Raw genomic sequence first — 144,179 nt, 5'->3', positions numbered from 1 at the left:
TCACGGAATACCTTGGGGTGTCTTCTTTCCAAAATGGGGTCACTTGTGGCGTAGTTATACTGCCCTGGCAATTTAGGGGCCCATATGTGTGAGAAGTAGTTTGCAATCAAAATCTGTAAAAAATGACCGGTGAAATCCGAAAGGTGCACTTTGGAATGTGGGTCCCTTTGCCCACCTAGGCTGCAAAAAAGTGTCACACATCTGGTATCGCCGTACTCAGGAGAAGTTGGGGAATGTGTTTTGGGGTGTCATTTTACATATAACCATGCTGGGTGAGAGAAATATCTTGGCAAAAGACAACTTTTCCCATTTTTTTATACAAAGTTGGCATTTGACCAAGATATTTTTCTCACCCAGCATGGGTATATGTAAAATGACACCCCAAAACACATTCCCCAACTTCTCCTGAGTACGGCGATACCAGATGTGTGACACTTTTTTGCAGCCAAGGTGGGCAAAGGGGCACATATTCCAAAGTGCACCTTTCGGATTTCGCAGGCCATTTTTTACACATTTTGATTGCAAAGTACTTCTCACACATTTGGGCCCCTAAATTGCCAGGGCAGTATAACTACCCCACAAGTGACCCCATTTTGGAAAGAAGACACCCCAAGGTATTCCGTGAGGGGCATGGCGAGTTCCTAGAATTTTTAATTTTTTGTCACAAGTTAGCGGAAAATTATGATTTTTTATTTATTTTTTCCTTACAAAGTCTCATATTCCACTAACTTGCGACAAAAAATAAAAAATTCTAGGAACTCGCCATGCCCCTCACGGAATACCTTGGGGTGTCTTCTTTCCAAAATGGGGTCACTTGTGGCGTAGTTATACTGCCCTGGCAATTTAGGGGCCCAAATGTGTGAGAAGTACTTTGCAATCAAAATGTGTAAAAAATGGCCTGCGAAATCCGAAAGGTGCACTTTGGAATATGTGCCCCTTTGCCCACCTTGGCTGCAAAAAAGTGTCACACATCTGGTATCGCCTGTACTCAGGAGAAGTTGGGGAATGTGTTTTGGGGTGTCATTTTACATATACCCATGCTGGGTGAGAGAAATATCTTGGCAAAAGACAACTTTTCCCATTTTTTTATACAAAGTTGGCATTTGACCAAGATATTTATCTCACCCAGCATGGGTATATGTAAAATGACACCCCAAAACACATTCCCCAGCTTCTCCTGAGTACGGCGATACCAGATGTGTGACACTTTTGCGCATCTAGGCTGCAAAAGTGCCCAAATTCCTTTTAGGAGGGCATTTTTAGACATTTGGATCCCAGACTTCTTCTCACGCTTTAGGGCCCCTAAAAAGCCAGGGCAGTATAAATACCCCACATGTGACCCCACTTTGGAAAGAAGACACCCCAAGGTATTCAATGAGGGGCATGGCGAGTTCATAGAAATGTATTTTTTTGGCATAAGTTAGCGGAAATTGATTTTTTTTTTTTTTCTCACAAAGTCTCACTTTCTGCTAACTTAGGACAAAAATTTAAATCTTTCATGGACTCAATATGCCCCTCAGCGAATACCTTGGGGTGTCTTCTTTCCAAAATGGGGTCAGTTGTGGGGTGTTTGTACTGCCCTGGCATTTGAGGGTCTCCGCAATCATTACATGTATGGCCAGCATTAGGAGTTTCTGCTATTCTCCTTATATTGAGCATACAGGTAATGAGATTTTTTTTTTCCGTTCAGCCTCTGGGCTGAAAGAAAAATAATGAACGGCACAGATTTCTTCATTCGCATCGATCAATGTGGATGAAAAAATCTCTGCCAAAGAAAAAGGAGGGGAAAGGCGTCTGCCAGGACATAGGAGCTCCGCCCAACATCCATACCCACTTAGCTCGTATGCCCTGGCAAACCAGATTTCTCCATTCACATCAATCGATGTGGATGAATAAATCTTTGCCGGGATTTTTTATTTTTTTTTACATACAAAGTGTTTGCCAAAGCATAGGAACGCCGCCTCCTCCTCAGCTCGTATGCCTCGGCAAACGTATCTGTTACTGCAGAGGAGAAATCTCGTCTTGCAGCGCCGCATACACCGACTTGCGTGTAATCTGACAGCAGCGCAATGCTTCTGTCAGAATGCACATCAGTGCTGCAGCTAGTCGATCGGTTGGTCCACCTGGAAGGTAAAAAAAAAAAAAAGAAAAAAACAGGCCGCAACGCAATAATTTTATTAACTTTGGAACAGAACATATAAACTTTAACTTTTTGAACTAAACATTAACCTTTTTGCTTACTGGTGTTTTTTTTTTTTTTTACCTTTATAGAACAAACCTCTCCTTCCCCATGGGTCAATGTGCAAAGCGCAAATCGCCCAAAGATGTGGCGAAGTGCGTTATGCACTTTGTCCCAGGTGAAAGGAGAGGTTTGCAGCAGCTGTATGTGAATGGGCCCTAATAGCCCTGTGTGCCTGTCCTGGTGAGATGATCCCTATGCTAGGTGTACCTGTGTGTGGTACTTCCGGAAACACTCTCCAAAGCATAGGGCAGGGTGGTCAGGACAGTCAGGACAGAAATAGCGGGTGTCACGCCTTATTCCACTCCTGCTACAGACACGACATTTTTTTCGGGGTGGCGGTCGGTTTGAGGTACCAGGAACGACACTGGGGAAATGTCGCTCGTGTAGACGGCTAACTACACTGGTGGATGGGGCCACGGAACCTCCTGGGTACAGGAGGTTCGCGATGATCTCTTCCTGAAATTTGAGGAAGGATCCAGTTCTCCCAGCCTTACTGTAGAGAACAAAACTATTATACAGAGCCAATTGAATTAAATATACAGACACCTTCTTATACCAGCGTCTGGTTCTGCGGGACACTAAATACGGAGCCAACATCTGGTCATTGAAGTCCACCCCTCCCATGAGCAAGTTATAGTCGTGGACTGAGAGGGGCTTTTCAATGACACGGGTTGCTCGCTCAATTTGGATTGTCGTGTCTGCGTGAATGGAGGAGAGCATGTAAACGTCACGCTTGTCTCTCCATTTCACCGCGAGCAGTTCTTCGTTACACAGTGCGGCCCTCTGCCCCCTTGCAAGACGGGTGGTAACGAGCCGTTGGGGGAAGCCCGCGCGACTAGTTCGCGCGGTGCCACAGGCGCCAATCCGTTCTAGAAACAAATGCCTAAAGAGGGCCACACTTGTGTAAAAATTGTCCACATAAAGATGGTACCCCTTGCCGAATAAGGGTGACACCAAGTCCCAGACTGTCTTCCCACTGCTCCCCAGGTAGTCAGGGCAACCGACCGGCTCCAGGGTCTGATCTTTTCCCTCATAGATCCGAAATTTGTGGGTATAGCCTGTGGCCCTTTCACAGAGCTTATACAATTTGACCCCATACCGGGCGCGCTTGCTTGGGATGTATTGTTTGAAGCCAAGGCGCCCGGTAAAATGTATCAGGGACTCGTCTACGCAGATGTTTTGCTCAGGGGTATACAAATCTGCAAATTTCAGGTTGAAATGGTCTATGAGGGGCCGAATTTTGTGGAGCCGGTCAAAAGCAGGGTGGCCTCTGGGACGGGAGGTGCTGTTATCACTAAAGTGCAGGAAACGCAGGATGGTCTCAAATCGTGTCCTGGACATAGCAGCAGAGAACATGGGCATGTGATGAATTGGGTTCGTGGACCAATATGACCGCAATTCATGCTTTTTAGTTAGACCCATGTTGAGGAGGAGGCCCAGAAAAGTTTTAATTTCGGAAACTTGGACTGGTTTCCACCGGAAAGACTGGGCATAAGAGCTTCCCGGGTTGGCGGATATAAATTGTGTGGCATACCGATTTGTTTCGGCCACGACTAAGTCCAAGAGCTCCGCAGTCAAGAACAGCTCAAAAAATCCCAGGGCCGAACCGATCTGAGCTGTCTCAACCCGAACTCCAGACTGGGCAGTGAAAGGGAAAACTACAGGTGCGGCTGAAGTTGGGGACTGCCAATCAGGGTTTGCCAGCACCTCAGGGATTCTAGGGGCTCTACGGGCACGTCTTTGCGGTGGCTGCGACGGGGTCACTACTGCTCGTGCCACCGTACCAGCTTCAACTGCCCTTCTGGTGCTCGCCACTTCACCAGGTTGTACGGCAGTGCTGGTACTAGGTCCAGGAAGGGCTGGGCTGCTGGTGTATGCCTCACCACGTAATCCGACAGCACCAGCCCCACTCTGCTGCTCTTGAAGCGGATCCTGCGCAACCTGCGGTCTAGCGACACGGGGCCGGGTACGCCTGGTGCTATCAGGGACCTCAGCCTCCTCGTCCGAACTTTGGGTCAGAGAGCCACTGCTTTCTACAGGTTCGTATTCTGACCCGCTAGATTCGTCAGATGAGGGTTCCCATTCCTCATCCGACTGGGTCAGAAGCCTGTAGGCCTCTTCAGAAGAATACCCCCTGTTTGACATTTGGGCAACTAAATTTAGGGGTATTCCCTGAGACTACCCAAGAAAAAAAAGCAAGCCTGTCTTACAAAGGGGAGGCTAGCGAAGTACCGGAGGCCGCTGCGGTTGATAAAAAATATCAAAACTGATTTTTTTATCGCCGCAGTGCGTGTAAAGTGAATGTGCAGTGATCAAAAAAAAAAATTTTTTTGTCACTGCGGTGGGGCGGGCGTGGGCGAACGCACGTGTGGGCGACCGATCAGGCCTGATCGGGCAAACACTGCGTTTTGGGTGGAGGGCGAACTAAAGTGACACTAATACAATTATAGATCTGACCGTGATCAGTTTTGATCACTTTCAGATACTATAAAAGTACAAATGCTGATTAGCGATACGCTAATCAGCGAATAAGGGACTGCGGTGCGGTGGGCTGGGCGCTAACTGATCGCTAAACTACCTAACCAAGGGGCCTAAACTATACCTAAAACCTAACGGTCAATACCAGTGAAAAAAAAAAAGTGACAGTTTGCACTGATCACTTTTTTCCTTTTCACTAGTGATTGACAGGGGCAAGAAGGGGTGATCAAAGGGTTAATTGGGTGCTGGGAGGTGATCTGGGGGCTAAGTGTGGTGTTGGTGGGTACTCACAGTGATGTGTGCTCCTCTGCTGGAACCAACCGACCAAAAGAAGGAGCAGAGGAGCACAGCAGCCATATAACCACATCATATTTACTAATATGATGGGTTATCTGGCTGCTGATTCGTTTTTTTGAAAATCAGCAACCTGCCAGCCGCGATCATTGGCTGGCAGGTTGCTGACGAAATTGTCTTTTGAATTTTGCCGGCCCGCGATGCGCATGCGCAGGCCAGCTTCCCCCGAAATCTCGCGTCTCGCGAGAGGACGCACCGGCGCGTCCACCCAGAAGAGCACGACCGCCGAGAAGACGCAATCCTGCGTACGGCGGTCGTGAGCAGGTTAAGAATGGCGTCACTGGTTGGAGGGGGCGTCTCACCCCGTTATGGTATATACAGGCCATAAGAATTTGGCTTACTTACAATCTGCCAAGCGTCTGAACCCTAGACAGGCCAGATGGTCACTGTTTTTTACCAGGTTCAATTTTATGGTTACCTTTCGCCCAGGGGTTAAGAATGTCAAGGCAGATGCCTTGTCTCGCAGCTTTCCTGAGGGAGGTGATTCAGAAGATCCTGCTCTGATTTTGGCTGACGGAGTGGTGGTCTCCGCTCTGTACCCCGAATTGGAGATGGAGGTGTTGGGAGCCCAGGAGGGGGATCCTGGTTCTTGTCCCCCAGGGAGGTTGTTTGTTCCTGAGGGCCTGCGATACAAGGTATTCAAGGAACATCACGATACTGTCCTTGCGGGACATCCTGGTGGTAAGTCCACCTGTGATCTGGTGTCCCGGAGGTTCTGGTAGCCAGGGTTACGTAAGAGCATTGAGGATTACGTGGCAGCTTGTGAAACCTGTGCTCGGTCAAAAGTTGCTCATACTCGACCGGCTGGTTCACTTCTTCCATTGTCTATTCCGTCTCAACCCTGGACGCACTTGTCTATGGACTTTATTACGGATCTGCCGAGTTCCTCCGGGAGAACAGTAATTTCTGCGCAGATTTTTGTGGATAATATTGTGAAATTGCATGGTATTCCTTCGGATGTGGTCTCCGATAGGGGCACACAGTTTGTCTCCAGGTTTTGGAGGGCGTTCTGTTCTCGGCTGGGCATTCAACTTTCGTTTTCTTCGGCTTTTCATCCGCAGTCGAATGGACAGACAGAGCGTACTAATCAAAACCTGGAGACCTACTTGAGGTGCTTTGTGGCTGAGGAGGACTGGTCCTCATTCTTGTCTCTAGCAGAATTTGCTTTGAATAACCATAGGCAGGAGTCCACGGGTAAGTCAAAGTTTTTGGGCGCATACGGCTTTCATCCTCAGTTTGGTACCTTTTCTGGGACTGGTTCCTCGGGGATGCCAGAGGAGGAGAGATTTTCTTCTGCCTTGTCTTCCATCTGGCGGAGGATCCAAGGGAATTTGGAGAAGATGGGTGAGAGGTATAAGCGAATGGCTGACAAGAGACGTGTGACTGGTCTGGACCTGTGTGTGGGTGATCTGGTATGGTTGTCCACTAAAAATATTAAGTTGAGAGTGCCATCTTGGAAACTGGGTCCAAGATTTATCGGTCCGTGCAAAATATCTGCGGTGATCAATCCAGTAGCGTTTCGGCTGGATCTTCCACAAACTTGGAAGATCCATGATGTGTTCCACAGGTCTTTACTGAAAAAATAAGTGAAACCGGTGGAACCATCGCCATTGCCTCCTCCTCCTGTTCTGGTCGATGGAAATTTGGAGTTCGAGATCTCCAGGGTTCTAGACTCTAGAGTTCTTCGGGGTTCTCTTCAGTATCTGGTACACTGGAGGGGATACGGCCCTGAGGAGAGGATGTGGATTCCGGCGCTGGATGTCAGTGCCAGCCTTCGGGTGAGGGCGTTTCATAGATCCCATCCGGATAAGGTTGGTCCGGGGTGTCCGGAGGTCACCCGTAGAAGGGGGGGTACTGTCATGCCCTGCTCTATGTGCGGAGGTCGGCCAGAATAGCAGCACGTGTTTAGTGTTGTGTTTCGGAGTCGTGCTGGATCCGCCTCCCATCAGGTGCACTGGGTGGGGTCATTAGTTTAAATGGCTCTCAATTCCAGTGCTCTGGGCGGGTTAGAGAAATCAGTCTGGCCTTGGAAGCAAGGAAGGAAGGTTGTCTGTTCCAGCTCAGAAAAGATAAATGTGGTTTTAGTTTTTGTTGTTTGCTGTCTAGGTTGTATTTGTGTCATCTCTCCTATCCAGGTTCTGTGCGAGCAGGCTGCTCCTATTTCCCCTTCTCACCATCTCAGGGAATCTAGGGTGTTTTAGCCCAGGCACGGGGACACATCATTCCTACCACCAAGGTCTGAATGTGGGCTGAGAAGTGCAGGGAGAGAAGTCAGGGATTAGCTAGGAGGTGACCCTTCCCCTGCTTCTCGTCTAGAGCCTGGTTGTCGGTTTATCTGTGTGTCTGAGTGCTCGTCCGCTGTGACACCAAGAGATGAGACGGACGGGAAGTAGAACACGAGCAGTAGAACAACAAACCAGGTAAGTAATCGCAGGAAGGACCTCAATAACAGGCAATCTGTGGCCAGCAGATTGCCTGTTTAAATAGGGCACCAGTGGAGTCATGTGACGTGGCCAGTGCCACATGACTCCTGAGTTCCAATCCAGCCACTGAGCCCTATTGCGGTTACCATGGCGACGGGCAACACCAGGCGCGAGCGCGCCCCGGCTGTCCCCGCCTCCTGGAACCCCGCACAGAGTGCACTGTGACACTAACATGGATTTATGTGCATGCTATCAATCCCCTTCCGCCACATCAATCACAGAGTATACTAGCTTTTTTTTTCCCTAGAAAAGGAGAGAACATGCTTACCGTATTTTTTACTTTATAAGACGCACCCGATGATTAGATGCACCCCAGATTTTAGAACAGGAAAATAAGGGAAATAAGGGAAATTTTTTTTCATCAGACCCCCATAAATATCAGGGCATCACATCGGACCCCCATATCAGCCCTCCAACAGACCTTAGAACAGCCCTTTTCTTTCAGACCACCAGCAGACTTCAGATCAGCCCTTTTCTTTCAGACCCCAATCAGCCCTTTTCTTTTAGACCCACATTAGACCTCAGATTAGCTCTTTTCTTTAAAACCCCTATCAGCCCTTTTATTTCAGACCTCAGATCAGCCCTTTTATTTCAGACCTCCGATCAGCCCTTTTATTTCAGACCCCCATCAGACCTTTTCTTTTAGACCCCCATCAGACCTCAGATCAGCCCTTTTCTTTTAGACCCCCATCATACCTCAGATCAGCCCTTTTCTTTTAGACCTCAGATCAGCCCTTTTCTTTTAGACCCCCATCAGACCTCAGATCATCCCTTTTCTTTCAGACCCCCATCAGACCTCAGATCAGACCTTTTCTTTCAGACCCCATCAGACCTCAGATCATCCCTTTTCTTTCAGACCCCCATCAGACCTCAGATCAGACCTTTTCTTTCAGACCCCCATCAGACCTTTTCTTTTAGACCCCCATCAGACCTCAGATCAGCCCTTTTCTTTTAGACCCCCATCATACCTCAGATCAGCCCTTTTCTTTTAGACCCCCATCAGACCTCAGATCAGCCCTTTTCTTTCAGACCCCATCAGACTAAAGTAGAAAACCTCTCTGACCTCTCCTGCGCCGAGGCTCAGCTCCGGCGTCGCGCTCCCCTGTCTTCTTTGGCCCGCGATGCACTGTAACCTGACTGCGTGCAGCATCAGGTCATAGTGTGCGCACTATGTCCTGAAGCTGTATGGAATCAGGACAGTGGAGCGCTGGCTCTAGCAAGAAGACCATAGAGGGTGAGTATTCTTCCCCGCTCTCGGCACCTAATGCATACTAGTGAGTGCTTCCATAATGGAAGAGGAATATCTAATATAGCCTCCTTAACGTTGACACAATGAAGGAAAAGTCATGGAATTATGGAAATCATGGGATCAATGGACATGTTAATAATATGCAAATAATAAAAAATAGAAACAAAATATTCAAAGCATCTTGATTTATTCAGTATCAAGTATGAGCACCACACACAGAAATACATGCACGTACATACCTTGGCATGTTGTTAATGAGGTTATTAATGGTTCTGTCATACTGAATGCACTTAGGCATGCAAATCATCAAGATCCGCTAATGGCAGCTCCCTTTCAATTGCTGCTCACAGTATCAAGGACAACATGGAACCTGACGTTGTCCTGTTGAAAAACGGCTCGCGGGACACTTTGGAGAAATGGCTGCACAGCTGGTTTCACAACCAAATCAATGTAACACAGAACTGTTCGTGTACCTGAAATGAAGACTATACATTATACCTACTCCACACCATAATCCTAGGAGTAGAACTGTTGTGATGTTCGCCCTCGTGGCCTTCAGATCAATCTTTGGCTATTACTGCGTCCAAATCAAATGTGGGCGCTAAAAGGATAGACCTCAATCCGGCCTCCACTGCCATCTTGCTGTGCACCATAATGGCCTTTGAGAGCGTTGACTTGAGGTTAATGGAACACCTGTCTGGCTCATAGCCCTTTGTCATGCAACCATCTTCTGATAGTTAGTGTAGACACAGTTTGCCGCCCCAGGTTTGGGATGTGACATCCGATTTCACTTGCAGTACAGAATGGATCATTACACGACATTCTTCTAATCAGATGAACCGTCTGTGCAGAGATTCCCCTCTGTGCACCTCTTGCTGTCATTCCAGTTCCTCTTTGTTCTCCTTGCCACCAGGACACACAACGTTGAACAGTGCTGACATCTCGGTCTAGACTCTTGAAATCTGATCATCTGCAGATCTTAGCAACACCTGCTATTTCTTCATTATGCATAACCTTGTCCTTCTTGGTGTTGCAATTTCAATTTTAAGGAGTATGTTTCTGACAGACGGAAAATATTTCTAAGGCTACCTGCACACGGGTGTGGGTTTTGTAACAGAAATTCAGCATGAATTTCTGTGCGTTTCTGCAACAAATCCATACCTCAAACGACATATGTTACTTGCGGTTTTTTGGTGTGGATTTGATGCAGATTTTCCTCCGATCTCACCCTTGTATCGAAAAGGGTGAAATCTGCACAAAAGAATCTCATAAAGAAATGACATGCTGTAGATTTCAAAATCTGCACTGTAGGTCAGTTTACTCACAGGACGAAAAACTAAAAATGTACATGAGATTTTCCTTATCGGATACACTTCGCTGGTTCTGTATTACACTATTGTTTTTCCGCACAAGAATCCGCATGTAAAAAACAGCGCATAATCCACATGTGGAGGTGGCCTTAGGGTACAACCACATGTTCAGTTTTCCTGATGCAGTTTTGGAAACCAGAACCAGGAGTGAATTAAACGAGAAAAAGTTGTATCTGTCCTATATACATTACTCAAAAATGTTAGGGATATTTGGCTTTCAGGTGAAATTTATGGAAAACGTAAAAAGTTCACACTACAGAGATATTATATCATGAAAGTCGGGCATTTACAGCAGGGGTGATTTCCTCATCTCAAACAATTTATTGAAACAAAAGCCAACCCCAGTGCTAGGTATACCCCTACAAAATGTCAGTGTCTCCATAACTTGTCCTGTGGCCTTGAGCAACAATTCCAGCTTGACCACGACGTCTCCTGCTGTTCACAAGTCGACTTATTGTCTGCTGAGGCATGGCATCCCACTCTTCTTGAAGGGCGGCCCTCAGGTCATTGAGGTTCTGGGGTACAGAGTTACGAGCCTCTACATGGCAACTCAGCTGATCCCATAGGTTTTCAATGGGATTCAGGTCTGGAGAAAGTGCAGGCCTCTCCATTTGAGGTCCCCCAGTCTCCAGCAGCCATTCCCTAATGATGCGACCTCGACGAGCTAGTGCATTGTCGTCCATGAATATGAAATTAGGCCTGTGTGGTTCATGCAGAGGCACAATGACTGGATTAATTATGTTCTTCATGTAGTATGGGCTTGTCACTGTACCATTCACACAGTGTAGGGCAGTTCTGTATTGACTAGACACACCTGCCCACACTGTAACACCACCACCACCAAAGGCTCTTCAGGTGACAACAGTGGCTGATGCATAGCGCTCCACTTGACGTCTCCAACATTGCTGATGGCCCTCATTTCTGATCAGCGTGAATCGATTTTCATCAGAGAACAGCACTGAGACCCACTGGTCCCTGGTCCAATGTAGATGCTCCCTGGCCCATGCAAGCTAATGACACCTGTGCCTGGTGGTGTGGTCAGGCACTCTTGCAGGTAGGTCATCTAGCACGCAGTCCACGCTGATGTAAATGGCTTCTAATGGTCTGCCGTGACACTTGTGTGCCTATCACCTCCCTTAAGTGTGCCTGGAGTTGTGTGGCATTCATCATCAGGTTCTGCAGGGCATTGTTGACAATGAAGCGGTCATCAGTGTGGGATGTGGCTAAAGGACGTCCACTTCTCTGCCTTTCTGTGACTCTTCCAGTCTCTCTGTATCTCTGATACAACCTGCTGATTACATTCTGTGACACTCTAAGCTCAGTGGCCACTTCCATCTGAGAACATACTGCTTGAAGCCTCGTAATGGCGAGGTACTGTTGATCAATTGTTAGGTGTTGTCTTGGTCTCGTGATGGTAAAATGTGAACAGCATGATGAGGAGGATGTTTAAATACCAATTCTAATTGAACTAGGAAATTTATTGGGTGATTCATGGATCAAACACCTGTTGTGAATTTTCCCGCTAAGCTCTTTGTTAGAGAACAGCAATTGAACATGTGCATTCAAAAGTTTAGAGAAGGTCACATTAAGTTCACCTGTAAAGGTTACAGTGCATTTTAGGTTCATCCTGAAATTTCACCCACAAGCCAAATATCTCTAACTTTTTGTGTGTAGTGCATAAACTAATCACCTATCATCACCGGTCATCATTATCTGATTGAGCCCCTGTGAGCCCCGTGGCCTCCTCTGAAATCACCAAGCACAGCGCCATACATTGTATAGTGGCCGTGCTTGGCATTGCGCTCAGCCCCATTCACTTCTATGGGGCTGAGCTTCGCCTAGCTCACGTGATTGATGAACATGACGTCACATGGCCTAGGGTAAGCTGTGAGAAGGTGATGGCGTTACTGCGAGCACAGGTGCCTTCTCAAACAGTTGATCAGCGGGGGTCGGATCCCCACTGATCAGATACTGAGGATAGGTCATCAGTATTAAAGTCTCGGAAAACCCCTTTAAGGGAGAGCGCATGTGTTCTCCTTCATTTTGGGGCCCCATTCTGTAGAAAGGAGAAAGTCACAGAGGTGGGACCCACACCTATCTGACATTTATGGCATATCATAGTAATATGCTATAATTATTGAGATGGGACAACCCCTTTAACCACCTCCGGACCGCCTAACGCAGATGTGCGGTCCGGAGGCGGCAGCCCTGCGCACGACGACGCATATACGCGTCATCTCGCGAGGGCCGGGATTTCCTGTGAACGCGCGCACACAGGCGCGCGTGCTCACAGGAACGGAAGGTAAGCGAGTGGATCTCCAGCATGCCATCGGCGATCGCTCGCTGGCAGGCTGGAGATCCGAATTTTTTAACCCCTAACAGGTATATTAGACGCTGTTTTGATAACAGCGTCTAATATACCTCCTACCTGGTCCTCTGGTGGTCCCTTTTGTTAGGATCGACCACCAGAGGACACAGGTAGGTCAGTACAGTCGCACCAAACACTACACTACACTACACCCCCCCCCCGTCACTTATTAACCCTTTATGAACCCCTGATCACCCATGATCACCCCATATAAACTCCCTGATCACCCCCCTGTCATTGATCACCCCCCTGTCATTGATCACCCCCCTGTCAGGCTCCGTTCAGACGTCCGTATGATTTTTACGGATCCACGGATACATGGATCGGATCCGCAAAACACATGCGGACGTCTGAATGGAGCCTTACAGGGGGGTGATCAATGACAGGGGGGTGATCACGCATATACACTCCCTGATCACCCCCCTGTCATTGATCACCCCCCTGTAAGGCTCCATTCAGACGTCCGCATGTGTTTTGTGGATCCGATCCATGTATCCGTAAAAATCATGCGGACGTCTGAATGGAGCCTTACAGGGGGGGTGATCAGTGACAGGGGGGTGATCACCCCAAGGTATTCCGTGAGGGGCACGGCGAGTTCCTAGAATTTTTTATTTTTTGTCACAAGTTAGCGGAAAATGATGATTTTTCTTTTTTTTTCTTTTTTCCTTACAAAGTCTCATATTCCACTAACTTGAGACAAAAAATAAAAAATTGTAGGAACTCGCCATGCCCCTCACAGAATACCTTGGGGTGTCTTCTTTCAAAATGGGGTCACTTGTGGCGTAGTTATACTGCCCTGGCAATTTAGGGGACCATATGTGTGAGAAGTACCTTGCAATCAAAATGTGTAAAAAATGGCCTGCGAAATCCGAAAGGTGCACTTTGGAATATGTGCCCCTTTGCCCACCTTGGCTGCAAAAAAGTGTCACACATGTGGTATCGCCGTACTCAGGAGAAGTTGGGGAATGTGTTTTGGGGTGTCATTTTACATATACCCATGCTGGGTGAGAAAAATATCTTGGTCAAATGCCAACTTTGTATAAAAAAATTGGAAAAGTTGTCTTTTGCCAAGATATTTCTCTCACCCAGCATGGGTATATGTAAAATGACACCCCAAAACACATTCCCCAACTTCTCCTGAGTACGGCGATACCAGATGTGTCACACTTTTTTGCAGCCAAGGTGGGCAAAGGGGCACATATTCCAAAGTGCACCTTTCGGATTTCACCGGTCATTTCTTACACATTTTGATTGCAAAGTTCTTCTCACACATTTGGGCCCCTAAATTGCCAGGGCAGTATAACTACGCCACAAGTGACCCCATTTTGGAAAGAAGACACCCCAAGGTATTCCGTGAGGGGCATGGCGAGTTCCTAGAATTTTTTATTTTTTGTAGCAAGTTAGTGGAATATGAGACTTTGTAAGAAAAAAATAAAAATAAAAAATCATCATCATTTTCCGCTAACTTGTGACAAAAAATAAAAAGTTCTATGAACTCACTATGCCCATCAGCGAATACCTTAGGGTGTCTACTTTCCAAAATGGGGTTATTTGTGGGGTTTTTCTACTGTCTGGGCATTGTAGAACCTCAGGAATCATGACAGGTGCTCAGAAAGTCAGAGCTGCTTCAAAAAGCGGAAATTCACATTTTTGTACCATAGTTTGTAAACGCTATAACTTTTACCCAAACCATTTTTTTTTTTTTGCCCAAACATTTTTTTTTTATCAAAGACATGTAGAACTATAAATTTAGCGAAAAATTTATATATGGATGTCGTTTTTTTGCAAAATTTTACAGCTGAAAGTGAAAAGTCATTTTTTGGCAAAAAAATCGTTACATTTCGATTAATAACAAAAAAAGTAAAAATGTCAGCAGCAATAAAATACCACCAAATGAAAGCTCTATTAGTGAGAACAAAAGGAGGTAAAATTCATTTGGGTGGTAAGTTGCATGACCGAGCGATAAACGGTGAAAGTAGTGTAGTGCCGAAGTGTAAAAAGTTCCCTGGTCATGAAGGGGGGTTCAGCTAGCGGGGCTGAAGTGGTTAATTGTGGGGGGGGGGGTCAGTCTCCACTGAACAGCATTAGGCTATATTTACACCTACAGGTTTTGATCGCTTTTTAAAAAAAAATAGTTTCTGAAGCAAAAAAACAGGGGTGGATAAAAGACCACAGCATAAGCAGCCCCTCGCCTTCATACTATATCCCCTTTATAATTTACATCTGTTTCCAAAACTGCATAAAAACACCTGATCAAAACCTACAAATGTGAACACACCCATAAGAAGGATGACGAGACGGGGCGCGGCGAGGTACATTTACCCTCCTACTGATAAATTCGCAACAAATCCTGGGGCAGTCCATGTGAGGGGCGTGGCTAGAGCGGCGGCTGCATGCAAGCGGGGCTGAAGTCTACACCTTTTCGAAAGCCCTCATTCGTCAACACGTTTCACGTGACCGCCTTCAGGTCTTAAACGCGCATGTGTTGACAGAACACCGGCTACCTTAGCTGCAGGCGGGTAGTAAGCTCGACCAATAGGAGCAGTTCTGTGGCGCGGCCCAGCCAATAGGAAGCCTCTGCTTGCTGTGGTGACGTGTGTGGACACTTCCCTGTATATCAGTGTGCGGGATGGCTCCGGTGGCGGCGGTTTGTCCCGGGAGGATGTGATGGCGGAGAAGAAGCCGGAAGAACGGGGGGCTTCCCCGCCTTTGTTGGTGTTCCTGGAGCCGTCTGCGGAGGGTGGTGAAGCGACAGCGGCTCCGGTCACTGCACAGGCGGGCAGAGCGGCACCGGGAAGTGCTGTGCGGTTTTTCGCTGGAGGAGTTCGGGAAGATGAAGCAGGAGAGGAAGAGCCGCTGCTGAAGAGGTCCGGTGCCACCTCCCCGAAGTCCGGGAGGAAGGGGAGACCGCGGCTCAGCTCCTCCTCAGACCGGGAGAGCCTGCTGTCCAGTGCCGGTAAGCGCCAGTGTGAACTGTGCTCTGCGGAGACGTGGGCGGGGCCCGACTACTGGTCACGTGGACAGCTGTCACACAACTCCTGTTCACATAATAGTCTGTATTTATAATGGCTGACTCCCACCTGTACTGCCCACCTTACCTGAACTGATGACATCTACCCTTTATTACTTGCAGCGCTCCAGGTATTTGAGTTGTGTGACTACCTCCGCTCTCTAGCCCCTGACTGATGGATTTCTCCATAGACATAAGGGCGATCCGTATACGGAACCATTCATTTCAATGGTTCTGCAAAATACTCCGTATGCATTCTGTTTCCATTCAAAGATAGGACATGTCCTATTATTGCCCGCAAATCACGTTCCGTGGCTCCATTCAAGTCAATGGGTCTGCCAAAGCCAAAAAAACAAAAACTGAACACTTACGGAATGTACTCCGTATGTCTTCCGCATCTGTTCCGTTTTTGCGGAACCATCTATTGGAAATGTTATGCCCAGCCCAATTTTTTTTCTATGTAATTACTGTATACTGTATATGCCATATCGAAAAACAGAACCTGAAACAAAAAAACGCCCCGCAAAACACTGAAAAAGACATAGTCGTGTGAACGAGCCCTAATGGAGAGAGAGCTGTCAGTCATGGGTGGGTTCCCCTGCCATACAAGGACTGGAGCCGTGCAACCAAGGCTTCGTTAACCTCGGGCGTTCCCTCCTTGTGCTCTGCCAGGGGAAGGGAGGCCAAAGACAGATGTCACATGACTGACACCAGCGCCGCCCTTTGAGAGTGGGATGGAACAAGATCAGTTGTAATCATGGGGTTCTGTTCACATTGGCACTGGAGCCGCCAGTCAGCAGTGCTTTCCAGTTTGATGGCAAGAATAGCACAGAATCTAACTGATCGTTGAGTGTCCGTGTCGTCCTTTGGGCATTGACCCTAGAGAATCCATGACCCATGGCCTTAAAGGGGTTGTCCAGCTTTCCAACACTTTTGGCCATGCCCATCACTAGATCACAGCCTTGTTTGCTAAGCTCCAGACCCACCTGGTAAGGTTTTGGAACTGGTGGATCCTTAGGATAGGTCATCAACAACGGATCGGTGCGGTCTGACCCCCCCCCCCCCCCCGACAATCGGCAGTGTTTTACTAGTGACACCAGAACTGCAGCTGTAATTGTCGGGGGTGTAGCTGGTTGGACCACCTATGATTGTCAGTCAGGGCTCATGCACACGACTGTATGTATTCTGCGGATAACGTCTGTTTGCGTTCCGTATTTTGCGGAATGGAACACCTGGCCCCTAATAGAACGTTCCAATCCTTGTCTGTAATTCGGACAATAATAGGACATGTTACATTTTTTATTTTTGCGGAACGGACATGCGCACATACAGAAACAGAATGCACACGGAGTAAGTTTACTATTTTTTTTGCGGACCCGTTAGCATGAATGGTTCCGCATATGGTCCGCAAAAAAAAACACAAATGGACACGGAGGTAAAATACTTTTGTGTACATGAGCCCTAAGGCTCTTACAGACGAGCGTGAGCAGAATAGGTCTGGATGTGTTCAGTGAAAAATGTGCGATTTCGCAAGCAAGTTTATTCAGTTTTGCCTGCGATCTCGTTTCAGTTTTTATCGCGCAGGTGCAATGCGATTCAATGCGTTTTGCATGCGCGTGATAAACAGTTTACAAACAGCATCTCTTAGCCACCATCCGTGGAAAAAACATTGATTCCACACTAACTTGCGGATGCAATGCACTTTTCACGGAGCCCCATCACTTCTATGGGGCCAGTGTTGTGTGAAAATCACAGAATATAGAACTTTTTTTTATTTTTATTTTTATACACAACGCACAAGTGATGCGTGAAACCCAACGCTCATGTGCACAGCGCCATTGAAATGAATGGGTCCGGATTCAGTGCGGGTGCAATGCATTCGCTTCATGCGTTGCACCCGCACAGAATACTCGCTGGTGTGAAAGGGGCCCAAGTCCTGGAAAACCTCTCATACATGGACACTGTGTGGTCAGAGACCTCTACTATTCCCACTAGCCGTAGCTAGCCCCGAGGGATCCATGTGTGCCCCGCAGCTGCCTCCACCTCCTCTAGTCAGGAGAACGTCACAAGTAGAGATGAGGGAATTTCATATTTTGAAGTTCGGGTTGGAGTATAAGCTAAATTGCGTTATGGATTCAGTTACCACGGACCGCAACGCAATTCCATGTCTGAATGCTTTTAGAGGCATTCCGTTATTCATTCCGTCATAATAGAAGTCTATGGCCTGGATAATGGATCCGCCTGGTTTCCGTTATTCAGGAGAGGACTCCAGCATAACGGAAACCAGACAGATTTTGCTCATCCCTAGTCACAAGCCTTGAGAGCAAATTCCAGCTCCAAGCATTGATTTTAGCCACGTGTCCGGCCGGGGAGATCACAGTCCTGAACACATAGATTTCCGTCCACTGAAGTGTCTGCAATAATGACCTGTGAACGGCCACGTAGGGCGATAGTCCCACATCACTGCTTGCTCTTTACCGAACAGGTTTTTCAGCATCCGCTTGTTTGCTTAACTCCTTAACATCTTGATGTCCAGTGCGGCTGAAGAGCGTCCACTGGAAAAGCAAGCGTCTTACATTTTTTACATGATTTTGTGGGGAGAGGCTACTGTAGTAGTTCCTTATGACGCGCTGTGTATGGTGCACATGGAGAGGAGCATATAGACTCCAGTAACCTGCAGTATATGAAGCCGCCTGGTGCTGATTTCCGGGACGCGTTTTGTCCCTCCTCGTTCAGCTGACATACTTGGTGCACCTTTCATGTAACACGGGGAAAGGCAGAATGTACTAGATACGGTCAAGTGCATAAGGACTTAAAGTCGAGCTGTCCCCTCTCCTGACATGTCTGTTTTAGTAACTACTTGCATTCCCCAGGTTATCACAATTCTGGAGCATCTATTATGACTCTATGATGTGGCATTCCTCTATTATTCCTACTAGAAGTTTATGAATGAATTGCTAGCAGTTTGCAATAAAGGTCCAGATGGGTGTTTCGGGGCTGTGTCCTGGCACAGGCTGACACTGGCAGCATTGATTAGATGGTGTCAGACTGTGCAGGGGCACAACCTCAACTGGTAGCACCCATCTGGACCTTTATTGCAAACTTTAAGCAATTCATTGCTAATTTGTAGTAGGAATAATAGTGTCACATTTTTAGAGTCCTAAAAACAGATGCTCCAGAATTATTACATGGGGAATGCAAGTAGTTAATAAACCAGACATGTCAGCTCCTCTTTAAATATTGACTGTTGAAAATCTATGCTCGGGAAAGGTTGTCAGTATCTGACTAGTGTCGGTCTGACTCCTGACACCCCGCCTAATTAGCTCGCTCTTTGAAGAATCCGGCGTGCTTATGTTTACAAGACACATTTAGGTACCAAGCGCCCCTGATCCTGACGGATGAGGCAACCCTTGTACATGTGATACACCGGTCACCGTCTGCAGTTGTAATCTGTTTAGGCGCTGCACTATAACTCCCAGCATCTAGCACAGGATCTAGTGTCTGATCCTGTGCAGTGATGTGTATAGGACATGAGCGCTCGTCTTATACTCATCTCTTCGTCCTTGATCTGTTCTCGCACCTCTTGTTGTTTTCTCGCCGTCGCTTGTCTGCTATAACACCTTCTCCCTATGTGTGGAGCGTTAATAATCTCCTGCACGGCACATGGATGTAATGAAGATGTCTCGCACCGCCAGGGATATGGCGCATTTTCTCCATCTGTGAAGTCATAATTGAGAACTTCAGTTCTCGGGAAAAGAGAATCCTGTTAATTAAGGCTAGGGGCCACATGGCGACGTGTCATGCGACAAAAAGGGTACAACTACATTGCGATACATGTTGCACGACATTTTATCATGAGTCAATGGTGTCGCACTGTGACATGTGACTTGCACTGAATATTTGCGACTGTTTTGTCGCAGTGCGCCATCATTGACTATCATTATTATTATTTTTTTTTAAAGTCTGTGTAGCCCTATTAAACTATTAATTCCTCAAGAATGAGCCACCCTTCAGCCTATGTCGTTGATATTGCATGTGTGTTAGGGCTCATTCAGACGGCCGTATGCTGTCCGCAAAAATGCGGATCTGATTATTTTTTATTTTTTTTCAGACAGTTCAGAATGTCTGCAAAAAAACGGATTGCATTCTGTTTTTTGCTGATCCATAGACTTCAATAGGGCCATGTCCTGATTTTCACTGACCAGTATAGGACATGTTTTATTTTTATTTTTTTGCTGAGCCTTGCAATGGAAGGAAAGGGCCCCATAGCAGTGAATGGGACAGCATCTAATCCGCAAAAAAAATCAGCAATTTTGCGGACAGCATACGGCCGTCTGAATGAGCCCTTACTGTGACATTTTCAGTAAAGTGCATTTGTGGAGATTGCAACTAAAAACCTTCTGGTGGTTGGTGTAGATCCGCACACCCTGTACCCTCTCCAATGACAGGAGTCTAAATCTGTGAATACGTCAGCCCTGAACTACAAAGCCCAGCATGCTTAGATAATTCACATACAGCAATCGGCCGTAACATGGTGAAGTGGATCGTCTGGAGACGAGGGGTGGGTTATATCAGGAAGTAAATGATCAGTCAGATATTCAAGACCTTTTCTGATGCCTTCAGCACATGAACATGTGAAGGGATTGGAGTGACTTTGACGGGAGCCAAATTGTGATGTCTAGATGACTGGGTCAGATTATCTCCAAAATGGCAGGTCTTGTGGTTTATTCCCAATATGTAGTAGTTAGTACCTACCGATAGTGGTCCAAGGAGGGCCAACCAGTGACCGGGTGATGGGTGCTCGCTGATGTAAGGCGGGAGTGGAGGCTAGTCCTACTAGACCAGTTAATGGTAACATTGGTAGAACGGTGTCAGTAGACACAGGACGTCATGTTGACCGCTGTCCACCACAAAGAAATGCCTAGAAAGGGAACGTGATCGTCATAACTAGTATGTCCCATGGAAGAAGGCATCCGGGGCCTGATAAATTTCATTTTCTTAAACATCATGTGAACAGCCGGGTGTGTGTACATCATATACCTGGGAAGAGGTGCACTATGAGAAGACAAGCCGCCGGAGGCCTTTTGATGCTCTGGGAAACTTTGGGTCCTGGCCTTCATGTTCATGTGGATATGACACGTACCACCTACCCACCTTCATGGCAGCGTAATTCCCTAATAGCAGTGACCTCTATCAGCAGGATGATTCCCCGGCCACACTGTAAGACTTATTCAGGAATGGCTTGAGGAACATGACAAAGAGTTCAAGGTGCTGTCTTGGCCTCCAGATTTCCCAGATCTCAATCTGATCGATCATCCGTGGAATGTGCTGGAAAAACAAGTCTGATTCATGGAGGCCGCATCTCACCACTTACAAGACATAAAAGATCTACTGGTAAGATTTTGGTGCCAGATATCTGAGGACACCTTCAGAGGTCTTGTGGACTGGTCAGAGCTGTTGTGGGATGAGCAGGACCTAGGCAGGTGGTTTCACTGTTGGGGCTAATCAGTGTACACATAGTAGATGATGTCCGGTGCTTCTGAGAGGTCTTTATACCATTACGTACCTTGCAGGCCTGTACTTTCTTATTTATGGTGTCTTGCATTGGCGCACACTTCTGTAATCATTAGGAGGGACGTTTTTATGCTTCAGGTTTATCAGCAGGGCCGGCTCCAGGTTCATGAGGGCCCTTGGGCGATAAAGTCTCAGTGGGACCCCTTGCACAGTGATAACTCTGAGTATAGATAATATAGTAGTTATCACCTGCAGTCCTATGTAACAGCACAGATAACAGTCATGGCTATCTGAGTACAGAAAATGTAGTAGTGTTACCTGCAGTCCTATGTAAAAACACAGATAACACTAGTGTAGATCACGTGGTAGTGTTACCTGCGTCCTTAGTGTGCCTCCCTGTGTCTCTCCCATGGACTCCATGCTGGCGGCACTGCCTCCTCTTCCATCTTTTTATTGCCTCGCACAGAATGTCCTGATGCAGATGCATCAAGGCAAAGGAACACTGTTGAAGCTGCTTCCACTTGAAGCATTTAAGATACACTCTGGTGCTCCAAATCAAGGTACCCCAAGGGGTTAATATCCACACATGGCAGAGACATATGCTGACACAAAGGCAGGTCAAAGACAGTCTGTTTATTACAATGAGTAAATCAGTTTTTACATCTCCAGAGGGGGGCGCCCCCTCTGAAGCTCATGCCATTATTTCATTGGCTAAGAAGAAAAGGGTGCACAACGCGCAGACGCCAAGTGTTCTATCTTACAAACTTTGGTATGTGAACTCAATGTAAACATCTGTGCATATTATAATAGCGTTTTACTAACATTAATACTGCTTATGTCATATGACACTTGCTTCAAGGAGGTGCTTTTATTTTTTTTATAGGCACTAAATATATATGTGAATCATCTAGCTAAGTAATTGGCTCAAGCATTCTTCTAAACCATGCCAAGCTGCCAGCAGTGTTTCTGATAATGCCTTTCTTCCTGAAGGCAGCTGCAGCAAAAGTACTGAAAACGTTTTATCCCCTGCCCGGTGCGCTTCTCCACACATGCTTAAAGTCAGGGAGGCAGCGGCCGCCTTGCTTCATGTCACAGTAACAATGCCCCCTTCCCTGCCCCATCGCTGTGAAGGCAGCCAAACTCGGCACACACAGGGGCGGACAGACGCTTGCAGGCACACACACAGCCAGGCTCCTCCCACACTGGTCACATGGGCAGATGACCTCAGGAAGGTCCTTTAGCTTGGTAGGAACCTCCATCTACCCTCCAGCAGTGCACATGGCAAAAATTGTCTGCATTGCTGGGGTAAGCTGCCCTAGAATTCAGAACAGGCGGTTTAATGAAGACCAGGACACACTTGCCCTGGTGTGCCGGGTGCTGACGCCGGCCCTGTTTATCAGGCATGCCTAAGCAGAGATGAGATCTGTCTGCTCTGATCTGACCAGGGGAAGGGAAGTCATCCTACAGATCTTTTCAGTGCGAGACCGATATCTTCCCCAGAAGAACTAATATGGCTGACAGAAGCTGTGTCCTAAAGAGAAGGCTAAAAGTTTGAAGCTCATGTGACTAGGTCTAGGTTGACATCTGCGGTGGAGACTCCGTTAGGAGCCTTTGTTGCAGATTCCAGTGAAATAGCGGGACTAAATTCAGAGGTATGATGTCCACCAGGATGACTAAAACCTAAGTGAAATCCAGTTGACCCCTTTAGAATCAGCCGGGTCCTCAGGCACTGTTGGCCTCCAGCTTATACTGGATCATGTGCTTCCCGGGTGGAGATGACTGCTGGTAGGAACAGTTGTTTGGCTGACTGCTCTCCTCCCCTTCGCTCTCATGTAATACCTCTTCTGCTTGGGAGAGAGGAGGGATGGGGGGTAGAAGGGCAAAGGATTAGACAAGAAATCTTTTATAATGAGGTTTGTATTGGTCATGGTAGCATGTGATATGCACACAGTGCCACTATTACCATGCAGATAATCTTTTTAAATTTTAATATATTTTTTTTAAATAGGCCACGGCAATGAAGAGCTGAACGTCATACTGGATGATATTGAATTTGCTGATATAATTCACCGAGCGGAGCAGGCGATTGACAGCGGTGTCTTTCCCGAAAGGATATCCCAGGGCTCAAGTGGAAGCTACTTTGTTAAAGATCCAAAGGGGGTGTGTATAATATGAGCGTGCGCTAGTGAACTTGCTGTTCATGCGGGCAGTGGGCACCTTTATAGACTTCATGTCACCCATGACTGCTTTTACTACCTGGTCTCCTTTTATCTTTTAAAATACCACAGCTCTGCTATGTAGTCTCCTATGCAGGTACTGATCTATGGGAGGGTGTTTTCCATACCTTGCAGGCTGAAGGAGACCAAGGTGGAGAGTCTCCCCTGGTCAAAGGAGCTCATACAGAAGATGGTCGACAAGCTTGTGTGTGGATAGGGGCTCCTAGATTCTCCCCACAGATGTCCTTGAAGGGAAAAGAAGTATTGAGCTTGTTGAATTTCACCCTACTGCAAAGTCTCTGCGTAGAAAAGGATGGATATGGAGTCTGCTTTTCATCGGTCTCCCATAGACCTTAATGTGAAGGGGCAGTACATGAGCCATCCAGGACTTGGAGTAACTGTCGTTTCATTTAAAAAAATAAAAAAAAATTGTGTAGGGACTGATTTTAATAAAATTTTTATTTTTTAATACAGCATAGTTTATTACTAAAATATGTTTGCAAGTTTCTCTTTTCCCTGCACTTCTGATAGTGAGTGCAGAGAAGAGATAGGAGAACACCGCTGTGTGCTCACTGCCAGCGCTTGTTGGCGCAGCCTCCTTCTCTTTCCTGTACTCACTACGAGAAGTGCAGGAAAGAGAAATGTGTAGCGCTGGACACATGCAGAGAGGCTGAGGTAGGGAGATAGGAGACAGGCTGAGAGTGCCTCTGTATTTGCATGTAGCCAGTGTATAGTAAGCACTGAGGATGGGTTCTGAGTGCTGCTATGAGGACACTGCAATTTGCAGTTTTCTTGTAAAATTAACACATTTCCCTAGTAAAATATTTTACAAGAATAATCGCTGTCCCCACACAATATAAAAAATATACCTGGAACGATCATTACACTTTAAAAAATGATTAAAATAAAAGAGCGGCAGGGTTCCAACGCCACCCGCCAATCAGCTGTCCGATTGTTGCAGCGCTGCTCCCGTTGACTTCAAATGGAGCAGCGCTGCAACAATCAGACAGCTGATAGGCGGATGGCGTTTGACCCCTGCTGATCTGCAACGATAGACCATCACTTAGTAAAACCCGGGCAACCCCTTTAAATGTTTTTAAGCAAGAATTTTTCTTTCTGCCTGAGGACGGGCCATCAGTAAGTGCAGCCCAGACAACCCCTTTATTGTAAGCGGTCTGTTTTTTTTTAAAATAATTTTTATTTAATTTTTTTCTCAGAAAATAATTGGAGTATTTAAACCAAAATCAGAAGAGCCTTATGGTCACCTTAACCCAAAATGGACCAAATATTTTCATAAAGTTTGCTGTCCCTGCTGCTTTGGCCGTGGTTGCCTTGTTCCGAACCAGGGGTACCTGTCTGAAGCTGGAGCGTATTTAGTCGATGAAAAACTTGGATTAGGAGTTGTACCCAAAACCAAGGTAATAAAAAAAGCGTCTCTCACGTTTTATTTTCAAATGGATCAGTATTGTAAATGCCACCATATTCACAAGATTTAACTTTTTCAAGTAGTGAAGTATTTTGTAAGAATAAAAATTACTGTGTAGCTACGTTTGACTCGAGCAGAGCCTTAAAGGAGTTGGTCCAATATTTTTACCATTGATGGCTTATCCTCTGATGGGCTATCGATATCTGATTGGTGGGGGACAAATGTTCTACTATAGCATTGGAACTACACAGCTCTGTCCATTTTGTAGTGGATTAAATAGCTTAATGCGGAATTAATGGGAGCAACGCTGCAGTAACCAGCTCTGTCCACTACACAACGGATGGAGCTGTGGCGTTCCAGTGTCGGAGCTACCCCAAAACAGCATATCAGCAGCGGTGCTGGGCGTTGGACCCCCACCGACCAGATATCGTGGACCAACTCCTTTAACCCTGTTACTTTCGTTCTCCGGGTCAACCAATCACATGGTAGTGGCTTCAATGCATGTAGGGTTGTGGTCCTGGTCAAGACAATCTCCTGAACTCCAAACTGAATGTCAGAATGGGAAAGAAAGGTGGGCTACAACAGCAGAAGACCCCACCGGGTACCACTCATCTCCACTACAAATAGGAAAAAGAGGCTACAATTTGCACGAGCTCACCAAAATTGGACTGAAGACTGGAAAAATGTTGCCTGGTCTGATGAGTCTCTATTTTGTGTTGAGACATTCAAATGGTAGAGTCTGAATTTGGCGTAAACAGAATGAGAACATGTATCCATCATGCCTTGTTACCACTGTGCAGGCTGGTGGTGGTGGTGTAATGGTGTGGGGGATGTTTTCTGGGCACACTTTAGGCCGCTTAGTGCCAATTGGCCATAGTTTAAATGCCACGGGCTACCTGAGCATTGTTTCTGACCATGTCCATCCCTTCATGACCACCATGTACCCATCCTCTGATGGCTACTTCCAGCAGGATAATGCACCATGTCACAAAGCTCGAATAATTTCAAATTGGTTTCTTGAACATGACAATGAGTTCACTGTACTAAAATGGCCCCCACAGTCACCAGATCTCAACCCAATAGAGCATCTTTGGGATGTGGTGGAACCGGAGCTTCGTGCCCTGGATGTGCATCCCTCAAATCTCCATCAACTGCAAGATGCTATCCTATCAATATGGGCCAACATTTCTAAAGAATGCTATCAGCACTGTGTGTGTGTGTAAGTTAAAATTCATATAAGCTTATCGGTTTAAAATAAATAAATTTGGATGCAGTTCCTCTGCCCGACCGGTTTCGCCTACTTCGGCTTTCTCAAGGGCTTCTGTCTGGTCTCTCCTCCCTCTTTAAGGAGGCGTTCACAGAAAGCAATTGAGATCCAGATCAATATTTAACTCTAAGTTCAGGAGACAGTGTATTTAGGTTAAAAATGTCGGTATATGCCCATAGCTTTTACCCCTCTTGCATCATATGCATACATACAGCGAAGTGTGAGGACAGGCTATGGTTTTTTTGTTTTTTTATTTTATTTCCAATGTGTTTTGTGGTGTTTTTTTTACTTTTGTGTTTTTTTAAGGTAGTCTGGCTTGTCAGTGAAACCTTCAACTACAGTGCAATAGATCGCGCAAAATCCAGAGGCAAGAAATATGCTTTGGAAAAAGTGCCAAAAGTTGGTCGAAAATTTCACCGTATAGGTTTACCGCCCAAGGTAAGGGGGTGCCCTCATCCCTTAAAGAGGTTCTGACTATTTTATGTTTCCTTTAGGCTGAGGCCACACAGCAACATGTGTAGAGCGACAGCAAGTCTCAAGTCACATGCCCAGAAACTTGTGTGTGACTTGCCTGCCCCGATTTGGCTGTGAAAACAAAACCAGGGAAGATGCTGCCAGGTCGCAGTCACGTGCATTGCAGCTTACGATGACATGTCACATGGTCAATGGGGTCACAATCATTAGATATGAAATGTGACATTGATCATGATGTGCAACATGTCCTGTGTGGTCCTACCAATACACCTCCTTCCCCAATAGGGTTGCATTGGGTATCGAATGGTCGATACCAAATTGATTACTTTTGTATCCGGATCGATTCAATACCGGGTTTTACTATTTTCTGATACTAGGCTGCGCTTCTGCACAGCCTAGTATCAGTTAGAGAACATGGCGCGCGCACTATGTTCTCCTGAGTGGCACAGTGGAGAAGGAGGCAGTCCCTCCCTCCCTCCCTCCCCTCTGTGCTGCTGCCACCAATGAGAGGGGAGGAGGAGAGGGGCTGTGGTCACTGCACCACCAATGAAGATAATTAACCTAATAATACAAATGTAAGAATGCAGGTGCTGGCCATATCACATACCCGGCACCCGCCCTCTGACGGGGCGCTGTGATCCACGGAAATTAACTCGGATGCCACACCTGAGGGGTTAATTGACGGGGATCGCAGCACTTTGTCATAGAGGCTGGGTATGTGATACCGCTGGCACCCGCATTCTACATTTGTATTAACAGGTTAATTATAATCATTGGTGGCGCAGTGTGCCCCCCAGTATTAGTCATTGGTGGCAGTGGCCACAGGGTCCCCTCCTCCCCCCTGTTGGCGGCAGTGGCAGCTTCCGATCGGAACCCCAGCAGTGAAATATTGGGGCTCTGGTTACTATGGCAGCCAGGATGCTACTGAAGCCTTCCACGGTAAGCTCCCTGCTGCTGGGCAACAGGTAGAGTGTAAAATCCTATTCACCCTAATAGAAAAAATAAATATATAAGCAATAAAAAAAACTGTTACATTGCCACGTCTGATAAAAAATCCAAACTATTAAAATATTTGTAAAAATATGCGGTGAACAGAAAAAAATAAACTGCGCGATTTACCATTTTTAGTCACCTTGTCCCCCCCCCCCCCCCCCCCCCCAAAAAAATAGGACTGGACTGTTCTATTATGGGCCGGACGTTCCATAAAATGCGGAATGCACGCGGCTTTTTTTGGTGGTTTATTTTTTTTCTTCGCATGGTATAGAGTATCGCAATACCTTTTTTCCCCACGTTTTTTTCATGCCCTGTTTTGACTTAGAGGGGTTGGCCAGTTTCCTATATTGACTAACCTGGTGTCAGGATAGATCATCCATATCAGATCGGGGGGGGGGGGGGGGTCCATCCTGGCTTCTTTTCCCCATTTGGTAGCTGATTGAAGAGAATACTGCATTTATACGAGCACTGCGTTCTCCACCTGCTTGCCGTTGATATTGCAGCGGTGGCGAAGTGTAATTACAGCCCCACTAACTTCAGTGGTAAGGAACAGAAACAGCTGATCGGCAGGAGTTGGACCCCCACCGATCCGATATTGATAACCTGGATAGGTCATCAATCTAATAAACCAGACAACCCCTTTAATGCCACTGTAGACCTTTCTAGGTCCTCAGTGCCAAGGGGTGCCCCACTCCCCAGTCTTATCATTGAGAAAACTGGTGGCTCCATTAGAGGGAAGCATCCTCTTTGATCATGCTGCAGTTGCCTTTGATCAAAGCGATCAAATGGTTACAGGGCTGGGATTGGATTTTTTTTTTTTTTTAGCAGTTTCCATTATAGGAAGTGCCTTCAATATATGGCGGTGTGAATGTGCCCTATGCATAGAGATTCCGTCTATCATTTGTGTGTAACTTGCTGTCCTTGCAGCTGACATGTAAGGGCATGTTTTGAGGTCATGTTCCCAGGAGCTGCTGATGACTTGAAAGCTTTGACATTGTATATATTACAATCAGTGCTATAAAGTGTAAATCCGTATTTTTCTTCTCCGCAGTTTGGCTCCTTTCAGCTTTTTGTAGATGGGTATAAGGAAGCGGACCACTGGCTGAGGAGGTTTGAAACCGAACCTTTACCCGAGAACACAAGAAAGCAGCTGCAGTCTCAGTTCGAGAGGCTAGTGATTTTAGACTATGTCATTAGAAATACGGGTAAGTGATATGGAGCAACACAACTCAGAATTAACTCTTCACTGTCTGTTCACGGTTTTGTTCTTGGGGTGGCGGAGTAGTAGAAAAGGATCTTTGCACTAGCTGCATCCCGTAATCTTTCAGAATCGCTGGCTGTCAATTCTCGACAATTCTTATCTTGCAGACAGAGGCAATGATAACTGGTTAATTCGATATGAAAGCCAGGAGGATAACATTGAAGGATCTGAGAAAGACCCTGATGGTCCTGTATCCAAGGCAAGATGACTTCTGTATAGCAAGTGTGCTTCCTGTAATCATCTGCTGGTTCAGGTTCTCATTGTGGTTTTGATTTCAGGAATGGACTGATAAAGAACCAATTATTAAAATCGCAGCGATTGACAATGGTCTGGCATTTCCATTTAAGCACCCGGATGAATGGCGAGCGTGTAAGTAGCCATTTTAACACTAGAGTAATAGCCCCGGTCTATATATCTAATTCAGCAGCATTAAAAAGATACAGAAGCTTAGTTCACTATGTTTTTCAGTCCTGCAGTGTATAGTAAAAAACTTTAATATTTTTTTACAATGGAACCCCATGGTGCTGGATGCCACTGTATGGCATCCATTTGACGTAAGACAAAACGGTTCATGCACACGGACGTAGTTTCTGTCTGCATTTTTTTACAGAGCAGATGTGGCCTCATATCTTTCAATGAGGCCTCAAAAGATGCATACAGCCCACGTGTGCGGTCTGCATCGGCACGTTTAGATGTCCTTTTCTTGTCCGTTTTGTGGACAAAGATAGGACGTTAAAAAACAAATGGTGGCATGCACTCCACAGTATCTGTCATGTTATGCGGATTTGCGGACTGCAAAACACCTATGGCCATATGCATGAGCCCTTAGTCTACTGTTAAAAGCTTTACTACAGGAAAGGCGTATCAACTCAATGACTTGGCCAGAAAACAAGAACGAAGACTACCGGCACTCGCTGTATTGGATGCAATTTTCTCTTTAATTCCCACATGGAGGAACAAATGACGCGTTTCGACAACACAAGTCTTTGTCATGCTGCACGACAAAGACTTGTGGTGTTGAAACGCGTCATTTGTTCCTCCATGTGGGTATTAAAGAGAGAGAATTGCATCTAATACAGCGAGTGCCGGTCGTTTTTGTTCTTGGATTGACGGGACACCGACCCTGGACGCGCGCACCGCTTATGGGGGCGGTAATGACAAGGCTCGATCCTGCATATCTGATCTGTTAACACTCTTCCATAAAGTTAGAATCTATCATGCACTGAGTTCTAGCCTTACCATAGGTCTTTTTCGCATACTTGTGATGCTGTGAGAATGGAGCTGGAAATCGCAGCCATGGTATGTCCAGGAAATGTGGCCGCCACAAGGGCTGCACACTGCCATGTGAATGCAGCCTTAAAGATTGGATAATTATAATTTATCAACCTATTGATGCAAACGTGCACCCTTTGATAAACTTGTCACACTATAAATCGCTGCCATTCACCGTCATACTGGCTGACATTGTCACTTTCTCTATGCCATGTAGATGGCTGAAATGGGTAATAAAAGTACATCACAACAGTGTTACATCTAAAGTGTGCCAGTATCATGAGCACTTATACATCTGCCCCATGTTCTCTCCTCCTCAGATCCTTTCCTCTGGGCTTGGCTTTCTCAAGCGAAGGTTCCCTTTAGTCAGGAAACAAAGGACCTGATTCTTCCTCGCATCTCTGACATGAACTTTGTTCAGGACCTTTGTGAAGATCTGTATGAGCTCTTCAAGGCGAGTAGATATGATTTATCCAGTATAATGGGGAAATCTATATGTTCAGCTGATAACCTGCACTTCCTCATGTGCTTACATCTGTAGACTGATAAAGGATTTGACAAGGCGACATTCGAGAAGCAGATGTCTGTAATGAGAGGACAGGTAAGTAGTCTGACACTTCCGAAGGATGGGGAAAAAAATCCTATACAGTGCTGAAACCGATTTCACTTCTGGAATCCCTTTTACATTGTCTAGGATTAAAGGGGTTGGACACTATGAAATCCTGCTGCATATCTTAAACATAGGAAAATTTATCAATTTGCCCATGTACTAGGGATCGACAGAGATATTATATAGAGGGGAGGGGGGGCGGGCACACTGCGCCACCAATGAAGGTAACTCATTAATTCATATACACAGGAGGCGGGAGCTGGCTGCAGAATCACATAGCCGGCTCCTGACCTCTGGGCGGTAGCTGCGATCCGCGGCAGTTAACTATCGCAGCTACTTGTCATAGAGGTCGGGAGCCGGCTATGTGATTCTGCAGACAGCTTTCGCCTCCTGTGTGTGTATATGAATTAATGAGTTACCTTCATTGGTGGCGCAGTGGCCACAGCCTCTCCCCTCCTCTTGCCGTCCCTCCTCTCATTGGTAGCAGCGGCACAGGGGGGAGGGAGACACTGCTTCCTTCTCCCCTGTGCTGCTGAGGGAATATCGGCAAAATAGATGCCGATAACTTTCAAAATCCTGAATATCGGTAAAACCGATAATCGGTTGAGACCTACTATGTACACCCCCTGACCAATGGGCACAAGCAGATCTCAAAAGCACATTTCTTACATAACTTGTACTAAAATGGTGTTTACAGGGGCATCGTCCATACAGCAGTCACTTGATGTCCTCTAGCAGCACGTTGTTGGTAAGTTCAGTGACTTTGCTGGTACATCTTCTCTGATTTGCCTGCACTGGACTGAAGGATATAGCCCTGCTAGAGGGCATCATGGGAGGAATGCAAGGAACCGAGATTTATAGTTTTTTGGTGGGGGATTCTGAACACTTAGTCCCATCCAGAGATAAAAACACTGGAATTGTGGGAGAGAACAGTAGGCTTAAGTTCTACCTCAAATACCTGATTTAGGTTATTTAAAGGGGTTTGGTTTGCCTTGTTAATACTTAACTTTTGGGCTATTATTTTAAGATTACTTATTAAAAGTGATGGAAATATTACTAAAACAAAGGTGCAAAGTGTGATGCCAGTGCACTCATAATAAAGGAATGTTCTTACAGCTGCCGTGAAGTGCTTAGTAGCTGTGCGGAGAGATAGTCAGGGGGTCCCCCACAGAGCCAGTCACCCAATGAAACCTTTTGGGATACGGCCGGAAATTTGTGATATCCCTGGTGACACCCTAACAGTGTTGGGAATCTTGAACCAGGGCACCATAGGTAGTGTAAGTATTAGGGATGGCTCAGAGGGGTTGCCCTTATCAAGGAGAGTGCTTCTCTACTTTGGAATACAGAGCAGCTCAGGTCAATCAGGGAAAGTGAGCTGGCTCTCTATCTATTTATTTTTCATCAAGTGTCTATTTTTATGGCAATAAACTAAATGCATTTTGATTTAAAAGATAAATAAAAATAAATCTGCTAACTTTATTACAGGTCATCCTGGTCATGGCTGCCAGTCAACATTGCAGCCGTGGCTCAGCCTGTACACGGCCTTCAAAGTACAGCAGCCACCTGATAGATTCACTAGATGAAGTGGCCAAGTGACTCAGTCACTGCGCAAAGCCTCATGCACACGACCATATTTGTGGTTTGAATCTGATTCACATTTTTTGCAGATCGGATGCAGACCCATTCGTTTCAAAGGGGCCGCAAAAAATAACGTGTGCTGTCCACATCCGTATGTCTGTGCCGTAGTTCTGCGAAAAATACAGAACATGTCCTATTGTTTGCAAAATGGACATATCAGTGTTTTGCAGGAAACGGTAAAAGAGTGATATTATTTTTTTTTAATACCAAACCTTTCATTTCTTTCAATCAGATCCTGAATCTGACTCAGGCGTTAAAGGATGAGAAGTCTCCCATTCAGCTGGTCCAGATGCCTAAAGTAGTGGTGGAGCGAAGCCAGACTGGAAGCCAGGGCAGGATCGTTCACCTGAGCAATGCGTTCACACAGACTTTCCACTGCAGAAAGCCGTTCTTTACCTCCTGGTAGCCGGGGGATCTCGTGTCTTAAATACACAAAGCTGCTGATTTGCACAAGCACTGCAAAGGGTGAAAACTGCTGTCAACCCCCACATAGCTGCCAAACCACAGGCCTCTCGAAAGGAAGTAATCTTCTTGAATGTACATCAGTTTACACTTCTGTCCTATTGTGAAATTGTTTTGTCAGGGATTCTGGTAGGACTGCATTAACATGTACTGTGTATATATTATTTTTTTTCCCTTCCTTAAGATATGAAGTTGTGCATTCAAGTAAATCAGCCTGCCTTCTATAGGGTTTCTAATATGCTGGAATGACACCTCAATTTACTGAGATTTTCTATCATTGGTTATTTATAAATTAAAATATGTCATGTTAAATAACCACACAAAGGTTTGGGACCTCACTATGCCAAGCACTTTTTTTGGGGGGTGAATTTTTCTAAAGTGCCCTGTAGACTTGTCAAGGTAAAGAAAATAAAACCAGTCTTGGATTAACATAACTGCAGAAGGTTTATTCCTCAGGACCATAATGCTGTACATGTGTATCATATAACCATGGTGTCAGCATGCAGCGTCACATTGTAATGGGACGCTTCTACCAACCACATGGTTCCCAATTGCTGCTGTAGAAATTCTGTATTTAGTTTGGAGGTATTGCCAAATGGGACATTTGTGGTGTATCCATACACAGAGTAGGTGGTCCCAAGGGCGGGTGGGCTGCCTACATGCACACTTCCTCTTCATTCTCAGCTGATGCGATAGAGTTCTGGTCTGGAGATAGCAGAAGGAAGTGATTTAAAGCGGTTTTTACTGTGACCTTTCCACGCTGCACATAGTTTTCTTGGGCTCAGGGTCCACAAGCAAGTTTTTGGCGTATACTAAAGAATTGTATATGCACACTAGACTTGAATGTCACCTATGACCACTTTCAGACGAGCACATGTCACGCTTCGGACTTGAAGTGCAGCACCTGTCCTGACCTCCCAGCACTGCCGGGGTCGCATAGCATTATATTGATTTATGATGCTATGTAACCCTTATAATGCTGCCAGTGTTATTCAATACATTCCAGAACTGTAAGGGTTACATAGCATCATAAAGCAAAATAATGCTATGCGACCCCGGCAGTGCTGGGAGGTCAGGACAGGTGCTGCGCTGCGAGTCCGGAGCGTGACACTCGCTCGTCTGAAAGTGGCCTTTGGAATACTATTTAGTCTTATTCTAAATAAATTCAGAATTCTGTGTTGATAAATTTTATTTATATGAAGCTCTGGGTGTTTTATTAGCAGAGCACTCTAAGGCCTCGTTCACACTTCAGTGATTTCTGAGCAAAACCAAAAATGAAGTCAACACAGAGATTAGGTATAAAGGAAAGATCTGCACCTGGTTTTGGCTCACAAATCGCTGATGGAAATCACTGAAGTGTGAACGAGGCCTGACTGTAAATTATCTGCATAGACTGAGTTAAAGGGGTTTTACAGGATAAAAAAAGTCTGTTTTCTTCCCAAACCAGTGCCACCTATGTTCATAGGTTGACTGATATTGCAGCTTGGCTCGATTAGAATAAATGAGGCTAAGCTGTGGACAGGTGTGGCATTAGTTTTGGTAGAAAGTAGCCATGTTTTTTGAACCCTGGACACCTATTCAAAGGGAACTGGTTGCATGTTTTATTTTAATATGTTGCAGTGTTTCAAAGAAAACCTAGTTTCTTGGAAACGTACAGGTGAAACTCAAAAAATTTGAATATCGTGCAAAGTTTTAATTTATTTCAGTAATGTAACTTAAAAGATGAAACTAATATATGAGATGGACTCATTACATACAGCTTATAAAACCTCAGTCACAATTTTGAGGTCCCCTTTGCTCAGAAGATATGGATTAATTAGCTGACTAGAGTGTGACACTTTAAGCCTAGAATATTGAACCTTTTCACAAAATTCTAATTTTAAGCTGCATTAATGCAAATCCTTAAGTTGCATTACTGAAATAAATAGACTTTTGCACGATATTCTAATTTTTCGAGTTTCATCTGTATGACACATTCCCTTTAAAAGTGGTATTCCCATAGGAAGATTTATGGTATGCTGAACATGCAGTGTTCTCTCCATTCACTGCGTTTGAGTACATTTGGCTATTGTTGGACCACCCCTCCGTTCACCAGTGTGGGACCTCCAAAAAACAAAACAAACAACTGGCACTTGGTTGTTTTCAAAAGGTCTGCAGCAGTGGAGAAAGCTGCATGTGTGGCCTTCTCTCCATTCCCACTGTGCTCTGTACTTGGAGATGGGAGCAGGTCCCAGAGCTCCCTCTAGTGGTGGCTACAGCCAGAATTGTATCTTAACTGTCCATGCAGAGGTTTTGGAGCTCTGTATTAGAAATGGTGCCCTGCCTGCTATAAAGATATTCAGACCTTAATTTGTACATAATTTTGGACCTAATGATTATAAAAGTTAGGAATTCTCTTCAAGCTATAAACAATCAAACATAGTGTATTTTTTGCAGCACATCATCCCAGAAATGTTCATTTAATAATGGTCCCTTATTTCATATGAACGGTAGCATTGTTTAAAATATCCCTACAGATGTGATGCTGGAGAATGTATCTGAATAATTTTATATAGGGCATAAAGGGATAGTCCCTAATTATTTTTCAAAACTGCAGGGACCCTAATGATAGAAAACTACCTTTACTTCCTTAACCCCCCCCCCCTCCCCTCCCAATCCATTGTCGCCTCTCCGCTGTGTGCAGCTGTAATTTATTATTTTGTCTGCATCAGTGATGTCCCGTATACCACTGCAGCCAATCACTGACATCTGAGTTCAGTGCTTAGCTGCTTTGATATATCATCACTGCTGCAGCCAAGACAATACAACATGTCTTCTGCCGCTGAGGAAGGTAAGGTGGATCAGTGTGTCTGCATATACTTTGGAGGATGGATTCTAGCAGATCAACGTGTACAGTATGAGAATGTAATGTAAACTACTTGGTGTGCTTGTACTTAAAGAGGACCTTTCACCTGGAAAAACATTGTGAACTAAGTATCCTGACATATACAGCGGCTCCCAGGGATCTCCCTGCACTTACTATTATCCCTGGGCGCCGCTCCGTTCTCCCGTTATGTCCTCCGGTATCTTCGCTCAGTAAGTTATAGTAGGCGTTGTCTGCCCTTGTTCTGCTGGGCGTCTCCTCCTCCTAGGCTGTAGCGCTGGGCAATCAGTGCACAGCCTGGGAGTTTTTTTTCTCCCAGACTGTGAGCTCTGCGCTGCGATTGGCCAGCGCTACAGCCTAGGAGGAGGAGACGCCCAGCAGAACAAGGGCAGACAACGCCTACTATAACTTACTGAGCGAAGATACCGGAGGACATAACGGGAGAACGGAACGGCGCCTGGGGATAATAGTAAGTGCAGGGAGATCCCTGGGCGCCGCTGTATATGTAAGGACACTTGGTTAACAATGTTTTTCCAGGTGAAAGGTCCTCTTGGGGGAAAAAAAAATAAAAAATGTCGGGAACACTAGGTTTAGATTAGTTGGGGGGGGGGGGTCAGAGTGCTGAGGTCCCAGCCGATTGCTAAAACAAGGTGAAAGACTTGCTTACAAAAAGGACTGCTGAGGACACAATGGAGAGTTTAAGAGGGCGTCTCCAGTGGCATAGAGCACCCTGTAGTGGTCTCAGCAATTGGACCCCCACAAATCAAAACCTTTGACACTGACATATCAAGTTTTTTCAAAAGTACAGATACACTTGAATCCTTTTCTGTTGTACTTTCAAACAATTCTGTTTAAAAATGATAAAGAAAAATGTTGATTAACTGTTTAAAAAAAAAAAATTGTTCATATTTTTATTTTTGTTATACTGTAGTACTTGGGAAGAAATAAAACCTTTAATTATGTTTCTGTTTAATATAGTTGCTGAACTCTTTAACCTCCTCCCGACTGCCAAACACAGGGATGCGTCCTGCGGGCGGCTGGGTTATTCGTCGTGGACGCATTGGCGCGTCATCTCCCGAGAGGAGTGATTTCCTGTGACCGGGAGCACGCGTTCACAGGATCTACAGCCTGCCAGCGGCAATCATTCGCTGGCAGGCTGTAGACGGGGTTTTTTTTTTTTTTTTTTTTTTTTTAACCCTTGAAAGGTATATCAGACGCTGTTTTGTTAACAGCGTCTAATATACCTGGTCCTCTGGTGGTCCCTTTTGCTTGGATCGACCACCAGAGGACACAGGCAGCTCTGTAATAAGTAGCACCAAGCACCACAGTACACCCCCACCGTCACTTATTAACCCCTGATCACCCCCCCCGTCATTGACGCCGGTCACCCGCACTGCTGCCTCCCCCACAGAAGGCAAGGTGGACCAGGGCAGCCCAGCTCCCCTGCATCCCGCTAGCGCAAGGGTCGCCTACACGCAAAGTCCCTCTTCCAGCGTCCTGCCACTACGGTGCCAGTAGCTGAAGGGGCAACCCTGCTGGAACGGACCGAGGGTGAAGACGGCTGATGGTGAGAGTGGCTTCTCCAGCCCTACGGCCGGCATGGACTGGTGCGGTGTTCCAACAGACCCTGGCCGACCCTAGGTGCTTTCCGGTCGGCCGGGCGCTGCAAAAAATTCTGTCCCAGGCTTCGCGGCCTACTGGGACGCAATTCCGGGCCTCCTGACTCTTCCGGCCCGCGGGGTGGGCTCCCGCGGCCGCTATTATGCATGCTCCGCTCTCTCCAGGTCCCGGCCGGTACCTCCTGGGCACTGCAAAAATTTAGGCCCCGGCTTCGCGGCCTACTGGGCCGCAAAATTCAGGCCTCGATTGGAGGGGGTCGGGAACTCTCAAGGCGCAAATTCTTCCCGCCAGAGGTCCCCCCCGCCCCCAGGGGATCGCTGCACTGCCCTCAGGTCGGATCCCTATTAACATCTTGGGTACCGACCGACTCCCATCTGGAGGAGACCCTAAGATAGCCTCTCAGAGAGGCTGTGCCCTTATATGGTGGCCCCTTCCTCCCTCAAAGAGGCTGTGTTTAAAAAAAAAATATATATATATATATATATATATATATATACACACATATATGGTGAGATAAAAAAAATACTGGGCACTCACACTATAGGTAGAACCATGCGATTGAAGAGATATGCCTAATATACAATTGATAGATTTATTAACATATAGGAATAACCTTACACTTTATACACATATACGAATAAAAATATCCCCACAATCGAGGGCATAAATCTAATACTGGGACGACCTAAAATTGATGTTGAGAAGACCTAAAATAGTGGATAAATAAACATCAGTGCAACAATATAACAATATTAATCATCCTGCGGCTAAAACCCATTGATCGCAATTAATAACTTGATATTATAAAAGCCATTAAATTGTTGCCAGTATTCACTTGATTAAAGGATTTGGATCCGCTACTAGGGACAAAGTTACTGAGTCTCTGAATGTCCACTTTACAATGAGTGTTTAAAGCGGCGTCCCGCTCTTACTCACTGTTCGATAGTTGCTTTTGCAGTCTTCCACTGCTGAAGTTCCGGTTCACTGTGTGTGAAGAAAACTTGCTCCCAGGTTTTCTGCCACCGGTCTGTATGGCTCTGGGCACCGCTCCGTACCGCTGAAGAGCCGGTGTCCTCCGAGCCTGTAGTTTACCTGCTGGATTCTGTCTGCAGTCACGATACTTAGTATCCTTGTGCTGCGATCTTAATTAGTCTGCGTTCTTAGTAAGTCAGCGTGCCAGGTCCTCTTTACTTACAGGATACTCCGGTCTTTTACAGCATCAACCTGGGGTGATTTAAGTGTATAGTCAACACAAGTTCATATGGGTGGAATGGGGGTCTTGGACCAAATGCGTTTCGGGGCTTGACGTTGCTCCTTCCTCAGTGGTGATCAATCCCACTTGAAAGGTTCTTTTTATGTGAAATCCTATGCTGGTTCCAATTTCTCAATTAGATGTTACTCCTCCTATTTTTCACAATGTGGTACGGATCCCTTAATCATTATTTGTAGATTTGTAAATGTTTGTTGTTCCATCAAAATATACCTTTTTCCTATATTTTACTTTATTTTTCGTATTGGTCACACCCTACAGCTCTTAATTCATATCATTGCAGAGTTACAATACATTCGAGCTTAACATATTTAACATATTAAGTCCTCATTCATATGGCATAGAAAATAATAATACATAAAAAACGCATCTACTATTCCTGTGTTACCTAAGCGATTTTAGCATTTCCCTGCCATAAACATATTTAGCCCAATACTTCCAATGCAATGGAATTTTCTTCTCAAAACTTCTTTATCTTTATAATACCCATAATATTCATCCATAAAATATTCCTTCATAAAAATCCTTCCATAAAACTTGTTATCAAAAATTATTTTATCAGAAATTCCCTATTTGAGTCCTTATTGTCTAAATAAGATATTATGTTCCATTATGTAAAATACTACAAAATTTTTCAATTTAAAAAAAAAAATATTTTATTTTGTTATTTTTATTCTTTTTTTATTTTCATGTTTCCGCACCAACGGTATAGATGGGGGACTGGAAATTCTTCTGATCAGAAAATGTGGTGGATGGGTGGAAGTGCCCCGCAAAGGGCCGAACCCCACCAGAATGATTGAACTGGGAGGGGTTTTGCCTTCTGCGGGGGACATCCACCATGTTTACAGGAACCCGAACAGTTCGAACCGAACCCACGGTTAAAAAGAGTGTATCATACACCAAAGATTCTACATAAATAATTAACATTATAGAAAATTTGAAGAAGAATGGTGGATGGGCACATTAGATGTCCAATCGTTATATACGATTATTAAACATGAGCAAGGGAAACAGGCAGTGGAAACACAATTGAGGAAAGAAGGGAGACTGCAAGAGGGACAAAAAGATTTTCTAATTCAGAGTGTGGATTTTATATTAACCCATCATTATTTTAACTTTGAATCAGATTTTTACCTACAAACACGGGGCACGGCCATGGGCACCAGGTTCGCCCCTAGTTATGCCAATCTTTTTATGGCAGATTGGGAGGAACGTAACATTACCCCCCGAAATCGGGTAGGGAGTCATTGGATAAGTTTGTACTAGAGATAAATCTTAATAATTTTAATTAAAATTTTACTCACAATATTAATAAAGAAGTAGTGGAATTTTTAATTTAAACATTTTTTTGTAAAAGACAAAGCATTACAAAGTTGTACTTATATAAAACCCACAACAAGAAACCGTCAGCAGCTGCCATTTACCGAGCTGGCTGATGAACATACCGCAGGGCCAATTCCGCAGAATAAAGCGTAATTGCACAATAGAGGACCAATTTGAAGAAGAAGCTAGGAAAATGAAAAAGGCATTTTTAGAGAAGGATTATCCTGAGGAACTAGTAAATAGATCCTTGAACAAAGTGAGGGATATGAAAAGAGAGGAATTCTTCTCAGAGGGGAAAACGGATAAGGAAGGGGAGAAAGAGGAATTGAGGATTATTTTACCTTTTAATGAAGAATACAGAAGGATACAGAAAATAATAGGCAAACACTGGCACCTACTCCAAAAGGATAAAGTAATAGGATCCTTAATTCCAAGTGAGGCTACTTTCACACTAGCGTTCGGGGTTCCGCTTGTGAGTTCCGTTTGAAGGGGCTCACAAGCGGCCCCGACCGGATCCGTCCAGCCCTAATGCATTCTGAGTGGATGCGGATCCTCTCAGAATGCATCAGTCTGGCACCGTCTGTCCTCCGCTCCGCTCAGCAGGCGGACACCTGAACGCTGCTTGCAGCGTTCGGGTGTCCGCCTGGCCGTGTGGAGGCAAGCGGATCCGTCCAGACTTACAATGTAAGTCAATGGGGACGGATCCGTTTGAATATGACACACTATGGCTCAATTGTCAAACTGATCCGTCCCCCATTGACTTTCAATGTAAAGTCTGGACGGATCCGTCTGAGGCTACTTTGACAATTAGAATTTTTTTTAACAATATAATGCAGACGGATCCGTTCTGAACGGATCCACCGTCTGCATTATAGGAGCGGATCCGTCTCAGACGGATCCGCTCTGAACGCAAGTGTGAAAGTAGCCTAAACCACAGATCTCCTTCACTAAAGCCCCTAACTTGGGCACTCTGGTAGCCCCAACGATAAAAAGAAAGGATAAAAATAATAAATGTATACAAAAATGCTTAAACATGGAAGGTTTCCATAGATGTGGTAAATGTGGAAACTGTAGAGAAACCTCATTTCCTCGTAAAAATAAAGAGATTATATCTAAGACAAACAAACATAAACCTATAAAAGATTTTCTCACTTGCAATTCTGACAATGTCATATATATCATAGAATGCCCATGCGGACGTCCGTATGTGGGAAGAACAAAAAGAACTCTAAAAAAAGCGCATTTCTGAACATGTCATTAATATAAAAAAAAAAAGGTTTAGAGACACACGCTTTGTCTAAACATTTTAAATTAAAACATGACTAACCCGACAGGCATGAAATTCGCAGCAATAGATAAACACGTGATTCCCTTACGTCCTCAACAGCAGCACAGATGGGGGTTAACTGCCCCTGTGGACTGGTAGGACCGGCGGAATTTTAATGAGCCCAAGAACCAATAAACGATCTTCAGCTCCCTGAAAGGGAGGAGATCACCCCCCAGCCCACCGTGTTTTTTTCTGTCCTCTGGACAGGTGGACTGGCGTGTCGCTCCCTCTTTGGGAGCTGAAGATTGCTTAGGGGTTCTTTTTTCCCTCCTTAAAGCTTAGCTCGCTTTCTATGCATCTCAGTGCCTTTATTTTAGGCCTGATCATGGCGATTTCGGTCTGGGGTACCAGTTGGGGAGGGGGGCGTCCCCTCCCCTCTTCTTTCATCATCTGTAGACGGTGCTCCGTTCCTCTGTTACCGCATGTGTGCGGCGCTATGGGCGCCGCCATTTCCCGGAAGTGACGCGCCTTAGGTGCGCTACGTCACTTCCGGTTTTCCGAAGCGATGCGGTGATGTATAAAACTCACCTTTTCTTAAACTGGCTCCCTAGAATGACATCCTGGACTTAGGATTAGTCTGGGGAGACAATTTTTCGTTTAGGTAGAGCCAGTATAGGCTCTGGTTTTTCTGAGTGCTTGCTTTGGCAGCACATATACAAAAAAAAAAAAAGGGAGTGGTGCTGATCTCGTTTCAGGAACCCGCCCATTGGGCGGGGTTTCCTCCTTTTAAGCGCCCAGAGCCCATCAGTCAGTGCTCTGGTTGCGTTGCTTTCACAAGTTAGCTCCAGAGCTCTCCTGTGCTTTGTGATATTCCTGCAGTATTGCTTTGCTTGGGTTTTGTACTTCCTCTTCTTTCAGCTCTATTTCTTCTAGTGCTGGTGGGCCCCCTTAAGGTCTGGTTTTCTCCACCTCCTGATGTTGTAGGTGTTATGACCTGTTTTGTTTCTTCCATTACAGACTATGGCTTCCCCTAAGGAGGATCAGCGGAAGGCTGGGGCCAAGAGGAAGCATTTGGCATGTTACGAATGTAACACACCCCTAGTTGACAGCTGTCCTTACTCCAGATGTGAGAGTTGTCGCACGGCATCCACGGAACCCACGATGCAGGAGATGTTCCAATGGACCAAGACATACGTGGATGATTCCATCAAGGGAGTAGTTCAGCTACTTAATGAGAGGCTACCAGGTCCCTCTCAGACTCCCATGGAGGTGGTCGCACCGGTCGAAAGACCTACCCCCTGTTCAGTGGGGTCTTCTTCTTCTGAGGAAGAAGAATCTACTTCTTGCTTTTTTCCTCCAGAAAAGACGCAGAAGTTACTCAAGTCCATCAGGTCGGGGGACCAGGATGTTGACATGGGGGAGTCCTCCGATCCCGCCGGTCGGACACAGCGTGTCTTTAGAGCGGATGAGACCCTCCTCTCTGTGATGCGCACAGAGTGGAAGAAGCCTGAGAAGGGTCCAGTGCTTACCAGAAAATTCAGACTCATGTACCCGATGGCTAAACCCTTGGTGGAATCGTGGGGTTCCGTTCCCAAGGTGGACATGGCTATAGCCAAGTTGTCCCGGCGCACTCTAGTCCCTGCAGACGATGGGTCTAGCCTGCAGGACCCCCTAGACCGGAGGGCAGAGTGCACCCTTAGGAGGGGTTACGCGGCGGCCGCCGCCTCCGCATCTACTTCCATTGCGGCCACTGAGGTAGCCACCTATCTACGCTCTAGGCTTAATCAAATCCAGACGGATGTGGACCAGAGCGTATCAAGAGACGACATCCTGGCAGCCTTCAAGTCAGCCAACCTGGCTATGGACTTTTTAGTTGATTCCTCCCAGATGCAGCTAAAGCTGGCCGCCAAAACTATGGCCCTAGTTTCAGCTGCCCGCAGACCACTCTGGCTGAAACCGTGGATTGCGGATAACGCATCCAAGTTTAACCTTTGTGGGCTCCCCTTCGAACCAGATAGGTTATTCGGGTCCGAATTGGACAAAATAATGGAGGGGCTCTCCGATAAAAAAGGGAAGAGCCTCCCCCAGCAGCCCTTTCGGGGACGCCCCAGACAGGAAAAGAAGGGTGGAGGTCGTTCTGGGCAGCAGTCTAGGCGCAGAGATTGGGGGGGGCCATCTCGTAAATATCCGAGACGCCCCCGCAAACCCACCAGGGAGGCAAAACCCTCCTGACTATGGGCCTCCTCGAGGCTCTTGGATAAGCCCTGCTGCCCCTGCAGTGTCTCCTCTAGATTTTCCCGTACCCCTCCCCCAGATTCCCGTGGGGGGCCGTCTTACCCATTTCAAAGACTCTTGGAGCCGGTTGATTGCAGACCCCTGGGTCCAGGACATAGTTTCCGCCGGGTACCGGGTAGATCTTATCTCTCTCCCCCCAGAGAGATTCATCGCCACACGAAGCTTCGGGTCTGCCAAACAGGTGGTCCTAGAATCTTACATTCAGGACTATATTTCCAAGGGAGCCCTGGAGGAGGTACCGGCAGGGGAGAGGGGCCTAGGGATTTATTCACCAGTGTTCCTGGTTCCCAAGAAGACAGGAGATCTCCGGATGATCATCGATTTGAGATTCCTCAATCGATTTATAAGGAAAACAAGGTTTCGCATGGAAACCATAAGGTCAGTCAGCCATATCCTCAATTCTGGGGACGTCATGGCTACTCTGGACCTCAAGGATGCGTACCTTCACATTCCGATCCATTCCGCTTCCCGGAAACTCCTCAGGATCGCGGTCCAGATCTCAGGGGTTTGCAGGCACTTTCAGTTCGCCGTGCTTCCCTTCGGAATCTCTTCTGCCCCCCTCATCTTCACCAAGGTGGTGGTTTCGGTGGTGGCAGCTTTGAGACTCCAAGGACTGACTATTATTCCTTATCTGGACGATTGGCTTTTCATAGCCTCTTCAGTTCCGATCCTTACCCACCATCTTCAGGTCGCAGTCTCCTTTCTCTTCCGCCTAGGCTGGATTATCAACTGGCAGAAGTCGAATGTGAGCCCATCGACTTCAATCCATTACTTAGGATTCGTGGTCGACTCTGTGGAGATGTCCCTCCGGTTGACTCCAGAAAGGAGAGCGCGGATTCAGGACCTGGCAAAGGTCCTTTATGTCCCTCGTCGAGTCTCTATCCGGACTCTCATGAAGATGCTGGGGCTCATGTCAGCGGCTGCGGATGCGGTCCCTTGGGCGTTATGGCACCTCCGTCCTCTTCAGTCGGAGGTCTTACACCTATGGAACGGCAGCCCTGCGGGGCTAGATTCCCTGTGCTCCCTGTCCGGTCAAACCCGAAATTCCCTCAGATGGTGGTTTCAGCTACCAGCAGGGAAGTCTATGACCCAACCAGCTTGGGTCATATTGACTACAGACGCGTCCCTTGTAGGCTGGGGCGCTCACCTGGACGGATCCCCAATTCAGGGATCTTGGTCTCCTCTGGAGCGGCATCTTTCCTCCAATCTTCGCGAGATGCGAGCTATCCGGCTAGCCCTCCTTCACTTTGCGCCTCAGATCCGGGGCAAAGCAGTGAAAGTCCAGTCAGACAATATGACTGCTGTCCTCTATATAAACAAACAGGGAGGCACAAGATCATTGCCCCTTCTGTCAGAGATCGGGGTAATTCTTCGGTGGGCAGAGCTGAACCTTTCCCATCTATCTGCCGTTCATATTCGAGGCTCCCTCAATATGATAGCGGACCGCTTAAGTCGAGGATTACCGACCATGGAGTGGTCTCTGCATCCGGAGATCTTCAGGCAGCTAGTTCACAGATGGGGTATGCCAGAAGTGGATCTCATGGCAACCAGGTTCAACGCCAAGGTGATGAGGTTCTGTTCCCTCTACAGGGAAGACAACCCCCTGGCGATAGATGCTCTGTCAATACCGTGGAGGTTCAGGCTGGCTTACATCTTCCCTCCCTTTTCCATGATACCGAGGGTATTGATGAAAATCCGTCAGGATCAGGCCTCGGTAATAGCCATCATACCGTTTTGGCCCAGAAGATCCTGGTTTACCCAGCTCATTCAGATGAGTCGGGGACAATACTGGAGACTCCCCCCGGAGCAGACCCTGGTGTCGTGGGACACTCACCTCTGCCCAGATCTGCACAGGTTCAACCTGACAGCCTGGAGGTTGATCAGTCCCTTCCCAACATAGAAGGGCTTTCCGAGTCGGTCCTGAGAACTTTGTCGCATTCCCGAGCAGAGTCTACAAAGAAGGCCTACTCCAGGATCATGAGAATCTTCGAGGCATGGTGTGATTCCAGACAGGTGGCGTCTGCAGATCCGCCCCTTCCTGCGATACTTCAATTTCTTCAGGATGGATTAGATAGAGGCCTATCTCCAGCTACCTTGAAGGTACAGGTTTATGCCATCTCGGCCTGTCTCAACAGGCCACATTCTCGGGACCCACTCATCAAACGCTTCCTGAAGGGAGCTGAAAGACTAAAGCCTACTATACTGAAACCTATCCCCCAGTGGGATCTTTCAGTAGTGCTCAGGGGGCTAGCATCTCCCCCCTTCGAGCCCTTGGAGGAGGTAAATTTTAAATTTCTGACTTTAAAGATGGTCTTTCTTCTGGCTATAGCTTCAGCCAAAAGAGTTTCTGAATTGCAGGCTTTTTCCGCAAATCACCCGTACATTATTTTTCTACAGGATAGAGTACTCCTGAAGTTTTTACCTTACTTCAGGCCTAAGGTGCCTACTTTCCAGAACATCAATCAGGTAATATCTTTACCAGTTTTGTTTACAGCCTCCTCCTCTGATACTCCAGCTAGAGACCCGCTGGATATTTCAAGATGCCTCCAGATCTATGTGGATAGATCTAGTGAGTTCAGGAAAGATGAGAATCTTCTTATCCTGTTTGCCGGTAAGTCTAAAGGCCGTAAAGCGTCTAAAGCCACCATTAGTCGCTGGATCAAGGAGGCCATTTTGGAAGCTTTCGTCTCCCAATCCTTAGATCCTCCCGAGTTTGTGAGGGCCCATTCTACTAGGGCGGTCTCCACCTCGGTTGCGGAGAGAAGACTCCTCCCCTTAGAGTTGATCTGTAAGGCGGCCTCCTGGAGCTCTGAGTCAACCTTCATCTCCCATTATAGGATAGATGCTAGGATGGCAGAGTTTTCGGCTTTTGGGCAGACTGTTCTTAGTTCTGCCAGGCATGAGGACCCTCCCTAGGGGATTCTTCTTGCTATCTCCCCATCTGTGCTGCTGTTGAGGACGTAAGGGAATCATTAATTTCTAACGATAATTTGTTTTCCCTTAGTCCTAACAGCAGCACACAAATATCCCACCCTAAATACATTATGCTTGTTAAAAACACGGTGGGCTGGGGGGTGATCTCCTCCCTTTCAGGGAGCTGAAGATCGTTTATTGGTTCTTGGGCTCATTAAAATTCCGCCGGTCCTACCAGTCCACAGGGGCAGTTAACCCCCATCTGTGCTGCTGTTAGGACTAAGGGAAAACAAATTATCGTTAGAAATTAACGATTAATAGATAAAGGATGGAGGGGAGGGGATCATATAAGTAAGATGTCAAGGCTAGAGACTCAAAGAATCTTCGAATGGAATACATTAATGCCGGGTGGATTGAATGCAGAATTCGAACTGTTCGGGTTCCTGTAAACATGGTGGATGTCCCCCGCAGATGGCAAAACCCCTCCCAGTTCAATCATTCTGGTGGGGTTCGGCCCTTTGCGGGGCACTTCCACCCATCCACCACATTTTCTGATCAGAAGAATTTCCAGTCCCCCATCTATACCGTTGGTGCGGAAACATGAAAATATGAAAAAAATTAATTAAAATAAAATATTTTTAAAATTTTTTTTTTTTTTTTTAAATTTTTTTTTTAGTATTTTACATAATGGAACATATTAATATCTTATTTAGACAATAAGGACTCAAATAGGGAATTTCTGATAAAATAATTTTTGATAACAAGTTTTATGGAAGGATTTTTATGAAGGAATATTTTATGGATGAATATTATGGGTATTATAAAGATAAAGAAGTTTTGAGAAGAAAATTCCATTGCATTGGAAGTATTGGGCTAAATATGTTTATGGCAGGGAAATGCTAAAATCGCTTAGGTAACACAGGAATAGTAGATGCGTTTTTTATGTATTATTATTTTCTATGCCATATGAATGAGGACTTAATATGTTAAATATGTTAAGCCCGAATGTATTGTAACTCTGCAATGATATCAGTGGCGTAGCTATAGGGGTCGCAATTGCGACCGGGCCCCTGAGTCAGGGGGGCCCACAGGGCCCCCTCACGCCAGGAGAGCGCAGCCGCAGCTGAATAACTAAAATACGATTTACAGGGGGCGGAGCGGAGGCCGAGAGGAGAGGCCCTGCGTGACACGCACTGCAGGGCAGCTGAAGTGAGGAGGGGCCGGGGGAGCGGCTTCAGTTGAGGTGCGACGCAGGACTTAGTCACGTACCTCACTGTGACCTCCTGCGTCGGATCTCGCGAGATGACGCGATGACGCGGCGCGGGAAGGCACAGTGAGCGAGGCATTGGTGACCGCCTGTACCAGGATGCCACAAGCTGTGAAGGAGAGAGAGGTAAGTATTAATTATTTTTTTTTTTTATGTACCCTACGTTCTACCCTTATTGCAGAGGCACTGGGGGCCACTGACAGTACTCAGTGGACATCATAGTATTAATAAGAGGGGGACATTATATTAACAACGAGGGGGACATTATATTATTAATAAAGAGGGGGCCATTACATTAATAATAAAGAGGGGGCCAATACATTAATAATAAAGAGGGGGCCAATACATTATTATTAATATAATGGCCCCCTCTTTATTATTAATATAATGGCCCCCTCTTTATTATTAATATAATGGCCCCCTCTTTGTTATTAATATAATGGCCCCCTCTTTGTTATTAATATAATGGCCCCCTCTTTATTATTAATATAATGGCCCGCTCTTTATTATTAATATAATGGCCCCCTCTTTATTATTAATATAATGGCCCCCTCTTTATTATTAATATAATGGCCCCCTCTTTAGAGTTAAAGAGGGGCCATTATATTAATAATAAAGAGCGGGCCATTATATTAATAATAAAGAGCGGGCCATTATATTAATAACAAAGAGGGGGCCATTATATTAATAACAAAGAGGGGGCCATTATATTAATAACAAAGAGGGGGCCATTATATTAATAACAAAGAGGGGGCCATTATATTAATAACAAAGAGGGGGCCATTATATTAATAACAAAGAGGGGGCCATTATATTAATAACAAAGAGGGGGCCATTATATTAATAACAAAGAGGGGGCCATTATATTAATAACAAAGAGGGGGCCATTATATTAATAACAAGAGGGGGCCATTATATTATACAGGGGAAATAATATTATGGGGAATGGGGGACTATCTGTCTGGCTCTAGCACAATATTGGGGGGCAGCAGGATGAGTTGTTGAGACACCAGGAAGGAGAGGTTTATAGTAAAGTGAGGAACCTAAATTTTTTTCTGTGAAACTCTGCAGAGACGAGAAGCGGCAGAAAGAAGGTATCATGGTGGTCTTATCTCTGAATGAAGACGTCGAGGAGAGTCTACATCACAGGAGACGTCACTGGATGTAACAGGTATGGTGCGGCATTCTCCTGTAATAATATTATCCATGCACATATCTGTTTCTCGGTAGGGTAAGGGGTATATAGAATTTGACCCACACTGCCTCAGCCCGGCCCCAGACTTCAGGTAACACTGTGTGTGTTCTGAATTCTGGGGCCTCACACCCATCTACAACATTATCTGTACTCAGAGAGTTATCACTGTGTTACATAGGACTTCTAGTGATCTACTACAGTATTTGTTAAAAGGGGCGTGCCCGGGGTAGGGGGGGGGGGCACCATTTTTGGCTTGCCCCAGGTGCAGGCAACCCACGCTACGCCACTGCTCTCCTATCCTGCGAGTGTGACTGCGACTGCGAGACACACTGACTGACCTGACTGACTTACTGAGGTGAGCGTCCGACCGACCGGGGTCCTGGTCCGGTCGGTCCAGTGAGTGAGTGACTGCGACTTTATGTCTGTCCTGAGTGAATCCGGGCTCTGACCCGCCTGGTGGGAGCGCCGGTGAGATCGTGATAATAAGCCCAGACCAGACCAGTCAATACACCCTTTAGGAAATCTCAGTATTCTCATCATGCATCATGTGACTGCAGCAGGCAGCGATCGATCAGCCAGGATTAATGTGCACAGCCTGGGAGGCCCCCCTTAGGCAAGTGACAAACTGCCCCCCCTCAGTCTTGGGCAAGTGACAAACTGCCCCCCCCACCCCTCAGTCTTGGGCAAGTGACAAACTGCCCCCCCCCCCCTCAATCTTAGGCAAGTGACAAACTCATCTCTGCTACATCTACAATGCACAACTACAACAAATGTAATGCCAAACAGCAGTTCCTTGTGATGCCTTGGATAGCTTCCAATGGACCCACACAGCCTGTATTAACTGACCAATAACATGGAGATCCCAGTGCCAGCTGCCTTGCTGGTGGACGATTGGCATATACTTCTGCTGTGGGGTAGGGGGGGCCCAAATTGAACTCTTGCACCAGGGCCCATGAGCCTATAGCTACGCCCCTGAATGATATGAATTAAGAGCTGTAGGGTGTGACCAATACGAAAAATAAAGTAAAATATAGGAAAAAGGTATATTTTGATGGAACAACAAACATTTACAAATCTACAAATAATGATTAAGGGATCCGTACCACATTGTGAAAAATAGGAGGAGTAACATCTAATTGAGAAATTGGAACCAGCATAGGATTTCACATAAAAAGAACCTTTCAAGGGGGATTGATCACCACTGAGGAAGGGGCAACGTCAAGCCCCGAAACGCGTTTGGTCCAAGACCCCCATTCCACCCATATGAACTTGTGTTGAATATACACTTAAATCACCCCAGGTTGATGCTGTAAAAGACCGGAGTATCCTGTAAGTAAAGAGGACCTGGCACACTGACTTGCTAAGAACGCAGACTAATCAAGATCGCAGCACAAGGATACTAAGTATCGTGACTGCAGACAGAATCCAGCAGGTAAACTACAGGCTTGGAGGACACCGGCTCTTCAGCGGTACGGAGCGGTGCCCAGAGCCATACAGACCGGTGGCAGAAACAACCTGGGAGCAAGCTTTCTTCACAGTGAACCAGAACTTCAGCAGTGGAAGACTGCAAAAGCAACTATCGAACAGTGAGTAAGAGCGGGACGCCGCTTTAAACACTCATTGTAAAGTGGACATTCAGAGACTCAGTAACTTTGTCCCTAGTAGCGGATCCAAATCCTTTAATCAAGTGAATACTGGCAACAATTTAATGGCTTTTATAATATCAAGTTATTAATTGCGATCAATGGGTTTTAGCCGCAGGATGATTATTATAATTATATTGTTGCACTGATGTTTATTTATCCACTATTTTAGGTCTTCTCAACATCAATTTTAGGTCGTCCCAGTATTAAATGTATTAGATGTATGCGCTCGATTGTGGGGATATTTTTATTCGTATATGTGTATAAAGTGTAAGGTTATTCCTATATGTTAATAAATCTATCAATTGTATATTAGGCATATCTCTTCAATCGCATGGTTCTACCTATAGTGTGAGTGCCCAGTATTTTTTATCTCACTGTTAATTCCTTCAGAGGAGGGGCGAATCCTTTTTACTGTGAGCACCTCCCTCTGTGGTTTCATCCACTCCTGTGCGTCTCATATTTTTATCTATATACACATATATATATATATATATATATATATATGAGAAATATCAGAATTTTTGTTGGCTGCGCAGGATGCTGCAGCCTGACCTTAGTAGCGCTGGCCGTATGCCTGCCCCCATTCCATAGGCGGCATGTTGCGCTCCCCGGGTGCGGCACTGGCCAGGTACATGTTCCCCTTTTAGGCGGACCCTTGCCCCTCTCCTGGGATATGGCGCTGGCCAGGTGCAGGCCGCCTTTTCTATAGGCAGAATTAGTCGCCCTCTCCAGTCACGGTGCTGGCCATGTGCATGATCTCCCATTCTAGGCGGAATATTGCACTCTCCCTGGCTGTGGGCTGGCCTTGTGCATGACCCCCTTCTGTAGGTGGAATACTGCACTTTTACCGGATACGGTGCTGGCCATGTGCTTCCTTAGGCGGAACACTGCACTCTCTGGATTCGCTGCCGGCCATGTGCATGAACTCCTTCCATAGGTGGATTGCTGCACTCACTGGATTCGCTGCCGGCCATGGGCACTACCCCCTTCCTTGGGTGGTATGCTGCGCTCTCACTGGATCCGCTGCCGGCCATGTGCATGACCCCCCCTTCCAGGGGCGGTGTGCTGAACTCACTGAATTTGCTGCCAGCCGTGGGCATGCATGCTTTCCTCAGGCGGCATACGTACATGCCCACTGACTGTGGTTATTCTCTCGCAACGCCACTGACTGTGGTTGTTTTCTCGCCAGCCATGTGCATGACCCACATCCTTGGCGGGGTGCTTGCATTTTCACTGGATGCGATGCTGGCCATGTGCATGACCCCCCCACCTTTCTGGGCGGAATACTGCACTTTCGCCGGATGTATTGTGGGCCATAAACAGCCCTCCTCATTCCATGGGCGGGAATTTGCACTCTCACGAGACTCATGGCTGTCCTTGATATGATGTACTGGACTCGTACATGTTCCCCTTCATTGCGGAGTAGTTGCACTCTCACGGAATTCAGTGTTAGGTGGGTTTTTGCACAATCACTTAATGCTAGGATAACCCCGTGCATGTCCCCCTTTCACTAGGCGGACCTCCTGCGTTCCTGCTGGGTACTGTGCGGCCATGTGCATGGTCACCTTCTGGGCAAAATATGGTATGTTCTACTTCTCTGAAGTTGTTACTGGCCTTGGGCATCCCCCCCTTTGGGACGGGCCTTTGCATTCTTACAAACTGCAGTGTTGCCAGGTACACTTCCCTCTTTTCTGGGGGGACTGCCTGCGTTCCATCGCATTCCATACTAGTCTTGTGCATAACTCCCTTTCAGGCCGCACTTTGCACTTCTGTAGATACTGTGGGACTCTGTGGTTAGCCCCCTTCGCTGAGTGACTATTTTGCAATGAACATACTTTTTTGTGCGCTCTGTGCGTTGTTTGGGCCGTGTATGCCTTCTCCTCCCGTAGGTGGGTTGGCCTTCTCACGGCTTCGGGGCTGCTCGTACATATGCCTCCCTTCCTCCTGCGACATACATGTTTGTTGGCCCTTCCACCTGGGGAGTGTTCGTGGTTCCTAGATGCGTACCCATTTGTCCTCCCACGGCATTGCTTTCCTGCGCAAGCGGTCACATGATTGAGAGGGCTGTCTGCAGCGCCCCTCAAATTCTACTTTGGCTCTGGCGGGACTACGGTTCCCTCGCCTACTACCATTTCCTCCTCTTCGGACGCAGTGTGGTATGAGTCCCCTCTATTGGCGCCCTCTGCGCTTCAGTTCTGCTCTGCTACCAGGTTCGGGCCACTCTTCTCAGGAAGGTCACCGAACTTCTCTTGGGTGCTCGGTTGCCCAGGTCCGGGGGACCTCCACCTTGGGTTCTTCAGGGTATTCGCTTTCTGCAAGACGGTGAGCCGGGCGTCTCAGTGTAGCGGGTGTTCTGCCTTTGAGCTGTCCTACTATGACTTCCCCGTTACCCTCCAACCGAAAGAAGGAGTGGGCGTTATGCCGGCCTCTTTTTCGACTGTTTTTTTCTCGCCGGCTCTGTTTTGGCTTCCGCTCGGGGCATATCTCTCTGTGGCGTCTGCCAGGCCAGGCTTCAGAGGCTTTTCCTTCACTGCCCTCCCCTCTGGGGTGAGCATGGTTGTTCACTTGGATGGTTCCTTGTGGCCTTGTGCCATCTCCCTCGTTCACACTGGCTGTGCGCCTATTTACCGGGTCTACCGTGTTATGTCCCCCTGCTGGGTGCAGATTGCGTTTTCCATTCTAGGCGATAGTTCTGCTGTAGACTTACCTTCTCGGTAACTTGGAAAAAATACCCTTCGGGCCAGATTGTCCTTAGATCTCCCACACCGGGACTATAGAATCCCTTCCTCTGATGGCAACATCAACGTGGACTTTAGCCTGTCTTGTCCTGGCATCTGTCGGATGCTGGAAGGGCCTTTTCGGTTCCTTCCATCTGTCCTTTGCTCCACCCACTCAGGTGGGTACGGGACGCCGTTGCTCGGGGGACGGCGGGACCGGTTTTTGTCGGACTCTTCTGCCCGTGTTACCATTCTGCGCCGGATCACATTGGGTTTTCTCCCCGCTTGCCCAGGCGATTCCGGCGGGCACGCTAGTGTTCACTACCGGCCATGCTTCATCCAGGATCTGTTATCGGACTTAGAGTCCTTGCCTGTGGTTCTGTGGGAAGCTGAGCTTTTCACCACTCTGCCTTTCTCTCTCCATGGTTCTGTCCTTCTCCAGTCCGGCCTGGACGTGGGACTGGGACTTTGTTCCTTGAAGGGTCAAGTGTCGGCGCTGTCCATCATCTTCCAGCGTTCCTGGCCCTCTTGGGCCTGTCAAGACATTCTTCCAAGGACTGGCTCATTGGTACCTCTGTACCATCCCCGTTACCACCCTGGAAACCACATACTAAGCTCTCAGCGCTCCAAGCTTTCCTTTGGAGCTGTTACAGAAGTTCTCCCTACTTCTTCTGTCCTGTTGTTTTCTGTAGCTATCGTGTCTCAGACGGGTGTCTGAATGGCGGCCCCCTCTTGTTCCGGGCCTCCTGTCCTTCCCCAGGACAAGGCTGTCCTCCATCCCGTCCCTTCCTTTCTTCTGAAGGTGGTATCTGCCTTTCATCTCAACGAGGCCATAGTCCTCCCCTTCCCACCCGGGAACGGACGCTTCACTGATTGGACGTTGTTCGGGCCTTGCAGTTTTTACTTGGAGATCTCCGGCTCTTGTCGGCACTCGACTCTTGTGGTTCTAGGAGGTTTGACGACCTCCAGGGTGGCTTTCGCCCGCTTCATCGGAATGATTATATCTGAGGTTACCGCACCAAGGGCAGGGTTCCGTCGTTGAAGGAATGAACGGCGACACCGGAGCGGTTGGTGTCTCCTGGGCGGAGACATTGGGCTTCGGCCGAGCAATTGTGCGAGGTGGCCACCGGTCTTCCTTGCACGCCTTGCCTTGTTATACAGGGTGCATGCTCGGACTTCGACGGATGCTGTATGGGCCGCCTGGGTTTGCAGGCGGTGGTTCCTTTAATGTCTTCGGGTGCTTCGCCTTGGTGCTGTGGTTCCCCCCTTCTTGGACTGCTATTGAACGTCCCAAGGTCTCCTGTGTCCCCCAAGGAAAATGGGCGAGAAAACAAGATTTCCAGGACATCCCTCCATGACAGTACCCACTGGAGGATGTCCTATTGGATCTCTGTAGGGACAGGAAGCGTGAGAGGTTAAAAGGCCCCTCCCCACCCCTCCCACCAGTGTTCTTCCTGTCCCTACAGAGATAGGAGCAGTGAGGAGTAATCACTGCTTGGATGGTAGGGAACATCACTAGGCCGAGGCTGGTCGGGGGGCTTATGCCTCTCCATTTCAGCCTCTGTCACGGTCTAAAGCCAGCACCCCTCTGGGAAGGGGTCCCCTAGCTCTCCGGGTACCTTTCTCTTCTGCATGCCGCGGTACCAGGATGCTGTTGCGGACAGCGGTGGCTCCGACGCTCCTCTGATGACATGGTCCGCGTCACTTCCTATGCGACCGGAAGTGACGTGGTGAAGATGGTGGCGCGCATGAGGGGTTGATTCTTCTTAGGATCGAGTTCCCCAGAAGAGGAGGCGGATCCGAGCGGCGACGAGGGCAGGGCCAGAAGGGCAAGTCCTTTTTAAGTGATGATGTTAGCTACAGGCTGATTGCATCATGAAGGCCCAGGCTTTGAGCAAGCTAGATGCTTCTGCAGACCCCCTCGTCCAGAATATTGTAAGTAGTGTCAACTGGTTAGGTGAATCTCCTGCTTGCCCGGTTAAGGTGGAAAAGGACACTGGACATAGACCGCATGGGGACTCCAAGAAAAAAGCTAAGAAGTGCACAACTTGCACTAAGAAGCTTTCTGAGTCATATAAGAAGGCTCTTTGCACAGATTGCTTAGCGAAGATTCTGAAGGAGGAACAACCGTCCTTTTTGGGGGAGCTAAGAACCATTGTGAGGGAAGAAGTACAGGTGGCGGGAATGAGTCAGCCCCCTTCCCTTCCAGTCCCCTCTTCCCCTCCGACCAAACGTGCCCTTCAGATGATTTGGAGGAAGACTATCCCCCTTCCATGATGGAGGAACCTAGAAGATATCTGTTTTCCACAGAACATCTCGATTCGCTCCTAACAGCAGTAAGACAAACCATGGCGGTGGAGGAAGAGGAACAAAAACTTACAATACAGGACGAAATGTTCGGCGGATTAAGAGCCAGGAAAAGGAAGCTCTTTCCTGTGAATTCTTATTTGCAAGATCTAATTAAAGATGAATGGGAAGAGGGTGACAAAAAGCTTTATGTACCCAGGGAATTCAAGAGCAGGCTGATCTTCTTCAACCCAGAAGAAACAAGACTTTGGGACGAGATTCCGAAGGTCGACATTCAGGTGGCCAAGGTTGTGAAGAAGACGTCCATACCGTTTGAGGATTCCTCACAGTTAAAAGATCCCATGGATCGGAAAATGGATTGACTTCTGAAGAAAGCCTGGGAATCTTCTGCAGTCACTATTAATACCAATATTGCAGCAACCTCTGTAGCCCGCGCCATGTGATTATGGCTAGAGCAACTTGAAAATCATCTTAAGATGAAGACATCCAGGGAGGAGATATTAGAATCCTTACCCTTATTAAAATTCGCAGCATCCTTCATGGCGGATGCCTCTGCAGAATCAATTCGATTCGCAGCTAAAAATGACGCTCTTACAAATACGGCAAGACGAGCCCTCTGGCTCAAATCCTGGACAGGAGACATTGCCTCTAAAAATAAATTATGTGCAATCCCCTTTACTGGAGCATACATTTTTGGTCAGGTCCTCGATTCCATTCTGGAAAGTGCAGCGGCCAAAAAGAAGGGATTTCCGGAGGAGAAAGTAAAAAAGCCACAGCCCTTTCGAAAAACCTCTAAGCAGTTTACAACCTCAGAGAGGGGGAAAGGTAAAACTGGTAGATGGAGCTACCCCAAAGGAGGAAAAGGTAGGGGTTTCCTCTTCAACCCAAACTCTGGCTCAGGCAAACTATGACATCAGGCCAGTCGGGGGCAGGCTCCGCTTTTTTGGGGAATCCTGGACTCGGGTCACCCAAAATCAGTGGATCCTCAACTCCGTCCGAGAGGGTGTGAAATTAGAATTTCGCGGTCCTCCTCCGCGAAGATTCCTCGTCGCAAAATTCCAATCAGAGGTGAAACAAAATCAGTTATGTCTGGACTTACAGAAACTTTTAAAACTGAATGCTATAGTCCAGGTCTCAGAGGATCAGAAATACTTGGGTCATTATTCAAGTCTTTTTCTAATAAAGAAACCGGATGGAACCTTCAGGACAATTATCAACCTGAAGACCCTGAACAAGTCATTAACTTACCACAAATTCAAGATGGAATCCATAAAGTCAGCAATCCCATTCATTTCAGTGGAAGATCTCCTATGTACCATGGACCTGAAGGATGCCTACTATCACATCCCGATTCATCCACTATACCAAAAATATCTCAGGTTTGCAATCATCCAGGAGGGGACAGTCCTTCATTACCAGTTCCAGTGTCTTCCTTTTGGAATATCCTCGGCCCCTCGCATCTTTACAAAAGTTATCACAGAGGTAGTGGCATATCTAAGGCAGCATCAGATATGAATTGTTCCGTACCTCGACGATTTTCTTCTAATTGCAGACACAAGACAGAATCTGGAGAGCAGTATCCAACAGACCATAGCCCTTTTCAAGGATCTGGGCTGGGTAATAAATTACGCCAAATCAGACCTAGTACCAAGCACCAGGAAGCCGTTTCTAGGAGTTCTCTTAGACTCAGAGGGACAATTTTCCTTCCTTCCAGAGACGAAACAGGGGAAAATAAGGGAAAAGATAGAATCCTTCCAGAAAAGAAAGGTCCATACACTAAGAGAGGCTATGAAAATTCTCGGCCTAATGGCATTATGTATCTCGGTAATTCCATGGGCTCAGTTTCATTCCAGGATCCTACAGATCGCAGTCCTGGCATTATGGGACAGGGATCATCATTCCTTAAACTCAAAGATAGTGGTTACAAAGCAGTGTCTAAGTTCTCTATCCTGGTGGACCAAAATTTAAGAAAGGGGGTGGCCTGGAACCCGTCTCCATCCATAGTCATTACCACGGATGCAAGCCAGTGGGGTTGGGGAGCCCATCTGAAAGATAATTTCTTCCAGGGCAGATGGTCCAGCCTGGACAGCCACAGATCTTCGAATTACAGGGAGCTGAAGGCAGTATGGGAGACTCTAAAGACGGCAGAACACATTCTCTCCAACCACCACATCAGAGTCCTGTCAGACAACGTAACTACTGTTTGTTACCTGAAACGTCAAGGGGGAACCAGGAACCCTCTACTTCAGGGCTTATCAGAAAAGATATTTCACTGGGCAGAGAAGGAAGTCCTCTCAGTTTCTGCAGTTCACCTAAGAGGAGCAGAGAACTCTGCTGCAGACTTCCTAAGCAGACACTGTCTCGATGCAGGCGAATGGTGCCTAAACCGGGAAGTTTTTCTACAGATCTGCCACCAATGGGGGTTCCCACAGATAGACCTATTTGCTTCAAGGAGGAACACCCAGGTGAATTATTTCTTCTCTCTGAATCCGAGAGACAATCCGCTAGGGGTAGACGCCTTATCCCAGGATTGGGACATGGACCTGGCATATGCTTTTCCCCTCGTTTCCCTTGATCCCATTGGTCCTGAAGAAACTAAAAGCTTGCTCAACGAGCCTTATTCTTATAGCCCCTGCTTGACCGAAGAGAGCCTGGTTCCCGCTGTTGAAGGAATTGCTCCTAAAGGATCCAATAACTCTTCAAGGAAGGACCTTCTCGTACAGGGGCCCCTGGAACACCCGAACATCGAGAAACTAAGACTAACAGCCTGGATCCTGAAAGGCAGATCCTGAGAAGGAAAGGCCTGTCGGATAAGGTAATTTCAACCTTGGAACAAAGCCGCAAACCTGTAACCTCGGCCATATATTTAAAGATATGGAAGAGATTTACATCATGGCTATCAGACTCTCATCCAGGGGTCTCAGTCCGGTCTATAGGCTGCATTCTGGACTTTTTACAGGCGGGGTTCGATTTGGGCCTAAAACCCAGTACCCTTAAGGTCCAGATTTCGGCCTTGAGTAGTTTTCTTGACACTCCTCTAGCAGACCACAGGTGGATTAGGAGATTTGTTAAATCAATTTCCAGGTTGAGACCCACTGTTAGGCAGACAGTACCTCCGTGGGACTTAAATATAGTCTTAGAAGGTCTTTGTAGTTCTCCCTTCGAACCAATTGATCAGTTATCGGATAAGTTGCTTTCCTTTAAAACAGTCTTTCTCCTGGCCATTACCACAGCACGTATAATAGGAGAAATCCAGGCCCTCTCCATCAAGGAACCATTCTTGAAGATTTTGGATGATCGAGTCATTTTAAAATTAGATCCATCCTTTTTACCAAAAATGGTATCTCCATTTCATAGGAATCAGGAAATAATTCTTCCCTCCTTTTGTGCCTCACCCAAGAATGCGCAGGAAGGAAGATTTCACTGCTTGGATGTAAGAAGAACAATTCTGGCTTACTTACAAAGAACAGCGTCTTGGAGAAGATCGCAGAACCTCTTTGTTTTGTTTGGAGGAAAGAACAGAGGCAACAAGGCCTCGAAACAGACTCTAGCCCGTTGGATCAGAGACACGATTCGCGAGGCTTACATACAGAAAGGACTTACTTGCCCTTGATCTATAAGAGCCGAAAAAGCAGAAGCTTCAATGGAACAAATTTGCAGGGCCGCTATATGGTCCAGTTTTTCTACCTTTTGTTAAACATTATAGACTGGATTCTCTGGCCAACCAGGACCTGGCGTTTGGTCGTAAGGTCCTTCAGGCTGTGGTCCCCCCCTAGTTATTAAGCTGGTAGTTCTCCAGTGGGTACTGTCATGGAGGGACGTCCTGGAAACTAAGATTTAGTCTTACCGGTAAACGGTTTTCCAGAAGTCCGACATGACAGTACCCATTAATAACCCCCCCTTATCCTTTCCGGTTATAGCTGGGATCCTTAAATACTTTTCCAATGTGAGATTAACATGGAAGTTCAATAAATGCTTTGGATCCTATCTGGTGTAGTAATTGGAAAGAACACTGGTGGGAGGGGTGGGGAGGGGCCTTTTAACCTCTCACGCTTCCTCTCCCTACAGAGATGCAATAGGACATCCTCCAGTGGGTACTGTCATGTCAGACTCCTGGAAAACCGTTTACCGGAAAGACTAAATCTTAGTTTTTGTATAACTTACCAGTAAAATCTCTTTCTCGCTCTTCCTTGGGGGACACAGCACGCACCCATTCATAGTTCTACACGGTTTCCGGACTTGTTTTACCCCGTTGGGTAGTTGGCTTGTTGGTTCCACTTGTTGTACTTTGCCTTCTCTCACTACTTGGACACGCAACTAGCAGTCTCTCTCTCCAGGCTGAGGGTATAGCTGCTGGAGGAGGGGCTTAACAGTTTTCACTTAGTGTCACGCCTCCTAGGGAGCTGAACTATACCCAAGGTCTCCTGTGTCCCCCAAGGAAGAGCGAGAATGAGATTTTACTGGTAAGTTATACAAAAATCTATTTTTTCTTACAAAGTTTCATATTCCACTAACTTGTGACCAAAAATAAAATCTCATATGAACTCACTATACCCCTCACGGAATCCAAATGCGTAAACATTTTTAAGTCCTGATAAACTTGAACCTGGACACCTTGGAGCTTCACTTCTCCTTGCTTCCTAGCCGCCTGGAGGATTAATTCGGTGTCTCTGTAGCTAAGGATACCGCAGTAGGGCTTCTTCAAGAAATTCCCTAGTGAGGCCGGTTCTCTCATCGCTGTGCGGAGTGCTATCATCTCCTGGAAGTTGGGCTGAAGCATGGTCACCTAGAGCCGAGCCGGGAGGTTTCGGCGCCATCTTGGAGGGCCGCGCCGGTGGCTGAGTAGCCGGTTTACTCAGGAATTTGTCCATCTCAGGGCTGGAGCTCGGGTCCTCTTTACGCCTCGGTGCTGTCTGCATACAATCCTTCGGCTGGATCTTCATGCCGAGGTCAGGATAGCGCTGAAATGAGGCTTAGACGGGTGCTGGTGGCGAGAGCTCTGCTAACAAGCAGCCACCATCTAGCTCGGTCAGGCCACGCCCCCCAAATGCGTAAACATTTTTAGACCTTTATATTCCAGACTTCTTCTCACGCTTTAGGGCCCCTAAAATTCCAGGGCAATATAAATACCCCACATGTGACCCCGTTTTGGAAAGACACCCCAAGGTACTCCGTGAGGGGCATAGACTTTCCAAAATGGGGTCACTTGTGGGGTATTTATACTGCCCTGGCATTTTAGGGGCCCTAAAGTGTGAGAAGAAGTCTAGAATACAAATGTCTAAAAATGCCCTCCTAAAAGAAATTTGGGCCCCTTTGCGCACCTAGGCTGCAAAAAAGTGTCACACATGTGGTATTGCTGTACTCAGGAGAAGTAGGGCAATGTGTTTTGGGGTGTAGTTTTACATATACCCATGCTGGGTGAGATAAATATCTCTGTAAAAGACAACTTTTCCCATTTTTTTTTTAATACAAATTGTCATTTTACAGAGATATTTCTCTCACCCAGCATGGGTATATGTAAAAATACACCCCAAAATACATTGCCCTACTTCTTCTGAGTACGGCGATACCACATGTGTGACACTTTTTTGCAGCCTAGGTGGGCAAAGGGGCCCAAATTCCAATGAGTATCTTACGCATTTGGATTCCAAACTGCTTCTCACGCTTCAGGTCCCCTAAAATGCCAGGGCAGTATAAATACCCCACAAGTGACCCCATTTTGGAAAGAAGACACCCCAAGGTATTCCATGAGGGGGTATGGTGAGTTCATGTAAAATTTTATTTTTTGTCACAAGTTAGTGGAATATGAGACTTTGTAAGAAAAAAATAAAAATAATCATTTTCCGCTAACTTGTGACAAAAAATAAAAACTTCCATGAACTCACTATGCCCATCAGCGAATACCTTAGGGTGTCTACTTTCCGAAATGGGGTCATTTGTGGGGTGTTTCTACTGTCTGGGCATTGTAGAACCTCAGGAAACATGACAGGTGCTCAGAAAGTCAAAGTGCATAAATTCACATTTTTGCGCCATAGTTTGCAAACACTATAACTTTTACCCAAACCAATAAATATACACTTATTGCATTTTTCTTTTTTTTATCAAAGACATGTAAAACAATAAATTTAGATAAAAATTTATATAGAAATGTAAAATTTTTCAAATAAAACTACAACAGAAAGTGAAAAATGTAATTTTTTTTGCAAAAATTTCGGTCAATTTTGATTAATATCAAAAAAAGTTAAAATGTCAGCAGCAATGAAATACCATCAAATGAAAGCTCTATTAGTGAGAAGAAAAGGAGGAAAAATTCATTTGGGTGGTAAGTTGTATGACCGAGCAATAAACTGTGAAAGTAGTGTAGTGCAGAATTGTAAAAAGTGGTCTGGTCATCAAGGGGGTTTAAGCTAAGGGAGATGAGCTGGTTAAATTAACTAATTGATAATCTTATGCTGATTGTAAATGGTATAGGATGAAATTTTTTTTTTAACTCCTTTGCTATTCAATAAAGCAGTCTGTAACGGACCGTTTCAGCAGACAAGGGGTTAAAATCCGTTTAGGCGATATGCCCCTTTCCGAGAGACAGGCACAGCTACTGCAGAACACCAACCTCCCGAACTGGATACAAAATAGCACTCCAAACTGGAACCTCGCAAATAGCTGTCAGCAGACGAACAGGAAAAGCATACAGTGAGCTTACACTCCTGGCAATCAGTCTCCAACAGCATACAGGGAATCCCCCCAATAACGAGACAAGGCTCCGTCTTGAGGGTCTAGCAGTGGTCTGAAGTGCTGGCACACCCAGCCTGGTTTTTATTACAGTTTGTTGCAGATACAACACATCCCCACAATGCATCATGGTTTCCTCCCCTCTGTCCCGGAGACGACCGAAGACAATCCAATTATCTCTCAGGACAAAAGGGAGATCGCCAATACACATGTGGAGACAACAAGACAGACATCACCATTTAAACACACAATGGCACACCCCCACAGCAAACACAGACATTTAACATATCCCCAGATAGCTCCGTGTGGAAAAGTCAGAACAGTGTCTGTGAGTTAAAATGGCCGCTATCTATTGTTCTCACCATGTGCTCCATCCAAGCAAGTAAGGCAGTGGATGCAATCCAGGGACAGAGGGCTCCGTCCCAAGTGCCTTAAGACCCAATAACTTAAGGGACCATAATCCTAGGGCAGGAGGCTGGTAAACAGCCCCCTCCAAAACACTGTGGCGAGGTTGGTTTCGCCACACATCTCCCCCCCGCAGGGAAGACTAACCAGATACCTGACCTCACGCCGGTCGGTACCTGAGTTAGTCTGGCAGCCCACCCACAACCCAATACTGGACCTGCTGAATTTCGTAGCCTGTCTCTGTCCAGTGAATCCACCAAGATTATATTTGTAGCTGGTACTCCCGGTCTCTGAGTTGCTCCCTGGCTTGGAGTGGAGGTTGCTTTGTGGGCAGGGATCAGCGTTACTCTGCCCTGGTGCCAGTGTTACCACGGAAGAAGCCTGGTTGGAGTCTGGTTGTTGGAGGGGGAAACCGACTGTCTCCCCTTTGGCTAAACAGCCCTGTTGCTGGGGGACAGGACCGACTGTCCCTACCCCCTTTGCTGTAAGTGCAGAGACCACGGTCCCATCTGCACAGTTGTGGGGCTTACTGTCTCCCCCTGGTGCGTTAAGCTGCCGCTGGGGAGAGGGGGTAACAAGCTCCTCTCCCATACATACTTCCAGCCGCTGGGGAGGGCGACCGACCGCCTCCGCTCCCAATACAGTGTCCTGCTGCTGGGGAATGGAGACTGGGCTCTCTATTCCCTGTCGGACACTCTGCCGCTGGGGGACAGGACCGACTGTCTCTGCCCGCTGTAACTCCGTCTGCCGCTGGGGAATGGAGACTCGGCTCCCAATTCCCAAAAAATCATGCTGCTGCTGGGGGGCAGGAACAACTACCTCTGCCCCCTGTAACTCAGCCTGCCGCTGGGGAGGGAGGCCGCTGCTCTCCCCTCCCTGCACTTCACACTGCCGCTGGGGAATGGAGACTAGGCTCCCAATTCCCAAAAAATCATGCTGCTGCTGGGGGGCAGGAACAACTACCTCTGCCCCCTGTAACTCAGCCTGCCGCTGGGGAGGGAGGCCGTTGCTCTCCTCTCCCTGCATTTCACACTGCCTTCCCGGCATATCACTCTGCTGCTGGGGGGCAGGAACAACTACCTCTGCCCCCTGTAACTCAGCCTGCCGCTGGGGAGGGAGGCCGCTGCTCTCCTCTCCCTGCACTTCACACTGCCGCTGGGGAATGGAGACTGGGCTCCCACTGTCCCGCAACCGTAACTTCCGATGGAGGTCCACCCAACGTGGCAGCTGACCGTCACCTTCTGCCCTGTATAGTAGGGTCTTAGACACTAGACTCCTCACGAACTTCACGTATTTCTCAGCTGGATTGGGTCCGAAGAAGTTCAGCCGCAACCACATCATACGGTCAAATTCCTCCACAGAGTATCTGTACTCCACTGCTGGTTCCATCCTGGTGCTTTTAGGGTCGCTGTACTGAGACATGCGTTGCCCTTAAGTTGTAAAATCCAAAGAAATGGTGTCTCCTGTAGCTGTCCTTCTGGCTGTAGGAACGATCCCGCTGCTTGCCACCAATGTAACGGACCGTTTCAGCAGACAAGGGGTTAAAATCCGTTTAGGCGATATGCCCCTTTCCGAGAGACAGGCACAGCTACTGCAGAACACCAACCTCCCAAACTGGATACAAAATAGCACTCCAAACTGGAACCTCGCAAATAGCTGTCAGCAGACGAACAGGAAAAGCGTACAGTGAGCTTACACTCCTGGCAATCAGTCTCCAACAGCATACAGGGAATCCCCCCAATAACGAGACAAGGCTCCGTCTTGAGGGTCTAGCAGTGGTCTGAAGTGCTGGCACACCCAGCCTGGTTTTTATTACAGTTTGTTGCAGATACAACACATCCCCACAATGCATCATGGTTTCCTCCCCTCTGTCCCGGAGACGACCGAAGACAATCCAATTATCTCTCAGGACAAAAGGGAGATCGCCAATACACATGTGGAGACAACAAGACAGACATCACCATTTAAACACACAATGGCACACCCCCACAGCAAACACAGACATTTAACATATCCCCAGATAGCTCCGTGTGGAAAAGTCAGAACAGTATCTGTGAGTTAAAATGGCCGCTATCTATTGTTCTCACCATGTGCTCCATCCAAGCAAGTAAGGCAGAGGATGCAATCCAGGGACAGAGGGCTCCGTCCCAAGTGCCTTAAGACCCAATAACTTAAGGGACCATAATCCCAGGGCAGGAGGCTGGTAAACAGCCCCCTCCAAAACACTGTGGCGAGGTTGGTTTCGCCACACAGTCCTTAGAAATTTACAGTATGGTTACACTCCCACAACAGCTGTTAAAAAGGACAGTTGGTTTTTTTCATGGACATTTTTCAACCACTCGTGCATCTATTTCTTGCTTGTATCATTGGGGGACACAGGACCGTGGGTATAGCTGCCATAGGTGGCGGAATTGCAGTTCCACTGGGCACAGTACTGTCCGTATGCATTAGTCTCTTGCATTTGTGGCGTTATGACATTATCACTGGTTTCAGTGTTTACTGTATGCTTTACCTCCTTATTTAGGTGGACTAATTGCACTTCCCACTGGGTACAGGACTCTGCATATGCATTATCGCCTTCCAAAAGGGCATATTTTCTCTACCATTGGATTCAGTTCCTGCTGTGTGCATTACCCCCTTCCATAAGTGGTGTACTTACACTACCTTGGGATACAGTACTTGCTGTATATGTTACTCCCTTTCAGAGGTGGAGTGACTGCACTACTACCGAGTACTGTGCTTACTGTAGGCATTACCCTCCCCCTCCTCCATAGCTGGAGTAATTACACTACCGTTGGATATGGTTCTTTCTATCGCTCTACCCTCTTCCTTAACCGGAGGATTGCACTACCACTGGATGCTATTCCATCAGTCGTTTGCCATAACCATGCTTCTGTGGCATTACCCCCTTCCATGAGTGATCCATTAACTGGGGAATCACTAAGCATCTTTGCATGCTATAATTCAACTATGCCATGACACTAGATGCCTTGGCTTCCTTCACAGGTGGGCCGTGGCAACAGTTGGTACCTGCTGGTGCCTTGTACTCTTCATCTAGTGGTATATGGATACTGTGGCTACTTCCATATTGTATCCTTTTTTTTTTTCTGGCGCTGGTTGGGGGCTCAAACATGTTGAACTTTGTGCTCTCGGGTGGGGGTTCACACAGCATCACTTCTGTCCTAGAGACCCCCCCCCCCATCCCCTTGGGCCTCCACCGTTCAGGTTGGTCATGGTATTTGTCCTCAACAACCTGTATTGCGCATGCCATTGCACAGAATATTGTGCTTACGATCCAGCGAGCAGAATGTTGCACTCACTCTGTATTCTTTGTCCACCACTCTTCCTTATCTGGGTGAGGGTGTTAAGCTGGCACTCTGCAGTGGCTACTACAGCGTGTTCTCCTCCGCAAGGGAAGTTTTCACGCTAGGGCTAAAGATTGTAGTCCCTGCAGTGGGGCACCCTCCATCAGGTAGGGGTTCTACCCTGGCACTTGCTCCTGTTCAGTGCCCTTTTCAGGTGGAGTGTTTAAGGTTACCTCTACTTAACTAGGACAGCATGGTTACCATGGTTTCTACTGGATGTTCTCAGGCTCCCCCTCCGCTTTTACGCTGGCGGAGCATGCTGTAGCTCTTACTGTACAAGGGGTATTCGCGTCACCACTACATACTAGGGTTCCTACTGCACAGCTTCTTCGTCAGGTGACGGATTCTTCTAACACTGGAATCGGTGGCCTTTACAGTGTGGCCTCCTCCTCAGCCGGAGTATGGCGTTAGCATGACACTGGTGGCTTCCCTTGTATGGCCTCCTCCTCAGGCGGAGTATTGCATTACCACTAGATTCTGTAGAGCACCAGTCTCAGATGGGAATGGGCTTTAGCCCTGGCCCCTTGCTCTAACAACTGTCCTTCTGTCGTCATCTCGGGCTTTGATCAGCACCTACCTTTGGGCGAGTTATACTGGGTAGCTTAATCCCTGCGGCACTTGTCTACCACTAGATTGTCGTTGTAAGCAGAACTTGGGTGCTAATAGTTGATGCCGTGACGCCATCGGTGCTACCTCTGTTCTGATATGAGTAATCTCTAAGTCACCTCCACCCGATGGTGGTCATTCTTTTCACTGTTCATTCTGGTGGTGGACTATGAGTCTCCCCATGACGGGCAGAGCGGGTGTCTGTCACACCTTGCCACTGCTGGTAGGGGTTTAGTTCCTGGAATGGAACCCCCTTTTATTTTCCTGTCCCTCTTCGAGCTGGATGGCTGACCAGTAGCCATGGGTTGTACGACTCTGGAATCCTATCTCTATTTTTTCCACGTGGCCAGGGTTCCTCGGGTACGGTGGGGTTGTTGGACATCATAATTGCACTCCACCCGGCAAGAGTATTTCTCTCATCTTGGTTCTACTCATCTGCCCTTCCAGGCAAGGTTGCCACATTGTCAATATATGGTCACTGACGGGGCTTCCCATCACCGGTGATGCTCACATCGGCTTTACTTCTACCGTTCTCCGAGGTATTGGTTCTTTGGCATGCCTGGCTCAGGAGTTTTTTTTTTTTTTTGTGGTTTCTTAAGCAGCTTCTCTCGCTAGAAGTCTCTCCACAAGCCTCTACGGCTTAAGGGGCATTGGTCTACCAATTTACCGCTTCCTAGGGTAAAGTCTTGTGACATGGGAAGTCTATCCCTGTTTGAAGGGTCTAGATTCCTTCCTCCACTTTTGTCTTTCCTGGTGGACACAGCAGCGGTCACTGTCTGAACCTGGAGCAGAGGCCTCTAAGTGGGTGACAACTTCTGTGTCATTTTGTCTGCTCCTCCTGTGATTCCAAATTCCAGTGCGGTCAGCTACATCCCCTCTTGCTCTGCCTCACTATGGAGCATTTGTCATCCTAGCCCGGCTTCCCCTCCTCCCCAGTTTATGGCATAACTAGAGTGGGGGCATTCCCTGGTGAAAATAGTGCAAGTTGTTTCAAAGCCATCGTTGAAATGTTGAGACATTTTGTCCTTGTGGCCACCCTCTGACTATTCAGACTCAGGAACCTGCAGATAGTCTCCATTGTGGCCAGCCTACCAAACGGGTCAGAACATCCTCCGCCCCCGCAGGACATCTGTATCCCCTGTCTCCCAGGGAGTTTCGCTTTGACAGGTCTTCAATGGAAGATGCCCGTTCTGAAGACAAGCTTTCAAATGCACATTTTGTCATGGCTGAGGAGCCGGTGTTTTTCCATGCCAAAACACCTAGAAATCCTATACCCTTTTAAGGAGGATTTGGTCAAAAAATAGTTGTCCTCCCCAGTTGATGACCTGCCGTTCTCTCGCCTGGCTAAGCACACCACCTTGCCCATGGTGAATAGTGTTGCTTTTTTTGTTGCTTTTTTTGACCAGAGGGACAAAAAGCTAGAAACCTTTGCAATATCTACCTTTTGAAGTGGTCGGTACAGCCTTGCATCCAGTCTTTGCTTTTACCTGGGTGAACAAGGCCATGGCTGAGGAAGGGGGAGGGTTGGCGTGGCGGTGGCGTGCGCCCAAATAAACTGCGACAAGGTATCGCCTCACAGAGAAGCTTTGACATTGCTCTGCAAATTTCACACTCTGCAGCTTTTATATTTGTGAGGCATAATGTCCAGCAGTATTGATCCCTTTAAAACATAACTTTTACTCTTCGAATTATAAAAAAATACCACCGTAGTGGTTCACCAGTGAATAAGTGAAAAGACGAACAACAATAATAATAATAGATACAAAAGATATGTCTGGGAGCTAATAGTCAATCCACTTCTAGAGGGATGAGTGAACACAGGGCAGCTGAGGGGAGCAGTGGGCAAACCTGTACTCTCCCTATGCTCACCCTGGCTACAACCTCAGCCCAGGGACGCCTCCTTGTGGTGGAGACTCCCTGTCCTCGTTCCTGGGCTGACTGCCCTGCGTTTACCCTCCTCTCAAAAAATAACAAAGTAAGCTCCCCAAGACGCTGATGGGTGTAGTCATGTGTCCCTGGTAATAAATTACTTACAGGGCCACCGGAATGGATAAAGACCAATACACAAGGTGAATTGGATAAATATCACCTTTAAACCTATGGAGCCAAACCCTGGGGCATCAAACTGGTGCGTTCCCAGGCTGGTTCCACAAAAGCCCCTACGCGTTTCCCCTATCACTAGGTTCATCAGGGGGCATACATGGTCAGAGATACAACCATCATATAAGGGATAAATTAAAGATACTTAAGATATAGTTGAGGCAACAGGACCAGAGACGCAGACGGTGTTAAGCATAGGACCAAGGGACCCAATTGATATGTCCCACCTGTAAAAGACACAAAAATGCTCTCAGTTCATGTGCTGGATACAATACAATACATGTGTATCCCCTATATCTCCTTTAGGTCAGCACTTACTTAGTGTCCTGTGCAGTCAGAAGGATAAAGAGCCCACAAGATACGGGCCAATACTTCACCCAGGAAGCTGTGAGCAAAGAGTCAAAAATAGTGTGAAACACACTACATGCTATGATGAAGTCGATTCTCAATAGATGGTCCAAACTTACATTTAAGCTGCGTCCTGGTAGCGTCCTGTTACCTCCTCTCACTCACATTCACTCACGTTCCCCTAAATATCCACCTACCAGGTGTACCTGATCCATGCTGATTAGCATGTGTTCGGCTGATACACAAAGATGGAGTGTCATAGCTGGAGTGTCATAGATGTTTTATATTTGTGAGGCCTCTTTGGATGTGGCCTGGTTCTTCAGCCCTTCTTGCAGCTATCCACTGTACCCTCTGGCTTTCTGGTTGAGCAGCGTATAATGTGTCAAAACAGGTTCAAACTGCCTTTTCCTTTGCTGGAAGTCGGCTGTTAGGCAAGTGTCTGCCTGAGATAGCCTCAGAGACTATGGGTGGTAAAAGCACCCATTTGCCACAGATCAAATGCCCTCGCGTCACCAGGTCCAAAAAGACCTATTTTTCAGCATTTTTCTAGCCCCAAGCCGCCGTATGGTAAGTCTACGCGGGATCAGAAGTGCAAACCTTCCTTCAAACCACGTCCCTCTTCGTTCCCTCATTCCCACGGTTGCATGTCCTACTCATTGTGAAGCCTCCACTTCAACATGACTTGCGAGACCCAGATGTCTGGGTACAAGCTGGAGTTCACTTCTCGCTGTGTTTTTAAAAAAATATTATTCGTCTCCTACAGACTCCCCCCTCCATCGCCCGTGTTTTTTTTTTTTTTTCCCTCAAGCTATCCACACTCCTGTGACAGAGTGTGATTGTTCCAGTTCCTGGTCAAAACTGGTTTCCCTGTTTTTATTCCAGTCTCTTTGTAGTCCCCAAAAGGGAGTGAATGGTCTGGCCCATCCTGGACCTCAAAGCATCCTTCAGGTGTGGTGCTTCAGGATTGAGTCTTAGAGCAGGAGCAGAGGGTATATCTGTACTCAATAGATATCAAGGACGCTTACCTTCATGTGCGCATTTGTGTCAGTTGTCAGAAGTTTCTCTTAATTGTAATAGGCCCCTTTCATTACCAGTTTTTAGCCCTCTTGTTTGCATTAGCTGTGGCTTCGGGGGTCTTCACCAAGATTCTGGCCTTGGTCACTGCTCTCCTCCATGCCAGGGGGATTGTGGAGATTCCATACTTGGATGACATTGTGGTTAATGTACTGTCCTGTAGTGGCAGACAGCCTGCGGATTGATTAGACACCTTGGATCGCTTTGGTTGGATCCTGAACCTTTACAAGTCATGTCGTCATCTGTCTCAGCGGCTAACATTTCTGGGCATGCTGTTTGGCACTCATCAGGCCAAGGGGCTTTTTTGCCTCCTGGGACCAGTCTCCAGCCTTACTGGATCAGCTTCTGCGTCTTTCCACTCTGCCTCGGGTCGCACCTTCATTCCCCTCCACTGGCTTGTGGTTACAACAGATGCCAGCCAGTGAGGCTGGGGAGGGGTGTTGGGTAGTGTCTTTGTGCAAGGCATTTGTTCTTCTGAGGGATGCTCCCTTCCAATCAATATCCTGGAGTTGAGGGCTATTCGGCTCACTGGATAGACAGTCTGCTGGGGCATCTGGTTTGCATTCAGACTGACAACTCCACAGCAGTCATCAGGAGTCCTGCAGCCATGGCAGAGACTACGCTCATCCTTTGATGCGCAGAGAGGCATACTCCAGCACTGTCGGCAGTTCACATTCCTGGTGTGGAAAATTTGGATTGCAGATTTTCTTCGTTGGGAATGCCTCGATCCCAGTGAATGGGCCCTCCATCCCCAGATGAGGTCTGCTGGATCTCATGGCCTCCTTCAATTTGGAACGTCAAGACCTTTGTGGCGCGCACCAAGGATCCTCTGGCAACCAGCGTGCTTGTGATTCCATGGAGTCAGCTTGAGTTTCCATACATCATTCCACCTCTTCCGTGGCCTGAAAAGGTCCGAGGGTCATTCTCGTGGTTTTTCGGAAGCTGTTATCCAAACGATGATCCAGGCCAGAAAGTGGTCTTCCTTTCAAGATTTATCACAGGACTTGGAAATCCTGCTTTTGTTGGGACGAGTGCAACCAGCTGCTTACCAAGCGATATTTGCTCCCAAAGCTCTTATCCTTCCTGCAATCCAGCTTGGAGATGGGACTGTCTCTCAGCTAACTCAAAGGCCAAGTTTCAGCTCTTTTTTTTTTTATTCCAGCTCAACCTGGCCTATGTTTCAAACCTTTTTACAGGGGGTTGCTCATTTGGTACATCCCTACCATCAGCCTCTGAGTCTGTGGGATCTTAATCTTGTCCTTGACACCCTCCAGTCGTCGCCATGTGAGCCTTTGCAGCAGAATTCGCTGTTTTCTCTCCTATACGGTGGCCGTCACTTACCGTACATTCAGCAGGTGTCAGAACTTGTGGCACTCTCCTGCTGCTTCTATCCTGTTCAGTCTTTCCTTCTGAAGGTGGTATCATTCCATCTCAAAGATTGAGATTGTGTTGCCTTCCTTTTGCCCCTTTCCTGAGAGCTCTCTCTCTCTCCACACTGTGGATCAGGTTCGGCCTAGTCGCATTTATCTGTCATAGACTTCATCTTTCTGGAAGGTGGATTTCCTCTTTGTGATCCTAGACAGCCTGAGGTGAGGACTGGTGGTGTCTAAATCTTCCATTTTTTCGATGGATTCACTTAGCTATTTGGAACCGTACCGTACCGAACCTGAGGAACCGCCCTTCTAATTCAGCTTAGGCAGGGCGCTGGCTATGACGCATAGGAAGCCACTTCCAGATGTGGCACTAGGAAGATAATGCTGAATATTTTTTATTTATTTTTAACACCCCCATGGGCGCATAGCGATAGAGCATTGCTGAAAAATTTCCATACATAGCTGGTCTCTTTATGTAGAGCCATCACTCTGCCTAATCCTAGGATTAGCCTAAGGTTTCTTTTCCTAAGGTTTTTCTTACTGCTTTGGGGACAAACTGATTAGCACACTGACCGTAGTAGGGGAATAACATAAAATTTGAGACACGTTTAGACTGTAAACTATTGTTTGATTTGGCGATTACAACTTAGCTGAGAATCAATCGGATCAGAAAACCCTTCTCTACTTGAAGAAACAAGCAAATCTCTGACAGAGAATAGAGTCAAGCCCACATACTACATTGGAGATGGGAAAGAGCCCCCTCAAGCGGTACATGACATGTGGGTAATAGTGAAAAAACATGGACCACAAGTAATGTGAACAGATGGGATTACATTAAATGTATTTGACTCCAGGAATAGAACGCCAGATAAATACCAGGAGATGCTTCACTACAATCAAAAGGTGCAGAGTTCAAAGCTCACCAGATCCTTATACCATGGAAACAAGCAGATAACAAGAACATTACACAATCCCATCTGCCTCATTTTATCTAGAGATTACTGGATGATGCTGACAACACTTACGTCAGCCATTACAGTGCCGATACGACCATAACCCGAATCTGCAATTTTATGGACATAGTAATACAGATGTATAAGCCATTACTGGAGCTTACCCCTGTCAGAGAACACAGAAGCAGCAGAATAGATTAGAGGCAGAATTTACATGAGCGGACCTCTTGGGAACCCCTATTTCCAGGTCGTTTGTTCTTACTCTATTTTTTAGGCCAGGGCTCCACTGCAACATACTGCTTGTGATAAGAACATATGTAGGATTGCAGCTAAACTGCATTTGTTATATGTAAAATGCACATTTTTTTAACCTGTGTGTGTGTGATCACACACACATTTATGAATCTACCCCCATAATCTTACATGACAGGAGATGATATGTGTAAACACGCTCGTACAACGTGCCAAACTAAAAAGAATGAAGAAACCGTAGAAAATATTCACATTTATTACTGGATGTTTCAAGACTGAAAACACTTCAGAAACAAACAAGCAAATTTGTGGACACTGCAATCTGCTCCAATACATAGCAGTTGACCAAGATGCATTTTGGTTACAAACCACCCCATGGAAGGTAAATGGCATCAAGTGTTAAAATTAGGAGTGGTCCGAGTGCTGGTTCAGTATACACAGATTACTGGTGGACCCTTTCCGCATGGACCTTTGTTTCTGGATCCTGTTGTCTACACTTTTATTGACCACACAGACAGAAATCACCTAATGAGCTTCACAGAAGTCTACTGAACATGATTGGAGGTCTGAGCGTTCACATACACTCAGGACTCCAGACTTTCTTCTGTAACATCTGCTGCTTCTAGGCTGTTGTTCTGTGCATCGTCTGTGGTATGATCCAAGTCTTCCTCAGTGACATCTTGAGAATGAGACCCTTCTTCCTCCTCTTCTTCGCCGTCGTCTTCCACGTCCATTTCAAACACTCGCACGTGTCGTAGATTGGAACTTAGCTGCACAATAAAGATATAAACCACAGCTAATAACTTCACACTCAAAAATACCATACATTTCTATTCTGCTGGTTACGACTTTGGTATAAAGAGGCCCCATTACAATAATATAATTGGAAGCAGATTTTCTCTCTCTCTAAGGGCTGTTTAACACGAGCGGATGCCGTGCGTGACATCCGCTGCGTGAATGACAGCCAAGACCCGATGCGGACAGCAGAGGCACGGAGCATTAACATGACTGATAATGCTCCGTGTCTCTCTGTAATCTCTACTACGAAATCACAGTGAGATAAAGTTGTCACTGATTTCGTAGTAAAGAGGTCACAGAGAGGCACGGAGCATTATCAGTCATGTTAATGCTCTGTGCTTCTGCAGTCTGCATCGGGTCTTGGCTGTCATTCACGCAGCGGATGTCACGCACGGCATCCGCTCGTGTGAAACAGCCCTAAAGCTACTTTCACATCTGCATTTTTGCTGTCCAGTTTTGAGATCTGGCATGGGATCTCATAACCACAGCAAAACGCTTTTGTTTTAACCAACCGGCTGCACCTGTTCAATACATCTGCATTGTAAGGGTACTTTCACACTAGTGTTAAAGTTTTCCGGTATTGAGTTCAGTCATAGGGGCGTAAAAAAAACGCTTTAGTTTTGTCCTAATGCATTCTGAATGGAAAGCAATCCGTTCAGTATGCATCAGGATGTCTTCCGTTCCGTCCCATTTATGGTATTTGGCCAGAGAAAATACCGCAGCATGCTGCAGTATTTTCTCCGGCCAAAATTCCGGAACACTTGCCGGAATGCCGGATCCGGCATTAATTTCCATTGAAATGCATTAATGCCGGATCCGGTACCAAGTGTTCAGGAAATTGCCGCATTGACGGATCTGGTTTTCAGGTCTGAGCATGCATAGACCTTTAAAAATGTGAAAAAAAAATAATACCGGATCCGTTTTTCCGGATGACAACGGATCCAGTATTTCAATGCATTTGTTAGACGGACCCGGATCCAAATGATTTCCGTTTGCAGACGGATTTCCGGATCCGACAACGATCAGACAATAAACAAGCAAACACTTGTTTATCACTGATTGCATCTTTTATACGAATATTAAAGGATTATACAAAAATGGGATGGAGGCAAACCCCTCCACTTAGCTGGACCTGTAAAGGGAAGCTTACTCAGCTGCTTTCCCAGGTGCTTGCTCGGCCTGGGATGCTCCGCTGGGTTCCCTCGTTGTAAACATCCGGTTTGACATTGCAGCTGCCAATCACTAGCTGCAGCACAGGCCAGATCCCATTGTGTCATGATATAAGGAGAGCCAGTCACCACTACGCCCAGTCAATGGCTGCAGGTGATGTTAAACCAGATGTTTACAGGGAGGGAGTCCAGCGGAGCATTGCACACCTATAGGAAAAGAAGTGGAGAGCCAGCCCCGGACGGCAGGTAAGCAAGCTTCCTTTTACAGGTCCTGCCATTATTTCAGAACCCCTTTAGGATCATCCATTTGTCAGCAGCATGTGCCCTGCACATCTTAATACGGAGAGAACACATCAGCTCCATGAATATGTTCTACGTGGTTAAGTTTGGACCCGTGGCACCAGTATTGCAGAGTCACTATGATTAACATGAGAGTTAAAGGGGTTTTCCCACTAACAATAGTTATCTTCTATCCAAAGGGTCTGTGTGTCTGATCAGTGGGTGTCCTGACGCTGGGACCTACCATAAGCAAGAGATCAGAGGTCCCAGAGTGCGCCATGAGAATGGAGTGGTGGTGTGCACGTGTGACCACTCCTCCATTCACTTCTATGGGACTGATGCAGATAGCTGAGTGAGGTACTTGGCAGTCCCATAGAAATGAATGGAGAGTTGGTCACATATGCACACACCCCCACTCCGTTCTCATGAGGCTCTCTCGTGATTGCGGAGGATCCAAGTAGCGGGACTCTCAGTGATTAGACTCGTATACGCTGTACTGTGGATAGAAGTATTGTTAGTGGGAAAACTCCTTTAAAGGGTTTGTCCTAGACTGGTTCATTTCTTCCAAAAAATAGCACCAACCCTGTCCACAGGTTGTGTGTGGTATTATAGCTCACCCTCATTCACTTCAATGCAGTGGAGCTCCAATGCCAGGCACAACCCATGGACAGGTGTGGGGCTATTTTTGAAATAAAGTAGCCATGTTTTTCTAATTGTATACGAACCCTTAAGAAAAAAAAAAAAAAAAGGGCAGAAATGTTCAGCTGGACTTTGCAATTTTTTTTCCAATGCATCTAAATGATAACTAAAGCAACTTTGCATTTAAAATTCTCCTATTTGTTTGTGCCTACAGCTCCAATTCAGACTGATGTGTATCCATGGTAACAGACTACAAACAAACTCTGAACCTCCTTTTTTTGCTAACTAGTTCAATGCGTAAGTTTGAAGCAGGAGATAAATCAAAGGGAATATTACTATAAGTTCAGACTCCACAGGGTTTGTGGTTAGTCTGTTACCTTGGACGCGTAGGGGCACATTCATTAAGACTTTATTAGGTCGTTTTAGACGCCGGACTTCATAAAGCCCTATAGCTGGCGGTGGATCGCCGGAGTTATGAATAGGCGCATGCCTCTTCATAACATCGGCGGATCCACCGCAGCTTCTAAAGGTAAGACCGCTTCCTAGCGGCCTTAAATTTAGACCTTTTTCTACGCCGGCCGGTCTCCTCTCCACCCACTTTTTTTAGACCTGGCGTGATTGGGAAAAAGTTGCAGATTGCAGAGCAACTAACTGTTGCGCCGCGATCGTCACCTGAAATACGCCTAATTTATATGTGATTCAGCTTGATAAATGACCCCCATAGGTCTCCATGGCAGATGCAGACATAAAACTGTATTATATTTAAGTTTAAGCTATTGGCAAAGTCGCTTTTAAATTACCCCAAGGTTTTTGCTGTGTCCCCAAATGACACGGACGAGAAATAAAACTGGTCGCATAGGTGGACCTTCCCTTTTAATAGTTGTGTGCTGGAGGGAATATATTATTGGCATTACTTACCACAGATGCCACTTTGCGTATACCATTCACAGACACATAATGAGCTTTGATATTCTCCAGCACGCGCCACTGACTCTCCAGGTTAACGGTGCGAGAGGGGAGGTCAGCGCACTGCTCTTCCAGCCTGTACAATATAACCGGAGTAAAACGTTAATGAATCTTGTGTTAAAAACACAATCAATGGACGTGTGAAATCACAAACTCTGTGTACACAATTTCATTAGATGTATACAGTTGCATTGTCGTGCTGTCCCTCTATTATCCCTCCCAGAAATGTATGAATGCGTTGACAAGTGTGGAGGACAGGGGGAATAGCAAAACCATGTGGTCAATTTATTTATAAATTTCCAAGAGTAATAACTGAGGAATAACAACACACAGTTCTAAGAATAGATGCTCCACAACTGTTAGATTCATGTGAAATGTAAGTAATAGGTCCTCTTTATGAATCACTATCACACAGTACATCTACTGATAGCAAAGTGTTCTGGCCCCTAAAATAAATAATCCTATATATAGTAAGATTGTAAGCTCTAAAAAGCTTATTGCCTTAGTAGATGTTTTTTACTTTCTCCTTGTGGATCACGTTGGGGCTATATAAATTAAATATATGACTACTTACCTCTTATTTGGATCTCTAATGAAATGATAATCTGCATCTTCATCAGAATAGACCGAAGACAGTGGAAGAAGAGCCAAAATCCTGTCTTTTCCCTCTGGCTCAGTGTTATCTCTTAGTACCAGAGTCACAATTTCATCTTCATAAAAACGAGCATCGAGACAACTGTAATGTCTGACAATGAGAAATTATTTTATATTAGTCTACAACAGAGCTGGCCTGGGATTGAAATTCAGCCCTGGCATTTTAAAACAGACATGATATGTTAGTGTGCACTCCAGGGGCGGACACTGGCAGCACAGGGCCCCTGTGCAAAGAATGTGCCTGGGCCCCCCAACCACACATATAGAAATAAACATAGGCCATAGGTAAAGATTAATACAATGAGGTGTGGCAGCAGAAGGGACCCCAATATGTCATGGAGAGGAAGGGGTGATCAGTCACATCAAAGATAGGGAAAACCCTTCAGATACTGTGGTGCGTATTAATGTCCTTTTAATGCTCCTACATTTTGCCCCTTTGTGCCAGCACACAATAGCTGTGTCCAGCTTGTGTGCCCCCCTCACAGTAGCTGTGTCCAGCTTGTGTGCCCCCCTCACAGTAGCTGTGTCCAGCTTGTGTGCCCCCCTCACAGTAGCTGTGTCCAGCTTGTGTGCCCCCCTCACAGTAGCTGTGTCACGCTTGTGTGCCCCCCTCACAGTAGCTGTGTCACGCTTGTGTGCCCCCCTCACAGTAGCTGTGTCCAGCTTGTGTGCCCCCCTCACAGTAGCTGTATCCAGCTTGTGTGCCCCCCTCACAGTAGCTGTATCCAGCTTGTGTGCCCCCCTCACAGTAGCTGTGTCCAGCTTGTGTGCCCCCCTCACAGTAGCTGTGTCCAGCTTGTGTGCCCCCCTCACAGTAGCTGTGTCCAGCTTGTGTGCCCCCCTCACAGTAGCTGTGTCCAGCTTGTGTGCCCCCCTCACAGTAGCTGTGTCCAGCTTGTGTGCCCCCCTCACAGTAGCTGTGTCCAGCTTGTGTGCCCCCCTCACAGTAGCTGTGTCCAGCTTGTGTGCCCCCCTCACAGTAGCTGTGTCCAGCTTGTGTGCCCCCTCACAGTAGCTGTGTCCAGCTTGTGTGCCCCCCTCACAGTAGCTGTGTCCAGCTTGTGTGCCCCCCTCACAGTAGCTGTGTCAAGCTTGTGTGCCCCCCTCACAGTAGCTGTGTCCAGCTTGTGTGCCCCCTCACAGTAGCTGTGTCCAGCTTGTGTGCCCCCCTCACAGTAGCTGTGTCCAGCTTGTGTGCCCCCCTCACAGTAGCTGTGTCCAGCTTGTGTGCCCCCCTCACAGTAGCTGTGTCCAGCTTGTGTGCCCCCCTCACAGTAGCTGTGTCCAGCTTGTGTGCCCCCCTCACAGTAGCTGTGTCTAGCTTGTGTGCCCCCCTCACAGTAGCTGTGTCCAGCTTGTGTGCCCCCCTCACAGTAGCTGTGTCCAGCTTGTGTGCCCCCCTCACAGTAGCTGTGTCCAGCTTGTGTGCCCCCCTCACAGTAGCTGTGTCCAGATAGGTGCCCCTCACCCAGACCCCTTGAAATGAACGGGTCAGGATTCAGTCTGGGTGATATGCATTTACACTGGGGCTGGATGCGCTGAAGTTATGGAGAGGCCGGCACCTCTTCAAAACATCAGCAGAACCACTTCCAGTTTAGGGGTTATTAAGACCGGTGTCTAAAACACCGGTCTTAATAAATGACCCCCTGCATGTCTGGGCAACACTTTCAACCCATTTACAGGACACGGCCCATATGTATTTTATGATCTGCAAATTACGGGTGACGCCCATGTGCCATCTGCATTTTTTTTGTAGACCTATTAACTAGCCTGCATGTTGCGGACCAGTATAGGACACATTTTCTATCCTTTGCGGAACAGACATACGGATGCGGAAAGCAAATGACTTCCATGTGCTTTCTGCATCTCTATGTCCGTTCTGCACAAGATGGAAAATGTTACGTGTCCTATATTGCTCTACAAAATGCGGACTGCAGACCCATTTAAGTTAATGGGTTTGCAAAAATATACAGATTGCATATGGACGGCATACATATCTTGCCGATCCGTGGACCACAAAATACATTGTTAATGTAGCCTCACAGTATGTGGGTAAGGGACAGTCACAGGAGGGCCCGAGGGGGTAAAAACAACAACAACATACCAAGTCAAGTTCAGTGTCTGGCAGAGACAGTGGGCACTGGGGCAGCCTCCACTCCTCACTCACTTCCTCCTAAGTTGCTGCAGGCCTCACACATTAAGCACCAGAAGCGCTAGGAGAGGCCCGCATGTGGGCGGGGCTACCACCAGGGGGCGGGGCTACTGACATTACCAGACGGGAGGCGGAGCTACACACAGTGAAGTGGCTCAGCACAGACCTGGCTGACGCTGCCCAATATACAGCAGGACTGAGCTATGTGGAGGATGGGGGGGGGGCGATCGCTGATGCAGCTCAGGATGTACTGCCCTGGCCCTGCTCCTCGGGCGCAGTACGTCCTGAGACTGAAGTCAGATAGTAAGGTGGGCCCCTTCTACATGGTGAATGGTGAAGCGGGGAGCGTGCGGCTCTCTGCTTCACCATTACAATCAGCTGTCTGTGCGTCCTGTAGATGCATAGACAGCTTAATTGGAGGGCCCCCTCCCACGCTGGGCCCCTGTGCAGCTGAACCGGCTGCACAGGCGGTATGTCCGCCCCTGGTGCACTCCCTCTCCCGCCCCAGTGCTAATAGACTATTTGGATGGACATTATATTCAGAACTACCAAACATACAGGCACGTATACCTCTACATACCCATTACATCCAGAAATCTCCTCTGATTATGCCAGTTCTCTTTCCTCATCTTATCCAATTGTCCCAGACCGTCATGACAACTTCCTTCAGCCATGTCTCATCTCTGCAGAGTTCGCCACACAGACATCTCCAATGCCCCCAAATACTATACTGAAGAACTATCAGTACCAATCATGTAGCCCACCCCCTACTAATAGTGCTCCTAAAAGTCCCACCATTTATAATTAATTCCCAGTACCCTCATTGCTAACAGTGCCCCCGATAGAAATAATACTTTGAGAGTGCCCCTGTTATTAGTGCCCTCTATAAAGTGCCCAATAATGAGGTCCCCCACAGCATCCCCAGTAGTAATAATGCTCCCAAAAGTGCCTGTAGAAAAAAGGCCCCCTAAAATGCCCCCAGTAGAAATATGGCCCCCTAAAGTGCTCCCAAAAGCAATAAAGGTCCCCTCTAGTGTTCCTAGTAGTAATAAAACCCTCTTGTAGAGCACCCAGTAGTAATAAGGCCCCTCTATGGTACCCCCAGTAGTTATAATGCACCCCTATAGAGCCCCCAGTAGATATAGAGTTCTTTTGTAGTGGCCCTAGTAGTTATAATGCCCCCTGTATTGCTCCAGTAATAATGTCACCCCATAGTGCCCTTATTGGTTATAATGCCCTCTGTATTGCCTCAGTACTTTTAATGTCCCCCTGTGTTGCCCCCTATACTAATTACGCCACTCTACAGCACTGACCCCGTGTAGTATGTTCCCCCACATTGACAGCAAAAACAAAATATTCACTTGAGACCTGTTCCATGCTTCCGTAAACTAAGCTGGTCATAGGCCGCTTCCAGCTATGGCCTGAGTTGCTCGAACCCTGGTTGGGGTGGTCATTGCTTCATAACCGCCTGTAGGGCCTCATAGGCTTCAGGCTACTGACCTATGAGAGTGAACGGCAGGGCTGGGAATGCCCGTTCCGGTGCCCTGCCACACTATTCAACAGTATTGCTGTTCTGAGGACAGCAATACAGTTTCACCTGCGGAGACCGCTATTTTGGGGGGCTGTAGCCATTACTGTAAATTAATCCAGAGTTTTCTGGACCCTTGGTATAGGTCATCATATAAGATTGGTTTGTGCCCACTGGTTGGGGTTTAGAGGGGCTGTAATGCTCTGGTCTCTCAGCCACAGCGCTTTACGTTTTCTAGTGGATGTGTCTGGTACTGCAGATCAGTCCCAATCAAGAGGCCACAGTGCTCCCTTCAATCAGATGATAGGTGGAGGTGCCGGGAGTCAGAACCCCACTGATCCGATAGTGATGACCTATGCAATGCACAGGTCGTCAATGCTGTAGCCCCAGAAAACCCCTTTAAGATACTACCCACAGACCATACTCACGCTGGTTCTGGATTTTCACACGTGCTACTGTTTAAGGAACCTCCGAATTCCACAGCAACAAATGCTTTATTCACAGTTCTAGGAAGAAAACAGACAGAAAAGATGAATATATGGCAAACAACAAATGCCGGGTGACATCTTCCAACAGCGACCTTCCTTCTGATCTCGTACCTCTTTAAATCTGAACACAAGAAAGTATATTTTCTGTCATGTAAGATGCTGCCTCAGTATTGATGGCCTATCCTAAGAGATCAGATTGGTAGGCTTTTGGCATCCCCACTGATGGAGTGTGACCCCTTTAATCAACTGAAGTGCTGAGAGTCAGACCTCAACTCATCTGATATTAATGGCCTTTCCTAAGTACAGGTCAGCAAAATCAAATCCAGGGAGATCTATGGACTCTACAATCTATAGGTGTAAGCAGGAGCGATCCAATAATACAGCAAGCAAGGTTAAGTCAGATCCTGCACGCGCTCACTGTCCGCAGACACGCCATCTTACATCTGTATCTGCCGCGGGGCACACGGGAATCAGCCTCTATTCTGCTGGTGGACCCAATGTTTATGGCAAAAACCTGTAATTCTCTGTAGTCTGCGAACTTATTATTAGTCCAACTTATCAAGGTTACGATTGTCGTAATCATTTTATTTCAAGATATTTCCGTTAATTACCTTTCCTAATGCGAGAGCTGGCAATAAACACAAGTTGTTGGCTGGCCACCATTTCCCCCCTTATAGTTATATTGGGAGGGAGATAAGTCACTGATAGATACCTCTGGAGATCTTGAGGAAAGGTACTGAGTGTATCTCATCTTTTTAACTTTATACTTTATAGCCTTTGAATTAACACCAGTTTTTTGAACCAGTGCCACAAGATTGGTGGTCGGAAAATCCATTGCCAAGCATCTGATGGACACTTCCAGCATTATGGTTATGATCAGGCGATATGATTTTTTTCACTCAATCCTTTCGTTCTCCCATGAAACAAGGAGGCAGCAGAGGTCTCTAGGAGCAGCTTTCTCCGCTGCCTCCATAGAATACACATTTGGCTGAATGTGTATGGAAGAGCGGGGAGGGAGTCACTAGAGATTGCCTTCAACAGCTATGGATTGTGCATGCCCACAGCTTAAGAGCAGCATGCACATTACGTTTCTGTAGTACGGTATGAAAGTTTAGCCCTGGGGCGGCGTCGTTAAGTGTAAGGCTTGGTCTGCTGCATTCTTTTTAAAAAGTTTTCTAAAAACCCAAACATCCAAATTTTTTAAATCAACTTATTTAACTTTGCTCGCCTTCCTTTTATACCTAGAGACATCAGTTGGCTGCCTGAAAATGAACAGCTTGGTGACGGAGCTTTCCATCATACGGAACAGGACATAGTGCAGATTCTGCGATTTATCGTTCCAGCTGGAAAATAAGACACAACATAATCTGGAGATCTTTCCAATAGTCCGGGGATATGTAGTTCTATAGTAAATCACTTACAGGGATGGTAGAGAAATCAGCCTTGGACAAGGCTCCTCACTGCAAAGAAAATCAGAAAGATGTTCAGTCATTCAACTCTAGTCCTACTACGTGACTAACGCAACATGGTACAGAACGGAAACCTATAAACTGCTGGACCGTCCAGAGACATGCAAACCACTAGAAGGCTGCTGGTATATTTCTCCAGTACAAGGAGTGCACTAAATCCTTCAGAAACATCAATGCTACCTGCTTTATACTTATACTGTATTTGGGAAGAAAAGGGAATTAGCTCGTCCTCACAGCGTTGTGCATAAACCATTTTCTGCTGCTGGTATTGCAGGAAATGCGTGTGCACATCACATTAGTTAATAATCTATTAGCGCCCCTTCACATATATCCGGTGATCCAGTTCAGCCCCCCCTTCCCCACGTAAAGAAAAAAATACCAGAGAGGAACTGAAGCCAGAACTGATTCCATATTTTTCTACAGGATCGGTCTCATCTATCCGGTGCATCACTTGCAATATTGGCGATATAGTAGAATTAATTAAATATAATTAAATATTGGATATACCTAGGTTGCAGTATTTGGTATAAAAGCTAGATGGCTACAGAGGGGACGTCACGTATCTAGAGAGAGGAATTCCTTTGCCTTTGGTTTTCTCACCTGGAGTATCCTAATTGTGTCCAGATTCATACTATGAGGATATAACGCATGTCAAAATCCTACTGGCTGTCTGCAGATGAGGTGCTGGCTTATTTAATATCCGAGTCATGTCTCAAGGCCTGTTTAAAGTGTAGAATATTGACCTATAAGATAGCTGCCTTATATCTGGTGGCATTAGGGGCAGAGCTTGTTTGCATCCCCTTCTTCCAAGGTTATAGGGATAACCCCCTGGTTTTTGATAATAAAAGGGGTCTTCTGCTGATTGGAAGACTCAAATTCCACCAAGAGACTAAATTTTAAGATTCGGAGCATTGCAGATCTAACATGGTTAAATCCCTTATACAAAAATTCTACCATGAAACAACCACATAGAAAAACGCTACTCGCTCAGTTTTTCTGTCTGGCGTGATCAGTGGCAGACACAGGATGTGTGCACGGAATAGCAGTGCACATATATCAGTTATGTCCGGCTCCGGAATAAAATTACTGGCCGGGCACAGCTGATATATGTGAAGCTGGCCTTAGAAAAGAAGCTGCTTATACTTTTACATCACTCCTCACAACCCCATCTCACAGAACATTTCCAATGTGCACAGCCGTGCCCTCACTTTTCCCCGTCGGCAGATGTGAGGGGAACTAAGGGTTGGGCATGACACTTTGCTCGGTCGAAGCAAGCACGCCTTGATTTGGGGGAGGTAGAGTTCTGCCGAGTGTATGTGTATACTATTCCAGACTAAACCTATATAAATCTGCTGCTGATATATACGACATACTCTTATACGGTTAAACAAATAAAGAGTTACCTCTCTGATGCATAATATAAGGGAATGCATAGCTTCTGTTGGACTGACTTCCCTATAACGTCCTGAAAGATATGACACATTAATAAAATGCACACTGCACAGAATTACAAGTGTACCTTAAAAACCAGAAAAGCCCCCAAGGAAGCAAAGAACATGGTCTTACAGCAGGCTTCGCCAGGCACTGGTCGATAACGGCTTCCATCTGTCGTTTCACGAAATGAAGGGATTTTTCAGCATAGTAAGGAAACAGCAATGGACTCTCTATGGAGGAAAGATGCTTATATTAAACCTGCACATGTATTACATCCCATAATACATATACTCGCAATGCTTCTTTATTAGAGAATATATTTATGCGTCAAGTTTCTCAATCACGCATTAGTATACAGAGGTCCCCCAGGTTACAATATTAATTGGTTTCGCGATGACCATTTTAGGCTGAAACCATTGTAACTTGAGTCCATAACGATCTGAAAAAATGGTAATTGGTTCCAAAGTCCAAGAATGTCATCCCAAGATAAGAGAAAATTAAAGGGTTTTTGCCATCACATACAATGGGGGCATATCGCTAGGATATGCCCCCGCTGTCTGATAGGTGCGGGTCCCACTTCTGGGACCTGCACCTACAGGGAGAACGGAGCAGGAAGAGCTGTGGCTGGAGGACCTCGGGGTTCAACCACCACAAAGAGCTGCTCCCCCACCAGAAGTGAATGGGAGTGCACCGCGCATACTCGGCCCCTGCTCCCATTCATTTCTATGGGGCAGATGGAAATAGGTGAGCCAGGGGTTGGACGCGCACCTACAACGAGAACGGAGCTGGGAAATTAATGTAGGGCGCACTGCGCATGTGCAGCCAGCCTCCATTCATTCAATGGGGCCGATGAAAAAAGCTGATTTCCATCTGCCCCATAGAAATGAATGGGAGCAGGGGCCGAGCGTGTGCGGTGCACTCCCATTCACTTCTATGGGAGCAGCACTTTGTGGTGCTCGGACTCCGAGGTCCTCCAGCCACAGCTCTTCCTGCTCCGTTCTCCTTGTAGGTGCAAGTCCCAGCGATATGCCCCCATTGTATGTGATGGGAACAGCCCTTTAGGTTTTACCAGAAAAGTAAAATGGAGCTGCCGTCAACTGGTGTCTAAAGGAGGAGCTCATCCTGGCATAGACAGGGGGCAGTACCAGACGAGTAATACCGCACTGTACTGTACAGAGGAGCTATTAGACAACCAATACAGGTGTTTTACCAGAGAAATGACCATGTTGATTGGTTAGATTAGAGTCTGCGGCATTGTATGTTGAGTCTGGTTTCAACTTACGATGGGCCAGAAGAGACCACTGTATGTCGAAAATATTGCATCCTGAGGCCACTGTACTAAGCTCCCCTGTGATCTCCGTAGGCCTTACTCCACGTTCCTTTACGCTGGGCTCAGTGGTTAGCGCTGAGGACCTAGGTTCAAATCTGACCAAGGACAACCTCTGCATGGAGTTTGTATGTTCTCCTCATGTTTCTGTGGGTTTCCCCTGGGTTCTCGGGTTGCCTCCCACACTGCAAAGACATACTGATAGGGAACTCAGATTGTTAGCCCCATTGGGGACAGCAAAAGATGATCATTTCAGTTAAGCACTGCAGAATATGTTAGTGAGTATATTTCAAAAAAATCTCCAGGAGGCTCCTGTGATGCCCTCTCTGCTGGCCAGAATCTAACTACCACCATCAGCCTATTCCTAGATGCTGCATGTAGCCTCCTGCTCCAGCTTCATCATCTGAAAGCCAATAAGTGACGGACAGTCTGGCTTTGTGCTTTCCATAGAAGGTGTCACCACCCAGCTTTAAATGCGCACAGAACAGGGAGCAAGACCATTTCACCAAGGATTATTTTCTAGTCATTATGGCGACATAGTCTTGTCTAGCCCTAGACAATCCAATGTATTGCCGTGGCAGTATTCAGTTAGGTCTTAAGGGTTTACCTGTTAGTATGGAAGTATATAGGCTGGAGCTCCAGTGAAGGTTTGACCAGCAGCAGTCCCTGTTATTTAGCAGTATATGAGGCCATATGAGAGGTCGGTCAGCTGTTTGCACGTAGAGCAACTTGCTAAACTACATATCCTAAAGGAGCACATGCACATTAGACTAAATTCTACCAAACCAACTGATTTCAGCTGGGCCAACTGACCATCTTATGTGCATTATATGTTTGAAACAAAAGACTGAACGTGTTGAATTTCAACATGCCTAATCCTTTGTTCTCAAGGGAGATAAATGGCCATCAAATGTTCCTGACAGATGGGTATCCTTCACTCCCCATTAGGGTTCATTCACACGTCCGTAAGTGTTTTGTGGTCTGCACATTGTGGATCCGCAAAACACTGATACCGGCCATGTGCGTTCTGATTGCGGACAAGAATAGCAAATGCTCTTTTTTTGTGGGGCCGTGGAACGCAACTATGGATGCGGGTGGCCCCATTGGATTGAATGGGTCCGCAACCGTTAGACAAAATTGCGGAATGGATGCGGACCCAGAACTACAGACGTGTGAATGGACGCTTAAGCAGACATAGGTAAGCTGAACTAGGTATGCATGTCTATAGGGGAGGAAAGAATAGCCATCAGCTAAAAAAAGCATTCAGCTGGCAGCTACTGAAGATGTAGGGCCACCTTAAGACGTCTGGACAAGTATTGATCACCTAATGAATATTCATTAAAACGGTGTTTCACTGAAGACAAAAGAACATACAAATGTTATACATTCGAGTGATCCAGCAGCACGGACATAATCCAGCCCCCTCCAAGTTATTGTCCTGTTCTGGTTAAGGCAGAATGCACGCGGCCGTGTTCCGGGGCTGAGAGCGGCCCGTGGTATGCCGGGCTGGATCCCTGTTCAGAGCAGGAGCGCACGGTGTCATTGGTTGCTATGACGCCGTGTGCATCATGTCACCGCTGCACTACAGTAATACACTATACGAGTGTATTACTGTAGTGCGGCGGCGGCATGAAGTGCACGGCGTCATAGCAACTAATGACGCCGTGCTCTCCTGCTCTGAACAGGGAACACGGCCGTGTGGATTCGGCCTAATACTGTAAATACCTTTCAGGGGTGCACTGTTCTGGAGGAAGTTAAACCACTGGTTCCCTTCTGTTCTAGGAGGAGACATCAAGATGTCATCTTCATCTTTCAAATACTACAAGAGAGTTTGGAGAGAAAGGTTTCAGTGTTACACATCTTATGACATGCCACTGAGAGATTTCAGCAGGTGTGATCGGTGGGGGTCTGAACGCCGTGAACCTCAATGGCTGCATTGTGCACCCAAGCAATGGGCTCCTTTGTTGGATGATCTTAGGACATATAAGTCAATCCGTCCTGAAATTGCTGGAGATTTTACCTGCGAATTTGCACAGGTAAAATCTGCAGTGAAACACAGTAACAGGCAAGTGGATGAGTTTTCACAGATCCCATCTACATGCTGCAGAAACACCAGCAGTGTAGATATTAATATGCTCAGCATGTGATTATTTTTTTGGGCACAATTTCACCCTTTTTAATGTAGAAGGGTTTTTTATTGCAGATTCACAGCAGAAAAATCTGTTGCATTTGGACCCACCCTTATGGCGCATTCATCTGTGCTGACAAAGCAGGCAATCATCTACAAGGTACCATTCCTGGTGGGCAGATTATTGGGCACAAGCGTTCATGTGAATGTTCATTCTTAATAATCAGCCCAAAAACATTGCCGTACAAAGAGATCATTAGAGTTAATGGGAGGTTTTGGTGAGGAATGTGAAAGTTCTCCAAGTTAAAATAATTAACTCTTTACCTGACCAACAAGTTCTACATTGAAGTATTTGCCTTTCTGGTCGTACAGGTCAGGCGCCTACAATAAAATGTATAGAGTGACTAAAACAAAAAGATAATATTTCATACATCAACACATATATCATGTATATCAACAGCCATCTATACACCACATTCCAAATTATTATGCAAATGATATTTTTATCCGATTTTCCTAAATGGTCGATGCAACTGACAGTCAGTATAATTTTTAAGTCATCGACCATGAGTATAAATCGAATTTTGTTGAACAAACCTTCCAATGATAACAGTATGTTTTCACAAATAAAAAAAACCTCTAAATGCACTGTTGCAAATTATTATGCACAACAGTTTTAAAGCATTTTATAGATAGTAAAGAACCCACTTTAATGCCTTTGAACCCAGAGGAAAAAAAAAAAAAAAAGCAGTCTGGTTTGAGAACTGCACTTATACAAGCTGACAAACAACGCGAGTTTGTGAGCGTTCGCGTGTTTGTTAGCAAGTGTGTGGTTGTATTAAGTGTGAGACTTTAGATTACGTGACTTGAGATTACGTGACTTGAGATTCAGGGACTACAGTAAGTTATATACCTATCACTATATACATCGTATTTTTCTCTTTTCTTGTGTAATCCCCATTTAGTATGTGTTCCATTATTGACAGCGCAGTCCAGTGCACATCTTGTCTAATGTATGCAGTCCTGGAATAGCCGTTTGAGGGTGCATATCTTTGTTCAAAATGTGAGCAAATTGCCCGTTTGGAATCCCACATGGAGTATCTAAATGGGTGAATTTCAACACTGAGAGGCATTGACAATTTGGAAAAGAGTTTGCTGTTCACTGAGCAAGAACTCTATGGAGCAGATGTGGGGGAGGGTGGCAGCGAGGAGGTGGAGGAAAGTGAGGTAGCTAGCTGGGTAACAGTTAAAAAGCGGGGTAGAGGGAAGAGTGCCAGAGAGGCTAGCCCTGATCTGACACACCCCAACAAGTTTGCACGGTTGGCAGATGAGGGGGATGTCAGTTCAGGGAGAGCACTGCTGCAGCCGGACAGTTCCTTTGCCAGTCAGGGGAATGTCGGCTCCAGTAAGCAGGGGACCAGAAGATCAGGGCAGGCCAGGCATGTGCTGGTAGTGGGAGACTCAATTATTAGGGGTACAAATAGGGCGATCTGTCACAAAGACCGTGACGCTGAACAGTGTGTTGTCTTCCTGGCGCTCAAGCTCGACACATCGCGGATTGGGTTGACAGATTACTGGGAGGGGCTGGAGAAGACCCAGCGGTCATGGTCCATATTGGAACCAATGACAAAGTTAGAGGTAGGTGGAGCGTCCTTAAAACACTACGGACGTCTGAATGGACCCTTAACGAGATAGACAAGGCAGCAAATCATAATGAGGTCGTTATTATGGGAGACTTCAACTACCCAAATATAGACTGGGAAACTGAAACCTGTACATCTCATAAAGGAAACAGGTTCTTGGCAATAACCAAAGACAATTACCTTTCCCAACTGGTTCAGGACCCGACTAGAGGGACGGCCACACTGGACTTAGTATTAACCAATAGGCCTGACCGAACAACAGACGTGCAGGTTGGGGGACACCTGGGAAATAGTGACCATAAAGTAATAACCTTCCAATTGTCATCCAAAAGAGCGTTTCTTCAGGGAGGAACAAAAATACCAAACTTCAAAAAGGCAAAATTTAGCAAACTAAGAGAGGCCATAGGCCTAACTAACTGGGACAAAGTCCTCAAAAATAAAAATACAGCCACAAAATGGGATATTTTTAAAAGCATCCAAAAATCTAATTGTGAGAGGTACATTATGGGAATAAAAGGTTAAGGAACAAGAAAAAAAAACAATGTGGATAAATAGAACTGTAAAGAAAAGCAATACATGACAAAAATAAAGCATTTAAAAATCACTAAAACAGTGGGGTAGTGAGGAAGCACTGAAAAACTGTAAGGAAAAAAATAGAATATGTAAAAAAACAAATAAAAGCAGCCAAACTAGAGATCGAGAGATTAAGTGCCAAAGAAAGTAAAACTAACCCTAAAATGTTCTTCAATTATATAAATGGTAAAAAGTATAAATCTGAAGGTATTGGCCCTTTACAGAGTGATGAGGGGGGAGTTGCAGAGAGCGATGAGGAGAAAGCAAAGCTATTAAATATTTTTTTCTCCACTGTATTCACTGAAGAAAATAAACTGTCAGATGAAATGCAGAATGTAAAAGTAAATTCACCATGAAAAGTGCCCTGTCTGACCCAGGAAGAAGAATAGCGGCGTCTTAAAAAGATTAAAATCGACAAATCGCCAGGGCCAGATGGCATACACCCCCGTATCCTAAGAGAATTAAGTAATGTCATAGCCGGACCCTTATTTCTGATATTTACGGACTCTATACTGATAGGGAGTGTTCCACAGGAGTGGCGCAAAGCAAATGTAGTGCCAATATTCAAAAAGGGTCCAAAAACAGAGCCTGGAAACTATAGGCCGGTAAGTTTAACATCTGTCGTGGGAAAACTGTTTGAAGGTTTTCTAAGAGATGCTATCTTGGTCTTGGAGTAAGTCAATAAAAATAAGCAAATAACGCCATATCAGCATGGCTTCATGAGGGATCGGTCATGTCAAACTAATTTAATCAGTTTCTATTAGGAGGTAAGTTCTAGACTTGACAGCGGCGAATCAATGGATGTCGTATATCTGGACTTCTCCAAAGCATTTGGAGCACATAAAAGGTTAGTATAGAAAATGAGAATGCTCAGACTGGGAGAAAACATCTGTATGTGGGTAAGTAACTGGCTCAGTGATAGAAAACAGAGGGTGGTGATTAATGGTACATACTCAGATTGGGTCACTGTCACTAGTGGGGTACCTCAGGGGACAGTATTGGGCCCTATTCTCTTCAATATATTTATTAATGATCTTGTAGAAGGCTTGCACAGTAAAATATAATTTTTTGCAGATGACACCCAACTGTGTAAAGTAACTGACACGGAAGAGGACAGTATACTGTATACTACAGAGGACAGTATACTGCATATATACTACAGAGGACAGTACACTGCTACAGATGGATCTGGATAGATTAAAGGCTCGGGCAGAGAAGTGGCAGATGAGGTTTAACACTGACAATTGTAAGGTTATGCACATGGGAAGGAATAATACAAATCACTCGTACATACTAAATGGTAAAACACTCGGTAACACTGACATGGAAAAGGACCTAGGGATTTTAGTGAACAGCAAACTAAGCTCCAAAAACCAGTGTCAGGCAGCTGCTGCCAAGGCCAATAAGATAATGGGTGGCATCAAAAGGGGCATAGATGCCCGTGATGAGAACATAGTCCTACCACTTTAAAAATAACTAGTCAGACCACACATGGAGTACTGTGTACAGTTCTGGGCTCTTGTGAACAAGACAGACATAGCAGAGCTGAAGAGGGTTCAGAGGGGGGCAACTAAAGTAATAACTGGAATGGGTGGACTACAGTACCCTGAAAAATTATCAACATTAGGGTTATTCACTTTAGAAAAAAAGACGACTGAGGGGAGATCTAATAACTATGTATAAATATATCAGGACTATGACGAGGGGACATCCTCTGCGTCTGGAGGAAAGAAGGTTTCTACACAAACATAGAAAAGGATTCTTTACGGTAAGAGCAGTGAGACTATGGAACTCTCTGCCTGAGGAGGTGGTGATGGTGAGTACAATAAAGGAATTCAAGAGGGGCCTGGATGTATTCCTGGAGTGTAATAATATTACAGGCTATAGCTACTAGAGAGGGGTCGTTGATCCAGGGAGTCATTCTGATTGCCTGATTGGAGTAGGGAAGGAATTTTTTTTCCCCCCCATAATTTGAGAAAATTGGCTTCTACCTCACAGTTTTTTTTTTTGCCTCTCTCTGGATCAACTTGCAAGATAACAGGCCGAACTGGATTGACAGATGTCTTTTTTTTCGGCCTTACAAACTATGTTACTAACTGAAAATGGATTAGACTAATAGGGTGGCTCACCCCCTATGACTCTGGATAGGTGCTAAAACCCATGAATAACCACTGAGGAGGAGGTCAGCAAGACCTCAAAACGCGTCTGGGGATATACTGATGCTTTAAAAGACTCCATTTAGCATGGCCATGCGATTGAAAAAACTATGAACGAGTCAAGCGATTTATGAAACGATCTTTCAGCTATACTCGAATATTGCGCGAGAAGAAATTCGGCCCGTGATTTCACATCTAAGTTTTTGCGGGAATTACATACGGAGCAACACACAAAGCGGTTTGAACAACTACACGCCAGCCGGATCTCATCACAGGTCATTGACCTGCTCCAAGTTTGTGCACACCAGCCAGCGTGAAGACCGCATGTTAGGTGGGGTGAGTGCTCAGTGAGCAAGATTTTATTACCCGCACGTTGACACTTTATGGCGACCATGAATCCTTCTAGCCTACGGTTCTGAGATAATTCGAACAAAAATCGCAACGCTAGATCATAGTTTGCGTGAGCCGAAACATATAGGCCATTATCGAATCAGCTGCTATATATAGGTTGTCACGAAATTAATGGAAACATCAGATGCGTAAATAAGGACAATACTTCGATCTCCTTGCTTCCGAAACCTCAATGCGATTATTTCTACGATTTTTTAACGATTATTTTTGGTACGATTTTATTGTTATTGTGCCATATTAATCGCGATTTTTGGTATTGCATTGTATTTTATTGTGTGTATTAGTTTATCCATTGTCGCAGCATTAAATATTGATAGCTTATCTACATTGTGAGCTCCATGATGTTTTGAGTGCTAGCCCACCACTGTTATTGTAATTAACTGAAAATGGTCATTTGTTGCATTAAGACGTCACACTTACTGAAATCAAAAGCCATTTCAATCAAAAACATCTTACCAGGCCAAGTTACATGATACCATAGAACCCCGCCTTTGATATCACATTCAGAATTCTTGCATCCATTGAACTTGTGAGTTTTTAGAGACTTTCTGTTTGAATTTCTTTGCAGGGGTCAGAATAGCCTCCTAGAGCTGCTTTGATATGAACTGCCTCCCACCCTCATAGATCTTTTTCTTGAGGATAAGGGTACTTTCACATTAGCGTTTTTCTTTTCCGGCATAGAGTTCCGTCACAGGGGCTCTATACCGGAAAAGAACTGATCAGGCATATCCCCATGCTATCTAACAAGGAGAGTGTCCTTAAGGTTGGTATTTCTATGGATTACCCAACCACTCCATCTGGCTCTGAAGACTTGTGAATTGCGTGCCTCAGCTGCAGCTAACTATATCTATATATAGCATCAACCTTTTCCTTCCATGTGAGGGAAGTCCAGTTGTTAACCAAAAACGTGGGATGAGAAGGCGGGCGGCCATGAGAAGGATGTGGAATAGTGGAGGAATGTTAGAAGCTAAATCTGAAGGTGGCAGGTTCAATAGGGCTAATAGTGGAGAAAAAGGAATTGAAGTTTTGCATATTTTATTGCACTTTTTTAAAATTTCTTCCCACCAGAGTGATATTGGGGGGCATAACCACCAAATGTGGAGAAAGGTACCCCTTACCTCACCACACCTCCAGCACCTATCTAGATTTGAGCAGACATATTTGGATGTAACATCAGGTGTTTTGTACCACCTTGTTAGTATCCGTTTTCCTGTATGAGGACACAGCGTGATAATTTGTGTGGGGAAGTGAAAAGCTTAGTTAGGTCTGGTGGCGAGAAGGAGGTTTTCAAATCCCTTTCCCATAAGCCTATAAAAGCAGGTTTTGGCATCATGATAGGTATATTACGTTTCTTGTACATTTGCGAGATTGGTTTTTTTGAGTGGATTGGCTGCAGATCCATCCCTCGAACCACGTGATAGGTCTGAGACGGGCTTGGAGAGGGACATGTTTGGCTATATAGGTATGAAGGAAAGAAGTTAGGGAAGGGAAAGCAGAGTGGCAATTTATTTTCTATTTACCAATTTCCCTTCTGCATCGAAAAATGCTAGAATGGGGATTTGGGACATTTTAAGCGACTGTGGGAGACTTTGTTTTAGTTCTAATGGGGCTACATCTATTAAATCTCTCACTTGAATCAGAGGGGATGGAAGAGGAAAACACCAACTAGAATCCTGAAACCATCTCCATACTTTAAGCGTAGAGTTTATAACAGGGTTGGAACTGGAGGGGATATTGGAGCGACCTGTATCTCCTATCAATAGTGTCCTAAGTCAGAGTTGGAAGGTTGAGGATTCCATTTCGACCCAGGATTTATGTGTTGGTTTGCGAAACCAATCCAGCGCTCTGGCTAAGTGAATAGCTCGGTTATAAAGCTGGGGGTTGGGCAGGCCTATACTCCCAATGTCTCTGGAGGGTAGTTGTCGCTAATCTTGGGCTTTTCTGCTTCCATATATATCTGCAGACAATTTTTGTTAGGGTATTGGGATAGGAAGTACTTGTTGTAGATAGTTAAGTCTAGGAATAGAGGTGACTAAATTCTTCCGACCAAATTCTTCCGACCAAACCAGGACAAAGTCTGGAGGTCGCTGATCAGGCATTTTTAAGACTTTTTTTTTTTACAAATGCCATCAGTTGGCATACGTTTTTCCGTATGTATTCCGTTTCCGTTCTGTGCAAAGATAGAACATGTCCTATATTTGGCCGCAAATCACGTTCCGTGGCTCCATTAAAGTTAAAGGGTCCGCAAAAAAAATGGAATGCATACGGAAATGCATCCGTATATCTTCCGTATCCGTTCAGTTTTTGGGCGGAACCATCTATTGAAAATGTTATGCCCAGCCCAATTTGTTCTATGTAATTACTGTATATGCAATACGGAAAAACGGAATGGAAAAACGGAAACACAACGGAAACAAAAAAACTGAACAACGGATCAGTGAAAAACGGACTGCAAAACACTGAAATAGCCATACGGTTGTTTTACTTTTTCAATAAAAACTATCTTGATTTAAAAAAAGAAATAGCCATACGGTAGTGTGAAAGAGGCCTAAGCCAAAGGTTCTCAATAGGGTTGAGGTTAGGGCAAGATGGAGGCCACACCAAGAGTTTCTCTCCTTTTATGCCCATAGCAGCCAATGACTCAAGAGGTCTTCTTTGCAGCATGAGATTGTCATTGTCAGCATGAAGGTGAATTTGCTACGGAAGGCACTGTTCTTCTCTTTGTACCATGGAAGAAAGTGGTCAATCAGAAACTATATACTTTGCCAAGGTCATTTTCACACCTTCAGGGACCCTAAAGGAGCCTACCAGCTCTCTCACCAAAACATGAGTCCGCCACTTTCTAGCTGACGTCGCAGCCTTGTTGGGATATTGTGGCCATCCACGGCCCCATCCATCTGGACCATCCAGGGTTGCACGGCACTCATCAGTGAACAAGACTGTTTGAAAATGAGTCTTCATGTATGTCTGGGCCCACTGCAACAGTTTCTGCTTGTGGTAAGGGGTGGCTGAATTGTAGGATTATGCAGAACTGCAAGCCTCTCTAGGATCCTACACCTTGAGGTTCGCGGGACTCAAGAGGCACCAGCAGCTGAAATACCTGTTTTGTAATAGCATTTTAGCAGCTGCTGTCTTAATCTGATGAATTTGTCTGGCAGAAACCTTCCTCATTATGCCTTTATCTGCACGAACCCGTCTGTGCTCTGAATCAGCCACAAATCTCTTCACAGTACGATGATCACACTTAATTTTTTGTGAAATATCTAAAGTTTTTATACCTTGTCTAAAGCATTGCACTATTAGACGCTTTTCGGCAGCAGAGAGATCCTTTTTATTTCTCATATTGCTTGAAAATGGTGGCCTGCTTAATAATGTGGAATGTGTCCTTCTTAAAGGGGTTATCTCAAGATTGATGTAAAAAAATGAAAATCAGATATCATACAGTACACGACCATCTCTTTCTAACAAAGCTAGAACCAGCCCTGTACCTCACATGGATCCAGAGATCTCCACATTCATTGCTCTGCTAGATTTATATCAAGCTGACAGCTCAGGGGACGTGTCTTTTCTGCTGCAGCTCAGGGGGCGTGTCTATGCTCTCCCTATCACAGCTCAGGAGGCAGATGAAGGATGGAACTGAGCATGTGCGGCCTTCTCAGTGAGCAGGACAAAGAAATAAGAAAAAGAACAAACAGCAGGATGGCTATGCTAAATTTTTTACATGCAATTACAAAAGTATTCAGGTCCATGTGCTGGTTTGAAAACCGAAGAATATTTTTCATTAGACAACCCCTTTAAGTAGTTTTCCTCACCTGGCAAACTAATTATCAGGTGTTTGAGATTTATTTCAGTGATGCAAAGAGCCCTGAGACACAATATCATCCATGAGTTTCATTGAAAAACAAAAAAATTACATCTTTATGACACTTAAATTAAATGTGCGTAATAATTTGGAACGCGGTGTATATCATCGAGACTTACCTCATCGAAATGTTCTGTTATAAAATCTGCCACAAAAGTGATTTCGTTCTGAGTCATCTAAACACAAAGCAAGTAAGCATATAATAAAAGAAAGTTACTCAGTCTATACACACACCAGTCATTACATGTCTAAGAGATATTTAGGTTCAGTTGAACATTAAAAGTGACATCTTACCTTATTCAACTCAGGAGGAACATGATCTTCTGACATCCGCAACATGGCTAGAAAGTCAATTCAATATTTTTTTATTGAGACTATAATTTGTCCTTATATTTTATAAGTCAGTTTCTAAAATGAACATGCAATTCTTAAATGTCTACGTCAAACTGTAGTGAAAGTAGTCAAAGTGCTCCTCTGTTATGCTCCACTGTGTCATCCCTGTAGGAAAAACCTATTATCCTTCTTACCTACATACAGCCATCGAAAGAATGCCTTGAAGTTTTTCATACCACTGTCTATAACTCTGAAAAAAGCAGGAAATCTGTATTAAGACTGTGAGGGAAAGCATAAAGGCGGCCATTTTGTAAATATATTCATTTTATATCTATGTATAACCTGCACTTAAATAGGAGGGGGATTTATCGTTGGAAGGTAGGAGTACAAATTCCACGGTGGGCCCCTGGTCCCCCCCCCCCCCCAATAGTGATCATTCATTTTCTTATCTCAAAACTAAACATAGTAACTGAAAGCTTGTCTCCACTAGGACACTTTTACTGCTTTTTGGGTGTATAAATACGTGCACTGCTCATTATAATAAAGAAGGGCATTACGAGGAACACATCTTGTATGTGTCTCTGTCGTGAACTCAAGCTGGGTAACTAAACTTCAGAACTATTAGCAGACCACATCATATCAGAAGGTCAGTTTGGGACCACAAGACCAGTATCGGCTGATAGTATCTACATCAAATTGGTTCTCCAAGTAAAACAACTTATCTCCTATCCACAAGATAGGAGATGAGTGTCTGTGAACAGGGGATAGGTTTTTGTAATGGGACTACCCCTTCAATAATGCATATTTTACATCTAGACTGAAACTACAAATTATATGCAATTATATACAATATTATATACAATCTATAATCCTTACTAAAAGCATCTGTCCAGGTAACTTCGAGTGACACTCAGTGTGGCGAAACCAACCTCGCCACTGGGTTTTGGAGGGGCCCGTTTGCCAGCCTCTTGCCCCAGGATTATGGCCCATACTAACTTTGAAGGAGAAGACAGACCTTGCTCGGATCTGGGTGATTTTTGGATATGTTGTTCACCCAGATCAGAGCTATCCATGGATGTATACATTATGGGGATATGTGGGGTTTTGAGGTGTGTGACAGAACCATCTGTCTTTGGAATTGTATTGTATGTTATGTGAGGGTACCCAGATAGCTATGCCATGGAGCCTGTTCGTGAAATTGAAGACTTTGGCTCCATGTCGATTTTATTGTATTTGTGTAGTCTGAGTGCCATTTACCTAATAATATGCACTCAGACTTGAGCTATCTGGGGATATGTTAAATGTCTGTGTTTACTGTAAGGGTTGTGACATTGTATGTTTAAATGGTGATGTCTGTCCTGTTGTCCCCACATGTGTATTGGCGATTTCCCTTTGTCCTGAGAGATAATTGAATTGCTCCTCGGGTGTCTCCAGGGCAGAGAGGAGGAAACCATGATGCATTGTGGGGATGTATTGTGTCTGTGTATCCTGAATTACTGCATATCTGTCCTGTGTCACAGTCTTCCATCTGGTCCCCTAGGGGAGTGTCCACCAGAAGGGGACCTGCATAAATACGGGCGGGTAGCCCCCAATAAAGTGTTCCTGTTTTTACATTCAACATAGAGCCTCGTCTCATGTGTGTGGGGATTGCTATACGTGTATACCCCCCCGGCTATTACTCCTAGCTCTTGTAAGAGCTGTTCCTGCTTCCTGTGGTGGTATCGGTGTCAAGTGGAGTGCTTGGAGTCCTCGGGAGGCACTGGGAGCATCTATCAACGGAGGTACCCGGTCGGGGTGCCAGGAGATCCGTTACACTCAGTAAATAATACTACAGGCTAAGGTTTACATGGATCTGCCTGCTTAATCTGCTGCCATTTGTAAGAGCATAGAGTGTATGACAGCTACAGGTCTGTACTACTAGACAAAATGGCATAAAAATATTAACACCACATAACCTCATCAACATAACCATATGGGCATGTCCACATGTCCAACCTCCTGACAAAGCCGAGGAAGTGAAACGTGTGCCGAGCTGTTCTCGGACCACTACTGGTTTCTTTTTCCCCCGATCAGGTCTACAGGTGGGCTTTGTTGGTGGGAGTTTTTGGGTGTGATATTTATGTAGCCCTATATAGTATGGCACTATGAGGGTCGAATAGGACCTCCCCCTCTCATATGTATGTTTAATTATCTCTGGGCTACCTATAGGAGTGATTATTGATATATTTTCTCCTCCTTCCCTCTGATATGTTTGACATGTTTTACATCTTTTTCGGGTGCATTGAAATCAGTGGTCAGTGATTTGGTATGGCAATTGTGGTCATTGTTACCCTTTCTGATGTTTGTCCCATTTTTATGTTTTTAATCATGTATTTTTCCAGTGTATTCATGAGTGGAGAGCTTCCACCTTTCCTTGCAGTGACTGGTGGCTTTGCTCTCCTCGTGAGCTAGGTGCCCGGTGGATTCTCTCAGGACTCCTAGTAGCCATGCCATACAACATTGTTTTATACCCTTTTGGCTACTAGTAGTATGCACCTGTAGTTGACTGTAATATGCCCTTACATACAGTATCATTATGCTGACAGACCTGCGAGGGTTGACCTATCCAGCATCATAAATAAAACTCCTGATAATCCATAATCCATACAAATAATCGTGGTTCTTACTGCAGAAGCTCATTTGCTTTAAGACTGAAGGAACCAACAGACATGATTGCATCTGCAACAGAAAATGGCAAACATTAATTCACATGGATACTTAAAGGGGTTGTCTCACTTCAGCAAGTGGCATTTATTATGTAGAGAAAGTTAATACACTTAATCACTTACTAATGTATTGTGATTGTCCATATTGCTTCCTTTGCTGGCTGGATTCATTTTTCCATCACATTATACACTGCTTGTTTCAATGGTTACGACCACCCTGCAATCCAGTAGCGGTGGTCGTGCTTGCACACTGTAGGAAAAAAACGTCAGGCTCTCTGGTGGCCGGGACCGTGGGAGAGTGCGTAGGCCAATGCTTTTTTTCTATAGTAGGCAAGCACGACCACCGCTGCTGGATTGCAGGGTGGTCGTAACCATGGAAACGAGCAGTGTATAATGTGATGTAATGTAAAAAATGAATGAAGACAGCAAAGGAGGCAATATGGACAAACAATACATTAGTAAGTGCCTTGTATTAACTCTCTCTACATGATAAATGCCATTAGCTGCAGTGAGACAAGCCTTTACATTCTTTTTGTTTTTATTGATGACACGTAATGCCCATATAATCTTACTCGCCACTCGGATCTCCCATTTAATGGCCCATTCTTTATTCACTGCTCCTCCTTCTGCTTCCAGAATATTTGAAGTCAGTTTTTGCTTCAGTCTTTGTTCCTGTACTTTATGCCACATTTATCAAATGTCGCATGTCGTTTGATAAATTTGTCTTATCCTTAAACCTACCAATTTTACCTTAAAAAAAAAAAAAAAAAGATACTGCAGCTTTCCTATTCCACTCTCCTTTTAGAGCAGGCATCTGCAACCTCCGGCACTCCAGCTGTTTTGAAACTACAACTCCCAGCATCCTCCTTTCACCTCTATGAGAGTTACAAGAACAGCCAAGTAAGTGTGCATGCTGGGAATTGTAGTTTCACAACAGCTGGAGTGCCTAAGGTTACAGAACATCTCGCCTCGGCGCAGCATCCGGCAGTCCGTGCGCCTGAACTAAAATCTACGCTAGCACCTGTCTGGGGTTAATTTCAATGTTCATCTTCGCCAGAAAACGGGCACAGAAGATGATAAATGTTGTAGGGCCGCCAGCCCTGCCCCTCACCGCGCCCCTTTTTAGGGCCATTTTTTGCACAACTGCCATTGGAAAAGTCACAAATGTGCAGTTTGCACATTTTTCACACTTCAAAAGTGGCATATTTCAGTGATAAATTTGTCTTTATGTGTTTTATGGGAATCTGTTTAGGACCCACCTCAGCTACTCTCAGAACAAGAGTGTGGGGGCTGTATACTGTGCCTAGCATCCAGCTGAAAAGGACATGTAGGAGGAGTGCCTGGAGAATAAAGGCTGCCTAATACCCAGTAGCTCACAATGGTTATTCTAGCTGGATGACAGGAGATTTGAGCAAACCCTATGGGCAATTTCTATATAAATATCCTTGCTTTGGTCTCGTGACAGAAGTGCATTAGGTAAAGGTGTTACTTTTTTGGAATCTAACACCCTTAGAACGTGCTGCTGCCAATTTTCCACTCCAATCCTCCCTTCCACGCTGTATAATGTATTAGACACAATGGCCTTTACGCATAAAAACCGTTCTACCGTGCACTTAGGGACCATGTACAGTATGTGAGACTAAGTTCATCCGCTCATAAATGCACCTTCAATAGCTTTTGCATCCAGCCCAAGAGGCTCGTACTTCTGCTTCCATAAGGCCATCCCTTTCAGCTCACTGAGGTGGTACAGCAATGCCTCTGAACCACTGCAAGAACAGAGGACACATGTTATGGAATCACTTAGCCAACATACAAAGGATTTTGATCGGTCGCCATGCAGTTGATCAATCGTCTGTAAGATCGTTCATATAAAGGATTCCCCCAGCAACATTACAGGCTGGACTGGTTGATCAGGGAGTCACTGACTCCTCGACGCTTGTGCAAAATGGCAAACTTGGTCAATCATGCCATACACTTTAACTTGGAGCTGCAATTTTACATCTTGACTAGGGATGAGTGAACTTGTGTTTTCAAGTATGACGTACATGTTCGGGTTCAGGTGATCTAAGAATTGCGTTATGGTCCGTGGTAGCGGAATCCATGACAGAATTCTTAGATAACCCGAGCCTTGTACGTCAAACTTGAGAACGCAGGTTTGCTCATCCCTAATCTTGACAGACCCCACTTTTAGCAGACAGAAGTCTGCGGTTGGCCATCCATACGATCGTTTGTGTAAAAAAATACATGGACAGGCTTTGATCAAGTTTTCAGATGCAGTTTTGATGTTAAAACCAGGTGTGAACTCAAAAAGAGGATAAGCTGAATCTGCCCTTTCACACACTCTTTACTTTCTTTTACGATCCATGCCTGGTTTCAGATTCAAAACTGCATCTGAAAGCCGTACCACACACCAGGCAAAATGCTTTGTCGGGCTAGCTCATCTTAATGCAATGATACCCTTCACTTTGTGATCCGTTGCTTGATTCTGGAGAAAAAGTACTTTGAATCCATATGCAAATGAGCAGTTAAGTGCACTGAGGGTGGGCCCAAATCATTGTGCACCCTTGCTCCTCCTGCTTCCTCTGCCAACACTCCACTCTTCTTCTTGAAGGACACGGCCATATTATTGCACAATCATCTTGCCTGGCCCTGTCAATCAAGAAAAAGTGGGAGGGGCTGGCAGAGGAAGCAAGAGGAGAAAGGGTGCACAGAGTGACTTGGGCCCGCCCTTGGTGCACTTAACTAATTTGCATATGGATTAAAAGTACTTTTTCTCCAGAATGAGGCAACGGATCACAAAAGGTTCCTTTACAAGGGACGGCAGATCGCTAGCGGAGAAGTCCACAGTATGGGGAGGAGGAGTCGCTAATGCCGTCGTTCTTCCCCATACTGTCTCGTTGTCTCCTGGCAGCAGATCGTGTTTACACAGTCAGATCTGCCACTCGGAAACAATGATCTTTTGTGCTGCACAAAAGATCCAATTACCCGATGAACAAGCTTCTTGCTCGTTCATCAGGTAATCGGCGGTGCCTTTACACTGCAAGATCATCAGTAACGAGCGTTACTAGTAATGCTCGTTAGCGATAATCTGTTCAATTGTCGGCCCGTATAAAGGGCCCTTAAGTAAAAGGTATCATTTCATTCAGCTGAGCTAGTCCTACAAGGCATTATGCCGGGTTTAACAGTGCGATGTACATCAGTGGAACTTACCTTTGTAAATGACTGATGACTAGTTTCTGAATAGTGGAGTACGAAGATTCTACAGCTTGTCCAAGCTTCTTCAAGCCCTGAAATGAAATTCTATTAGTTTGCGCCTCATGTTTACCCCTTTAGAAATCCGATTGAGAAGAGATAAATGAGAACTCACTTTAACTGTGAGCTGATTCATCAGTAATTCTTGGAGCTCGGGACTAAAGGCAAAAAAAAATATACAAAAATACAAGTGCAATTATCAGACTGTGAAAGCATTGAATGGGTGTGATAGTCACCATCTGGTTAATTTATCCAAGAATAAAACACTCCTCAACATTGAAATTGCAACACCAAGAAGCAAAAATCATAGGATGGATAGACATGTTAATGATATGCAAATAATTCAGGGAGTAGGACCGGTGTGACGTTTCTTTGTGAAGGCCTCTTCAAGGCGTTGCTCATGTGGTCTCCATCCCAATCTCCAGCTATCACTGCATCCGAGACAAAAGCAGGATTCATAGCTGAAGAGGACGGACCTCCATTCCAGCCTCCACTGCCGTCTTGCTGTGCACCATGATAGCCTTTGAGATCGATGGTGTGGGATCAATGGAAGATCTGTAGCTGGATGTCTGGCTCGTAGCCCAATGTCGTACAAACACCCTCTGATGGTTTGTGTGGACACTGTTCGCTGCCCCAGCCTTGGGACGTGATGTGCAATTTGTAGTACAGAATGGATCATTACGCACCATTCTTATAATCAGATGATCCGCCTGTGCAGAGATTTGCCTCTGTGCACTTCTTGCTGTCATTCCAGCTCATTATTGTTCACTGGAACAGTGCCGACATCTCGGCCTAGGTGTGTAGTGATCTGCTGGAGTGATAACCCAAGGTCTCTCAGTTCAAGGATTCTGGTGATAACTGGCATGTCAATGAACAGGAAGCATTGTACAATCATCAAACACAACTTGATCCAATTTTTGAGGTTTCATGTGGTTAAAAAACTTTTCTTTCAATCTAGCGTTTACTCCCCTTTCACATGCCACAGATTGGAGCTAGGTGCTGGAAAATTTTAGCATCTGCAGATCAATGCGACAGCTGCTACTTTCTTGATTTGCATAACCTTACGGCTTGTCCTTCTTGGTGTTGCCATTTCAATGTTGAGGAATGCAGTTTCTCAATACTGAAGACCTATCCAAAAATCTTGGAAAACCCTTTTAATCTCTGCCAGTTCTTAGCATGTTAGTCATCTGATTGCTAGGGACCCCACCAAACATGTGAATTGGAGTCTCAATGTCCCCGTTCTGTCTCTCTGTGCGCCCCCCCAGTGGGAAGCACTTTGTGCGTTGCCGCTTCATTCGAAGTTGATTGGACTGACAAAAACAGCTGAATATTCTGTGAAGCTACCTGCATCAGTCCTATAGCCTTTGAATGGAGCAGCAGCACGCACAATTGACCGCTGCATCATTTTTCTGCTATCCTATTCATACAGAATGCTTCATATGACATTGGGGACCCAGAGTGGCGGTACAGTAGACCACAACTGCTCTGTAAATCTCCAGGGTACACACTTATTTTAAAAGGGGTTATCCGAGACTAACAAATGCTCCCCTCATATGCTGGGCCCCTCAAACTGAATCTACTTAGGCTACTTTCACATTAGCATTTTCAATTCTGCTATTGAGATCCCCCCCCCCCTGGATGTTTTCATCCCCGCCTGGGGAAAAGCAGCTGCGGCAGTGCGGGGACCAGGAGCGACGCGGATGCCAGGTGAGTAGATTCAGTGCGAGGGGCCCGGCATATGGGGGAACATTTGTTAGTGTCAATGTTATTTCAAAGCACAAGACAACACTATTGTTGATTAAACCAACACATTTTTGAAAGATACCCTCCTTTCTGCATCACTGAGCTATAAAATCTGATTACCTTGCTTTACCCCAAAGCAGGAGATCCATAAATTCATCCTGAACAGAACTCGTCGTATTTTTTTCCTGAAAGTATAAAAATATGAAGTAAAGGATCATGTGATTGGCTTATTAATAAACCTCAGAATCCTATATGTTTCACAGCATATGTGCGGTAAATCATTCTTAAGAAAGACGTAATATAGATTTATTTTTTGTACGCTCTACAATTTAGCAATTCATTTAAAGGGATTCTGTCACCAGATTTAACCCCATTAAGCTAGCTGACATTAGCGATGTGCTAATGCGCGAGGCTTCCTTTCTACATGCGGACCATTGCCATGAAAAAGTGTGATAACATCAGAGGCTTCTAACTGAAACATGGGGAGAGGACATGATCTGTATGCCGTCCACTGCTAATAGCCATCTAAGGAACAGACGCCATTAGGTGACTATTAAATACGATCTGCAAAGCTGGATAACACCGGCTCATGTCGGGAAACTTCCTCCAGACACAGGAAAAAGAAATAAAAATGACAAAAAGTAAATATCAATAACAAGCCTGTGAAATAAATAAAATTTCCAACTCCTCTCCAATCATGTCCGACCGCCAGGGACCAATCCTCTGTGACATAAGTGCATTTTACCTGGAGGTCATGAAGACCTATAATGCATCCATATCACTCAATATATATCAAACCCACACAAATTATTACCAGTCATAGCTTTCTGTCCTCCAAGAAAATATGCAATTTCTTTTCCCTTTAAAAATTTAAAAGGGTTTTCCGAGATTTTTAAACTGATAACCTATCCTGAATGTGACGTCAGTGGCCTAGGAAAAGCTGCGAGAAGGCCATGGCTCTTACAGGAGCACCGCTGCCTTTGCAAACAGCTGATCGCCGGAGGTCCTCGGTGTCGGACCCCCACCGATCAGATACTCATGACCTATCTAGAGGAGAGATCATCAGTAATGAAATCTTGGAAAACTCTTGGTCCTGTTTTGATATGACCTGGGCCACAAATTTAAAGTAACAACCAAAGTATACAACAATCCCCCCCCCCCCCCCCAAAAAAAAAATTAATAATATATATGATATATCATATATACTATCTTAAGCAGATGTTTCATAAGAGAAAGCCATCCCTGTGTTAGATGTACTTGCAATAAGGGGTGGGTGTAGTTACAGAGGATCTTTCTCCTCTCCTGATGTCTGTTTTAGTGAGTAGTAGTATTCAGGGGCGGACTGGCCATAGACCCTACAGGGAAGTTTCCCAGTGAGCTGATGCCCAGTGGCTGCCAGCCATGATAAGTAATGATCTGACACTCTCCTCCAAACTCCTGACTTCAGCTGTATTGCCAGCCTGAGGTAACTGCGGTAGGAGGACAAAACATGGCAGCTGGCACTGGCCACCACAGAGGGGGGTATTTAGTGCTGCTGGGGCAGTATTTTGTGATGCACTGTGATATTTGGCTCTGCTGGGGTGGTATAATGTGTCGCAATATGGTATTGCTGACCATCTGTCAATCAGGGCCTAACTACAAAATAGGGACACATTAAAGGGGTTCTGCAGTTTTGTTAAACTGATGATTTATCCCCTGGATAGATCATCAGCATCTGGTCGGCGCCGGGCCCGACACGCAGGACCCCCGTCGATCAGCTGTTTGAGAAGGCAGTAGCGCCGCGGCCTTCTCACTGTTTACCGCAGGCCCATTGACATCACGACTAGCATCAATGGCCTGGGCGGGGCTAAGCTCTGTTCATTTGAATGGAGCTTAGCCCCGCCCAGACCAGTTGATACTAGTCATGACGTCACTGGGCTTGCGGTAAACAGCGAGAAGGCCGCGGCGCTACTGCCAGCGCCGCTGCCTTCTCAATCAGCTGATCAGCGGGGGTCCCGGGTGTGGGACCCCCGCCGATCAGATGCCGATGATCTATCCAGAGGATAGATCATCAGTTTAAAAAAACTGCAGAACCCCTTTAAGCTCCCAGTCCGCCCTTGGTTGCATTCCTCATAATATAGAGCATCTTTCCTTACAAACCTATGCTGCTTCTTAGAAGTTTATGAATACATGGACACTCGGGTTTTACCAGTTGAGGGTGTGTCTCTGCAGATCCACACACCATCCAATCAGTACAGATAGTATCACGCCGTGGAGGACACACCCCTTTAACATAGGGGAATGGTAACACCCAGCTGTCAACTTATTAACAAACATTCAGGAGGAATACCAGTAAAAAGACATGACGGTTCTAAGAAAAGATGCTCTGGAAGTGTTACTTCATGTCAGGAGAGCAGACATCGTTATCGAAGACATGCTCTTCATCATAAAAGAAATAGCAAGAATCTGACGGCAGATTTTGCTCAATGATTTATTTATTAACTAGTGATCCCTACATAAAACACCCACTTGGATGTACTAACCTGTACGAACTTTGTTAACTGAGTATCCATTTGCATTAGAATTTCTTCCCAAGCTTCACACATACAGGTCAGCGATAACTTTATATACTGCACACAATGAAAAGAATATAATTGTTATTGGAAAAATGTGGAAATGGAAATAAAAAAATAAAAAAAATATATATATATATATATTTTTTTTTAAAAACCTTCTCAGCACTTGTTTCAGCTTGCAACCCGTCTGACCCTTGCTTTAGGGCTCATATTCATAAACATATAACCTTCCGAGTTGTAGAGAGCGGTGATAACAGCGCCCACTTCTGTAAATCTGTACGGGGAAGTTATTTTCTTGGTTTCATATGGAAAGAAACGTGCCATGTTCCACCGGATCTATTCTCCCTCTAGAAGCATTGCTTGTTTACACGGGCCAATTTTGAAAGCGATTCTCAGGAAGAAAGCGTTCCTTCCCGGCAATAGTCTGCCGTGATCTCCTCCACAGTATAGGGAGGAGCGATCGCTAACGTAATTGCTCATTCCCATACAGACGGATTGTTCGTTGGCCGCAGAGGCTGCTTACACAGCACAATCTGCTGCCCGCAGAGGCTGCTTACACAGCACAATCTGCTGCCCGCAGAGGCTGCTTACACAGCACAATCTGCTGCCCGCAGACAATGATTTTTGTGACCACATGACTGATGCGATTAACCCAATGAATGAGTGTTCTGCTCGTTCATCGGGTAATCGGTGGCACCTTTTGTACTGCCAGATAATCGCCAACGAGCGTTTGTTATCTGTTGGATTCTCAGTCCGAGGAAAGGGCCTTTAGAGATGTACAGTACTCCCTGAAGATACAATGGCGTCGGGACACGATATTTTCAGCATACAATGCTCTTTTCTGGGCCATGGTATCTTGAAACTGAACTTAAAGGGTTATTCCCATCACAGACAATGGGGGCATATCGCTAGGATATGGCCCTATTGTCTGATAAGTGCAGGTCCCGCAACTACACCGAGAACGGAGCGGGGAAAGTGCGGTACGCTTCCATTCACTTGTAGTGGGCAATTCCCTGGTAAAACACCTGTATTGGCTGTCTAGTAGCTTCTCAGTACAGTGCAGCATTAGGGTCAGTTCACACACAGTTTTTTGGCGCTGATTTAGGAGCGTTTTTTGCCTCAAAACAGCCTCACATTAATTTCAATGGAAAGCAGCTTTGTATTAAACTGAACATCCATTGGTTAAAAAAAGAAGCAGCAAAAAATACAGCTTCAAATGAAAAAATGCGCTGAACTGGTCTGTCCTGCCCTCTGTCTGTGCCAGGGTGAACTGCTCCTTTGGACACCGGGTGAGGACATGGTACACTGTGAACTACAAGAGATCCTGAAGAAGATTGTGACTTCATTGAGAGTAACTTCCAGCAACTATTCCGGACTGTTCTATGTAGGACTTGCTTTATGTATCATAGGTATCTGCTTACTTTTCTTACATCTTCATTTTCTCTTATCTTGGAATTACATTTTTGAGGCTTTGGGACCAATTACAAGTTTTCCATAGAGTTATGGACTCAAGTTACAAATGTTTCAACATACAATGGTTGTCCCGGAACCAATTCATATTGTAAATTTAAGGGACTGCTGGAAAAATCCATTATACTGCGCCATACTATGGTGTTAGGCGGACATCACTTAAACTAGTGAAAGGTCCTCTTTAACATTTTCTTGCCACAAACGAGAACTGGATCCAAAATTCAAGAAGGGTACAGACCTTCAAAGGGTGCCTATCATTTTATAAAACCTCTGACATGTCATAGTGGGTTATCAGAGGTTCTGGTCACTGAGGTCTGGATGGTTGCAAAAAAGAAAGCGCCGAAGCCTCTATCTAAGCACTGTGGCCTTCTTTTCGGATTGCACGTTTTAGATTAGACGATCTATTGACTTTCTATGGATCTGTAGGTCTCTCTGAGGATGGCCGAATAAAGCTGGTCAGAAACAAAAGGGCACAATTCCCAAATGAGATCTTCTGCCCCTTTCATTCAGCAAATGGCATTTATGATTATTATTTATTATTAAAGCACCCTTCATGCCATGGTGCTGTACATATGATAAGGGGTGCACATACATAATACAGACAATTGCACTAATCATGAACAAGACAAGTTACAGGGTATACATGGTATAGGAGAAGGACACAGTAGGTGCGGGTGAAGCTGGTCATGGCGGTATAGAGGCAGCAGGGTCACTGGTTGTAGGCTTGTCTGAAGAGGTGGTTTTCAGGTTTCTTTTGAAGGATTCCACTGTAGGTGAGAGTCTGATATGTTGGGGTAGCGAGTTCCAGAGAATGGGGGATGCACGGGAGAAATCTTGGAGGCGATTGTGGGAAGAGGCGATAAGAGGAGAGAAGGAGGTCTTGTGAGGATCAGAGAGTGCGTGTGGGGATGTATTGGGAAAGTAGCTCAGAGATGTAGGGAGGGAACAGGTTGTGGGCGGCCTTGTATGTATTTGTTAGAATTTTGAACTGAATTTGCTGGAAAAAAGGGAAACCAGTGAAGGGATTGGCAGAGGTGAGAGGTGGATTATTCGGGAAACAGAGTTGAGGATAGATTGGAGGTGTGCAAGAGTGCTAGATGGAAGGCTACAGAGGAGGATGTTATAGTAGTCTAGGCGGGAGATGATGAGGGCATGTACAAGCAATTTTTGCAGACCCTTGGTTGAGGAAAGCGCAGATGCGGGAGATGTTTTTGAGTTTGAGGCGGCAGGTGGTGGAAAGGGTTTGGATGTGAGGTTTAAAGGAAAGGGCAGAATCCAAGGTCACTCCAAGGCAGGTTGACGGGGAAGAGTGTGCACTCATTGATCGTTGGGGGATGGGGAGTTGAGCAAGATGGGTGAAAGATGATAAATTCAGTTTTATCCATGTTAAGTTTTAGAAAGCGAGAGGAGAAGGAGGATATAGAAGACATTAAACACATTAAAACAGCGTGAACACATCAGCAAAGGTGGAGCTACACTGTAATAATGACACAATGCCAGGGTTCAAGCAGGCTACTTAGAAAAACCTACCTGAAGAAGAGTCGAAATGTGGGTAAACTTTCTCGCCATTCGGGTGACCTCTGGTAAATATTCAGACAGTAAACTGGTATCCAGCTGTGAAGGAAACAAAAGGGGGTCATTTACTATTCTGAAATTCTCCTAAGGGCTCTTTCACACTTGTGGCAGGACGGATCCGGCAGGCTGGTCTCCCCGTCGGATCCGTCCTTCCGCTGTTTCGCCGAGCCGCCGCTCCGTCCCCAGGGCGAAAGCATGTCAGACTTTTTAGTCCGCCGGCTTTCGCCGTGCTGCGCCGGAGCGCAGCCCCTGTCCCCATTATAGTCAATGGGGACGGAGCGGCGGTCCTGCGAAACAGCGGAAGGACGGATCAGCCAGGGAGACCAGCCTGCCGGATCTGTCCTGCCGCAAGTGTGAAAGAGCCCTAAATTAGCTATATTTCAGGCGCAGATGGCGGTGCAAAGGTTAGTTGCGCCGCTATCTGTGACTTCTCCCCGCTCACGCCAGGTCTAAAATTGTGGGCATCGTGTGGGCAGGCTCATTCATCACTTTCTAAGCCTGTTTTAGGAGTAGAAAATGGTCTAAATGTAAGACAGATTGGAAGATGTCCTACATTTAGAATTAGCGTTGGATGCCTCAAAGTTATTAAGAGGCCTGCACCTCTTCATAACTTCGGCGGAACCACCGCCAGCGCCTTTATTAAGACCGGCGTCCAAAACTCCAGTCTTAATAAACGTGCCCCAATGGATGTTTTAGTGAGCCAGGAAGCAGTATAAAAAGCAAGCTGTCCTTCCTGTAAAGGACACGACCACTCACCTGGAAGTAGGTGACCACAGGAGTGGTGCTTGTTTTCAGCTCAGTAATTACAGAAAGAGATTTTAAGTCGCTGGACAGGCACAATCCAAGACAAGACCCAAACACCTGAAAGTCAAAATGAGAGAAACATAATTGGGACATGAATGTTAAATCCCTCCATGAACAATATGCAGAGAAGAAGGCGCCATTTCATGTTCTGCACTGAGAGAACGTAGCAAGGAGGCAGAGTAGTCAAAACTGTTCACATAAAGAGGTTGGACCCCCCGCCGATCTGATACGGATGACCTATCCTGAGGATCGGTCATCAATATAAAAAAATCTTGGAAAACCCTACATGTATGGCGCTGGAGCGATGTGCAAACATGGCGCCTGCTTGCATGTGCAGCGGGCATCATGGCCGGCAGATCTCTGCTGTTTCATACAGCAGAGACCTGCGATTTATTACCGTGACCGGCAAGCATGCCGATCGCGGTAATTAAATGCTTTAGATGCCGTGACCAAGTGAGGTCACGGCATCTAAATGTGCAATAACAGATGGCAGGTCAGGATAAGAATTGAGCATAAATGACTTTTAATGGCAAATATAAAATCCCTGAAGGAACAAAATTAAAAAACATAATTAATAAGCTCATATGAGCCACAAAATGATCACAAAAATTTGCAATTAAAAAAAAAAAAATATATATATATATAGAAGGAAAGGCTCGCGATTAGAGCCGAAACGTTGCACCACTGGTGTGAATAAAGGGTTCACTACTTTTATTCTTGGAGTGCCGCTCATTTTTCCTAGTATATATATATATATATATATATATATATATATATATATATATATAAGTTTTAATCACCCCCCTTTCTGTATAATTAAAAAATAAATACCTAAATAACAATAAATATAAACATCATGGGTATCACTGCGACTGAAAACGCCCATATAATTAAAACAGGGAAAAATAATTCCAATATGGCGAATGAGGTGGCGATTTGCCATTTTTTCATTGCTACTCTTACAAAAAAATATGCAATTAAATGTGATCAAAAAGTCACGCACACTCCAAATTGGTATCAATAAAAAGTACAGATTGTTTCGCAAAAAATTAGCCCCTAAACAGCTCAGTAGACATAAGTATAAAAAAGTTATGGGGGTCAGAATATGGTGATGTAAAAAAATAAACACCTATACATATGGGGTATCGTTGTAATTGTACTGAACCAGAGAATGAAGGGCATGGGTCAGTTTTGCCGTAAACGAAACGCCGTGGGAACAAAACCCATAAAACGGTGGAGGTATTGCGTTTTTTTCCAATTCCCACTACATTTAATGCCATAATTAATGGTGGCATTACAAAGTACAACTTGTCCCGCAAAAAATAAGCCCTCATACAGCTATGTGACCGGAAATATAAAAAAGTTATGGCTCACAGAAAATAGGGAAGAAAAATGAAAACGCAAAAACCTCCGGTAGCCAAGGGTTAAGAAATAGTCCTCTCCTCACAGCTTACCAAGCACCGCGCCATCCATTGTATAGTGGTTGTGTTTGGTATTGCAGCTCAGCCCCATTCACTAGAATAGGAATGAGATGCACCTAGGTCATATGACCAATGAAGGTGACAATACTAGCCTAGAAAGAGATTGTGGCGCTCCAGGCATCTTCAAACAGCTGATTAATGGGATTTCTGGGTGTTGGACCCCCTCTAATTTTATATTGATTATGTATCCTGAGGATACGTGATTGATGTCAGAATCTCGGAGAACCCCTTTAAGAATTCTCAGCAGAAATCCTCCCAACACCTGTATGGAGTATGCATGTTCTCATATCGACATGTTCTTCTCCAATGGGTGCTTCAGTTTCCTAAAACACTCCAAGAATTTATGTCAGGGTCCGTGGACATGGCATGGACCATGTACGGCTGAGGAGTGAGTCCTTATATGTCCATATTGCACAGCCATAGCTGCTTCATGTGCTATCGTATGGGGCCTCCATTATCAATGCTTCTAGGAAAGAATACCTGTGTAATCTGGCACGTGACGGAGCATGTCACAATATAAGTGGAGAACCTACAGGGTACGGCCACTTGTGTGGTAAATCCATGGCATTTACATTAGCAGCAAAGTTTCCACAATGACACCCGCACATAATCTGACATGCGGTGTGGATTTTATATCTGTAGCCTGCTCCACTTCTGTTGCAAATTTCAGCCTTTGCAACACAAAGACGGAAATCTATGGCAAATCCATGCAACAATAATTTTTTTGCAGTTTTAAACCAAAGTCAGAAGTGGATCAACAAGGAAGGTTACCTATAAAGAAAAGACTGACACTTCTCCCCTCTTTTGTATACACTCCTGTTTAGGCTCAAAGAAAAATATGTAATGGGACCTAATGCTTTGCTGATACTATGAAGAATCGTCTCTACTTGGCTTTTCCAGCAGGCGGAATATGGATCCACAGAAAGTATTTAGGATCCACACGCTGGAAAAGTCTGATAAGCGCTGCTGCACTTTTGTGGTTTCAGCAAAGTTTAGGTACCCTTTAAATGGCCACTAACTTTTCACACAACTTTGCATGAACCAATAATACATGCGACCATAGGAAACTATGTAATATGTTTTATCAGAGAGAAAATTGGATTTTTTGTACTCACCGTAAAATCCTTTTCTCGTAGTAGGCATTGGGGGACACAGCACCATGGGTATATGTCCAACTACCACTAGGAGGCACTAGACACAAAAAGTGTTGGCTCCTCCCAGGTGGGCTATACCCTCTCCACAGGCACGAGGCTATTCAGTTTGTACCAAAAGCAGTAGGAGAGAGAAGAAAAGCAAGGAACCAACAACTCCCGTACCGGGAAAGATCAAGAGACCAGCCCGGAGAAGCGGAAGAAAAAACATAGGGAGGGATCTGTGTCCCCCAATGCCTACTACGAGAAAAGGATTTTACGGTGAGTACAAAAAATCCAATTTTCTCGTGCATGGCATTGGGGGACACAGCACCATGGGACGTCCCAAAGCAGTCCCTGAGGGAGGGAAAAGAAGAGACGCGCCACCGGTTGGGCATACAGGTGCAGGAGAACCATGTGACCCAACGGGAAAAAACACGAGATGGGCAAGAGGTTCCATAACAAGGAAGAAACCTCAGAAGAAGCAGGGAAGACTGCCAGCACCCCAGGACAAATGACTGGAAGAAAATCCCAAATGCAAGAAGGTGGCAAAAGGAAACAGAGCGCAGCCAAGGGCTGGAGAAAAAATTAGGACAGCACCGCGTGGTGAAACTACCCAACGCTCTACATTGTTCCAGACCCAAAAAAACCTGTGGCCATCCCCTGAAAGGCCAGGGGAGAAAAGAAACAGGGAAGCACTGAAAACCAAACGAGTGGGGGAGCCATAGCAAGGCTCACATGTGAAGGGAGGGGACTCCCCTCACCGCAAGGCCAGGAAAGAAGCTAAGCGCCCCATGTAAAGGTGAAAACCCAAGGCTGCTAGAGGAAACCGCCAACCCTGGAGAAGGAGGGGGTTGTAGGTAAAAAACCAGGAAAAGAACGATAGCTCCTGCGTCCCCAAAAACAGGAGACGAGGCGCAAGCCTCCGAAAACAAGATATCACCGTGAAGCGCTAAGACCAGAGGAAACACTGGGCATGTGAAGTAGCATGGAAAAAAGAAGCCAGATACAGGCCAGGCAACCTCGGCAGGACACACTGGACTGAGAGACATGGGAGTAGAAGGAGAGCACTCCAAAAAACCTAAAGAGGAAAGGTCCTACAACAGGAGGAGGTCCCTCCCGAAGGAGACCATACGGTGGAACTGCAAACCGCAGCACTAAACCACTCAATACCAGGTACTTGACGTGGGAGGCTGGAAAAAGAGACACAAATCCCAAGAGGACCTCAAATGAACAGGGACAGGGACTCCAGAAAGGAGTACCCAGTATGGGCTCACAAGGAACCAGAAGCTGAACCACCAGAAGACAACGCAAGCCAGAATATCCAGGAAAGGCGAAAAGAAACCACCATAGGGGAAGGGGCATAGGCCATGGACAACTAGCCGTACCAAGAATATTGACCAGCAAACCTTAAACATTGTCCCAGAGAGGGCAAGTACAGCAGCTCGGGATGTACCACAAAACGACAGACATCCATATGCATAAGGAATGCAGAAGTCGCCATGAAAAAACCGGGGTAGCCTACATAGAAATGTAGAAACCAGCTGCGACCGGCATACAGAAAACTTCCAGGGGGGAGAAAGCACCAGACAGGTGCAGACGACGGCAAGGTCCAAGAGGACTGCCCCTCCGCCATGTAGCACAACTAAGCAGAAAATACAAGGGAATACCGAAAACACCTGGACCCAAAAGGAACTACGGGGCCCTGTCCGATACCAGAGCAAGCAGCTGAAAATTCAGACAGGTGTGTGTGGCGCTCAGAGGTCCTGTCCTTGACCCATCAGGGAGGACGTCCAGCAATGATAAAAGCCGTGGACCCAGAAGGATTCCGTGTGGCGGACATCCAGCGATGACAGAAAACCGCAGCCGCGGCCGATGCCACCAGCTACGTGTCCAAACAAGGTAGAAGATCCAGTGGAGATCCTTGTACTTCACCAGGAATGGGCCGCTCAGCAATTAGGAAACAACGCGAGTACTCCCCTATAACATGGGGTAACGCGGAGCACAGCATACCGTAGTACCGTAAAGAGAAGGCAAGAGCAACTACAGCACGAAGGCCAACAACCACCTGGCCACGGAGTAGGGAGCGTGGTTGAATGAGGACCACCCGCCGGATCAGACAGATCAGTCATATACTGGAGCTACCAGAAGTAGCAGTAGACCGACAAGGTGGGGGTTGGGCTGGCCCACACCTGCCAGACATGGAAACCATGCACACGCTGAACGAAGGGGGCCTGGTGCAGACAGTGCCTTGAGAGGTAGAAGGAGACCAATGAGCGCGACAGTAAAGGAGTGGCAGATGTATGGAAGAACCAAATGGATGGAACCAACATCCGCAGCACAGATTAGAACCCGTGGGCAGAAAACACCCAGTGATACAGAAACTGTCTGAGCTACAGACCGCACCACAGGGCCCAGCGCTTGGGGTACTACAAACACACGCCTAAAATATGGGGAAAGTGGCTGCATGTTGCCAACTAAGGAGAGTGGAAACATAGCCACAGCATCTGGGAATGAGACAGCATACGGAGGGTACAGGTACACAACCTGTAAAGTAGAAATATGGCTGTGTTAGAGGAACTACATTTAAGATCGAAGCAATGTGGCCGCATGGTGCACCCTAGACCCAGAGAGGTGCAACAGCAACCGCGTTAACAATGGAACCCAGTAGGGCCGCACGGTACCACAAAGAACAAGACAGGTGCACACCACAATCAGGTAGGTGCAATGGCAACAGAAACAGGGCCGCATAGCACACCCTAGAAGCCAGACAGGTTGAACGGCTGCAGCATCGGAGACGGTTCAGGGACTCTACCCATGAAGGGAGTAAGATGGCCGTTTGGTGCACACTATGATGAGGTAGGTGCAATGGCCACGGCAATAGGAGGAGGCCTCAATATCTCGTCCTGTAAGGAGAGAAAATGCCACATGGAACACCATAAAGCCGGACAGGAGGAACGGCTACCGCATCCGGAGATGGCTCAGGTACTCCACCTGTTAAGGGATCAAGGCGGCAGGGAACAGACAGGTAACTGAACCGGACAGGGGCAATTCTACGGCAATTGAAAGTGGCCTCTATATTCCGCCCGTAGGGAGAAATGTTGCCGCATGGAACACAACAGAGCCCGCCAGAGGTATCGGCTACAGCACCGGTGATGGCGTAGGTACTCTACCTGTGAAGGAAGCAAATTGGCTGGGAACAGACAGGCGCAATTGCAGCGGCAATTAAAGGCAGCCTGTATATCTCGCCAGGAAGGGAGAAATAGTGTCGCATGGAACACCATAGCGCCAAGCCAGGGGAATCGGCTACAGCATCAGGAGATGGTGTAGGTACTCCACCTATGACAGGAGCAAAGTGGCTGGGAACAGACAGGTGCAATTGCAACGGCAATTGAAGCGACCTGTATATCTCACCCGGAAGGGAGAAATAGTGCTGTATGGAACACCATAGAGCCAGCCAGGAGTAATGGCTCCTGTAGGTACACTACCTAAGAAAAGGGGCAAGGCGGCTGTACAATTGCTCTGAACTCACCAACCTACAGGAGGCGATAGCCGAGCTAACCGCTTGCCCAGAACAGGAACTCCCTGTAATGAGGTAGAGTGGCGAACACCAACACCAGGATGGGAACCCCACGGAAACACTCTCAAATGTGTAGAGGATAGCCCCTGGTATAGGGGAACCAGGAAGGCTTGTCAGGGACAGCCTATGGCAGTGGTGCAGGAACCCCCCTGTTAAGGAGAAGGCGTACGTATCAGACACCGGGTAGGTGACTCAGTATGCTAAACACGGGGACGGCTGCCTTACCTGTGCGGTTGAATACCTGTGCGGTCAGGGGAGCACCATCCGAAAATCCACTAGAGGGGATACCAACCCTGTTTAGGTAGGAGAGGTTCCTCCGTGCACGTAGTCTTGACCTCCCAGAGGGCTTCTATATGGAGGAAGACCGCCTGATGCTCTGTTCCGAGGGAATCGGTGCAGAGGTGTCCCCAGAGGCAACGGATGGGGTGACAGGAAGGATTCGTCACCAGCCTCAGGCCTGTCCTGGGGGGGATCCGAGGATGCCGAGGAGGGGTGGGACCCCGTTGAGACCACCCGAGGGTGTACTGTGAGCTACCCCTCGCCGAACCCGGGTGCAGGTACCCCTAACTGAGCATGCCCCATCTGCAGGGAGGACCCTGGGAGGGCAGAGGTGGCCGCAATTTGGGTTGGTAGCGTTCCAGCGACACTGCCAGGGAGAGTCGGCCAAGGTTCCCATGGCATTGACACGGAGGGACCCATTCATGGGGAACCTACACAAAAAGATTGTTCAGGGAAAACAATGGGATCTGGGAAGAGGTACTGCACACCAGCAGGGACAGGATGACCACATGGCAGCCATTGTAGACAGCGGACGCACGTGAAAACACGTGGCGACCGAGGAGCTGTTGGGAGAAGAGATGCTCAAAAAGCAGCCAGCAGAGGCTGTCTATCCTGACCCGGACGCAGTGTTCCCCCAAAGAGGTGCAGCAGCAGCTGTTCCCCAAAAAAGAGGTGGTCAGTAGGGCTGCAGGGGACATGAAGCAATCGAGGGGTTAACCACCCCCTCCAACAGAAAAAACATGTTAGCCCAGGAAAGGGTGAGGAGATAGCTCCTCCCGAGGGCCGGGCGGGGCTCAGAAAAGCCCGGGAAGCAAGGGGGAGGGGCCGGGAAGATTGCGGCCTAGCAGGCCCAAAAGCCGGGGCCTCGATTTATGAGGTGGCCGGGAATGGAGCAAGGGGGGCGGGGCGAACCGCGGCCGACAGAGGGCCCACCGAACCATAAAAATAGGTGAGTAGGGTAGGGGGGGAGAAGCGACACCTGGGGATAGGCAGATCAGGGCAAACAGAGCACCTGGGAGCCGGGGACAGGCCATAGAAGATGAGGCCTAGTCCCGGCAGAAGCCGGGGACTAAAGTAGCGGGGAAGCCAGGGAGAGACTGTGGCCAGGGAGGAGAGAAAAGACCAACCGAGGGGGAAAAGAAGGGAGGAAAAAAATGAATATAACCCCCCCAGGAGGGGGAGGGGGTTGGCTAGGAGGAACGAAGAGGCTCCCCAGGACCCCCAGCTAAGGTGGATCCCATCCCCCTGGCCACAGAAGGGAACCTAACCCTGGGGCAGGGACACAGGGACAGGGGAGTATACTCACCATCCGATATACTCACCATCCGATGTCTTCGGGCGCAGCACGGTCACCCCTTCGGCAGACTCAACACGGGAACCGTGGGAATGCCGGCAAGCCACTGCGGATGCAGTCCGTGGGGACTGGGTGACCGGCGATGGTACCGAAGTACGCGCCCGCAGGGGGGGCAACTAAAGTGGAACACGATGGAGCCCCAGCCTGCAGCAGGTATAACGGTGGAAAAAAACCGACCTGCGGAAGAGAGAAAAAAAGAATAAAAATAAACAGCAGAACCTGCAAAAAAGCAGGACAGGTCTGCCTCCTACGGACACTAGACTAAAACTGAATAGCCTCGTGCCTGTGGAGAGGGTATAGCCCACCTGGGAGGAGCCAACACTTTTTGTGTCTAGTGCCTCCTAGTGGTAGTTGGACATATACCCATGGTGCTGTGTCCCCCAATGCCATGCACGAGAAATATCTAGTTCTGTTATCAGATATCTATCTCTCTGTCCCACTATTTGCTAAATGCTTCTCTCTTTGAAATTTGCTTTGAATGCACCCAGGACTAAAGCAGATCATAGTAGGGTCAGATTACACATGTCAATACAAGTCAATGGAGAGGGGTGGGGGGAGAAGTGAGCAGGAACTTAGAGACACGCACAGGAAGAGAGACTGCTTCAGCTAAGTAGGAAGTTTATATCTCAGACCAAGTGCTTTCTTCATAACCATACAGGTCAGTACTACTCTGTAATGTCATCCATCATCATTGGGCTGCTTCTGAGTGCGTAAGAGAAGGTTAGGCTTTCTGTGTGCAGTGGATGGCAACTAGTCTCCACCCACCAGATCTAGGAGAACTGTAAACTAGAGATTCAGAATGCACGGATAGAAGTGATAACGGACAGAAATCGTGTTAGAATTTCCCCATGTAAACATTGTATTATTCATTAATGCAAAGTTAGTTGAAAGGTTAGGTATGCTTTAAAGCAAACTATGGGAGCTGTATTAAGGATCTGTACAATACAAATCGATAAAAGGCAAAATGCATGAGCCCTTAGAATTGTATGGGGTAGAGGGTGAGAAACACCAGGAAATGGGACACGTGTAAGTTCAGAGGACAGTGCTGAGAATACCGTGTATCAAATCAATAAAGGCTTATGGTGTGCGCCTTGCTGAAAAAATAAAATAAAAAATATATATATATATTATATATAAAAACAGATCCGTGGATAGGCATGCAGTAAGAGACATCACATGCTTACGTAAAATGCACAAGAAAAAAATATAAAGGATACGTTACACGGTGTTAAATATAATACCTCTACGATTGTTGCGATCTTGTACATCCCATACGCATAGATCTCGATCTCTCCCGAGACTCCACCAAGGACTAAAGCATTAAGTCTTACAGAACAAAAGGAAAGAATATTACCACCCGACTGCAGAGAGACATTGCTATTAAATTTTTGTAAAAATAAAGTACCAGTGATGCCTATCACAATCTACTGATGGATCTAGTAAATTGAATATAATTTGTAATAAAACCCAGGGAGGGCAAAGCTTAAAGTGTAACTTTCATTCTTTTTTTTATCTTTGCAATGTATAGGGGCAGTGATGCTGACCATTTTTGTAATATACTTTAATTACTAAAATCGTGCATTTTATTAGAAAAATAGCTCTAAAATGGCTCATTTGAGCCTTAGCAACGCTCCTCTGTCTTCTGTTTTAATAACAATGGAGACTTGCTAACACTGACTGCGTTATGTAAACAGAAGACAAAGGAGCGTTGCTAAGGCTCAATATGGGTCATTTTAGAGCTATTTTTCTAAATAGAAATGTACAATTTCAGTAATTAAAGTATATTACAAAAATGGTCAGTATCACTGCCCCTACACATTACAAGAATAAAAAAAAATGAATGACAGTTACACTTTAACTATATGGGATAGTGGAGAGACTGATCTAGATCACTGGCTATGTAACCTGGTACTATAGATACATATATACAGATAAACATATTTAATTCATATTTTATTCAGTTTTGCATGAGTGGAAGGTGGTCACAGCTGGGGTGTAAATATACTGTGCATATGGCATACAGCGGAGACCAAAAAAGCAAAGCAAGGGTCCTTTGGATTAAGCAGGAAAAAAAAAATATATAATCTATCCCTAGGATTGGTGACACACATGATTACTGGGGCCCTACTGCTGGGACTCCCACTAATCACTAGAACGAGGAGTTTGGATGCAGCTGTGGTCACACGTGTCCTGTGGCTCCAGTCAATGTCTGTAGGCGCTCATTCAGACGGCTGTATGTTTTGTTCCACATTTTTGTGGAACAGGTGCGGACCCATTCATTTCAATGGGACTGCAAAAGATGCGAACAGCACACAGTTCCATTCCTCTGCACGGCAAAAAATATAGAACGTGTGTGCGAGTAAAACTCAGCTCCGTGGCCCTGTTCAAGTCTATGGATCCGCAAAAAACGGAATGCATACGGAGCTACTGAAACATACTTTCCATTTTTTTTTTTACGGACAGACTGAACTGTTCGGAAAAAAATAAAATAACAAGCCGCATTTTTACCGACCGCAAAAAAACGTACGGCCGTCTGAATGAGCCCTAGGGCTGAGAAATATAGCTAAGTGCTGTACTCGACTATTCCCATCAGTCCCATAGACAACGAATGGAGCTGTAGAGCGCATGTGTGACCACTGCTCCATTCAAGCAAGGGACAGCGGTCAGACCCCAGCAATCCTATATTTATCACCTATCCTGGAATAACCGAAACAAGGAGAGCACAGGCTAGGACGATTTATGGAAATTGTCACTGCGTTCACCTACCGAACATCTCCCAAAAGCTTCATTTCATCAGATTTCTCCTCACTGTGACATAACAAAAACATAAGGACCAGTTAGTCACACGTCTAACACTAAATACTGTATAAAGCGGTATCAGGCGAGACTCCTACAATAGACAACCAGTTCACCTGGGAGTAATTGCTCTAGTGATAGATGATCGCGTGCACCGATGTGACATCAAAGCCGCGTGGCTGCAGCGGGCTGACTGTTAAGAGGCCGTTTGATGTTTGAGCAGCATAACCTTGTGGCAGATTGCAATGAGAATGCAGTTTATGGATTAAACAGCTGCTTTTATCAAGACTTCAGCCGTGTACGTGTCTCTCTGCGCAGCCAGGCAGTAAGGCGATAAGGATTGTGTCAGGATGGGTTTAGAAAAAACTGATGGATTTGCAGTCAAGCTCAATCAGTTTTGTCTGCGACTGCGCTCAGTTTTTTTCCATCCGGATTGTATCTGGATTGAATGCGTTTTTGACACGTGTGAAAAAAAAAATAAAAAATCTAAAGAATAACAATCTACATCTCCCAGCAGCCATCAGTGGAAAACACATTTGCACGCAAGTCCCATTCACTTCTATGGAGCCAGAGCTGTGTGAAAAAACGCACAGTATAGAAGATGCTGCGATTTTTCCTCAACGCACAGAGCCTTAGAAATGAATGGGTCAGGATTCAGGCCGGATGCTATGTGTTCGCAACATGCATCACATCCGGATGGAAAACCCTCTTGTGTGAAGGAGCACAAATGGTGCACTAGTCCGCTCAGCAGAGATTTACAAGGTCACATTCACATGTGGCAAATTCATCGTGTGAATGAGAATGAAGTCTAAGGCTACTTTCACACTAGCGTTTTTCTTTTCCGGCATTGACTTCCGTCCCAGGGGCTCAAAACCGGAAAATAACTGATCAGTTTTATCCCCATGCATTCTGAATGGAGAGCAATCCGTTCAGTATGCATCAGCATGTCTTCAGTTCAGTCACTCTTACGGTATTTTCTCCGGCCGAAATTTCGGAACACTCACATTAATTGCATTGAAATGTATTAATGCCGGATCCGGTACCAAGTGTTCTGGAAAAATCTGGTTTCCCGGTCTGAGCATGGGCAGACCTTTAAAAATGCGGAAAAATAAATAAATACCGGATCCGGTTTTTTCCCAGATGACACCGAAGAGATGGATCCGGTATTTCAATGCATTTGTCAGACGGATCCGTATCTGGATCCAGAAACAAATGCTATCCATCTGCATACGAATTTCCGGAGCCGGCAGACAGTTCTGGCAACGGAACTGCCTGCCGGAATCCACTAACGCAAGTGTGAAAGTAGCCTAACAAAATCTCTGTCACATGCTACAGAAAAAAATTGTCAAATTGCCAAAATCTGCATCATGCTGTCGCAGATTTCTTCTGGAACTGCAGAAAATTTCACCCATTCCAACGCAGGAGATTTTAGCGCAATGTTGCAGAGGTTTTGAATTAAAGGGGTTATCCAACCCCTAAAATGACCCCCCCCAAAATGCTCAGGTTCCTCGTATACATTATATATACCTGCTTCCCAGCACCCTCATTGCTTCTGATCCCTGCACGGCCGCTGCTGCATCTCCCCATCGAATCGTGCGGATCAAAACATCCGGCAACAGGGGGAGCAACCAATAGCAGGTAACGACAGGTTGGAGGCGCCCTAGCATCATAGGTGACGCAGGTGACGCTTGGGATGCTCGTCCCTGTCGCAGTCTGCTATTGAATGCATCCCTCCCATTGCTGGATGTTTTGATCCACGCGACGGGGAGATGCAGCGGTGGCCATGCAGGGGACCGGAGCGACGCAGGTGCTAGGGAGCAGGTACATATAATGTATACGAGAGGCCCGGGCATTGGGGAAGGGGGGGGGGGGTCATTATAGGGATTGGATAACCCCTTTAGGCGACTTCCAAAACATCAATGGTATGAGTGCTTTTTATTTTAGATGCTTTTTATGGTATTTACCGACACAGTGCGCAATATTGGATCTGTGTATGTAACTAAACTCTGACTTAGGCTACATGCACACGCCCGTATGTGTTTTGCGGTCCGAAAAAAATAAATAAAAAGTGACATCTGTATGCCATCCGTTTTTTGGGCGGATCCATTGTAATAATGCCTAAAACGGACATGAATAGGACATGCTCTATTTTTTGGGCAGGGCTACGGAACAAACATACAGATAGTACGGTGTGCTGTCAGCATTTTTTGCGGACCCACTGAAATGAATGGGTCCGCATCGTATCCGCAAAAAAATGGAACGGACACGGAAACAAACAACATTCCTGTGCATGTAGCCTTAGAGTGGGAGTGTATGGGTGGGGGTGTTGGGAAAAGGGAGTTTAACGGGATTATCCCACAAAATGTATTACTGTGGAATGAATACAGCATCTCAAATGCAGTATTAATACAATATACAAGCATTAAAAGAACTGTTCTTTTTTTCTGTCCATCACATTTTCCTCTCTAGTAGCTCCCCCTGCTGTTTCTCCTTCTGGTCCACCTTCTTCTGCTTTCAGAGGTGGACACACGTGCTCAGTTGCTTCCCTGCCCCCCTCCCCTCAGAGGTGTGTCTCTCTTTAGACAGTGGAGAAGGAAATTTGAACAGGGGTCTGCACAGTGATTGCTGCTATTGTGAAATCTATGTAGTAAAAGCCTCTTCGTCTCACTGGATACATTAGTAGAACGTCCCCCAACAAGAAAAGAACATCAGTGGCTAGAGATGAGCGAACTTCTGTTTTAAGTTCGGCGTCTAAAGTTCGGGTTTGGATTAGCGGAGAATCCCGATCTGGAACCGGATATGGATTCCGACTTCCGTTGTGGTCCGTGGTAGCGGAATCAATAATGGCCGATTATTGATTCCGCTACCACGGACCACAACGGAAGTCGGAATCCATATCCGGTTCCAGATCGGGATTCTCCGCTAATCCAAACCCGAACTTTAGACGCCGAACTTAAAACAGAAGTTCGCTCATCTCTATCAGTGGCACAATAACCATTACTATCTAGACACAGGATCCATTTAGTTAAACCTCTCCAACAGAAAATGTGCCTTGCTTCTTGTATTCCTTTATACAAATGTTTTACAAATTTGCAACTTGCAGGTAACAGGCCGAACTGGATGGACAAATGTCTTTTTTCGGCTTTATATATTACTAATGCAAATTTTTCCTTACCTGAATATTTTAGCTGTGGCATTGTAACTATAAACAGAGAAGTAAAGAATTAGGAGTTTATACAACACATACATGACTTCATTTTCTTTCTAGAAAATCCCTCTAAATCCTCAAGTAAATACCCATTGATGCCCCTTAGATGTATCACACACTGGTTAAAGGGGTTTTCTGTGATTTTTATATTGATGGTCTGTCCTGAGGATAGGACATCAATATCTGATCAGTGGGGGTCCGACACCCCGCACCCCTGCCGATCAGCTGTTTCAGTTGTGCTCTGGCGGCAGAACTCCACAGCTCCATCCATTGTATACTGGACACAGCTGGAAACTTCAGCGCTGCTCCCATAAAGTGAATGCAGTTACCAGCTCCATCCACTACACAACGGACTGCTGTGTAGTTCCAGCATCAGAGCCACCCTGAAATAGCTGATCGGTGGGGGTGCAGGGCATCAGACCCCCCCACTGATCAGATATTAATGGCCTATCCTGAGGACAGGTCATCAATATAAAAATTCTGGGAAATCAAGTGGAAATACTGTAACATCCACTCTTCTCTGTTCATAGCTTACCTACCAGATCTGACTGATGCTTCATCTACCTGCAAGGCCAAACAACTGTGTAGTCGCCTATTTAAGACTTTGTACAATTTACATGGGGGCATGGAACCCCCATTCTTGTGATGAATAGTGGGCCCAACAATCAGACCCCCACCGATCAGATATACTCTTTATAGGGTAAAATATTCGCATTCTTCTACAGCTGCAGCCTGACTATTCATGTTTCCAGTGACTATGCATTCTCAATTTTTCAATTAAAAACCTGGGTACGCCAACTGTGTCCTGCATACAAATGACCCTGGAAAGGAAGAGCCGTAAGGGAATTTTTTGACGACTGATCCGCCGCCCAGTCTTTCACTGAAAGAGTCCTATGAATGGCAACAGACATAGCTGATGCTCTTACCACTATCTTGGCCACATCAAGCAAGGCCTCACAGATATACTCGCTAGCCTGCGCAATCTGGAATGCGAACTCCGCCAATTCTGAAAACAGAGGAGGGAGGAGAAGCAGATCTCCAAGATGCCACTGAGGATTTGGTCCATTTACGGGATTGGTCCCTAGGCAAATTCATAATATCTCTTGAGGAGGGGGGGCTGCTGCGAGGATTGCGGGGCCAAGCAACCTAACATGTCGACTATGGATAGGGGCACTTTAGACAGGTCGGATACCGCTGTAGACAGGGAGCGTGCTGACTCGGGTTCTGAACCCTGGGGGATGGGAACAAATGCTGCATAACACCTCGGTTTGACCACATTGAAATTTGGTACTACAGCGTGATCAAGCAAAGTAGGTAGCAATCGTGGACCCCCGTCTGTGCGCTTCCCCTCTAGGGTAGGAAATTATGGGGACCTAGAGGGAGGGAAGTGAGACCCTGGTGGACGACAAAACTAGGGAAACAGAGCGCCTAACAAAATCAATCTAATAGCTTGCAGGAGAGATATAGGAGGACAGGGGTGCCACCTAGGGCAGAGCCTACCCGTTTGTAGAGCCAAGGGTTCCAGAAGCAGGCCAGAACACTTGAGCCTTCATCCAAGAGCTGGGAGGAAGAGCCAGAATGGAGGTGGAGAAAAAAAAGGAAGGCCAAAACCCATCCAGGAGGGAGTCCTTGGTACGCTGGTCAATGTTTGGAGCTGTGCCAGGCCCTCCCCCACCTGGATGGGGCGCAAAAAAAGCCAGGGCCTAAAGTAGAAATGAGGGGTTGCTGCGATAGAAGACGCAGATGTGCCGGCCAGAGTTGGAGGCTAGAGCCAGCACCGGGCGCAAGATGAGGGAGCCAGAGGGCACGGGGAAAGCTTGGGAAACCTCCCGATAGTGCCTGGAGTACCACCTCTACCCCAGGACTCGGGCTTGATGGGGCCAGTGGTGCTGCGTCATAGCTGCAGCAGGGACCGGGCTTGCTGGGGACAGCAGTGCCACAGCAAGGGTACAGAAGGCAGTGGTGTCATCCAAGAGGAGCCGGGAAGGAAGGGGGGGGGGGGGGACACAGTTTTTGTCCCATACTCACCTGACTTCAGCCTTGGTTCCAGCAAGGTCCTTCAGCCTCCCAAGTTGCTCCCTTTGGTTGGGGGAAGACCGGTGCCCAAGATAGATAAGACCTGAGGCTGGCAGGCAGTAGAGGATTTGATGGTCCTCCACACCACCTTTTCTTCTGTCCTGGTTACTGAGGATGTTGGGGGCATCCCAATGTGCTGCCAGGTGGGTAACTGGGGGATAATTCTACCCTGGGCCGAAGTGCGTGAAAAAGCAAGACAGCAGAACATATGTCTGCTTCCTATGGACACTAAGCCAAAACTGATCAGCTCAGTGCCTGCAGGAGGGGTATAGCTGGTGGGACTGCCTCCTACCTATACCCAAGGTCTTTGCTGTATCCCCCAATCACACGGATGAGAAAAGTAAATTATCGTTTGTCGTTAATGAATTGTGGTAATGTAAATGTGCGACCTTCCGCGGATAGGCACGATGACTAAACCTGTCTGCACACAGTCAACCGTCATCATTTAAGTGAGTGTGGCATCCAATATGAACGAATTTGTACACAATACTCCCTGCATCTAACTGCTTGTCGATATCATTGGTGTGATGTCGGTAGGTCACTTGTGTCGTCAATCGGCTGAATGATTAATTACTCGTGTAAATGAGCCTTTACTCACCTGTAAAATTTCTCTCACCCGAGTCAATTGGGGGACACAGCTCATAGTTCTATGTCCCCCAATAGGAAAAGTGAGAAAACTAACCAAACCAAAGAAACAAAACAAAAAAGTGTAGCAACCAGATATCCTTACTTTTTGGGCAAAGCAGGCAGCCTTGGAAGAAGAACGCTGGACTCATCTTCTGCGTTATAAAATGACTTCAAGACACTGGGATAAAACAGAAAAAAAATTCTAAAAATTAAGAATATAAAATCATCATGTGAAGCACATACAATAAAAATCTATAATCGGTTCTATGGATGGACGGACGCGCAGACACTTTAAGCTCTGGATCTATTGTTATCCTAAGCAGTGAATACTGACACATATATCCAGCCACAGCAACACTTTCTAATAGGTGGGCGATAAGTGGATGAATATGAAAAAGACCTTTGGTAAATGATTTATGTGTCTTTTTTGTTTGTTTGTTTTTTAACAAAGGTGGGGCACAGATTCCGCTACATTTGCAAAATAATAAACGGTGGCCCCCAATATTAATAATGCCCCAATAGTGACCACAAGTATTAATAATGACCCAATAGTGATCCCCAGTATTAATAATGCCCCATTAGTGGCCACCAGTAATCATAAGGCCCCCATTAGTGGCCCCCAGTATTAATAGGGTCCCCATTAATGGCCCCCAGTATTAATAAGGTCCACATTAATGCTCCCCTAGTATTATTTTGCCTCCATTAGTGGCTCACAGTATTAATATTTCCCCCATTAGGGTCCATTCACATGTCCGTATGTGCTTCGCAGACCGCACATCGCCGGCACCCTCATAGAAAACGTCTTTTATTGTCCACAATTGCGGACAAAAATAGGACATGTTCTATTTTTTTGGCGGACAGTACATTCCGGCCCTATTGAAAATGAATGGCTCTGCACCTGTTCCGCATGCGGACCCATTTTGCGGACGTTTGAATGGACCCTTGGAGGCCATAGTATTATTAATGCCCCCTTCCCCCCTCTTCTTGTGCAAAAAATAAATAAAAATAAAATTCACCTCATCCATTTGATCGTGCCGCTGTGAACACTCGCTGCTCACAGGATCTCACAGGATGCGCAGGACAGGACCTGTGCTCCAGTATGATGACGTTCCGCAGGTCCTGCTGCTTCCAATCAATGATGTGAAACGTCATCATGCTGGAGAGCAGGTCCTGCCCTGTGCATCCAGTGAGCAGCGACTGTTCCCCGCGGCGCGATCAAATGGATGAGGTGAGTTTTATATTTTTTTTTTAACACATGGAGAAGAGGGGGGCAAAGGCTGTACTAATGAGCGCTCCACAATGGGAGCTCTCATTAGTAATAGTGCACAGGTGGCAACCCCTATGCATGCCCACACAGAGCTGTGTGCCCACAGAGAGGGCTCTGAATGCCGCCCCTGGTTCGCCACCACAGTCCTAAGGCGCTTTGCAGGCACAACCCCAGGCCTGGTCAGCTTTAAGATCGCTGACATGTGGGTGAACACCTTGTGTGCAGTGTTTGAAGAGTGTCTGAGTATTTTACATCTGAAACGTTGTATTTTGTGTTTTTTTTTTATTTTTTTATATCGTGTAAGAGCAACTAATGAACTATTTAATGCTGGTTAAAATATAAAAGATACAAGCAAGAGAAATCTATGAGACCCGTCTGTTATTGCAGCTTAGTCCTATTTACTTCAATGGGCAAGAGCTGCAATACCAAACACGCTCCATGAAGAAGTGATGCTTCTTGGTGGAAGTTTCGGGTAAAACCTGACATTTTTTTTCCTCTAAACTCAGACAATTCCCATAAATATGTTGCTGAAGTGACCTATCTGTGGATCCACCTATTCTCCTCTGTTACTTCCATCCACTGCATGCAGGACACTGGCCTTTCCACTGAGAATGAATGAAGGCTTTCAGGCTTTTCCACATCACAAAGCACCACCTTCTTGGTGTCAGCGAGACCAAAGGCCAAGACTGCGGGGACAAAGAAAGAAAAATATTCACAGAATAGAGATTTATCAAAGACAAAATGTAAAGAAGAGCCACTTACTTTTGCCATCAGGTCTCCACGCTAAGCAGGTCACCTCCTTCCCGGTATTTTCATTAGGGGGTAAAATCCACACCCTCTGAATATTTGCCAGTCTATGGAGCAAAACCTGACGAGACAACATCAACAGGGATAATACAGTCAGACTGATCACCGAAGTCATCTTAGGGTCCATTCAGACGTCAGTAGTGCATTGCGGATCCGCAAAACACCCGGCCGGCACCCCCATAGAAATGCCTATTCTTGTCCGCAATTGTGGCCAAGAATAGGACATGCTCTATTTTTTTCTGGAGCTGTGGACCGGAAGATCGGGGCCGCGCTCCGGAAATGCGGAGAGCACATAGTGTACTCTCCACATCCATTGAATGAATGGGTCCACACCCGTTCCGCACAATTATGGAACGGGTGTGGACGTGTGAATGAAGCCCCATAGTAAGACGATGCCCATACAGTTCTTTAAAGGGGTTGTCCAGAGTATTAAAAATATGCCCCCCAAAGCCAGCAATGGCATAAAATAATAAGAGAACAACTGCTCACCCGGTTTCCGGTGTTGCTGCTCCGATCCTCCCTGCCATTGCATCCATGGTGTCATCTTCTTGGCTGCAGTGATGGTGTGTCTGTACGCAGCGGATACTGGTCAGGCCAGTGACTGGCTGCAGTGATCATGTGGAGTTTACAGCGCATCATCAATGCCTGCAAGCCCAGCAGGAAGGATCTGAGCGCCAATGCTAGAAGGGGAGTTTATGTTCTTTGATTATTTTAGGACAATATTTTACCCCTCCTCTCTACAGTGTGAAGAACATCTTGCCGTGATGCCGGGACCGCGCTCTTCTCGGGCATGCGCCGTGCGCTGCCTGTTACAGCGCGATCCCGGCTTCGGCTCCCTAACTCACCGCCTTCATTTTGCAGACTGCGCATGCGCCGTTCAGTTCCATCGCGCTTGCACCTGGCCGTCGCTTCTCGTCTTTAGCGTGAGCATGATGAGAACGCAAGCCAGTGATCACACTCACGCTAAAGACGAGAAGCGATGGCCAGGCGTGAGCGCGATGGAACTAGGGCTGAAACGATTATTCGAATAACTCGATTAAATCGAGTCAAAAAATTCATCGATGCAGTTTCCCTGCATCGAGGAATCGTTTAAATCACGTGATCACGGAGCGGGAGTGAAATTAAGCGTCTCACTCACCGCTTCCGTGTCCTCCGGAGGCCAGAGAGGCAGGACTGAGCGGCCGGCACAGTGGAGGGAGGAGGAGGAGGGAGGCCCTCCCTCCCCACTGTGCGCGGCTGCCGCTGAACACCAATGAGGACAGAGTAGGAGGAGGAGGGGAGGGACTGTGGCCACTGCACTACCAATGAATCTGCCGGCCATATCCCACAGGGTCCCCCTCCTCCTCCTCCTCCCCCCCCCCCCATCATTGGTGGCAGTTTGCAGTTCCGATCGGAGCCCCAGCAGTGTAATGCTGGGGCTCCGATCGGTTACCATGGCAGCCAGGAGTCACGCTACTGAAGTCCTGGCTGTCATGGTATGTTAGTGAGCAGAGAGCAGCGCATTATACTCACGTGCGTTGTGGCCGCCGGTCGCTCCTTCTGTCTGTGCGGCGGATTGCTAATGCTTACAGCATTAGCAATGCGCCGCACAGACCTATGAGAAGGAGCGACCGCCGGCCACAGCGCACGTGAGTATAATGCGCTGCTCTCTGCTCACTAACATACCATGACAGCCAGGACTTCAGTAGCGTGACTCCTGGCTGCCATGGTAACCGATCGGAGCCCCAGCATTACACTGCTGGGGCTCCGATCGGAACTGCAAACTGCCACCAATGATGGGGGGGGAGGAGGGGGACCCCGTGGCCACTGCCACCAATGATTAATACTGGGGGGGGAGGGAGGGGGGGTTGCGTTACCAGAGGGGGCAGGCAGATCAGAGGCTGGGGGGGAGGCAGATCAGAGGCTAGGGGAGGCTGGAGGCAGATCAGAGGCTGGAGGGGGGAGGCAGATCAGAGGCTGGAGGGGGGAGGCAGATCAGAGGCTGGAGGGGGGGAGGCAGATCAGAGGCTGGGGGAGGCTGGAGGGGGGAGGCAGATCAGAGGCTGGAGGGGGGGGAGGCAGATCAGAGGCTGGAGGGGGGAGGCAGATCAGAGGCTGGAGGGGGGAGGCAGATCAGAGGCTGGGGGGGAGGCAGATCAGAGGCTGGGGGGAGGCAGATCAGAGGCTGGGGGGAGGCAGATCAGAGGCTGGGGGGAGGCAGATCAGAGGCTGGGGGGGAGGCAGATCAGAGGCTGGGGGGAGGCTGGAGGGGGGGGAGGCAGATCAGAGGCTGGGGGGAGGCAGATCAGAGGCTGGAGGGGGGGAGGCAGATCAGAGGCTGGAGGGGGGAGGCAGATCAGAGGCTGGAGGGGGGGAGGCAGATCAGAGGCTGGGGGGGAGGCAGATCAGAGGCTGGGGGGGAGGCAGATCAGAGGCTGGGGGGAGGCAGATGGAGAGAGAGTGGTTAATGGAGGCTGCAGGCACCACCTTGGTATGTATAAAGTTATTGGTTTAGAGAGGGGTTAATGAAGGCACCTCCAAGGTGCTTCCATTAACCTCTTCAAACCAATAACTTTATACATGCCTAATGCCAAGGTGCTTCCATTAACCCCTCCAAACCCAATGGGCATGTATAAAGTTATTGGTTTGGAGGGGTTAATGGAAGCACCTTGGAGGTGCCTTCATTAACCCCTCTCTAAACCAATAACTTTATACATACCTAATTACGTACGTTATTTTAAGTAGCTTTTTCTTATTAGATTACTCGATGAATCGAGAAATATAATCGATAGAATACTCGATTACAAAAATATTAGTTTACTGCAGCCCTAGATGGAACTGAGCGGCGCATATGCAGTCTGCAAAATGAAGGAGGTGAGTGAGGGAGCCGAGATCGCGCTGTAACAGGCAGCGCACGGCGCATGCACGAGGAGAGCGCGGTCCCGGCATCACGGCAAGATGTCCATCACACTGTAGAGAGGAGAGGCAAGGGGTGGGCTTATCATTCCTTGAAGCAAGGAGGTCGCTGCCCCCTTGACTTCAAGCCTGACTTGGAGAAGGCGCCAACAGACTTTAAAATTGCGATTTTAACAAATATGAGGAGACAGAATGAGGAAAGAAAATCATGATTAGCAACACACTGGGGGATACTTTAGGGTACTATGGTCGGTTTAATATGCGTTTTCCAGGTGACAGGTTCCCTTTAAAGCGTTTTTGGGGGTTATTGATATCGATGACCTACCCTCAGGATTGGTCAGTAATATCTGATTGGGGAGGGTCCGACACCCAGTTGGTCCCTGCAGGAAATAGCTCTTGGATGGAGCGGGAAGTACAGCTCCAGTCAAAGTGCAGTGTTCGTGCTGGTTTACAGTAGCTCAGCTCCCACTGAAGAGGATGGGAGTTGTGCTGCAGGATCCACTATGTTTTGGACGGATCTGTGCTTCGTGTTCCATTCCAAGTGCTGGCTGTGCAGGGAGTCAGGCCCCCACTGATCGGATATTAATCGCCTATCCTGAGGATAGTGCACATCTGGTGATCCTGAGGATAGGTCATCTCTAGTAAAAAGAGGACAACCCCTTTAACAGTAAGTTAGGTTGAGAATTTGGCAGGGGGGGGGATTAAAATTTTTGCCTCAGGCAGCAGAAAGGCTAGCTGCGCCCCTGCGCCTGGCCACAAAGTACTGATCTCTTGCACCAGGGCCCGTGTGCCTTTAGCTACGCCCTGCAGCCGATCATTCAGAAACTTACCTCTCCAACTTTGTTGACAAGCGCAATCAGGTCCCTCTTGGGGGACCAGGACATAAATATAATTTCATGGGGCAACTGCTTCTCCCCAACTTGCCGAAATGAAGGCATGGCAGAATTTCAACTACGTCCAAATATGATAATTCACTGGCATCTGGAGGAAGAGAAACTAGATTACAAATGTTGCTATTATGATGTCATGAAAGTAGCTTAAAGGGCATCTGTCAGCAGTTTTGTCCCTATGACACTGGCTGACCTGTTACATGTGCGCTTGGCAGCTGAAGGCATCTGTGTTGGTCCCATGTTCATATGTGCCCACACTGCTGAGAAAAATGATGTTTTACTATATGCAAATGAGCCTCTAGGAGCAACGGGGGCGTTACCATTACACCTAGAGGCTCTACTCTCTGCATTGGCTGCGCACTCTGCACTTTGATTGACAGGACCGGGCAGTGATGATGTTTAACTGCCTGGCCCTGTCTATCAGAGTGCAGAGAGAACCGCGCCTGTAGGTGCAATGGTAACGCCCCGGCTGCTCATTTGCATATATTAAACCATCACTATAGAGGCTGATCTATATTAGTAGTGGTGATATGCTATATGTATCAAAGGCTGCTGTCACACCTAGGGGTTTCCTTTTGGCATTTTAAGGGGGTCTGTGGCTTTGGTGACTTTTTTTTTACAGTCTTTTTAGGCGGATAATGTTACATGGAAATCCAGGAATGACGGCGACGCTTGTCCCGCTCTGATGGGTTCTCATTCACTACAGTGGGACCCCCGGCCCACTCCTCCCTAGGACCGCTGCCTAGTCCCATGTAGCAGCAGATGGAACAACCCTAAGTGCCCCAGATGTTCTCTTTCCATTTACTGGTACTGCACACCTCACTAGTAATGGAGGTCCCCAGCAGCGGTCATGTAGGTTACTATATAGGTGCTGCACACCTCACTAGTCATGTAGGTTACTATAAAGGTACTGCACACCTCACTAGTCATGTAGGTTACTATATAGGTACTGCACACCTCACTAGTCATGTACATTACTATATAGGTGCTGCACACCTCACTAGTCATGTAGGTTACTATAAAGGTGCTGCACATGTGCGGGGTGAAGAAGGAAAGACTTCCATGTACGACAAGTACAGTGTGGATGACAGGTCACATGCATCCTCTCCCAGGCGGCACACGTCTGATGACGTCACCTGCAGCGTCTCCCAGGGTGACAGGTTACACCCGAGCTCACTCACCGCCCGGCACCGGCTTCGCCACGGCGGCAGTGCAGACAGCGCGGCCTGCTGACGTCACCGCTCCTCTTTCGCGCTATCGGTTCCTATCTTCTCTACAAAGGCTGGATGACGTCACGGTCACATGACCGCCCAGGGAGGGAGGTCGGGCTGTGAGCGCCGCGGCAGATTCGGATGTGGTGTGTGAGGGACCAGCAGCCTTCCGCACTCCAGCTGCTGTGAAACTACAACTCCCAGCATGCAAACCTATTTGTCTGTTTTAGTAACTCCCACAGAAGTGAAAGGAGGATTCTGGGAGTTGTAGTTTCAGAACATCTGGAGGTTGCTGATCCCTGGTGTGTAGGGTATATGTACCCTGTGTATTGTGCAATGTACATATGTGATGTATACAGGATTATACAGATAATGCTGACCTGTCGTCAGGCTATCCTCAGGATAGGTCATTAATATCAGAAAAACGGACCACCCTTTTAACCGCTCCGGACCGGGCAATTTTCTGTTTTTGTTTTTCACTCCCCTACTTTCCTGGAGCCATAACTTTTTCCATTCCTATAGACGTATGAGGGCTTATTATTTGCGGACAAGTTGTACTTTACTTTCTAATGGCACCATTTAAAGGGGTTGTCCATGTCGGAGTGGGGCATTTCCTTGCTCCGATGCTCCCCTTGTCCTGCATGGGCAAGGTCTGTTTGTTGTTAGGCGGTGACATACCAGGTTTTACATCAGTATGCTAAGCCAAAACGTCACCGGCACAAATGGACGGTGTATAGCGCTGTTCAAGGGCCGTAATAGCTCCGGGTCAGTACAATTACCGCAATACTACATTTATATAGGTCTTTCTCGTTAATGTCATTGGGGGACACAGAACCATGGGTATACGCCCAGCTACCACTAGGAGGCGACACTAGATATCAAAAGGTTGGCTCCGCCCAGGTGGGCTATACCCTCTCCACAGCCACTAGGCTAATCAGTTTTAGTCTAGTGTCCGTAGGAGGCAGACATGACCTGCTCTGTTTGCAGGTCTTGCTGCTTTTCATTTTTATTTTATTATTTTTATCCTTTCTTCTGCAGGTCTCGGCCTCCGTCGTGAATTACCTGCAGGCGCGTACTTGAAGTACCTACTCCGGTCACCCAGACCCCCATTACTGCATCCGCAGTGGCATGCCGGCAAGCCCACGTAAGTGTTGATTTTCCCGAAGGGGTGACCCTGCGGCACCTGAAGAGGCCTGATGGTAAGGGTACTTTCACACTAGCGGTTTTGTTTTCCGGTATTGAGTTCCGTCACAGGAGCTCAATACCGGAAAAGAACTGATCAGTTTTATCCTAATGCATTCTGAATGGAGAGCAATCCGTTCAGGATGCATCAGTTCAGTCCCTCTTACGTTTTTTGGATGGAGAAAATACCGCAGCATGCTGCAGTTTTCTCTCCGGCCAAAAATACTGATCACTTGCTAGAATGCCGAATCCGGCATTTATTTACGTTGAAGTGTATTAGTGCCGGATCCGGCATTAAGTGTTCCGGCAAAACGGATCTGCTTTCGGGTCTGCGCATGCTCATTAATCGAGGCCCCGGCTTCTTTCTCGCCTAGGCTGCGTCTTCCCCCGCCCCCTTCCCCTCGCTTCCCATGCTTTTTCTTGGCTCTTCCCCTCCTATCCCAGCCAAGCGTGGGCATCAACCCTGTGGGAGGAGGTTTTCAAGAAAGAGCGTCCATCTTGCCAGCAATCCTCCTTGCACGCTTCTGCAGCTCCTGCAGCACCTCTTCGGGGACACGGCACCTGTGGTCCGGTATGACAGCCTCGGGCTGGCTGTTTTTCTCTTTTCAGGCTCCCTATCAAGCCCCATTTCCTCTTCCAGAGAGGACTCTCGTTCCCAGCCCCCGCTCCTGGTCGCCATGTGTTTTACGTGCGCCCGTTGCGATAAAAGGTTGCCATACGGTCAGCCTTCCCTGTTTGTGTGCAGTAGGCCCTTCATGTCTCCCACGCTGAATGGGCCTCTTCCCTGTCCCACGTCATAAGGAACCTTGTACGACTCTCCCAATCCATGGCGGAGTCGCTGGACCGATTGCCTGCCCAATTTGCAGCCACCTTTGCCACTCCTCAGCGGACTGGGCACGCTCACATTCAGACACCAGGTCCCACAAACGACCTCGGGTTGTCACAACTATGTCCCGCTCCTCCTCGGCATCCTCGGGTCACCCCCAGGACAGGTCTGAGGCCTCTGCACCGATTCTAACTCGGAACAGAGCATCAAGCGGTCTTCCACCATACAGAATCTCTCTGGGTGGTCAAAGACCAATGTCCACTGAGGAACCTCTCCAGGGTTGGTATCCCCTTTAGTGGATTTTCAGATGGCACTCCCCTGGCTGCACAGGATATTATCCACACAGGTAAGTCAGCTTGCCGCCTCTCCAGTACGTGGCGCTTTACCCGTCACCGTGTTTAGCACGCCAGCACACCTATGTGGTGTCCCAGGTACGTATGCCTTAACAGGGGGGGGGGTACTGGTACAACTGCCAAATGCTGTATCCGGCAGACTTTCCTCGGTCCAAGGTATCACCCTTTCAGCTGGAGTAATTGCTCTATTCCAGCGGCTATATTCAAAACACTCTCCTAGTCAGAGAGCGTTCCAGGCCACCCTATTACTTCACCAGACGCTGTAGCCAATACACCAGCCTGGGGCCAGCGTGCACCACGCAACATATTACTGGGGGAGCCCTGGTTCACCATATTACTCCTTTATTAGGTGAAGTACCTGTACCATCTCCAGATGCTGTAGCCTTTACACCTGTCTGGTTTCTGGTCTGCATTACACAGCCGTTTTTCCCGCCATTACACCTGTTTGGTTCTAGTGTGCATCACGCAGTCATATTACTCTTTTATTAAGCGGAGTACCTATACCATTTCCAGATGCTGTAGCCAAGTCCCCACTCCCATTAAAGTGTGCACCATGCAGCCAGATTACTCCCTTTCTCAGGCGGAGTATTTGTAGTATCTCCAAGTGCTGTGCCCTATTGGTACAATCTGTGGCCCATACGGATCCTGCATTGCCATTTCCTGGCTCTAATGTGTGCTAGGCAATCACGTGGCCCCTCTTTATGCGGAGTGAAGGTACCATCCTTAGACGTTGTATTCATCAATCTGTTCTGGTTCTAGTATGCATCTGGCACCCATTACCGTCATCCTCGGCGGTGTACTTGTACTATCTCAAGGCTCTGTATCCAACAAACCATCCTGGTTGTAGTATGTAACTGGTAACCATATGTTCCCCCCTTCTTGGACGGAGTACAGCTGCAATTGTTAGATCCAGTATATGGCTGGCCTGTTCAGATCTGACCCCCGATGCAGTACCCCCTGAACCAGGCCCTCTGAGTGCACTAAGTCTTCTCATTGCCCCTGTACTAGGCATGATTTTTACTTATTGCTTGACGCACTATTTAACAAGACTTCTCAGTCCTGTTATGCACCAGACAACCACACTCCGCCATGGGCAGGTTGTTGACTATCAACCCTATAAAGTATTACTGTATTCAGCCGCATTACCCTATTTCATGGATGGAGTACTCTCATTGTTACTGCCTCTCTGCTTTGTTTTCGCAGAGTTACATGGTCCGGTCCTGGCAGAGTACCTGGATCACCACTGGATGTTCTATCCTGCAGGGATACAAAGCATTGGGAACGCTTTCGGGTCATCGCTGGAAGTCCTTTCTGATATGGCTGTGACAGGACTAGTGAGCACTATACACCTACTTAATGGGTGGGATTTTCCGCTGCTCGCCCTGGTATCGGATATGGTCCCGTAGTTCTTCTATGGTTCGGGCGTTCTTTATACGCCCTTAGATTCGCGGATTAGTGGTGCTGCATGACAGTAGTGCCGTCCCCTGGGCCTTGCCGTTTTCTGCACCTGTCAGTTTCTTCCCCCTTCCTTGGGGGTTTCATTGTGCTGGTAGCTGGTTTCTACGTCAGTGTAGCTTCCCTGGCGAATTCTGCATCCTCTTCTGACGTATATATATCTGGCCTTTCTTTTACTAAATCCAGACTGCTGTACTTTGCCATTTTGGGGCAGTGTTATACAATTTTCTAGCCACTAAACTTGGGATGGTTGATTATCCATGGCCGATGTTTTTTTCCCTATGGTGGATACATTCCAATTTTCCCTTGATAATCTGGCTATTATTGTCCTCATGTGGTCCGGTTCTGTGGACCCTACTTGAGCCTCTGTCTGGGTAATCTTGCTTGGAGTCCCTGCCCCAATGATTCTTAGACCATCTAGCTGGCCGGTTCCCTCTGGGGAAGCTACTCGTGTCATCTCTGACCGCACACGCTCTGTATTAGCTGCTTCTTTGAGCCCGATTTGGTTTTTTTTCCCTCCCAGGTCCCCATACACTTTCCCTGTCTGCCCAGGTCAAGTACCTGGTATCTGGGAGTTTAATGCTACGGTTTTCAATTTGGATCGTATTGGTCACTTTTGGGATGCAGCTTTCCCTCGTTTTGAGAACTGTTCCTCCTTAGGCTGTTTAGAGTCCTCTCCCTTCTACTCCAATATCTCCCAAACATGTGTCTCTGCTTGTATGATCAGGGCCTTCGACTGTTTCCCTTTTCCCTGAGACTTCATGTGGCCAGGAATATCTCTGGTCTTACATTTCACAGCGATATTTTGTTAGTTTTTCGGAGACTCGATCCTAGTCTCTTTTTTATGGAAAGCATGTCTTCAAGTTCCCTTCTCCTGGCCATTGACAGGAGGCTGCTGCATAGTATTTCCTATGGAGCCCTTGCCTGTAATAGGGCTCCATAAGAAACAAGCGATTTTCTTGGGAGGTGTCCCCCTCCTCCCCCAGGGTTGGCTGCTTTCTCTAGCAGGATGGGGTTTCCACCTTCTCATAGGGAGTTTCTCTTTGCCCACCTGCCTTGCTGTGGAAGGAGGCTTGCTCCCTTCCCATGGTTTCCTCTCTACCCTGGCCATTGCAGGAGGTTGGCCACAGACAGGCCATGTTTTTGGTCTGAGACAAGTTAGTTTTTTCCTTGCTGGGTCCTCTTTCTGCTCGGGTTCCTTTGCTTCCAGGACTTATAGAAGTGCCTTCCTTTTGCCAGGGTCTTTTAGCTTGTTTCCAGGAAGTTTTCTCCTTGGTTAAGGACTGCTCTGTCCTTTTTCAAGGCATTTCTTCTCCTGCCAGGTACCCTCATAGTCTAATTTTCTTGTTGGGTCTGTCCTCTTATGGATTCTCCTCCTGGAGCATCCTTCCATATGCAGAGCGCTAGGTCGTTCCCAACAGACGTTGCTGTGCTACTCTCCTGTTTCTTTGAAAGGAGCCCTGTTTTTTTCCAGATCCTTCCTCCTTAGTGTGCACTTGTTCAACTCTTGGTTCTTGCGAAGGACATCTGCCTTGCTCCCAATCCCACCTCGGGAGGAGCCGGGTGTTTCCCCTTGGTCTTTCTTGGATTTTTTTCCCAGGTACTTGTCCTTGGGATCCTGACAGTCTCCTATATTTTTTCCTATGGAACCATTTCATGCTATGGCCTCTCCTCGTTCGGTTCGGTCACAGGGTTTTCCAGCACCTGTGCGACCAACATTTTGCATGAGATTTCCTTCCCACCCTCGGGTACTGCTTTGGGACGTCCCATTGTGCGGTGTCCCCCAATGACATTAACGAGAAAATTGGATTTTTGTACTTACTGTAAAATCCCTTTCTTGTTCAATTCATTGGGGGACACAGATCCCACCCTTTTGTTTTCACTTCTTTTCCTGTCACCGGGCTGCTGCTCTTCTTTCTTCCCTGGTCCAGGACATGTTGGTTCTTCGCTTTTGTTTCTCTCTCCTACTGCTATTGGTACAAACTAATTAGCCTAATGGCTGTGGAGAGGGTATAGCCCACCTGGGCGAAGCCAACCTTTTTATATCTAGTGTCGCCTCCTTGTGGTAGCTGGACATATACCCATGGTGCTGTGTCCCCCCCAATGAATTGAACGAGAAAGGGATTTTACTGTAAGTACAGAAATCCAATTTTTTATGTTTTAAAGGGGTTGTCCAAGTTATTTTTATTGACCTTTTCTCAAGATAGGTCATCAATACCAGACCGGTGGGGGGCCGACAACATGGATTCCCGCGTATTAGCTGGTTGAAGAGAAGGCGCACACCGTGCCAGCGCTGCCTTCCCTTCATTGTTTACCTGCTCGCTGTCGACATCGCAGCGGTGACCAGTGTAACTACAAGAAACCATCCCATTCACTTCTATAGGACGGCTCATTCCTATTCAAGTGTATAAGAAGGAGCCATCCTATAGAAGTGAATAGGACGGCTTCTTGTAGTTACACTGCTCGCTGTTGCTACGGCGAGCAGGTAAACAATGAAGAGAAGGCAGCACTGGAACGTCGTGTGCCTTCTCTTCAACCAGCTGATTGGCGGGGATTCCGGGTGTAGGACCCCCACCAATCTAATATTGATGACATATCCTAAGGAGAATCCTCAGCACTCTTCAATTCAGGTGAAAATTCTGGTTCCCTTACGTCCTACCAGCAGCACAGATGGGGTTAACTGCCCCCCGTGGACTGGTAGGACCGGCGGAATTTTTAATGAGCCCAAAGACTTAAACCAATAAAAGAACTCCAGCTCCCTTAAAGGGAGGGGTTCATCCCCCAGCCCACCGTGTTTTTTTCTGTCCTTTGGACAGGTGGACTGGCGAGTCTTCTCCCTGGTTTATTTATTTTAGACAGGGGGTTTGGGACGTTAGCGTGTGACCTGAGAAGGTCTCCTTTAGTCCCTTATGGAGATGCGCTTATATTTTGCGCCCCATTGCAGTGTGGTTTCCATGCTCACATGTCGTCCCTCCGTTTTCTCCCCTGCGATTAGCCGGCAGCGCTCCGCTGAGAAAGTTTGCCTGGGCGCCGCCATGACCGGAAGTGACGCGGCCCTAGCCGCGACGTCACTTCCGGTTTCCCCGGCGTCTGCCGAACGTTTTTTTCGGCCGTTTTTTCTTGCGCAGGGGGGAATAGATGATGTGGGGGACACTCTCACATTAGGCTTAGGCCTTTTTTCCCCTTTTTTTTAACAAGAGGAAGGCTGTTTTGTATAGCTGTTTCAGGGGGAGGTTTAGCCCTGAGCTTCACCACTCCCCTGGACGGAGCTATCCTATTTAAGCTCCCTGATTCCCTCAGTCGGTCTCTGGCTGCGCTGCTTTAACAAGCTAGCTCCAGAGTCTCCTGTCATTGTGAGACATTGCCTTCAGACCGGTCTTTTTTTGCTTTAACAGCTATCTTTGTTCTCTCCTCTGGTTCGTGCTAAAATCTGGAGGGGTTTTTTTTTATTTCCATTTTTTATGATGTTTAAATTCCTCTCCTTTTGTTTCCTTGTAGCTATGGCCTCTCCTGCAGAGCCCGATCAGCCACGGAAATCAGCCACCAAGAGGAGACACCTGGCTTGCTATGATTGCAATACGCCTCTTGAGGACAGCTGCCCATTTTCAAGATGTAACAGCTGTCGTTCCGCCACTGCTACAGAGCCTTCAATGCAGGATATGTACCAGTGGGCTAAGACTTATGTCGACGACTCCATTAAAGGGGTCGTAAGTCTCCTTAACGAGAGACTACCCGTTCCCTCCCATATACCTATGGAGGTGCCCGCCCCCACCGAGAGGCCTATGCCCCTTTCTGTGGGGTCATCTTCCTCGGATGAGGAAGAAGCGACTTCTGGCTTCTTTCCACCGGAAAAGACCCAGAAGCTTCTAAGGTCCATCAGGTCGGGGGACCATGATGTTGACTTAGGGGAGTCTTCCGATCCCGCCTGCCGGACCCAGCGGGTCTTTAGGGCAGATGAGACCCTTCTCTCTGTGATGCGCACGGAGTGGAAAAAGCCAGAAAAAGGCCCAGTCCTTACCAGGAAGTTCAAACTAATGTTTCCTATGGCTATACCCTTAGTGGAATCATGGGGTTCCATTCCTAAGGTGGACATGGCGATTGCCAAGTTGTCCAGGTGCACTCTGGTCCCTGCAGATGATGGGTCTAGCCTGCAGGACCCCCTAGATAGGAGGGCAGAGTGCACCCTCAGAAGAGGTTACTCGGCGGCCGCAGCCTCGGCCTTGACTTCTATTGCTGCCACAGAGGTCTCCTCCTTCCTCAGAACCAAGCTGAACCTGATCCAGACGGATGTTGACCAGAGTGTGTCTCGTGACAATATCCTCGCTGCCTTTAAGTCCGTCAATCTAGCCATGGATTTTCTCTGTGACACAGCCCAACTCCAACTAAAGTTGGCGGCCAAGACTATGGCTTTAGTGTCTGCCGCCAGGAGACCTCTGTGGCTCAAACCTTGGAACGCGGATAACGCGTCCAAATACAACCTCTGTGGGCTCCCCTTTGAACCGAACAGTCTATTCGGATCTGAGCTAGACACCATTATGGAGGGTCTATCAGACAAAAAGGGGAAGAGCCTTCCCCAGCAGCCCTTTCGAGGCAGGGGAAGACAAGCCCGCGGAGGCCGACCAGGACAGCAGGGACGTAAGGATTGGGGGGGGCCGCCTAGAAAGTTTTCTAGGCGTTCCCGCAAACCCACCAGGGAGGCAAAGCCCTCCTGACTATGGGCCTCTCAGAGGCTCTTGGATAAACCCTGCTATCCCTGCCGTTACGCCTCTGGATTTTCCCGTACCCCTCCCCCACCTCCCTGTGGGGGGGGCGTCTTCTCTTCTTCAGCCACGTATGGGCCCAGGAAATCCGGGACCCCTGGGTCCAAAATATAGTAGCCGTCGGCTATCTAATAGACCTTATTTCTCCCCCCCCAGGAAGATTCATTGCCACACGCAGTTTTTTGCCAACCAGGCAAAGGGTCTTGGAAGCCTATATCCAAGACTACCTTTCCAAGGGAGCCCTGGAGGAGGTACCGGCAGGGGAGAAGGGTCTAGGGATTTATTCTCCAGTTTTCCTGGTACCCAAAAAGACAGGAGATCTTCGGATGATTATAGATTTGAGATTTCTCAATCGTTTCATCAGGAGGACCAGGTTCCGCATGGAAACCATAAGGTCAGTCAGCCACCTCCTCAACCCTGGGGATGTGATGGCTACTCTGGACCTCAAAGATGCTTACCTCCACATCCCGATCCATCCTTCCTCCCGGAAGTTTCTCAGGATCGCGGTCCAGATATCAGGAGTGTGCAAACATTTCCAGTTTGCCGCCCTTCCCTTCGGAATCTCGTCTGCCCCCCTGATCTTCACCAAGGTGGTAGTATCGGTTGTGGCAGCATTGAGACTCCAAGGTCTGACCATTGTCCCTTACCTGGACGACTGGCTTCTTCTAGCCCCTTCAGTCCCTCTACTTTCCCACCATCTTCATGTTGCAATTTCTTTTCTGCTCCGCCTAGGCTGGATGGTCAACTGGTCGAAGTCGAACGTGAGCCCTTCGACTTCTATCCATTATCTGGGATTCATAATCGACTCTCTGCAGATGTCCCTCCAGTTGACACCGGAAAGAAGAATGCGGATTCAGGACCTAGCAAGGTTCCTTTACGTACCACGACGAGTCTCCATACGGACCCTCATGAAGATGGTGGGGCTCATGTGAGCGGCTGCGGATGCAGTCCCTTGGGCTTTATGGCACCTCCGACCTCTTCAATCGGAGGTCTTAAGCAAATGGAACGGCAGCCCCAAGGGGCTAGATTCCCTGTGCTCCCTATCCAACCAATCCCGGAATTCCCTCAGATGGTGGTTCCATCTACCAGAAGGGAAGTCTATGACCCAACCAGCTTGGCTCATATTGACCACGGACGCGTCCCTTGTAGGCTGGGGCGCTCATCTAGACGGGTCCCCAGTTCGGGGATCCTGGTCTCCTCAGGAGCGGCATCTTTCTTCAAACCTCCGCGAGATGCGTGCTATCCGGCTAGCCCTCCTTCACTTCGCCCCTCGGATTCGGGGCAAAGCAGTGAAAGTCCAGTCAGACAATATGA

General features: G+C 46.7%; 2 protein-coding genes across 3 annotated transcripts; one reads left to right on the top strand and one right to left on the bottom strand.

The window, feature by feature from the left end:
- The first annotated feature begins 15,112 nt into the window (after positions 1-15,112).
- Positions 15,113-33,638, top strand: PI4K2B (phosphatidylinositol 4-kinase type 2 beta). Its single transcript, XM_044278251.1, has 10 exons — positions 15,113-15,500; positions 23,077-23,228; positions 24,502-24,702; positions 26,284-26,415; positions 28,496-28,649; positions 28,813-28,904; positions 28,984-29,074; positions 30,298-30,431; positions 30,519-30,578; positions 32,458-33,638. The coding sequence occupies exons 1-10, from the start codon at positions 15,212-15,214 to the stop codon at positions 32,629-32,631; spliced, it is 1,479 nt and encodes a 492-aa protein (XP_044134186.1). The 5' UTR covers positions 15,113-15,211; the 3' UTR covers positions 32,632-33,638.
- A 39,181-nt stretch (positions 33,639-72,819) lies between these two features.
- ANAPC4 (anaphase promoting complex subunit 4) lies at positions 72,820-134,388 on the bottom strand. Of its 2 annotated transcripts, none has more exons than XM_044281860.1 (29): positions 134,260-134,388; positions 133,019-133,169; positions 129,249-129,354; positions 129,040-129,172; positions 127,323-127,397; positions 124,484-124,510; positions 121,279-121,320; positions 119,754-119,838; positions 110,641-110,745; positions 109,840-109,923; positions 106,807-106,893; positions 104,405-104,469; positions 102,657-102,699; positions 102,500-102,576; positions 100,955-101,055; positions 99,251-99,302; positions 96,779-96,834; positions 96,546-96,592; positions 96,371-96,427; positions 87,931-87,987; positions 87,204-87,297; positions 84,284-84,381; positions 84,121-84,182; positions 82,670-82,708; positions 82,490-82,591; positions 81,189-81,266; positions 77,001-77,171; positions 76,379-76,502; positions 72,820-73,345 (listed from the first exon to the last, which is right to left on the bottom strand). In XM_044281860.1, the coding sequence occupies exons 2-29, from the start codon at positions 133,124-133,126 to the stop codon at positions 73,160-73,162; spliced, it is 2,361 nt and encodes a 786-aa protein (XP_044137795.1). In that variant the 5' UTR covers positions 133,127-133,169; positions 134,260-134,388; the 3' UTR covers positions 72,820-73,159. The 2 variants fall into 2 exon arrangements, with proteins under 2 accessions (XP_044137795.1, XP_044137797.1); XM_044281862.1 differs by lacking the exon at positions 134,260-134,388 and adding an exon at positions 134,075-134,240.
- Positions 134,389-144,179: the final 9,791 nt, after the last annotated feature.

The sequence above is a fragment of the Bufo gargarizans genome, chromosome 2, assembly GCF_014858855.1.
Source record: "Bufo gargarizans isolate SCDJY-AF-19 chromosome 2, ASM1485885v1, whole genome shotgun sequence".
Taxonomy (NCBI): Eukaryota; Metazoa; Chordata; class Amphibia; order Anura; family Bufonidae; genus Bufo; species Bufo gargarizans.
Note: the sequence above shows the minus strand (reverse complement) of the source record. Positions and strands in the feature narration are given on the sequence as shown.

Excerpts from the sequence above, each read along its gene's own strand:
- PI4K2B (XM_044278251.1), top strand. The coding sequence starts at position 15,212 with ATGGCGGAGAAGAAGCCGGAAGAACGGGGGGCTTCCCCGCCTTTGTTG. Across the intron at positions 23,229-24,501 it reads TTGTTAAAGATCCAAAGGGG|AAAATAATTGGAGTATTTAA; the intron begins GTGTGTATAATA and ends TTTTTTTCTCAG. Across the intron at positions 30,432-30,518 it reads ATCTGTATGAGCTCTTCAAG|ACTGATAAAGGATTTGACAA; the intron begins GCGAGTAGATAT and ends TTACATCTGTAG.
- ANAPC4 (XM_044281860.1), bottom strand. The coding sequence starts at position 133,126 with ATGCCTTCATTTCGGCAAGTTGGGGAGAAGCAGTTGCCCCATGAAATT. Across the intron at positions 129,355-133,018 it reads TTGTCAACAAAGTTGGAGAG|GTTTTGCTCCATAGACTGGC; the intron begins GTAAGTTTCTGA and ends TTGTCTCGTCAG. Across the intron at positions 119,839-121,278 it reads AAGCTTTTGGGAGATGTTCG|ACTTAATGCTTTAGTCCTTG; the intron begins GTAGGTGAACGC and ends TTGTTCTGTAAG.